Source organism: Lithobates pipiens, unplaced genomic scaffold (assembly GCF_037356315.1).
Source record: "Lithobates pipiens isolate NorthernLeopardFrog02 unplaced genomic scaffold, aLitPip1_a1.2 Scaffold_19, whole genome shotgun sequence".
NCBI classification, from domain to species: domain Eukaryota; kingdom Metazoa; phylum Chordata; class Amphibia; order Anura; family Ranidae; genus Lithobates; species Lithobates pipiens.
Window position 1 is genome coordinate 159,210,114 of NW_027507764.1, and position 139,375 is coordinate 159,349,488.

At 42.2% G+C, this 139,375-nt stretch overlaps 1 protein-coding gene across 1 annotated transcript; it reads right to left on the reverse strand.

Moving 5' to 3' along the window:
- Positions 1–22,588: 22,588 nt before the first annotated feature.
- Positions 22,589–106,071, reverse strand: TOP2B (DNA topoisomerase II beta). Its single transcript, XM_077491430.1, has 38 exons — positions 105,569–106,071; positions 94,914–95,093; positions 92,366–92,456; positions 90,196–90,259; positions 87,358–87,503; positions 86,862–86,959; positions 85,811–86,023; positions 85,558–85,731; positions 81,761–81,862; positions 78,198–78,335; positions 75,749–75,887; positions 70,826–70,983; positions 68,860–68,985; positions 67,738–67,848; positions 67,548–67,653; positions 64,469–64,578; positions 62,054–62,146; positions 61,835–61,949; positions 57,425–57,546; positions 57,199–57,347; positions 56,883–57,114; positions 52,243–52,377; positions 51,838–52,038; positions 50,521–50,716; positions 50,045–50,136; positions 49,791–49,946; positions 47,408–47,491; positions 45,468–45,662; positions 44,984–45,125; positions 44,181–44,348; positions 41,751–41,952; positions 41,589–41,662; positions 41,374–41,496; positions 37,432–37,545; positions 27,448–27,561; positions 27,123–27,248; positions 24,901–24,986; positions 22,589–23,103 (listed from the first exon to the last, which is right to left on the reverse strand). The coding sequence occupies exons 1-38, from the start codon at positions 105,662–105,664 to the stop codon at positions 22,945–22,947; spliced, it is 5,130 nt and encodes a 1,709-aa protein (XP_077347556.1). The 5' UTR covers positions 105,665–106,071; the 3' UTR covers positions 22,589–22,944.
- Positions 106,072–139,375: the final 33,304 nt, after the last annotated feature.

The window sequence follows — 139,375 nt, forward strand, 5'->3', positions numbered from 1 at the left end:
GTTAGTGGGATCAGCCCAGATACCTGCTAGCACCTGCGTTTTGCCCCTCTGCCCAGCCCACCCAAGTGCAGTATCGATCGATCACTGTCACTTACAAAACACTAAACACATAACTGCAGCGATCGCAGAGTCAGGCCTGATCCCTGCGATCGCTAACAGTTTTTTTGGTAGCATTTTATATTTAAATCCAGAAGGCAGTGCTTGGTTTTCGGGGTCCCGTACGTGGCTAGGCTCCCAAAAAGTCCCCCACATGTGGTATCCCCGTACTCGGGAGAAGCAGCAGAATTTATTTTGGGGTGTAATTTGACTTCTGCCCATAGCATGTGTGAGCAATATATCATTTAGTGACAACTTTGTGCAAAAAAAAAAAGTTTGTAATATTCCCGCAACTTTTGGCAAAATATAAAATATTCCATGGACTCAACATGCCTCTCAGTAAATAGCTTGGGGTGTCTACTTTCCAAAATGGGGTCATTTTGGGGGGTTTTGTGCTATTTTGGCATTTTATGGCCTTGGAAACTGTGATAGGTAGTGAGGAGTTAAATCAAAAATGTGCACCCTTAGAAATCCTGAAGGTGGTGATTGGTTTTCGGGGTGCCGTGCACGACTAGACTCCCAAAAAGTCCCACACATGTGGTATCCCCATACTCGGGAGAAGTAGCGGAATATATTTTGGAGTGCAATTCCACATATAACCATGGCATGTGTGAGCAATATATCATTTAGTGACAACTTTTTGTAAAAAAAAATTTTTTATTTTTTTTTGTCATTATTCAATCCCTTAGGACAAAAAAAAAAAATATTCAATGGGCTCAACATACCCATCAGCAATTTCCTTGGGGTGTCTACTTTCCAAAATGGGGTCATTTGGGGGGGGGGGGTTTGTACTGCCCTGCCATTTTAGCACCTCAAGAAATGAGATAGGCAGTCATAAATTAAAAGCTGTGTAAATTCCAGAAAATGTACTCTAGTTTGTAGATGCTATAACTTTTGCGCAAACCAAAAAATATACGCTTATTGACATTTTTTTTACTAAAGACATGTGGCTGAATAAATTTTGCCCTCAATGTATGACTAAAATTTAGTTTATTCGATTTTTCTTATAACAAAAAGAAGAAAATATCTTTTTTTTTCAAAATTTTCGCTCTTTTTCCATTTATATCGCAAAAAAAAAAAATCGCAGAGGCAATCAAATACCATCAAAAGAAAGCTCTATTTGTGGGAAGAAAAGGACGCAAATTTCGTTTGGGTGCAATATTGCATGACCGCGCAATTACCAGTTAAAGCAGCGCAGTGCGAAATTGGAAAAAGACCTCTGGTCCTTAAGGTGTTTATTGGTCCGGAGCTGAAGTGGTTAAAAAACTGTTAAATTGCTTAGTTCTGCTTTATAATTTACTGCTGTTCAGGGGCCCTCTGGGCTTCAGCAAAGTGGCAGCCTCCAGCAAGAAGAAACAGGAGCAACGCTGGAGAAAATTTACAGCACACACTAATTTTGGTAGCATAAATATTAATGTGGAATGTATGTTCCTTGCTAAAGAACATTATTTTTTATCAAGTTGTTATTGGTAAAGTCCGGCTTTAAAGGAAAATTTTACTAAGGAAATATGGATGCAGCCAGAGCTGATCTCTCTTATAAATGCTAATTTCTTGGCCTATATGTTAATCTAATGTTCTGATTTGATTCTCTTTCTTCCTAATCTGCAGGCTTGTTTAGGTTCTAGCTGATAGGGATTTGCTTTCCTACAGGGAACATCTAGAGATGTTAAAGTAGGACTAAAGTCACCTGTTTGATTAATACCTACAGGTAAGTCTATAATAAGGGGTTAATAATTTTCTAATTTTGCAGCACATGCACATTACACAAATATTTTGTCTAATAATCACTTAGTTGATATTGTTCATGCATTGTAGTGCTGCACTAATTTTTTTAATTTTGAATATATATATATAATTATTGTGAGGGGTTAGCTCGGCAGCGGGTGTGTGTGACCCCCTGGATGGGTTCACAACACAAAATCAGGCACAGCAGACAGCATTGTAGGTGCAAAAAACAAAAGATGCGGTTTATTTATGCTACATGCATTGATACATATAACAGCCAAACAAAAATAAAACATGAAAATAAATCCTGGTCAGCTTGACCTCTAACTACACACCTAGATTCCCTGTCTAACAACTGAGTGCAGCCTTGTGCTGCACCAGTCCCTGTCTCTGTTGTAGAGGTTTGCCACACAGGTGTTAACTCACCGCACAGAACAGATATCACACTCCCCAGTCTATACAACACAAAACTGGTTCCAGGATGGAGCATCTCCCTAAGCATGCTGGGGTTTTTTGTAGAGGTCTTAATGAGCCCACTTACTTCAGCTGGGCTCATTAACTCTTCCCCTCTAATTGTAAAGGTCTGCATCAAGCCTGAATCTAGGGCACACATACCCCCCCCTCTTGTTTCAACCTTGGGGTTGTAACACAAGCAGTCAGACACGCATGTATCCGAGACAAAGCATCCACATTCCCCATTTTAACACCAGGGTGATGCTTAACTGTAAAGTTAAATTCTTGTAGGGCCAGGAACCACCTATTTACCCTTCTATTGGTCTCCTTGTTCTGAGCCATCCACTTTAAAGGAGCGTGATCAGTCACCAGGTCAAAGTGCCTACCTAGCAGATAGTGCCGAAGGGAATCTAGAGCCCACTTCACTGCTAAACATTCCTTCTCAATCGTGGCGTAATTTACCTCATGGGACTTCAACTTCCTGCTGAGGTAAATGACTGGGTGCTCTTCCCCGTTCCAGACCTGGGATAACACTGCTCCTAACCCAACGTCTGATGCATCAGTTTGTACAACAAAGTCCTTAGAGAAGTCTGGTGAGTACAACACTGGCTGGCTACATAAGGCTGTTTTTAAGGACTGAAATGCTTCTTCAGCCTCTGGGGACCATTTAACCATGACAGACTCTTTCCCTTTTGTCAGGTTGGTGAGGGGCACAGCCTGAGAAGCAAAATGGGGAATGAATCGTCGATAATATCCAGCGATTCCCAGAAAGGCTCGTACCTGTTTCTTGCTGTTGGGACGTGGCCAACTCTGTATGGCCTCGACTTTATTGACTTGGGGTTTTATCACCCCCCTACCAATAGTGTACCCAAGATATTTGGCCTCCTCCTGTCCAATGGTACACTTCTTTGGATTGGCCGTAAACCCAGCTTCCCGGATAGAGTCTAGGACTGCTTGTACTTTCGGCAAATGTGAGACCCAGTCTGTGCTATGGATAATCACATCATCCAGGTAAGCTGCAGCATATTTCTGATGGGGCCTCAGAATCTTATCCATTTTCCGCTGGAATGTTAGCGGTGCATTCTGTAACCCAAACGGCATTCTCTTATATTGGAATGCCCCATCTGGGGTTACAAACGCAGTTTTCTCCTTGGCCGACTCGGCCAGGGGAATTTGCCAATAGCCTTTGGTGAGATCAAGAGTTGTCATATATCGGGCTGTTCCCAGCCGGTCAATCAACTCATCTATACGCGGCATGGGGTAGGTGTCAAATTTTGTAACTTTATTTAATTGTCGAAAATCGTTACAAAACCGCCAGCTCCCATCAGGTTTGGGCACTAGTAAGATAGGACTGGACCAGTCACTCTGGGACTCCTCTATCACACCCAATTCCAGCATCCTTTGAACCTCCCCACGTATTGCCTCCCGTCGGGCCTCTGGTATTCTATAAGGTTTTAGTTTTACCCTTTCTCCTGGCGGGGTGATAATGTCATGCTCTACGCCAGATGTTTGTCCCGGAAGCTCAGAGAAAATCTCTTTGTTACGAAGTACAAACTCTTTAACCTCCTGTTGTTGGGGTTTCGATAAGGTGTCTGCTATTCCAACCTCAGGAACTAAACAATCAGGCTGTACTTGTGACAAAGTCTCTGCGACTAGGGATTCCCTATCCCTCCAGGCTTTCAGCAGATTGACGTGATAGATCTGCTCCGGCTTTCGCCTTCCTGGCTGTCTAACCCTGTAGTTCACCTCACTAATTTTTTCAATTACTTCATATGGACCTTGCCATTTGGCCAGAAATTTGCTTTCAACCGTAGGGACTAGCACCAAGACCCTATCCCCCGGGGAAAAAGTACGGGTCTTGGCCCCACGGTTGTACACTCTCTGCTGTGCTAACTGCGCTTGGGTTAAATGTTCCTTTACAATTGGCATTAACTGTGCAATTCTATCTTGCATCAGGGCGACATGCTCAATCACGCTCCTGTGAGGAGAACTCTCATTTTCCCAAGTTTCCTTGGCGATATCCAGCAGCCCTCTTGGGTGTCTCCCATAGAGCAACTCGAAGGGTGAGAAACCCGTAGAGGATTGGGGTACCTCCCTAATGGCAAACATTAGATAGGGTATTAGACAGTCCCAATTCTTTCCATCTCTATCCACCACCTTCTTTAACATTTGTTTAAGGGTTTTGTTGAATCTTTCAACCAACCCATCTGTTTGGGGGTGATACACAGATGTACGCAATTGCGTCACTTTGTACAACTTGCATAATTCTTTCATAACCCGGGACATAAAGGGTGTACCTTGGTCCGTAAGCAGTTCCTTACAAATACCCACACGGCTAAAAACAAGAGTTAGCTCTTTGGCTATGGTTTTGGCCGAGGTATTTCGGAGAGGAATTGCTTCCGGATAACGGGTGGCATAGTCCAATATAACCAAAATGTACTGATGCCCCCTGGCGGACTTCATTATCGGACCTACCAAATCCATTGCGATCCTTTCAAAGAGGACCTCAATGATAGGAAGAGGTACCAGCGGGTTACGGAAATGTGGCATAGGTGCCGACTTCTGACACACAGGGCAGGAGGAACAATAATTTTCTATTTCCTTCATGACCCCAGGCCAATAGAATCTCTGCAATACCCTCTCTCTGGTTTTCTCTGTCCCCAGATGACCTCCCAGAATGTGCCCATGAGCCAATTCTAACACCAACTTCCTGTAAGGTTTGGGCACTACAAGTTGCTCAATGGTTTCTTCTGCCCTTTGAGCCACTCGATACAGACGGCATGTTTTCATCTGAGGATGTTGGCTCCTCCCCAGTTTCTCGAGTTTCCCCCGCCAATACCGACAAGGGAAATTCAGGAGAGTCCTCACCACTCCCAGAGGAATTCTGGTCATCTTCCTGGTTTATAGGGGCACCAGTGGGGGGCTCAGGACAATCCCAGAGTTCCCAGAATTTTGGAAAATCCCTTCCCACAATAGCATCATGTGGTAAGTGAGACACTAACCCCACCTGATGAGATAGGTTACCTTTGGGGGTCTCAAAAAACACTGAAGTTACAGGATACTCTCGGGTGTCCCCATGCACACAAATAACAGCCACCCTGTTCTTCCCAGAGACCTCTGTAGTAACTAATTCAGCTTTTATCAATGTTACCAGGCTACCTGAATCCAGCAACACATCAACATTTCTACCATTAATACACATTTTACATAAATGTTTCTCAGGTCCCCGAATGGCAGTGCATGCAACTGTCGCAAACAGCGACTGACGTCTCTCCCTTATAAAGTCACATTGCATAGGCTCATCCACAACGGGGCAATTGGCTGCAATATGTCCCTCTTGCCGGCAGCGGTAGCAAATAATCTTTTTCGCTGTCTCTTGCAGCATGGGCTTCCTGGGCTGCTCCCGCCAGACCTTAGGTAGAACTCCCACCCTCTCACTCTCTCCACCCTCACCCCTTGGAGTCATCTTACCCGCCACTGGGAATGATCTGGTCTTAGGGTGGAAAGTCCGTGAGTCCCTGGAAGAGGTGGTCAGGTTCTCTGTAGCCAAGTACCTCTCAACCAGATCCACAAGTTTATCTGCATTTTCTGGGTCTCCATGGCTTACCCATTTTTGGATGGCAGTAGGAAGAGCTCTCAGGAAACGATCCATAACAACACGTTCCACAATGTTTGGTGTGGTCAAAGTCTCTGGCTGCAGCCACTTCCTGCTCAGGTGAATGAGATCATACATTTGAGACCTGGGGGGTTTTCCAACCTGAAAAGTCCAATTATGCACACACTGAGCCCGGACGGCCAGGGTGACACCCAGCCGTGCCAATATTTCTGTTTTTAGCACCACATAGTCTTTTGCTTGGTCAGGCTCTAGGTCATAATAAGCTTTCTGCGATTCCCCAGTTAACAGAGGGGCCACCAGTCCAGCCCATTGCTCCTTAGGCCACTTTTCCCTTTCAGCAGTCCTTTCAAATGTGGTCAAAAACACCTCCGGATCATCCTCTCCAGTCATTTTTGTCAATAAACGGCTCACACCAAAGGATGCGGTATTATTGTAACCACTTGCCTCATTGGTCTGCGGACGTTGCTGTATTAATGTCTTTATTTTCTGTTGAAAATTCTGCTCTTGCTTCTGCAACAGGTCTATGAAGCGGGCTTCAGATTGCTGCTGGGCTTGTTGCTGAGCTTCCAGACTCTGCAGGTGAGCTTTCTGCTGAGCTGCAAGGCTCTTTTGTAAAGCCGCATTTGTTTGCTGCTGATTTGCATTTGCTAGAGCCAGCTGTCTCAGTATCTCCTCCATGCTGGCCTTTAAAAAAATTGAAAAAAAACTGCCAAAATTCTCCACCAACTGTGAGGGGTTAGCTCGGCAGCGGGTGTGTGTGACCCCCTGGATGGGTTCACAACACAAAATCAGGCACAGCAGACAGCATTGTAGGTGCAAAAAACAAAAGATGCGGTTTATTTATGCTACATGCATTGATACATATAACAGCCAAACAAAAATAAAACATGAAAATAAATCCTGGTCAGCTTGACCTCTAACTACACACTTAGATTCCCTGTCTAACAACTGAGTGCAGCCTTGTGCTGCACCAGTCCCTGTCTCTGTTGTAGAGGTTTGCCACACAGGCGTTAACTCACCACACAGAACAGATATCACACTCCCCAGTCTATACAACACAAAACTGGTTCCAGGATGGAGCATCTCCCTAAGCATGCTGGGGTTTTTTGTAGAGGTCTTAATAAGCCCACTTACTTCAGCTGGGCTCATTAACTCTTCCCCTCTAATTGTAAAGGTCTGCATAAAGCCTAAATCTAGGGCACACATATTTCCCATCCTGGATACAACCAGGTGACTTTACCTGCGTGCTGCCACATTATATATATATATATATATACACACATATACACACAGGTGGTCCCCGGGTTACAAACAAGATAGGGTCTGTAGGTTTGTTCTTAAGTTGGATCTGTTTGTAAGTCGGAACGGGTAAATTTTTTAAGTGTAGCTCCAGCCAAAAAAACTATTCTGTCATGTTACAACCAAAAACGTAAATATATTTAGTTGGGATTTTATGTGATAGACCAACACAAAGTGGCACATAATTGTGAAGTGGAAGAAAAATGTTAAATGGTTGTCAACATTTTTTACAAATAAATATGTAAAAAGTGCGTAGTGCATTTGTATTCAGCCCCCTGAGTCAATACTTTGTAGAACCACATTTCACCACTATTACAGCTGCAAGTATTTTTGGGGATGTTCCTATCAGCTTTGCACATCTAGAGAGTAACATTTTTGCCCATTCTTCTTTGCAAACTCTGCTCAAGCTCTGTCAGATTGGATGGAGATCGTCTGTAAACATCAATTTTCAGGTCTTGCCACAGATTCTCAATTGGATTCAGGTCTGGACTTTGACTGGGCCATTCTAACACATGAATATGCTTTGATCTAAACCATTTCATTGTAGCTCTGGCTGTATGTTTAGAGTCGTTGTCCCACTGGAATATGAACCTCTGCCCCAGTCTCAAGTCTTTTGCACACTCTAACAGGTTTTCTTCTAAGATTGCCCTGTATTTGGCTCTATCCATCTTCTCTAGCCAACAACTTTGACCATCTTCCCTGTCCCTGCTGAAGAAAAGCATCACCATAACATGATGCTTCCACCACCATGTTTCACGGTGGGGACGGTGTGCTCAGGGTGATGTACAGTGTTATTTTTCCACCACACATAGTGTTTTTCTTTTAGACCAAAAAGTTAAATTTTTGTCTCATCCGACCAGATTCCTGAACTCTTCACTCTATACATAGCACAATCCTGAAGGCTGCACTCTGTACATAACACACTCCTGAACTCTGTTCGTAACGCACCCCAGATATAGCCTCTTGAGGGCAGCCATACTGCTGATGCGACCCACAGATTGAGTTTGAAATCAGAGTATCTGGGACTGAGTAAAGACACAGCCAGGAAAAAAATGTTCTTCCCCAGGAAAAGATTGACTTTCTAAGGTCCAATTGTCAGACCCTCAAATTGGTCAGGTATCCCTTGACTCACATCTGCATAGGGGTTCTGGGCCTCATGGTGGCCCACTCCCCTCAGTTCCACTCCAAGACCTTTGCAGATCAACATTCTCATGAAATGGGACAAACAGATCCCTTCTCTGGATCGCCCCCTACTTCTATCCAGCAAGGCAAAACTTTACTGGTATAATGCATTTCCAACTCACCTCTAGAATACGATAAAATGCTCTTCTCCTCTCCCTGGGAGGTGATATTGAAAGACTCCAGCCTGTACAGCTGGTGGGATCTACAATTCCCTAACGGTCCAGGGCACCAATATTTTTGAGCTGAGAACCATGAAGCTGACTCTCCTACACTGGACCCCTCTCCCACATGTTCAGCCAATAAGAATACAGTTAGAAAGCGCCATGGCTGTGGCATATATAAACCACCAAGGGGAAGCCAGAAGTCAGGCAGTTTTAAAAGAGGCAAGCTTGGACTTAAACTCTTGGACAGAAAACCACTTGGACTGTCAACACTCTCTGGAAAATCGGCAAACTTCCTGAACTGCCATCGCCTGGACTCCATGAATGGTCCCTTTACCCTGAGATCTTCTGAAGCTCTGTTAAAAGTGGGGAACACCATATGTGGATATCATGACCTCCAGATTCAATAAGAAACTGGACAGATTTGTTACCAGATCCACAGATCCCCTGGCTACTCCCTAGACCTTGCTCAGTTTGGTGTAGGCATTTACTCCAGTGAAGCTTCTCCCTTGACTGAAACTGCGAAATAGAGGGAGAATGGATTCTGATCATTCTTATTGCCAACAAGACTGTCACAAGGCCCTCCATTTGACCCTGCTTCTCAGTCACTGGCTTTAATGGCATGGCTGTTGAAACCTAGGTCCTAAATGATTGATGCAATATTGATTCTGTCATTCCCACATTGCTCAAAGCAAAAAAATGTACTTTCTGTATAATGTACCATCGTACTTGGAAGGCCTATTTTGTCTGGTACAAAAGAAGGTGCCTCAACACTCAGGAATATTCTATTCCTCACACACTGGCCTTCCTCCAACATGTTCTAGATGAGCATCTGGCTCTTAGTTCTCTTAAGGGACAGGTTTCTGAACTCTCCATTCTGTTTCAAAGGCCTTTGGCTTCACACACTCTTTTTAAGACCTTTTTACAAGGTTTAATCTTACACTTCACCCTCCGATGTATCCCTGGGATCTAAATCTGGTACTTTTGGTCCTTCAATACCTCTGTTTGAACTGATCCATGATATTCCATTAGAAGAGCTCACCAGTAAAGTGCAAAAAAACTATGACCCCCTGACAAAAAAATATTTTGATGTTCCAACATCCCGATATAGAAATACACACAAATACAGTACTGAATAGGACTTTTTAGATACAACATCAATTATATATTACGAGCAGATACAAAATTCATAACTTTAAATCTTTGTATGGTACAATCACTATTTTCTCATGAAAAAAAAAACATATTTTGCAGATAATTGTATTCACATTATTCAATGATTTGACCATCCAAGAGATTTACACTCTTTTTCATTTATAATTTTACATAATCGTTATTATACATATTAGATGTTTCTAAGACCCAAAGCCTTTTTCTCCACTTGTTTCAGCAGTGCTTACTTCACCAGGAGACTAACACTGGATCTATAATGTACAACAACAATGAGGTTGCAATCCATCCGTAATCTAGCACTTAGCTATACATTGAAATTATAAGCAAGATATTAAACACCTGAAATAATATTCAGCAATTATAAAAACAATATTATGCTATTGTGTAGACATCTATCCAATCACTATAGGAGGGATGGTCAGAAAACCCACAAAGGGCATCTCACAAAGGGGGTGAATAGAACTATCAGTAAAATATGTTTTTTTTTTTTATCAAAAATTGGGTAATTGGGAAGAAGGGGGATTATTGCGGTACCTAGGTTAGTAATAGACAAGAAAATGTTTAAAAGACAAATTTATTCACAAAGAAAGAAAAATATCAAATGAAACAAGATTCAAAATCACAGTAGTTATCAGAGAAATTGGTTCAATCATAAACGGTCAAAAGCACATCCAATAACAACATGGGGCCAAGATGTTCTAAGCCTTGGTGTACTGATATATTATGCATCAGGGATGGGGGTTTGGAGGACATTTAGCGGTTTTTAGCATTGGTGGGATTCCTCTGATCTACACAGTACTTACTGGGGTTCATATTTTTGTATTTAATCTGTATTTGTTTCTTTTTTTATTTTATAGAATTTGTCTTCTTATGGTGGTCTCATCCCATTTCCCCTGATGAAGCCATTTGTACGGCGAAACATGTAGGGAGGATTTGACCCATCAGCACACCAAGGCTTAGAACATCTTGGCCCCATGTTGTTATTGGATGTGCTTTTGACCGTTTATGATTGAACCAATTTCTCTGATAACTACTTTGATTTTGTATCTTGTTTCATTTTATATTTTTCTTTCTTTGTGAATAGATTTGTCTTTTAAACATTTTCTTGTCTATTACTAACCTAGGCACTGCAATAATCCCCCTTCTTCCCAATTACCCCTTTTTTTCTAAATATTTGGGGATGAGGTGCCATATTTGAAACGGACCCCACTGCCACACTCCTCCACAAAAATGTTTTTTTATCATTGTGATTGTATAGTACAAAGATTAAAAGTTACAAATTCTATATTTTGTTGTATTATATAATAATTGATGTGGCACCTAAATAGTCCTACTCAGTACTATATGTGTATGGACTCACCAGTAAAGTGGCCTTTTTATTGGCCATTATTTCAGTCAGGCATGTCTCTGAGTTAGAGGCACTTTTTTGTAAAGAACCTTTAATTTTCTGACATAGAAATAAAGTATCCCTGAGACCCAGACCCTTCTTCCTTCCTAAGGTGGTCTCTTCCTTTAACTTCAATAAGGATATCAACCTGCCTTCCCTGTGTCCTGCCTTGAAACATGCCAAGGAAGTTTACCTGGGTGCAACATCTTCCTTACAAAAAACTGGTTCTCTTCTTCTCCCGAAATATCCCCCAAGAAGAGTCATCCTGCTTTTTCTTCCAGCATAGCTAGGTGGGTCAGGCAGCTCATTTTCTAAGGCTCATGCCCCCTTACACATCAAAGCCCACTCTGACAGATTTGTGTGTTTTTTCTAGGCCTTTCAGCATAAAGCATCAGTTTCACAGGTCTACAAAACTGCCACCTGGTCTTCTGTTCATACCATCCCAAAGTTTTACCGGATGGATCTCCAGACTCTGCTAATATGAGCCTCTGCAAGGTGCTTAAAGTTGTCATCTCAGAGTTTTGGGTCCACTAAACCTTGTTTACTTGTGGGCCTGTTTGCTATTATTGCTATATTATTGCTTGCCCCTCAGTTTTTTGCTTGTCGATGTCCAGTGGTCTATGACTACACATCCTGTGTCCTGTACTGTACAATTAAAATAATAGGAATTTTGACTTATCTGTACATTGCATATCTTGGAGTGCAATACAAGGCACAGTTCCCTTCTCTCTGTCTTCTTTCTCCTTTTTGCTTTCTAGAAAACTGGAATCCCACAAAGTGGATGGGATTATATGTGGGTGTGCAGGGAGGCGTTTCCAGCTAAGCTTTTGCCAGCAACTAATCATATGACCTATGGTATATGACTACACATTCTGTGTACTATACTCCAAGATATGAAGTTTACAGATAAGATGTAATTACTATTTTTTACAATGTATTGGGAGCTAAAACGTTGTGGATACCAACTAAAGTTACTGATACGCTATTTTTAGCACTGCTTTACCGCCGTTTTAACAGTGCTAGTCGGCCGCTAGTGGGGCGGTTTTAACCACTGCTAGCGGCCGAAAAAGTGGCGCTTTGCCGGCGGTATATCCTCACTGCACCATTGATTTCATTGGGTTTACTGTCCTGCTAGCGCACCGCTCTGCCCTCTGGTTTTCACACTGGAGTGAAAGGAGCCGCTTTTTTTCTGGCGCTATACAGGTGCCTAACATCTCAGTGTGAAAGGGGCCTAAAAGGCTCAATTTTTTGTAATCAATGCTTTCAGAAAGGTGTTGAAAGGCTAGGGAAAAAATAGCAAATAAAGAAAAAAATAATATAGCATATACAATTGCGACACAAGTCATATTGAAATTGAATGTTATTAAAATTGCCTTTCCTATTCAATCTGCGGCTCTGTAATTTTCTGTAAAATGCAATGTGGCTACTTGGAGATGTTCTGTACACAGAATGTGTACAGAATGCCCCCCAGAAACATAATTTCCTGCTTTAGTGATTGGCTCACTGATTTTCCCAGGAGTCTGCACTAAGAGACAAGTCAGATTTCAGGCACCCCCCTGCAACAAAAATATCATTTTTGGTGAGATGCTCCCAATAGGAAATCACATCTAAATGGATGCAGGCCCAGCAGCTTTCTTCATTAGAACTCTGCAGGTGCTGCAGCAGATTGATAATTATTAATACACTCCTATTAGATTCACTTTCCCACGTGAACACGGACAAACACACAGGGATTTCTTCAGAATAACAAAAGGTAACAAAACTGCAACAAAGTATGTTAAAATCTTTGCAAAGTACATAGATCACCCAGGGGGAATGCTTTTTTCTCAACAAAAGTGGAGTTACTCTTTACAGTTATACTCTTCCAACAAGAAGTAACAAATGCCTGTTGAACAAGACCTAATTGAATGAAATAGTTTTCATATACTTGCCATACATTTCTTTCCTGGCTCTCCCTCATGTCAGTCTACCGGTAAATTGCTCCCAGCAACCCTACAGCGCAACTCCTTTCTAGGTGATAAACCCCCCCCTTTCCCAACACTTCCCCCCAAGCTATGTTCTATATAATAACCTTGTGATGAGACATCAGGGAGGGAAACTATGTTTGAATGAGGGAAAGCTACAAAAGGAAAAATAGGATTTTTATAACAGCTTGCCTGTAAATCCTTTTCTTTGAAGTACATCATGGGACACAGTGCCATAGTAATTACTACGTGGTTTATAGGCCACCTTCAGGTGATGAACACTGGCACACCCTAAACAGGAATTTGCCTCTCTATATAACCCCTCCACTACTGGGAATATCTCCGTTTTTGTAGCAAAGCAATACACGTGTATACCAGAAAGAGGGGAGGGACCGCTGTGTCCCGTATTGTACTTCAAAGAAAAAGATTTTACAGGTAAGCTGTTATAAAAATCCTATTTTCTTAATCGTACATCACGGGAAACAGAGCCATAGTAATTACTATGTAGGATGTCCCAGAGAAATGCCAACTGAGGGGAGGGAGACACAAGTAAAGTATGGCAACATGAGACCAGAGGACTTATACTGCTGCTTGCAGCACACTGCGCCCAAAGATGACATCCTCGTGTCTTTTTACATCCACCTGACAGAATCTGGTAAATGTAAATAGACTGAAGACCAATTTGGGGCCTTGCAGATTTTAGTCATGGAGGCTTGGTGATGCACTGCCCATGAAGCACTAACTGCCTTGGAGGAGTGCTCTTTGATTTGAGAGGGTGGACTCTACCTCTTTAAACCATAAGCTAGAATGATGACTTGTCGCATCCATTTAGAAACAGTAGATTTGGATGCTGCCTGTCCTCTATTAGGACCTTCAGGCAACACAAACAAAACATCAGTTTTTTTTCAAATCTGAGCAGTCGCCTTTAAGTAGACCTTGACTGCTCTCACCACATCAAGAGAATGTAGTGATTTTTCTTCCATAGAACAGAGTTCTGGAAAAAAATGAGGGTAGAACAATATCCTACTTTAGATAAAACCTGACACTACATTTGATAGAAAGTTAGGATGAGGACGCAATACTAGCTTATCCTTGTGAATAATAATATGACTCTTTACAAGAAAGAGCAGCCAACTCTGATACCCTTCTTGCAGAAGATATGGTTACCAGAAAAAACTAGTTTCATTGTCAAAAGGACCAAGGGAATATGTTGTATCAGCTCAAAAAGACTGTTTTTGTAATGCTGACAGAACTAAATTCAAGTCCCAAGGGGTCAGGGGTGACCTAACCAGGGGATTAAGCCTCCATAAAAAAAACTACAAAATAAATAATGCAAAGTAAGTCGTTGAAATAATATCGATAAGGCCAAGACCTGGCCTTTGAATGTACCCAAGGCCAGCTTCATTTCTAACACATATACAGAAAATCAAGGATTCTACCTATGACATACTTCCTGGGGTGCCAACCCCTGGATTCATCCCAGGAGACATATGCCTTCCAGACTCTATAATATGTGATTCTGGAGGCCGGCTTCCTTGCATTAACCAAGGTAGATAGCACTGAACTTGACAGCCCACTATTCTTCAGAATGTAGGTCTCAATAGCCAAACCATTAAATTTAGCATTTTTAAGGTAGGATGGAATAACGGACCTTGCGAGAGAAGGTCTGGACGTGGTGGTAGGGTCCATGGGACCCCTACCGCCACCCTTATGATCTCTGCATACCAAGATCTCCTGGGTCATGCTGGGGGCCACAAGAATCACAGACTTCCCTTCCTGCTTGATCCCGCAAAGAAGTCGTGAACACAGGGAGAATAGGAGGGAATGCATAAATCAGTGAAAATTGATTCCACAGGAACACCAAGGCATCTGTTCAGCATTCTAGCGGATCCTTTGTTTTTGACACAAAGTTGTTGATTTCTTTGTTGAACCTGGACGCAAACAGATCTGTGTCTGAGATCCCCCATCTTTGACATATTGACAGGAAGATATTGGGGTGAAGGAACCATTCTCCTGGGAACAACTGCTGGCGACTCAAATAGTCCACCTGCCAATTTTTTATTCCTAGAATGAAGACTGCCGATAGGCAAAGTACATTGTTTTCTTCTCAACATAGGATATGATTCACCTCTCTCTGGGCTGCACACCTTCTTGTGCCCCCTTGGTGATTGATATAGGCCATTGCTGTGGCATTGTTGGATTGGATCCTGACAGGACAATTCCATAAACTGAACGTCCAGGCCCTCAGGGCCAAGTGCTCTGCCTGAATCTCTAGAATGTTAATGGGCAAGGTAATTTCTGATCTGAACCACTTCTCCTGGACAGTTGCCTCTTCCAGAACTGCTCCCCAACCTAAAAAAGGTTGGCATATGTTGTTACCACTTCCCAGGTAACTGTAGGAAGGATTTTCCCCTTTGCAGATGTAGTGGCGGCTCCTGAAGAGCACGTGCTATGCGTTTTTCAAAGTTAAAGTTATGCCTGAACATCAGTCTGACTGGACTGCGAGATGTTCAGCCTGGCCACAGGGGGGCACTGTCTCTTCTGGCAGGCATGGAACTATGGTCTGGTTAGGTGCTTAAGTTACTCTCGGAGCCTGCCCAGTGGAAGTGGCACTCTTGCTGTGCTTTCTGGGAGAGGGTATTTAAGATGCGGACGTCACGTGGTTTGGGGTTTCGGTCCAGAATGATGTACTGACTTCATGGTCCTGGTCCTCCTGACCAGCCCCCAGGAAGGCTATGTCTCGAGGCTGGCTAGCCTGAGGCAAGGAAACTAAAGGAGGATTGTGAGGTGGTTGGGTGCTGTCTCCAGTTTGGGAAAGACCCAGTGACTTCAAGCATTCCAGGGGAGGACTCTTCAGAAGAAGACCATGTACGGGTTGGTTTCTTAGGAAGAGCCTGGAAGGGCTGAAGTACCCAAGAGGTCTCGTGGATATCGCCAAACTGGCTGAAAGATCCAGGTATCCTACGAGTGTTCTTCAAGTTTAGTTTCCCTACGTGTTCTACAACAACGTCTGTGGCAGAGACATATCTTTTATGTTCTACAACAACATCTGTGGCAGAGACTTGTTCCTGATTAAACACCTTGTTGGCTGCTAGGCCTTGTGAGAGAGGGACTGTCCAACTTGAATGAACATCCAGTTGCGAATGGCTATTCTCTGGATGCAGTCAAAGTAAGCAAGTTCTTTAACATTTTGACTTTGACACTAAGAGTAACTGAACTTCCTTTCCAACCCTCTGATCCCAATTTAAGAGACTGTTCATTGTCTACGTTTTGCAAATAAAATCCTTTCAAGTGGATCTGTTGTCAGTCTCTCGAGTTACTGGGCCATTTACCACGGGACACCCTTAGATGTGAAACGAGAAGAACAGAAGGTAACGGTAAGCCCAAATCTAACCAGCAGCTCCTTCGGGGGTAGTGCTACACAGATATTTGGTTACTAACCTTAAACTGAGGCTCCGGTGCACCTTTGGAGTCAGACACATTGGGAAATCTAAATCTTGGACTTTCTTGTTCCAAGCCAACCTCATGCGAAGCTGAATAGAAGGATTGTTCTTTGCTTCGACCACCTGAATCAGTTCCCTTATGGCGCAGGTAATTGAATGTGGTGACCATACTCTGGTCTAAGCAGGCTACCAACTGGTCTATCAAGAATAGATCGCCTAGGTAAACTATAATCGCTATACCTTGGGCCCTTAATCTGGCTAGAGGAGGGGCCAGAACCTTTGTAAACACTCAAGGTGCAGTAGCTAGACCGAAAAGCAGAGCTACAAACTGAAAATTAAGATTTTCTACCTTAAAAAGTAGCTATTACTGGTGAGTGGGGAAATAGGCACATAGAGGTATGCATCCTTGATGTCGATTGATGCCAGAAGTTCTCCTCCTTGTAGGATGGAGACAACTGATTCAATGTGAAAAAAGGTTTGACATCTTCCTTCGGTTTTGGCACTGTGAAAAAGGTTTGAACAAAACCCCAACCCCTGCTCTTTCATGGGGACCACCATGATCAGTTTTTGCCAAAAGAGGGATGGTGAACAGGCAGATCGCCCTTCTCGTTACAGCCCCCTTCTTATCACAGCGTTACCAGAGACCGGCAACTGGAGCCTGCAGAACAGCCACCAGCACCAGCAGAGCAGCATGTGAGTACAGAGGGGGAAGCTGTGATCCAGGGACACAGGGGGGAGTCAGGGCATGTAGTGGAATCTGATGAGTAATGTCATTGCCACTGCAGGGGACTGGGCTGTATGGAGGAGAAATATAGACAGGAGGAATGGTGTGATATCTTCCTGAGTGTGATAAAAGCTCAGGTGGAGACACAGGACACCATTAGATTGTCAGAAATAAAAACACAAATGTCTGCTCTTATTATTCCCAGTATGATGCTGGGGGTGACACACACTATGGTGTATTGCTTTCTCTTACCAGTCTGACCATATATCAGGAAGCTGCTTCTGTTTCTCCTGTAGTAGGTCTGCATTCTCTCACTATCTCCTTTGGTATTTTGGGGGAGAGCCTGGACAGATAGAATGAAAAGAAATGGAGTTCTCCTGACTACTTGAAATTTTTTTGATGAAAACCATGCGCACTTGCGCTGTAATCGTGATACATAGCTGAATCGAATCATTGACAGGATAATCGTAATTGGATTAAATTCTGAGGGCAATGAAGATGCGCACCTCTAGTTTTGACCAACATCTTAGACACTGGCGAAAAAACTGAGATACTCCCAGTAGTGGGAGGGATTATATAGGGAAGCAACTTCCTGTGTAGGGTGTGCCAGTGTCCATCACCTGAAGGTGGTCTATAACCACACAGTAATTACTACGGCTCTGTGTCCCATGATGTACGATTAAGAAATTGCAGTAAGGCTACATTCAGAAGTCTGAATAGCATCAACCAGGGGTGGCCACTGGTAAGAATGTACTGATTCGGTGTGGGAATAGCTGCCGCTGCAGAAAAGCGGTAGCAGCATATGCCATTCTTTTAGGCTTGGAGGAGTGTGCGAATGTGATGCAATTTGAACCATACATATCCATGGCTCAAATCGCACCCCCTAGACACCGCTTGTAATCCGCACAGGCATGTGCTGTAATTCCTGTGCGAATTACATGCAGTGTCGCAACCCGGGAAAAGTGTGAACCCAGGCTAAAAGATAGAGGAAGAGAGGAAAACAGTGATTCTAATTGCACTGAACTGGCCCAGAAGAACCTGGTACACATACATTCTCAGACTTCTAGCAGAATACCCCTGACTTCTTCAAAACATACAAGATCTCATGGTCCTCTGTTTCATCCTGCTTTACAGACTCTGGCTTTTACAGCATGACTTTTGAAGCCTATATCTTAAAAGATAGAGGTGCTTCTGAGTCTGTTATTCCTACCTTGCTAAAAGCAAGAAGACCACTGCCAGGAAGATCTACTATCGAACTTGGAAAAACGTATTTGCCTGGTGTGAACACAGACCAATCCCAGAAATCATTTAAAAAAAAGTGTTATTAGACTGCTTTCACACTGATCGTCGGGTGCAGTGCAGTGTACCTGCAGCTTTCCTGAAGGTTAGCAGCACTGAGCCACAGACCTCTATTATACCCTGTGGGTATGGTACGCTTCCTTTTAGAAAGCGCACCAAACCTGCAGATGTAATAGAAGTCTATAGCTCAGTGCTGCTGGAAAGCTACAGGTGCACTGCACTGCACCCGTGATGCTGATAAACCGCACACACAGCATCACCCGGTGCATTTCTGAGAAACAACTTCTTTCTTAGGGGTGGATAGAAAAGGAGCATACCATATCTATAACACAATTGAGATTTTAGGAATATATACATACAGTACACACTCTTAACAGTGTTTGTGCATGGATTACCCAATTACAGTACATTGCAAATTGCACGGAAACAAAAATCACTTTTTACAGTAAGTCCTCAAAACAGGTCATCAGGCAAGTCATCAGTACAGAAGACAATTATTGCTAACCAGGGATATTGGGTATTCATGTGTATATATTGTAATGCACTGTATATTTACAAAGAACCAGCTGTGTTATTCAGATTTTCTGTTATTATTCTGAGGGATATTGACAATATCAGAGGTGCTCAACTCATGGCCCATGGGCCCACCCTCTGATGTGGCCTGCGACCTCAAATTGGGGAAGTGCATGCCCATGCTCTGGGATGGTGTGTCAGCAAGCCCAGATCACAATTAACGGATTGCTGACCCGCCATTCCAGATCATCAGTGTGCATGGAGCCGCGTCTGCAGCAGGGGAAGCAGGTGGCCATGGAGAGAACACGAGCCGCATAAGCCAATGTTTCCTCTGTAGCATTGGCTCCTGTCCCAAGCGGGGTTATACTAAGTATAACTAATTCAAAAACTCGCGCTGAAGTGCTAAATCAAAATGAATGCGAATGAAAATGTGGCTGCAGCTGCTGCACAAAGGTATAATATTACCATGGTTATCAATTTTTTTTCTCGCTTGTTTTGTTATCAACTTTATTCAGTGACAATATATTAGGTTTGCTTTTACTAATTAACTTAGTGTCGGTTTCTGTGAAGCTGCATTATTGCTGTGTACTTTGAGTTACTGTCAGTATTTTCTCACAATGTTGTGTGTAGTGCAATCAACCTGGTGTGTCATGAGGCAAGCCATAAAAGTGATCAAGACATCAAATGGAAGGATCTGTATCCTGTACTGCAAGATAAGTAATTTACAGATAAGTCAAAAGAAGTTCCACAGATCCCCTAGACCAGTGATGGCGAACCTTGGCACTCCAGATGTTTTCGAACTACATTTCCCATGATGCTCATGCACTCTGCAGTGTAGTGGAGCATCATGGGAAATGTAGTTCCAAAACATCTGGGGTGCCAAGGTTCGCCATCACTGCCCTAGACAGTAAGGGAATAGTAAACTCCATGCCAGCTTGTAAGGCTGGCATCTGCGGTCACTACTTTCCAGGGCATGTGAAGAAAAGACTTTCCCAATTCCAGGGCAAGACTGGAGTTGTACCATGTCAGGGGGAGATTTGTCTAGTTGGACAGAAGCACTGGATATTCTAAGGATTATAGTTGCTCGTTCCACATTGTTAATATGTTGGATTGAAAAGGTTCATTGATGTGAAGGGAAGATGGGGATGTGTACATAGACATCTTGTAGGTCTACTGATTGCTTCTTTCTGAAAAGGGGAATATATGCAAAGACTGACCTCATGGTAAGTCAAGGGTTTTGTTACATAAAGAAATCTGTTAAGAAATGTCCAGCTTGGGAACAATGCCCCATTTCGTTTTTGAATTTGAAAAGAAACTTTGAAAAATTATCTTACAAAAGAACTGGAAAAAACACACTCCTTGTGCCTGAAGTCTGTGCAAAGCTGTCATTAAAATCGGCTTTTATTTGGCCCTGAAGCTGGCAGATTGGAATGCCATTTAAATAACATATTGGACCCAGGGGTGAGGAGATCTTGAATCCAGACTAGTGCAAATGCCAATAGACTTCCCTTCATTATGAGATGGGCTTCTGGGCAAGCTTGGGAGTCCATGGCTTTTGACGAAAAGGAGGCATTAAGCTTTGGTTTGGAATTTCACACTTGGGGAGAGCAAAAAGGTAGAAGTAGGAGACGTAGGCTTTTTCTGATGGGGTAGGAGTACCTTTCCCCCAGTGAATTCCTTGATTTATATGGAGATTCCCAAATAGGCATTAACCATCAAAAGGCATGCGTAGAAGACGCTTTTCACAAGCAAATTATAGCAGTTTGTTTCCTGTGCAAAAACTGTAGCTGCTGACTTTTAAAAACAGCCACTTGGCTGTCCCACGATCCCATTACCCAAGTATGTCTCACCTGCTGTCTTCTTTCCTTGGCCCCAGCATCTTCACTATGGGCCCCCGGCTGTGACAGCTTGCAGCTTCAGTCGGGTGCACACTGCGCATTGTGAGTGGTGGATGCAGTCTTCAGTTTCCTGTATGCCAATTATAGAACAGATGCCAGTTTGCTCTTTTGTCCCAGCTCCCTTTCGCCTGTGATCTGCCATCGCTAAGCGAGTGGATACCCCTGTGGGGTTAATCACGAAACGAAAGTTGAAATGGGGTTTTATGAGCCCGGATACAGAAGCCACTGTAACCCAGGTGCTGTCCATGTGTTCCTGAGTCTGTGGGAGTTGAGTGACAGACTTTTCTTTCTTAATTTCAAACTGCCAGCATGCAGATTCAGTATACCATAATTTCCCAGCTCCCAATGTAAATGCAGACCAAAGAAAGCAGGAGAAAGAGGGGGTCAGCCAAAGCCAAACAGATGAGTTTAAAGCTTGCACAGCACTGCACAGAACCGCAACAGGATAAGCCCTCCTCGGCAGAGCACTAGCTAGATATTAACCACTTCGCGCCCAGCCCAATTTTGACATTTCTCCCCGACATGTAAAATTCATAATTTTTTTGCTAGAAAATTTCATAGAACCCCCAAACATTATATGTTTTTTTAAGCAAAGACCCTAGAGAATACAATGGCAGTTGTTGCAACTTTTTATCTCGCACGGTATAGTATAGTTAGCCCAATTTTTTTGCATAATGTGAAAGATGAAGATACGCGAGTAAATAGATACCCAACATGTCACGCTTCAAAATTGCACGCACTCGTAGAATGGCGCCAAACTTTGGTATTTAAAAATCCCCACAGGCGACGCTTTAAAATTTTTTACTGGTTACATGTTTTGCGTTACAGAGGCCTAGGGCTAGAATTATTGCTCTCGCTCTAACGTTTGTCGTGATACCTCACATGTGTGGTTTGCACACCGTTTTCATATGTGGGCGGGACTTACGTATGCGTTCGCTTCTGCGTACAAGCTCACGGTGACAGGGGCGCTTTAAAAAATTTTATTGTTAATTTTAATTTTACTTTTCTTTTTTTAGTTTGACACTTAAAAAAAAAAAAAATGGGATTACTTTTATTCCTATTACAAGGAATGTAAACATCCCTTGTAATAGGAATATGGCATGATCTAACCTATTTACAGTGAGATATGGGGTCAATAAGACCCCATATTTCACCTCTAGGCTGGGAATCCTAAAAAAAAAAAAAAACGGTCACGGCTTCCCAGCCGAGACGGCACCGTTATTTGAATGTTATGACATCACGCCCGGCCTCCGAACAATCATAGAGACTCCAGTGACCATCTGGTACGCCGGAAATCTCTATGATCATTATCCGGGGGGGCGGCGGATCCTGTCTCCGATGGAAGCGGTGAGTCGGTAGAAGGGGCGGGGGGGACGTCCCCTCCCGCCGCCTGTAAGAACGATCAAGCGACGGAACAGCCATCATTCTTATGGTGCAGGGAATCGCCGGCTGAAAATGCTGATAACTGAATGTCTGTAACCTCAGGCATCATTCAGATATAACCCCGGAAAGTCGAGGCTGTCCCAGGACGTCCTCCCGGCGCGAAGTGGTTAAGGGGATGTAGATTATCAGTGTTCTGTTCAGAATGAGGTCTTATTGCTTTAGTACCCTTTCTGCAGCAGCTTCCCCATTTCCCTAAGAAAAAACAAACTCTATTGTATTTTCATTTTTTAATGTTTTGTCTTCATCTTAAAAAGCAGGGCTGCTCTGTTATTTTTTTTTTTTCTGTATTTTTTTTTTTTCAAGACAATTAAAATGTGTGCTTGAGCACGGCAGTCTAAAACATTTCTACAAGCCAAATTGATACAAGTACATGACATTTCATGAGTAAAAAAGAGCAGAAAACTGTATGTGTAACAACAAATGTTAAAATGCCTACGACGATAATAAAAAACATCAAATACGTCATCACATAAAATAAGACAATGTACAAAAGTCGCCAACAGGAGGGACGAGAGGACTACACAAGATACTTTGCTGGAAAACAGTTTGGTGCTCTTCGGGCACATAACTAAAACATAGCAAAATCATCATCATCAGATTCTGCAAAATATTTCACTTCTTTCCTGGCCCGGCCAGGCCGCTGCCTTGTCGCACTTTCGTTTCCAGTTTCTGATGGGAAAATGTCCACGTCTGAATCATTGTCAAATGCGGTTGTTTTCTTTGATTTCTGAAATAAAAACAGTGGCAGAGACGGGTTTTAAAAATGATACAATTATAATGTAAAAGACCCAGTTCACGCAACAAAAATTACATTTGCACATTGTAATTAGTATATTCTGGTCATAGACAGTTAATCAGAGGCTAAGAAAGCAGGGCTTGCTGGATATATTCAAACCAGCCAATCTAAATATTTAAAGGGGCAATCTAAAAACAGTTTTTCCGACTGCTAGATGAACTCCAAGGGCACCATTTAATAAGCAGTGGTATGATCACCTATATCATTGAGTGTGATATATTACTTAAGTGCAGCATTGTGCTTTAAAACTTGGCACCCTGCTAGAGCTTCATGACTTTGAAGACAGCGACACACTATTTGCCACTTCCTGCCCTTAGATAGTTTCTAAGTCCTGGACTCCATATTTGTAAAACAAGCTCATTGCATACAAGCGAGCACACTTAGGGCCCACATATGTATGTGAAAAATGTGTAGCAATTGCACCACACATTTATCTCTGTAAACAGAGTGAGAGAAATAATTTTAGGGTCATAATTCATTGTCTGCCTCCTCCTCCACTGCCATTTAGCACCTTCCAGATCAGAACTGGAAGTTAAAAGTGGGCGGAGTATATTGTGTTTGTGTGACCTGTTTATTTTAGTGTATTTTTTTTTTACCTAAAAGTATGTAAATTCCGCAAATTGAAAGTGATACCATTTTATTTCTTTCAGAAAATACATCAGCTGTGTGACTTTTGTACGAATGTTTAACATGAGATTTTCAAGGCTGCTGGCCATCTGTTTCATTAGCGTTTAACCTCTCCATTTCCGTTGTATACCAATGCCCCCACTGTCTCCTCAAAATTCCTTTATGAATGTTAGGGGGAATGAATAAGTTGCCGTCTCTTATGTTAACAAATGTTTTGGCACCAATTGTCCATTACAAATTGTTCTGTGCAGGGCCTTCCATCAGGACCGTCTACAAAGAATGATTTTACTAACCCAGGGGAGAATTTAGGCTTGTTCCTCAAGGTGCTCAGAGGCACTATGTTTAAAAGTGCTGTATGATCTATTGTGGGCTGTGTGACATGGGGATCTAGGGAATGTTTGAGAGGGATAGTTTGCAAGCGTTATTCTCCAGGTATACCTAGTCCTTATTGCCTCAGTCCCTGGGAGTAGAGGGAGAGGGGAGAGCAGAGATGCAGCTGTGCACAGCGCTGGATCGACTGAAGACTCAGGTATTTAAGGAGGAAGGGGAGTAGAGCAAGTTGAAAAACATTTACCTTCAAGCTGGGAATTAAGGTATATATATATATATATATATATATATATATAAAATTTAAATTACACTTTCTCAATCACTGGGAATTCTCTTCTTGTCAAATCCTACTAAGACCAGGAATTGGGCACTCACAAAAAAGAGGAACAAGGTGGATAATTGTGACTGATCTAACGACTGTTTTCAACATTGTATATTTTTGAAAAATATACTTGGAAATTTTATTTATTCTTTTATCTATTTTTTTATATCTTATATTTATGATTGTAACAAAACAATCTGCATCCACCCCAAACAAGCTCAGTCAACAAAGATGTCGCGAACTAGCACCACAGACATTTATGAGGCAACGGCAGGAGACAGCTGACTTGGGGCACAGGATGTAAACGATCCATAAGGACTATGCCCATGGGGGCTCGGGGCATTAGATTTAGGTGAATATGCATCTTTGGAAGGTGAGGGTGTGATCAATTAGCTGAGGACAGTGCCAAAAGAACAAGTGTGCTCATTCTTTAATAGCAGCATACGTACTTTGCTGGATGTGGGTTTCTTCCCAGGATTGTAATCTCCTTCGTTCTCTGAACCTGATGTTTTCCTTTTCTTCCCTCTTCCTTTTGCTTTAAAACAAAGAACATAAATGCAACATTACCTTATCTGTAACACAATGATGCCTCCTAGTGGCCTATAGCAGGAATTTCAAAGTCAACTACACTGAGAACTACACAAGAAATACAACCAACTACTAAATGTTTTAGGTATGCTTAATATTTTCTGAGTGTATTATGAGTCGAAAAGGCTCATCTCTATAAATGTCAGGTTCCTGAAAGAGACATCTATAGCATTATAAAAAAAAAAAGTGCATACTGTGCGTTGGGAGTAGGAGACAGGTTCCTGTGTGCATTTCCTCATACAGCATGGCTTCATTATTTGAACATATAAATACAGAGTGGTAATGTGGGTACATCTATACTGTGTGAAAACATGGACTTTGCTGGAGTTCTTCAGATGGCACACGCTAAAATTCAGCTATCATTTACATGAATATACATGTCAAAGAATATTTATAGAAAGACAAAAACATCAGGAAAAACGCATTTCAAAAAAGTTATAAATTAATTTGCATTTTAATGAGTGAAATAAGTATTTGACCCCTTTGCAAAACATGACTTTGTACTTGGTGGAAAAACCCTTGATGGCAATCACAGAGGTCAGACGTTTCTTGTAGTTGCCCACCAGGTTTGCACACATTTTTAGGAGGGATTTTGCCCCACTCCAAGTCATTAAGGTTTTGAGGCTGACATTTGGCAACTCGAACCTTCAGCTCCCTTCACATAATTTCTATGGGATTAAGGTCTGTAGACTGGCTAGATCACTCCAGGACCTTATTGCGCTTCTTCTTAAGCCACTCTATTGTTGCTTTAGACATGCGTTTTGGGTTTGTTGTTGTGCTGGAATACCCATCCACCACCCATTTTCAATGCCCTGGCTGAGAGAAGTAGATTTTCACCAAAGATTTGATGGTACATGGCCCCGTCCATCATCCCTTTGATGCAACGAGGTTGTCCTATCCCCTTAGCAGAAAAAAACACCCCTAAAGCATAATTTTTCCACCTCCATGTTTGACAGTGGGTGTTCTTGGGGTCATAAGCAGCATTCCTCCTCCAAACAAGGCGAGTTGAGTTGAAGCCAAAGAGCTCTATTTTGGTCTCACCCAACCACAACACTTTCACCCAGTTCTCCTCAATCATTCAGATGTTCATTAGAAAACTTCAGACGGGCCTGTACATGTGCTTTTGTGAGCAAGGGTACCTTGCGGGCACTGCAGGATTTCAGTCCTTCATGGCATAGTGGTTTAGCAATTGTTTTCTTGGTGACTATGGCCCCAGCTGCCTTAAGATCATTGACAAGATTCCCCCGTGTAGTTCTGGGCTGATTCCTCACCGTTCTCATGATCATTGAAACTGACAAGTTGACACTGTTGTCACCCTCTCATCAAGCAGCTTGGCCTATTCCAGCCTTGTGTAGGTCTACAATCTTGTCCCTGACATCCTTGGACAGCTCTTTGATCTTGGTCATGGTGGAGAGATAGGAATCTTGATTGATTGCTTCTGTGGACAGGTGTCTTTTATACAGGTAAAAAGCAGAGATTAGGAGCACTCCCTTTTAGAGCCTACGCCTAATCTCAGCTCTTTACCTGTATAGAAGACACCTGAGAACCAGAAATATCGCTAATTGATAGGGGATCAAATACTTATTTCACTCATTAAAATGTAAATCAAGTTATAACTTTTTTGAAATGCGTTTTACTGGATATTTTTGTTATTCTGTCTCTCACTGTTAAAATAAACCTACCATTAAAATTATAGACATATTTCTTTGTCAGTGGGCAAATGTACAAAATGAGCATGCGTTCAAATGCTTTTTTTCCCCTCACTGTAGACAGTTGTGGCTATAGCTGGTGACCTCACTGGAAGATTTTCCCTCTATGCCCATGCCCGGGGACAACAGGCACCAGAACAAAGAGAATAAAACCACTAAGCATTAACAAGACAAGAACCTAGGCCTTCAAATGGTTAGTCCCTAGATAAAAGTAAATAATGGGGGGGGGGGGAACTCCAGTGAAACTAAAACTGTGAACTCAGTATTCAGAGAGATGCAGAGATATGTGGTAACTATCAAAAGCATCCAACATGGCTCAGTTACAGCTATTCATATTTTATGCAAAGATTCTTAAAGAATTTGTTACCAGTTACCTTTGGGAGTAGTAGATTTCTTTGGGGAGCCAAACTCCAAGTCGGAATCTGAATTCACAAAAACTTCAGACTTCTTTGGCTTTGGAGGTCGTCTTTGTTTTGGCGTTCCATCTGAGGTGGTTTTTGCTGTGTGTAAAAAGGAATAGCTGTAAGTTACAGAACAAAACTAACAACCAAGTTCAGTCCTTGGGCCCAAAAACTGTAATGCCAGACCACATGTTCCCAGAATCTTTTCCCAGATTCAACGCATTTCAACGCATTAACTCACAAATGTATCCACCATTGGTATTAAAATATGAAGCCCCCCACCCCACACACTTCTTACCTTTCTTTGTTGTTGTCTTGCTGGCTGGTTTTTCTGAAGACTTGAAGCTGATTGCTGAAGAGTAAAAGGGGGAGGAAGGCTCGTCCTCATCACTAATTAATTTTGTAGGTTCTTCTAATTTAAAGAGGAAAAAAAAAAAAAAAAAAAACTCAACCAGTGGCAAGAGTTTCAAGGTTTTCAGTCAAGAAAAGTTAAAGTGGTTGTTAACACCTTGCAACTATATCGTCCTACCTGCTCTGTACCATAACAATTGTCCCTGTGCTATGTAAAAAATATTCCCATCTGTACCTATATGAGCTCCACTCCTGGTGCTCAGCTGATTCCTCGGCTCTCTTCACTCTCCAACTTACACTTCTAGTGGGCGGGCACCAGGCCCTCATGCTGGCATGCCGGGAAGGAGGGGAAGAGAGGAGAGGGAGCGCCAACAGTCAGCTGAGTGCCTGGAGCCGTACTCATAGTTTCATAGTTAGTTAGGTTGAATAAAGACACCAGTCCATCCAGTTCAACCTGATTGAGTGTCTACAATTGCCCCTGTACATTGCACACTCACATTGGGCCCTACCCTCAAAGAGCCCACAATCCAAGGTCCCCATTCATATACTAGGGCCAATTTTGGACAGAAGCCAATTAACCTACCTGCATGTCTTTGGATTCCATACTCATATAGGTACAGATCAGAAGATTTATTTTTTTTTTTACATAAAACACAGGCACACTTGCCATTATGGTACAGAAAGGATAAAGTTTTTCCTGCAACCAAAGAAATTTGCTTGATTCCCCCATCAAGACAGTGTTGGGAGAGAGGGAGTGTGGGGATCGGGGAGCGGCTCCAGTATCGTTGACATGTTACACCCTAAAAATGGATGGAACTAGTAATATGCTCCCGATGGTGAACTTATTCCTTTATGGTATTTTAACCAGTCAGCCATAGTTTGTCACAGTAAAGTCAGTCACAGAAGTGTTGAAGAGCAGGACCTGCTTGGAAGAACAGATCTAAAAAGGCTTTTTGGTTGGGTCACAGTGTATAATAAAAAAAAAAAAAAAAAACTAAAAAAACAAAAACAAAACACACACATACTGTCACCAGTTGGTGTCCCTGATCACTGCCACACCCCGTTATATGATAACACTGCAGTGTACTGGTGACAGTATGTATAAAAAATATATAATTGTGAATTTTGAATTTACCTCAATTGTGATTTAAAAAAATGACAACTTCAAAAAACTCGCCATGCCTCTTACTAAATACCTTGGACTTTCTATTTCTACTATCCAAAAAGGGATCATTTGTACTGTCCTGGTGTTTTCAGGTTTCAAGAAATGAGGTAAGCCGTGAATACATCAACATTGATCGATTTTCAGATATATACCATAGTTTGTGGACTCAACTTTCCTACAGAATATATACACATTGATTTGGGTTATTTTCACCAAAAAAATTAGCAGAATGCATTTGGGCTAAGTTTATTAAGAAAGATTTGCAATAATTTATGACAATAATGAAGAAAAATATTTTTTTCTCAAACGTTTGTCTTTTTGGTTAACAAAAATTATAAAAAAAAAAAAAAACCCCAGCGCCGCCTCATCAGTGCCCATCAGTGAAGGAAAATTTTATAACCAAGAAAAACTTTTTTCTAAAATTTGTCCTTTTTAGTTTAGCAAAAAAAAAAAAATCCCAGTGGTGATCAAATACCACAAAAAGAAAGCTCTATTTGTGGAAAGAAAATGATAAAAAGTTTGTTTGAATACAGTGTTGCATGACCGCGCAATTGTCATTTAAAGTCTGACAGCGCTGAAAGCTGAAAATTGTCCTGGACAGGAAGGGGCAAGTGTGCCTGGTATTGAAGGGGTTAAATACAGGTGCATTTTCTACTGGTATGATAGTCACTTTATTAAGGGGGGACACTGCTGGGGTTTCATCAGATTAGGTGACCTGTCAGATTTTGTTACAGAAGTGACGTTCAGTCTACGTCATCTTGCTACACCCGTCCACAGTAAGGATACAGTGAGAAGGTGGCTAGCGGACATCTTGTTACATCCAACAGAGTCTAGCATTTCACACTTATTTTTACAACTAAACTGAGCTTATATAATGACAGCCTCTAGTTTCAGGGTGGTGCACACTACAGCAAGAGAAGCGAAAAAAACGCATACTTCCCAGGGTCAAGCCCGTCAGGCAAAGACTGGAGTGACTTAAAAATCAGACAGCATCAGCCTCTGAAGCTGCCCATGGCTGTGTGTGGATCAGATTCAGTCGGTTTGGCTGAGATTGTTCAGCATAAGGTGTTCACCAGAAACAAAGTCATCGGCTGAAGATACTTTTGCAAGAAAGTCTACAGATCGAATTACCATTCTTCTCATTGCTGATCCTCTTCACATTGGAGTAGGGGGTTAAATGATGCCCGTTTGACACTTTACACATGGGGGTTGATTTACTAAAACTTGAGTGCGCCTCACAGCATCAAGTGTGGTAAGCTTTTGGCGAGTGCTCTTAGCGCTCAAAAGGCCCGCACGCTCGAGTCCTTTAATGAGACTCAATATAAGGTCCATGCGACGGAGGAGATTGCTGAGATAGTCTAAAGATATTATATGTCATTATATAATCTTCATCGCTCATAGCCCTCAGCGGATGACACAGCTAGGGTGACAGCGATTCAGGGCTATATACAAAGTCTGGGTATACCTCGTCTATCTAACGATGAATTAGCTGTGTTGGAGGAACCTCTTTTTGCGGAAGAACAGGCATTGGCCGTAGCACAAACGCAATCGGCTAAGGCTCCAGGTCCAGACAGTTATTCCCTCCTATAGTATAACCCTTTCGGAGATCTCATGTCCCCTCATTTTCTCACAGCATATAATGAAGCGGGCACAGGGGACACACTTTCCCAGAAGACGCACTACGTGCACACATATCTGTTATTTCAAAGGAAGGGACCCTTTACATTGTCAAAATTATTGCCCGATTTCCTTTTTGAATACCAACCTTAAACTATTCACCAAAATCTTTGCAATGCAACTGATTGAACGGATTCCCCAGCTGGTCCACTCTGACCAGGTGGGGGTCGTTCCCACAAGAGGAGCTCGAGACAAGGACTAAAGGCCATAAATCTTATCTATGCTGCTCACGCCTGGAAGATCCCAATGGTTGATTCTCTCCACTGATGCCAAGAAGGCATTCGATGGGGTGAACTGGGTCTTTTTAAAAGAGACTCTTATACATATAGGTCTTGGTCAGACGGATGATGAATTGGATCAATGCTATTTACTTGTCCCTGCACACAAGTAAAAGTGAATGGCCATCTGTCCTCTTCTTTTGGGATCACAAATGGGATGTGACAGGTGCCCCCTTTCCCCCCTAGATCTTTATTCTCACGCTTAAACCCTTTTTACGAACAGTTAGAAATAATCCATATATTAAACAGAATTCATCAAGACAAGGCGTTAGCTCCTAAGATTGCAGCGTATGCCAATGACTTGTTTTTCCTGTTCAAACCATTGATATGTTTTCCCGAACTTGCTTTCTGACTAAAGACATATGAGGATCTGTTGTATACATTTTCAGAAATCTGAAATGTTAAGGATAGCAATGCCGGCCTCGTTAGGTAATCTACTTCATACAGATTTCCCTTTTAAATGGGCCACATCCTGTATAAAATATTTGGCCATTTATCTACCTGATAAGGTAGAAGACATTTTTTCCAATACATTTTTCCCCTCTCTTGACTGCTATAAAAAAAGACCTAATGTATTGACAGTGTGGCTTGTTCTCTTGGTTCAACCTGTCTAATATCGTCAAGATGAACACAATGGCTGAATTGCTTTATTACTTTCAGGCCCTTCCAATCCATATTTTGGGTCAGTTTTTGCATGTGGTTAACCACCTTCAGACCGGACCATTTTGCTGGTAAATGACCAGAGGTCTTTTTACAATTTGGCACTGCGCTGCTTTAACTGGTAATTGCGCGGTCATGCAATGTTGTACCCAAACAAAATTTGCGTCCTTTTCTTCCCACAAATAGAGCTTTCTTTTGATGGTATTTGATTGCCTCTGCGATTTTTATTTTTTGCGATATAAACGTAAAAAGACCGCAAATTTTGAAAAAAAATGATATTTTCTACTTTTTGTTATTAGAAAAATCCAATAAACTCAATTTTAGTCATACATTTAGGCCAAAATGTATTCAGCCACATGTCTTTGGTAAAAAAAAAGTCAATAATTGTATATTTATTGGTTTGCGCAAAAGTTGTCACATCTACAAACTAAGGTACGTTTTCTGGAATTTACGCAGCTTTTAGTTTACGACTGCCCATCTCATTTCTTGAGGTGCTAAAATGGCAGGGCAGTACAAAACCCCCCCAAATGACCCCATTTTGGAAAGTAGACCCCCTAAGGAAATTGATAAGTGGCATGTTGAGCCCATTGAATATTTTATTTTTTTGCCTCAAGCGATTGAATAATGACAAAAAATATTTTTTTTTTTTTTTTTTACACAAAGTTGTCACTAAATTATATATTGCTCACACATGCTATGGGCATATGTGAAATGACACCCAAAAATAAATTCTGCTGCTTCTCCTGAGTACGGGGATACCACATATGTGGGACTTTTTGGGAGCCTAGCCACGTACGGGGCCCCGAAATCCAAGCACCGCCTTCAGGCTTTCTAAGGGCGTAAATTTTTGATTTCACTTCTCACTACCTATTACAGTTTTGAAGGCCATAAAATGCCAAGATGGCACAAAACCCCCACAAATGACCCCATTTTAGAAAGTAGACACCCCAAGCTATTTGCTGAGAGGCATTTTGAGTCCATGGAATATTTTATATTTTGCCACAAGTTGCGGGAAAATTACAAACTTTAATTTTTTTAATTTTTTTCCACAAAGTTGTCACTAAATGATATTTTGCTCACACATGCTATGGGCATATGTGAAATGACACCCCAAAATAAATTCTGCTGCTTCTCCTGAGTACGGGGATACCACATGTGTGGGACTTTTTGGGAGCCTAGCCGCGTACGGGGCCCCGAAAACCAAGCACCGCCTTCAGGCTTTCTAAGGGCGTTACAGTTTTGAAGGCCATAAAATGCCAAGATGGCACAAACCCCCCCCAAATGACCCCATTTTGGAAAGTAGACACCCCTAAATTTAGGGGTACACTAGTGAGACTAGGTAATAAATGGCGGGTGCCCTGAAACTATAAAAAAAAATAACTAACCAACCAGCGTCACCTGTAACAGTTATATGGTGATCACTGGTGAAAGGGTTAACTAGGGGGCAATCAGGGGGCTTTATGCGGTAGTATATGGGGGTCCCTGGCGCTATAAAAAGCTGCGGCGAACCTAAATACCTACCTGCCTAACTAGCGTCACCTGTGACACTAATACAGTGATCAGAAAAACGATCGCTTATTAGGCTGGGTTCACACTGGAGCGATGTGGGAACGCCACGAATGCGCGGCGGGTTCCCGCATCACATGCCTCCCGGCGGCAGTTCACACTGCCCTATGCGAACTGCTGGGAGTGTCAGTGAAATGTTAATGACACCCCCAGATCAGTTCGCATATCGCAGTGCGATCTGCAAACTCGGATCGCATGGTGTGAATACCCATGCGATCCGATTCTGCTGCGGACCAAAAAAAGGGTCCCGTGCGAATTTGCGGCGGGTGCGGCGGGCGCGGCGCGAATTCAGCCATACTATCTGTATGGCTGAACTCGAATCGCACAGAGATCGGATGTGATTTGCACTGCAGTGGGGTGAGAATCACATCCGTTCTCATAAACCGCTGCAATGTGAACCCAGCCTTAGTGACACTGGCGACGGGGGGTGATCACGGGGTTAAACCTTTATTGGGGGGGTTAGGGGGGTACCTTAGAACTAAAGGGGGCTAACCCTAACTGCCCTAACAGTTATTACAGTCACAAATGACACCCGCCGGGTGATCAGGGGGTTAAACCTTTATTAGGTAATAAATGGCGGGTGCCCTGAAACTATAAAAAAATAACTAACCAACCAGCGTCACCTGTAACAGTTATATGGTGATCACTGGTGAAAGGGTTAACTAGGGGGAAATCAGGGGGCTTTATGCGGTAGTATATGGGGGTCCCTGGCGCTATAAAAAGCTGCGGCGAACCTAAATACCTACCTGCCTAACTAGCGTCACCTGTGACACTAATACAGCGATCAGAAAAATGATCGCTTATTAGGCTGGGTTCACACTGGAGCGATGCGGGAACGCCATGAATCCGCGGCGGGTTCCCGCATCGCATGCCTCCCGGCGGCAGTTCACACTGCCCTATGCGAACTGCTGGGAGTGTCAGTGAAATGTTAATGACACCCCCAGATCAGTTCGCATATCGCAGTGCGATCTGCAAACTCGGATCGCATGGTGTGAACACCCATGCGATCCGATTCTGCTGCGGGCCAAAAAAAGGGTCCCGTGCGAATTTGCGGCGGGTGCGACACGAATTCAGCCATACTATCTGTATGGCTGAACTCGAATCGCACAGAGATCGGATGTGATTTGCACTGCAGTGCGGTGCGAATCACATTCGTTCTCATAAACCGCTGCAATGTGAACCCAGCCTTAGTGACACTGGCGAGGGGGGGTGATCACGGGGTTAAACCTTTATTGGGGGGGTTAGGGGGGCACATTAGAACTAAAGGGGGCTAACCCTAACTGCCCTAACAGTTATTACAGTCACAAATGACACCAATGCAAAAAAAAAAAAAATGCAATTGGTGTCACTGTGACTGGGGGGGGCAGGGGTAATTGGGGGGTGATCGGGGGGTAAAGGGGGGGTGTGAGTGTGCCTGGCATGTTCTACTGTGTAGTGTAGTGCTTGTGCAACTCACCGATGCTCTCTCCTCGGTGCCGGAACAAAAAATACCGACACGGAGGAGAGAATACATCACTTCCTCTCCTGTGTTTACATTACAGGAGAGGAAGTGATGTCACGGGACAATTTCATTCGTCGGGAGCGATCGCGAGGGGGTGGCCATGAATGAATGGCCGTCCCCTCGTCCAGGATCGCTCCCGAACGAATACCGACCGCCGCAGGCACCGGGCGGGGGCCCGATCGGGCCCCCGACCGGCGGGCAGGCAAGGGCGTACATGTAAGCCCTTATGCCTGCCCGTGCCATTCTGTCGACGTACATCGTCGTGCGGCGGTCGGCAAGTGGTTAATCAGGCTCTGGTTACTTTCCTATGGGCTCAGAAGCCTCACTGACTTGCAGTCGATTCTGCGCTTACCAAAATTGCTGGGGGGCATGGCCTATCCAGATGCAAGCCTCTATCACACAGCATACCATATGACCAGAGTGTTGGACTTGCGCTGTCATGGACCTTTGAAACAATGTGTTCAGGTGGAAAAGATCTTTTCTGAGATTCCTTTGGAGTCATTGCCGTGGTGCCAAATGGACTTGCCCCCATGAGTCCTTGCTCAACCCCACTGTGGGGGAGACCTTGCGGATTTGTTCCAAGGCGTTGAGAGACTTCTCTATTGCCAGCTTCCCACTCCACTCACTCCCATAATTGGCAATCCTGCTTTCAGCCCTGGCTTTAACGACCCTAGATTTTGAGATCTGAGGTCTGACAGATTGTTTCAGGCTCGACACTTCATTGTCAATGGGCGCTGGGTGTCTAGACAGCAAATCTTAGATGGCCGGGAGTATGTGGGTTTATCTTTTTGGCAAAAATTGCAAATGGCTCATTTTATAGCTTTCCTACCTCTACCCAGACGCTTTTAGGAGGCCTCTTACCTCACTTGAGCTCCTTTGCTAGAAGCAATCTCCTTTGTGCCACGGCATTTCAAACTTACCGTTTGCTGATTTTCCCACCACCAGACTTCAGACCTCCTTATATTGCCAAATGGGGATTGGATTTAAAGCTAAACTCCACGGATAAACAGATGGAGAGAATCATGCCGTTCTCTTATAAAACCTCAATATGTGCTAAACTTTAGGAAGCTGGTTTTAAAATTTTGACCCGGTGGTACCATACACCGCTAAAGATCCACAGGATGTGCACACAGTGCTCAGACCTTTGTTGGACGTGTGGAGAGGAATCCGGCTCACTCCTCCACATTTTCTGGTCCTGCTGTCTTCGAAATCATACCTGGCAGAGGTTAACAGTATAACCCAAAAGTTTACCGATCACGAGTTAACAAAGGACCCTGCGTTTTTACTTCTACACCACCACCGGTTTTCGAGTAACGTCTACAGGCAATCTATTCTACCTCTCCTGCTTACAGCAGCGAAGAGCTGTAGCCAGCTTTTTTGGAAACAGGCACAGCTGTCTATTGTCGTTTGGGTGAAGGAAGTAGCTGAAATCAATGAGATGCAATCCTATTATGAGGGAGACTACCCCTCCCCTCTCACGTTATGATCCTTGTTACCTTCTGATTTTTCCTTTGACCTAATAAGACTCAATTTAAAAAAAATAAAAACCTGTAGAACGCAAAATCTTTTGCAGTTTCTAACTTCAGCATGTTCAAAGTGAAACTACAGGCACAACATCCCCCCCCCCCCCCCATTTTGGACATAGCAAGGGAGGGTTATAACATGCCAGATTTCTGATGTACTGACAGTCCATCTCATTTCTTGAGACCCTTAAAATGCCAAGACAGTACAAATTGCCCCCAAATGACCCCTCTTTTTGGAAAGTAGACAGTCCAATATATTTAGCAAGAAGCACGGCAAGTTTTTTTAAGTTGTAATTTTGTCTCAATTTTTTGGTAAAATGAACAAAGAAAAGAACAAACGTCACCATATGACTAATGTGGCGGTGATCAGGGACACCGACTGGTGACAGTATGTTAAGAAGAAAAAAAAAGAAGCAAATGTTTTAATCTTTTTTTTCTTATTTACTTTGATCAGAGTTCAGTGTTACCATAGTGACACTGTGCTACTCTAGGGGGGTGATCAGGGATTTTTTTTCCACTTTGCTGTTACAATGAAGATCATTACAAATTACATTTATGACAACTGTGATCACTAATGAACTGCGACTGGCTACAGCTAATCACATGATGGTACAGAGTGCTGTGATTAGCCCAGGTATCATGTGATAGCGTTGACTCAATCACAGCCTAGGGAAGACAGCTGTTATGAATGAAATCATTCATTCATAAGAGCTTTGCTGACATTGGGGTTTATTTACTAAAGTCAAATCCACTTTGCACTACAAGTGCACTTGGAAGTGCAGTCGCTGTAGATCTGAGGGGGACATGCAAGGAAAATAAAAAACAGCATTTTTGCTTGCACATGATTGGATGATAAAATCAGCAGAGCTTCCCCGTATATCTGCAGTGACTGCACTTCCAAGTGCACGTTCAGTGCACTTGTAGCGCAGAGTGGATTTGACTTTAGTAAATAAACCCCATTGTGATCATCTAGGGATCACATGATCATCTGGATTCGCAATTCCTACCGTATCTATTAGACAGTTGTTGCGAGGGGTGGGGCGTTCCCTTTAACTGGAGCAAGCAAAATGACATACGGCAGATGGTAAAGGTGAGCGTAAAGCCAACACTTTTCTTTTAGTCCGGAACAGAGTGGGTAAGGGCCAGAGCCGGTTAGGCTTTCATTGCCATGTTATTTCCCGTGCAGGAGATATACCCCTTCTAATGATCCTGTGACCATTGTGTTCAGTAAAGAAAGTGCTAGGAAATATTCCCTCTAATTTAGAGAGCTTTTATATTCCTTCCTCACGTATCTCTTGAACAGAAAGTGAAATCTCTGGGACAAGCCACAGGCTGGAGGGGGGACTAATCAGATTTTAACCATTACCTACTTCATCCAGAAAAAAGTTTTGGCTTTAAATACTTTTCAATTTGTACAGTTTAAGCAGCATGCTGTAGCCTGCTTGTGTCATCTATTTCCTCCTAACAGATCTCCTACTTGAGTTATCTGCCCAGTGCTAAAATTATAATTAAATTGTGAAGGGAGCAAAGGAAAGTCTAAAAACGCAAAGCACGACATTACCTTTCTTTGTTGATGTTTTGCTGGTTGTCTTTTCTGTAGATTTGAAGCTAAAGGTTGATGAGTAGAGGGGAGAGGAAGGTTCATCGTCATCACTGTTATATTTGCTGGTATCTTCTAAAAAGAAAAAAAAAAAAAAAAAAAAGGAGGTTACAAGACAAATAATTCTTGGTGAAGTCAATGTCATTTTATTCACAGAAAATTTCCTATCAAACCACCTGACAAATCCAGGTTTCCGTTACACCATAGGGGGGCGGGCTCACCCACACGTCACTGGGGAAGCCTGCCTTTCCCCTTGCGTCAGAGGGGAGCGGGGGTCAGGTGACTGGTGGCCCCGCCCTCCTCAGCTAAGAAGTGTCAGGCTGCTGGGATTCCCGCAGTTTCTCCAGTGGAGACAGAGGATGGATGCGCTGGAGTGAGAGATCACCCATCAGTGGACCCTGGAGAGACGATCATCCATCGCTGGATAGCAAGAGTGGATTACCACCGCTGGAATCTTTTTTTTTTTTTTTAAATAAAGGACTTTTCCCAACGGTGTGTGTGTGTGTGTGTGTGTGTGTGTGTGTGTGTGTGTGTGTGTGTGTGTGTGTGTGTGTGTGTGTGTGTGTGTGTGTGTGTGTGTGTGTGTGTGTGTGTGTTAACATTTTTTTTTTTTAACTTTCTTTGTGAAATGGTAGGGGCACTTTTGTACCGCCTTTCGATTTCAAACAGGGGATGGCCGGGATCTGGGGGTGCCCTTGTTAAAGGGGGCTTCCAGATTTTGATAAGCCCCCCGCCCGCATACCCCCACAACCACCGGCCAGGGTTGTAGGGATGAGGCCTTTGTCCTCAACAACATGGGGACAAGGTGCTTTGGGATCCCCTCTCTCGTCCCACCCTCTTTTCCTGTGGCCTGCCAGGTTGCGTGCTCGGATAAAGGGTCTGGTATGGATTTTTAGGGGGGAACTCCACACCATTTTCTTTTTCAATTTGGCATGGAGTTCCCCTTAAAATCCATACCAGACCTGAAGGGCCTGGTAATTGAATTCGGGGGAACCCCACGCTTTTTTTTTTTTTTAATAAATGACAATGACTGTTATCTGTATTACGGGGAGCCGACAATTCATTATAGCCGCGAGTGCTTTTAAATGACTTTTTTTCCTGCAGAAATGACACTTTGTGCAGGGACAGTTCTAAGCACGGGAAACATGTGCCCCTTTACAGGCATACTATAGACACCCCCAGGTATGAAATTTAAAGGAATATTACACTTTAGTTTCACTTTAAGCATTATTAAAATCACTGCTCCCGGAAAAAAAGGTAGTTTTTAAACACTTTTTATGACAATAATTTGCATATTAAGACTTTAAAATTAGCACTTTAAATTTCTCCCATAGACATGTATAGGGTGTTCCGCAGCTTTTCGAATTTGCTGCGAACACCCAAAATTGTTCGCTGTTTGGTGAACAGGCGACCAGGCAATGTTTGAGTCGAACATGCGTTAGACTCGAACCTCATCCCTAACCACAAAATTCTTTAGCAGTGGCACCAAGTATAAACATTGTAATGATTTGTCCTTTAGATCAAAGGAACATATTTCTGTGTGTAAATGAGAAAAGTTTAACCACTTAAACACTAAACCTTTTTCTGACATTTGTTTGTTTCAAGCTAAAATTATTTTTTTGCTAGAAAATTACTTAGTACCCTCAAACATTATATATATATATATATATATATATATATATATATATATATATATATATATATATATATATATATATATAGACAGAGAGAGAATATAAAATGGTGGTTCTTGCAATATTTTATGTCACACTGCATTTGTGCAGCAGTCTTTCAAGTGCAATTTTTTTGGGGGGAAAAAAAAATACACTTTAATGAATTTATAAAAAAAACTAACCAGTAAAGTTAGCCTAATTTTTTTGGGATAATGTGAAGGATTTTACGCCACGAGAATCGTGATCTTTATTCTAAGCAAAAAAAAAAAACGTGATTCTCATTTTGGCCAGAATCTTGCAGCTCTACTGTTGAGTATTCAAGATATAGGAAGCCTGTAGCAAATTTATACCACCAGGATTCAAATGGTCAAATAGTATTCAGAATGACAAATCTTTGCTTTAGCATGGGGGTCTCAGTGTAAAGCTAGAACTACAGATAACAGGGCTAAGCATCTAAAAGTTCTGGCTGGGTAAAACGCATTGAAATAATTATTCTGACTTTAGATATCTGCACAAAAGCATTTGATAGCCAAAGTCAGCTTTCACCTTAACAATGCTTAGAAAAAAAAAAAAAAAAAAAAACACATCTGCACATTTGCTAATATGAGCCTGTGCTTTACCCATGCATGATTGCTTGTGAGGTTTTCAGAAAGTTATGTAAAGCACTCTGCTAGCCCCCCCTCCCCTCCCCCGTCAGCCATGATCTGTCCTCGTTTTACAGACAAACTGGTGATGACATTTGTGTCTAAAATAAGGTACAGCCAGCAAAATAAGTATTGAACAAGTCACCTTTTTTTTCCCCGATAAATAAATGCATTGCCCGGGAGTGATTTTTGGCAGATTCTTCCACACAAACAGTCCTCAAATCTTGAAGGCTCTGTGGGCCTCTACTATGAACTCTGACCTTTAGTTCTTTCCATAGATTTTCTATTTGATTCAAGTCAGGTGATTGCCTGGGCAATTCTAGCAGCTTTATTTTCTTTCTTTGAAACCAATTGCGTTCCCATGGCTTTGTGTGTGGGAATATTGTCTTGTTGAACTGTCCACCCTCGTTTCATCTTCATCTTCCTGGTAGATCGCAGCTGTTTTTTTATCAAATGTCTTGGTACATTTTTCCATTCATCCTTCCTTCAACGATATGAAGTTCGTCAGTAGTGTAAGCTGAAAAATAGCCCCACACCATGATGTTCCCACCTCCAAGCTTCACTGTTGGTATGGTGTTTTTAAGGTGACATGCAGTGCTGTTTGATCTCCAGTCATGGTATGTATTATGGCATCCAAAGAGTTCAATTTTGGTCTCATCTGACCAGAGTATATTCTCCCAGTATTTCCCAGGCTTGTGCAAACCTTAAACAAGCTTCAAATTCGTTTTCTCCAGCAATGGAGTCTTGTGTGCTGAGCATACATACAGGCCATGGTGGTTGAGTGCATTACTTTACTTAGAATTGTAGTTAATTCCAGGTCTTTCTGAAGCTCTCCACAAGTGGTCCTTGGCTCTTAAACAACCCTTCTGATAATTTGTTTCACTTCTCTGTCAGAAATCTTGCGAGGAGCACAGTTAATGGCGAAATAACAGTGCCCACTGGAACATTCAGACGGTTAGAAATTCTTCTGCAACCAAAGCCATCAGTATGCTTTGCATCAATAGGGTTACGAAGGTCTTGAGAGAGCTCTATGCTTTTACCCATCACAAGGTTTCTTGTCTGATACCTTGGTAATGAGACACCTTTTTATATGCCTTCAGTTGATTCTGAACCAGCTGATATTAATTTCCACTGAGAAGGGGCAGGATTGCTTTCTAATTACTGATAGATTTCAGCTGGTGTCTTGGCTTTCCATGCCTTTTTGCATCTCCCTTTATTGTGTTCAATACTTTTTCCCTGCGTCATTCCATTTTATTACACATAACTTAATTTCTTAATGTATGGATGGCATGGGCTGTTACCGACCTGTGGTTAAAATTTCATGTTAATAGCACTATCAAATATATTTACCTGGAAAAAATGGTGACGTGTTTAATACTTATTTTACCCACTGACTGATAAGACTTCTCTGTAATGAAAACAGAGAAGTCTTATTTAAAAATGTTATTGGTATATTGATGAGGAGAGAACGGAGGAAGCGGGAGGTAAAAGATCAGCAGCTTAAATTTCAGCTTTAAGATTTTGTCATGAATTAACAGTTCTCTTTTGGTCCAAAGTAGCATCTGACTTTTGCAACTTATCTTTACCTTTCTTTGCTGTAGGTTTGCTGGATGGTTTATCAGTAGATTTGAAGCTGTATTTTGAGGAGAAGGGCTCATCATCGTCGTCGTCATCATCATCATCGCCGCTATTAAACTTAGAGCTATCTTCTAAGGAAAAAAGAAGAAAAGGACGTGGTTACCATTTTAAAACCACAATTAAACCGGTTGTTTGATAAAAGGACAATAAAAAGGTAAATTACCATTCTGCACTTTTTTAGATAACGAAGATGAAAATATGTCAGCTTGTTTTTTCTTCTGAGTTTCTGATGTCTTTCTGTAGGTGAGAGACCAGAGGTTGGATAAGTATAACAGCAAATCAATCCAAGTCTGCTAACAGAATCGTAATGATGGAAGATACATACTCTGTGGATGATTTGATAGAAGAAAAATCATATTCGTCCTTTTCAGGGCTGTCAGAATGGGCATCGTCATCATCATTTCTATTATTTGGAACCGGGGATGATTGGGGCTTAAAGTCGTCTAACTCATTGTTGGTAGCAGGAGTTTCATCATCATCTGCTTCTTCCTCTTCTGAGAAGTCAAAAGTGTACTTGGGTCTTTCAGCTGTTAAGAACAGGAAAATGCATGAATACATTCCATGACGACATGCAGCCAAAATAGGAAAGTTAACACAACTGCACAAATGAAACTTATATTCACACTGATCCTTTCCATGTGCTATACAAAATAAGCAGAGAATTACAGCAGATCAGGGTCTATACTTTCTTCACCCTCACAGCGTACGCCTCTACTCTAGTGGAAACAAGCATCCTGGGCCATCAATGCAGCCTCCCTGTGCCCGTGAACGCAGCCTCAGCATGCCCAATCAAATGCAGCTTTACTGTGCCCATCAATACAGACTCACCATTGCCTGGATGATGGATCACATACATACAGTGGTCATGTCCCACTAAGTATCATGGAGCTGGGTCTGTGTTCGGAGGTGTAACAAGGTCCCGCCCCACTAGACCAGCTCGTTTGATAGGCGGAACACATTTTATCTACTATCACACGAGCCGGTCTAGGGGAGCGGGACCTTGTTACACCACACCACCGAACAGACCCAGCTCCGCCACACACAGCGGGAGATGCCTGCTGTGTGTTTGATACGCAAGAGGAGGAGGAGAGAGAGAGGGAGGGGAGCGCAGCAGCTTCAGCTCATTGCACAAAGTGGCCCCAGGGCAGTTGGGCTCTGCCGCTCTGTGTCCTCTGGCTGACAGACAATTTTCTGGCTGATCGCTTCAGGTAGAAGAGATGCAGGCTTTATTTACAGGACATCAGAGCTCTGATGGCTGCACCGCTTCTGCCAGAAGCGATCAGTCAGAAAACTGTCAGCCTGGTCCGTCCTTGCTCCTTACTCGTCCCTGCACTAAATTCCACCTGCAAAATGCGAGTAGGAGAGTGGGATTTTTGAGGGCTGCTAAAGACATGTACACAGCGACTTTCTTTACATAAACCTCTATATTTTGCAGCTGTCAATAGATAGTACAGGTAAGATGTCCTACTCTGGTGTCATCCATGTGAACACTGGTAACGCCTTAGTAAAGACACTTTATCCAAATGCTTACTGGGGACACCAGAGATCATAAGGATACAAGTACTGCCTCTGAGAAGGGACACAAGGAAAATAGGTAGAAATTGCTCCTTCCCTTGTGGGCTATGTTTTAGCTTGATGTCCTAAGGTAGGATAGGAAAGCTTTACCCCAGTACTGACACAGCTGTATTGGTAGAGATGACAAAGTTTAAAGCAAGATAAGGAAACAAGAAGAGTGGCATGGCAGCATGCTATCTAACAGAGGAGGAGCAGTGTCGTCCTCTGTTGGATGGACTTGCTAAGGTTGATTTGAAAGGGGGCCCTTATGGTTCTTTCTTCCATTTCATAATCGGGACCCTTAGTGATTGTAAAGGCTAATTTTTTTTTCCTATAAAAATAACAAACATGTTATACTTACCTGCTCTGTTACAGTGGATTTGTACAGAGCAGCCTGGATGATGATCTTCTGTGATCCTGGCCCCTTCCACCTGTTCAGTGCCCCCACAGCAAGCAGCTTGCTATGGGGGTACTCGAGCTGAGTCACAGCTCCCTGTGTCCTTTCAGACAGAGCCCTGACCCAGGACCCCCCCCCCCCCCCCGATTGGCTAGATGACTTTGACTGACCACAGTGGGAGCCAATGGCGCAGCTGCTGTGTCTCAGCCAATCAGGGAGGGAGAATCGTGGACATCGCTGGACAGAGAGGGACTCCAGGTAAGTATTAGGGGGGCCGAGGGGGGCTGCTGCACACAGAAGGCTTTTTATCTTAATGCATAGAATGCATTAAAATACAAAAACCTTCTGCTTTTTAAAACCCCTTTAAGGTTTAATTTTCCAAGTATGGATTCACCAGAGCTGGGTCACTATGTAAGGCTGGCACTAGTGCATATACATCTGGATTTACAAGGGACTATTAATCGATACCTATGGATTTTTATATCGTCCTAATCGGGCCTATAAATCCCATGTTTTGTTTGTTCACAAAGTTTCAGGCAACCAATTAGCTGCATTGCTTCAGAAAATACATCAGAGCATTTTTCTATACCCGAGTTATGCAATAATTGGGGAACACAAACAGGGATATTTAACCATCAGCAAACTAACTATAAATTGTCTGTTCAGTGATCGCATACTTTCACCAATAATAAACACAAAGCTCTAGTTGCAGGCATTTCAACAGAATGAGTAAACGTTGGATCATTGAGAAATAAGTATCTACCAAACTAGTAAGTCTGAACAAAGTTAAAACATTAAGCTCACCAGCTGCTCTTCTTAATGAGGAATCCCGGGGAATGACCACGGGTTCTGTCACTTCTGCCTCTTCCAAATCACTGTCTGACTTGGACTCATCCTCTGACCAGGGGTTCCTCTTTTTTCCTTTCTTAATAGGGGTTTTTGGAGTAAGAGAGTTCCTTTTGGCTCGAGATCCTTAAAAAAAAAAAAAAAATAATAAAAAAAAAAACACGAACTTTGTTATAACGACAAAGCTGTATTAGTTTTAAAGTGGTTGTAAACACTTACAAACCACTTTGACCTACAGGTAAGCCTAGTTTAAGGCTTACCTGTAGGTCCAAGAAATATCTCCTAAATCGTAGACAGCAGCGCGCAGGCGCACCAAGCAGGCCGCAGATCACGGCGATATGCCGCTCGTGTCGACTCCCATGCACGGAAGTGACGTCCACGTGGCTCCGGCGAATCACAGCGCCGGAGCAGCGAGACCCAAAGTAACAAATTCGTTTTTGCTATGGGTATTAATACACATCATCACTGTTCGTCACATTTGTTAATTTAATAATTTATTATCTGGCATTCTATTTTAAAATGGTGCTTCTGAATATACTTCCAAATCAATCACCTACATGTAAACTGCACTGTAAGTAAGCATTTTATACATTTCAATGATTGTGTGAACGAGCTGATAAAAGATAGAACAGCTAATTCTTCACTTGTCTGCAATTTCTAGCAGAGTCGGTCACTTATTGTTTCAGTAATCAATGTTCTTGCTTTGTGTAGATGTACAGCTAGTTTCAAGCTTTTGACAATATTTTGATAGTCTTGCATACCAGGTTCTCTCTCTTTCCTCTCTCGCTTGGGCTTTACTGGCTTCACTGGAGTAGTAGTCTGAGAGTCTTCACCGCCTTCTACTGGAGCAGAGCCAAACTCATCATCAAACTCCAGTTTTATCGCTAAAGAATCCATTTCTCCCTGCAAATGAGAAAATAAATCTACCTTAGATATTGCCAAAAGGAAATTTACAGCACAGGAGGAACAATTAGCTACTGGCTAGTGTCAATTGTTTTACTGTGGCTTAAAATTGTGCATTGCTTCTAAGGGACCAACATGTGATAGTTGATACTTCCAACAAATTATAGCATTGTGTAACAGTCTAGGATTATTCACAAGATTAATAATATACAGTATGTATCAATTCTGAATGTCAAAGATTAACACCTCATCATTCTGTGGAATCCTAACATACAACTATAAATAAAGAATTTAAAAAAAGTGGTGCATGATCAGCATTTGGTTAAAAGGGAGCAGGCTCACCTTCTTCTTCTTGAGCAACTTTTTGCTGACATCAGCCTTCATTGCAGTAATCTGAGGCTCGATCCTTCTACCATACATTGAAGGCAAGGTCTCTTCCAGCTGCAGCCTCTTCATTTTTGGTTTCCCTACTTTGCCTTTTACTGCTTTACTTGCAAAGCCGGCTGCAACGTCCTCCCTTTCCTGCGCTTCCACTCTCTAAAGATATATAAAAGAAAATAAGAAGAAATATTATTTAAGTGATAGAAGCAACAGTTTGCTATGCACTACATTATAACAGTCCTTTGTCTGTGTCGCTCTTTAGCTAGAAGCACTTTATTTTTATTCTTCAGATACAAATCCAATTTTGTGTTTTACATAGAGTATGTATGTATGTACATATGTGTATATATATATATATATATATATATATATATATATATATATATATATATATATCAGGGGTTGACAAATTTGCTTGGAATCTAGGAGCCAGTTTAAAAAGTTAGGAGCCAGGTCCGTGACGGCGATCCGGACCTGTCCCTTGCCTGACATGGAGACGAGTGAGGGGAAGATAGCAGCGCCACCAACAAAAGTGCGCTTGTAAGTCCGCTGCACAAATACGGTGTGACAGACAGTATTGCAACAACCACCATTTTATTCTCTAGGGTGTTAGAATAAAAAATATATATAATGTTTAGGGGGTTCTAAATAAAGGGAAGAAGAGGCAGGTAATATAAAACAGGCAGAGGCATTGCTGGTTTGTCATACCAACGGCGACCACAAGAGGGCACCAGATTCCATAAGGAATCATAGGACCGCAGAAGGCCTCAAAGCCGCAGCCTAAATTTTTGGCCGCCGGCGGAACGGCCCGACGCGATCACGCTGGGGGGGTCCACAGAGACAGGATACCCCCAGCTGTGCTGCCCCAGGCGCGAGGTCGCTATTTCTAGTCGCCAATGCGACCTGGCGCCCGGGTTTTGTCGAGCCCTGATAGATATATATATATATATATATATAATCTATCTATATCCCCATACCCTTCATGGGCCGGATCCTTCTCACCCTTTCCAGAATTCTCCCAATATGTCACAACTCATCAAGTTCACGGTTATAGTATACGCAATTGCACCAATATTTTGGTACATGGTCCTTCGACTCTCTTCATGCGACCTTATACTGATATTTAAACTTTGTTATCCCAATCTTCTAAGCCTGACCAAAGCAACAAGTCAGGAAATATGGAATGGGACAAAATATTCACTCTACCTCTAATAAGATGCAACTCTCTTCCTATGGGCAAGAGCAAAACTACCATATTTTTAACACTCCGCTATAAAATGTATTTATCTGTTCCTGACACTTGCTGGTGGTGTTCACAGGCTCCTGTGCTAATAGAAATGAATGGGGGGGGGGGGGGGGGGAATTTGTGCTAGGGTAGAATTTATAGCAGGGGGTGGGTTTGTACTGGGAGGAGGAGAAATTACGTTTAGGTGATAAGCATGCAGATTGGTTCTTTTTTTTTTTTTTTTTTTTTTTTTTATGGGAAGGGAGGGGGGATTTTTGATGTCACACAATGCAAATACATCTCAGAGAGTGTGGCAGGGGGGCAGTTTGGCATGTCCGCCCTGGGCTCTAGATGATCTTGTCCCAGCACTGTGTGTAATATAAATATATATACACACACATACACTCACACCTTCATATTGTAAAATCTGTAATATAAACATTTACCAATGACATTTTTGGTGACCTCTTATTTAAAGACTTGATGACAATATTGTCAATTGTGCCATGTAATCACAGCACAAACTGACACTGTTGCACTTCCGTTGATTTCCCACCAGTCAGGGTGAATAGCAATGTCCAAAAGGGGGACACAACTCTGCTTTACCCAATAGAAAAAAAAAATTGTGGTGTTCAGTTTTAATTTTCTCACAAGGCACAGAAAAATGGAAACCTACATCAAGCTCTTCAACGAAAGCTGCTAAGTCCTCCTTCCACAGGTCTGATGCAGATTTTTTCTTCAATTCATTCAGCTCTTTTCCCTGAAACGCAAGTAAAAAAAAAACAACATTCTTTAATCATATGAATTCACTAACAGAGCCTACTGGCCTGTCTGCAGCTCTTTGTACCAAAAGGTATTCCTTGCATTCCAGTCTATAGGGATGCAAAAACAAAAAACAGGAAGCCACCTTGCACTTCATTACAAGTATATAATTTACAAGACAAATATCAGTTTTACAATCCTGCTATAAAAGAAAGAACAGTACAAGTGGAAGGCTGGAAAGACACCTCTGATTTTACCAGATGCAATTTATATTAAATTCAAGGCAAATGCATGCCAAACCACGCAATGCAACATACATTAAAAAAGTACGGCAACATGCCACGATGTAGACTTGTTTTTTGCTGTTGCAATGCTTTTGATGGAAAACTTCTATCAATTTGTAATACAGTGAATGGGCCTTTAAACCACTTCAGTCCCGGATTTACACCCTTAATACCCAAGCCATTTTTTGCGATACGGAACTGCGTCTCTTTATATTACAATTACGTGATCATGCCACACTGTAGCCAAACAAAATTGATGTCCTTTTCCCACAAATAGAGCTTTCTTTTGGTGGTATTTGATCACCTCTGCGGTTTTTATTTTTTGCGATATAAAACAAAAAAAGAGTGACAATTTTGGGGAAAAAAAAGCCCACACTATTTTATTACTTTCTGCAAAAATACATATCCAAAATAAATAAAATAATAATCAGTTTAAGCCAATATATATTCTGCTACATATTTTTGGTAAAACACAAAAAAAACAAAACAAAAAAAAAAAACACCAAAATAAGCGTATGATTGGTTTGCGCAAAAATTATAGCGTCTACAAAATAGGGAAAAGATTTAGGGACTTTTTATATTTTTTACTAGTAATAGCGGCTATCTGTAATTTTTTTTGCGGGACTGCAACATTGCGATGGACAAATCTGACCCTAAGTGACACTTTTTGTGGCCAGTGACACCATTGCAGTGATCACTGTATACTAATTACTGTACAAAATGGCACGGGAAGGGGTTAACACTAGTGGTGATCAAGGGGTTAATTAACCGAGTTCACTCAGTGTGTGTTTTGTCATGGGGACGGACTGACTGGGAGAAGAGAGAGATCTCTGTTCCTGATCACTAGGAACAGCTGATCTTACTCACTCTCTCCTCTCGTCAGAACAGGATCCACCTTGTTTACAAAGGCAGATCCCCATTCTGCCTCTGTCGTGCGCACCTCCGGCGGCAGGCATGCATGACAGGAGGCAAGTTAGTGCACAGACCGCAAAATACCAGGACGGGGATTCATGCAGCCGAGCCAGTATAACTGCGGCGGCTGGTCAGCAAGCAGTTAAACAGTCTTCCTTTCTAACCATATTTCACGTTACACCCACACGTTTAGTGTGTAACACGAAACATAGTGACATAGTTACATAGTTAGTAAGGTTGAATAAAGACACCAGTCCATCCAGTTCAACCTGAGTGTCTACAATTTTCCCTATCCCTGTACATTGCACACTCACATCGGCCCCTACCCTTAAGGAGCCCACAATCCAAGGTCCCCATTCATATACTAGGGCCAATTTGGGACAGAAGCCAATTAACCTACCTGCATGTCTTTGGATTGTGGGAGGAAACCGGAGTACCCGGAGGAAACCCACGCAGGCACAGGGAGAACATGAAAACTCCAGGCAGGTAGTGTCGTGGTTGGGATTCAAACCAGCGACCCTTTTTACTGCTAGGTGAGAGTGCTAACCACTACACCACTGTGCCGCCCTACAGTACCGCCCTGGACATGATCCAGCCGCTCACTTGCAAACTAGCTCCCCCTGCTTATGTGAATCCCATGGTGGTTCTCCTGGAAGCACTCTTCATTTGAATTTAGCATGACTTACTTAGGTGAGCTGCATCATTCATTCACAAGTCCATTCAAAATATCTTTAAATGGGAAGATTACAAGTCAAGTGCAACTGTGGCAGGAGGGACTCCTAGATCTAAATGGAGAACAAGTGCAGTGAGGTCACTTGCTTCAACACCAGTAACCGAAGCTCTGTAACCTTGGTAGTCATCTGGGGATGAGGAACAGTCTGGAATAGCCTGTGCATTGCACATGTGATGCACCAATCAGAGTTGCAATGCTTTGCAGGCTCCAATGCAAAAAATAAAAATAAAGGCAGTTTCTTTCATTAATGTGGGTGAATTTTTTTTTTTTTATTCACAAGGTGGGCTATGCCTTTAAGGTTCTTCCAAAAGGTGTTATAAGCAATCAATGTGACATGCCAGTTGACCTAGTACATGTAATAATCATACCTTCACGTCCCTCTGCTTAAGGAGCTCATCCACCTTCTCCTTGGACAGGCTCCAGAGAGACATATTGAGAATATAGTTAAAATCAGGCCCTGATACAGAGCCCGAGTTTGTGGAACCACTGTCATTTAAATCCTGAAGTTCATCCTCTTCTGCAGCCTACAAGAAAATGGCAAGAATATCAATAGATGTGCCACTCTAGGTACAGCCAACATGAAATAAGCTCTTAATTTGGTGTGCTTACAAAAATGGTGTACCTTTTCTTGTGCCTCCTTCCAAGCCTTCACAGGGTCTGATTCAAAGCCCTTCTGCACCAACATCTGAATGAGTTCTCTCTTTGTTTTGTTTTCTAGATAGGAAAACATACAGGTTATCACAGCACGTGTAAAGAAAAAATATTGGTTTTGAGAAATATTGAATGTCACATGCATTCATTAAAGATTACAAAGAAAAAAGATGCAAGTCTAATATGCACTATCCCAAAACAACCAATCAGAATATCCTTTGCTGCACCAGCAAAATAAGTATTTTCAAACTCCCTTTTTTTTTTATAGGTGCTTCAAAAAGTAGATTACAAAATGAACAGGCTCTAAAAACAACCACGTAGAGATATACTTAATAGAGTATACTTACAGAAGGCTTTGCCGTATTTAAAATATATTGAAAACAACCAACATTTTTTAATAGCATAGTGTAGAGGTGCAGAATTTAGCCACAACCAGAGTACTCTTACCTATTGTGATTTTTCCTTGGATCTTCTCAAGAATAAATCTTGCTTGGTTGTTGAGTCTGGCAGACTCTGCACCCAGCATTCCAGTTAACCAATCTTTGCGCAGACTATAATAATGTAATCTAAGATCAAAGAATTCCTTCAGAATATCTTGTACAGTCTCATATTTCTTCAGACAGCCCATATGATCAAACAGTACCTGTAGAGATAAGGATAATTGTACTTTAACCTGTTCATGACAGAGGGTAAAACATATGTTATCGCCTGAGCACAATTCTGCAACTTTGACATGTGTTAGTAAAACTATACATATCCCTGCAAATATTTATGTATCCAAGTTCGATTATGCCTCTTTTTTTTTCACGGCAAACTGGGCTTTTATTTGGTGGTAAATGGTAATGGATATCTCCTAAAAAAAAAATCCCATTTATACAACTGTACTCTGTGTACAGTTTGGACATGTGAGTTTATTTGCAACTTTTATTTAATAAAATTTAAAAGGGTTTTATGCTATGCGAGTGTTCCCTTGTTTTGCATATGGATTGAGTCATTGTGGTTTGAACATCCTGAGGATTGGGAGAGAGAGAGGTTCCTGCCTGGCTTCCTTTGATGGTTTACCCCAATCATTTACCTATGCGATTTTTGGTCCCACTAAACAGGGATCTATTGTTCCGGTAAGCGGCCATAATCAGCTACTGGTGGCGGTATTCTTTTGGACTTCATAAACACGTATTTCCATCAGTGTTCGTTTCCATTCAAGACTGGATTTCTTAGGATTCTTCTGCATGCTGAATCTGCTGGGATTTCCTTTTGGACTATTTTTATAAAATACTATTTCTGTTGACTTTGTGTTGTGCACTGGATTATGTGCTATAAGTTATTTAATAATGTGTATTAATTTGATTCATATTTTGGTATGACTTTATAATTTATTTAATGTATTCACATCAATGTTTTTGTTCACCTGTGGGTGGTAGAGCATCATTTTTCACATTTTATTATATTTATGAATTTTTTTATTTTTAACTTATGAATTTTTGGAATTTTTTATCACTGTATTATTTATATTCAGCACAGCTCCTTATGATATAGAGTTCACTTCCTGATTCCCTTATCAAAGATGGCTGCAGCGGCGGCAGCACCCGGGGAGCCAAGGGAGAGATCGGCTTCGGGTGCCGACATCGCGGGTGCCCTGGACAGGTAAGTGTCCTTATTTTAAAAGTCAGCAGCTGCAGTATTTGTAGCTGCTGACTTAAAAAAAAAAATTTGATGGACCTCCGCTTTGATGAGTTTGTTACAGATTCCATTATGAATGCTTACCATAGAATTGCATGTAAGGCTAGCCTGAAGCTTAAACACTTTGTGTAATCCAGCAGCTTCTGCCTGTGCTAGCTTTTCTTCTGTCATTTTGACAACAAATTTCACAGTTGTATCAGTGTGGTACTCCTTGTAATCGTTGATCAGAGCTGGGTTTTTCTCTGTCCCATTAAGCATAGGCTCCAAAACTTGTTCTTTGTACACCTGTGAACAGATAACACACAACATTACCATTTCAAACAATATATATTTACACACACATAGGTAATTACCTGTATTTATGTGACTGCTGAATGTAGAATTCCAAAGCATAGCCCCTGTGTCTCACAATTGTCTAATTTATTTAGATAAATGAACATGCCAAAATTACTACTCAGCCATTGCCACATGCTAGGTAGTGTCTCATACCTGAGTCCACGTCCTGACTGGGAGTTCTGTGATTTCAATAGTGTTCCGGTCAAGCACAAAGATCTCCCCGCTCACAGCATACTGGTTCTGGCCTATCTCCTGAAGAGTACCTTTAAAATTCTTGTAATTTGGAAGCTGCAGAAGAAACAACATATCAGTGAGAAGTCAAAGAGCAGAAATGAACACATTTAAAGAATATGCAAACCCTCACCTTGAAAAACTGCATAAGGAGCTTAGTAAGCTAGGGGTGGAAAAACAGTAACACACTGGCCTTCCCAGTGAATGGCTGTGCAGGGTAAATGGTTGATGTGGTCAGTTTTTCATAGGAAATCAGAGGGACTGGTAACACCAGTAGGGACTTTACACAAGGGAAGCAATACAAAGAGGTCATGATACTTTTTATAATAGTGCATGGTACAGCAGGCACATATCAGGAATATGAAATGTTGGGGTTGCAACCTAAAACAGGCTACATGTCAATCCACCAAACCATGAGCAATACCGCTCTGGGGCAAACATCCTCACCCTAAGCTTTACTACTAGTAATTGAGCTAAAACAAAAGTAAGCATGCCTCAATACTTAAAGCTTGCAGCCAAAGCCTGGCGAGATTTACTATTGATTGAAGAAATCATAAGAGTGCTTTATGTACCTATACACATATTAAGCTCCCATATTTATTTGTATCCTTGTACTGCCTTTACAAAAACCTGCTATGAGCAGAATTTGCAGGTTGCCACTGCTAACTTCCGGGGTTTCAACATTCTGAGTGATCAGCACAGTAAGGCGATATAGGGGCGATTTACTAAAAATGGAGAGTGCAAAATTTGGTGCAGCTCTGAATAGAAACCAAACAGCTTCCATTTTTTTTTTAAAGCTTAAAGTGGGGTACTCCCTAAAAAAAAAAAAAAATAAAAGTCAGCAGCTACAAATACTGCAGCTGCTGACTTTTAATAATCGGACACTTACCTGTCCCAGGGCCCAGCGATGCGGGGGAACAAAGCCCCCCCCTCGTTCCCCACTCCACTCGCGGCGCCGTCATGCGTACTGTGGGCACCCAGCTGTGGCTTCACAGCTGGGCACCCACTGCACATGCACAAGCGGCGCAGGGCGCCGTGAAACGCCGTACAGTCACCTGGGACATGTGACAGGTCCCAGGTGAATATGTGGCGCGAGGGGAAGCGATGTCACCAGCCCAGGCAAGGAAGAAGGCAGAATACGAGGGACCCCCTAGCAACAGGTATTTAGAGGTGAGTAAAAAAAATTTTTTTGCCAATTTTTTTTTTTTTTAAAGAATTTTAAGTAACTTTTTTTTTTTTTTGGGTGGCAACACCACTTTAAACAAGCTGGCGTTAAAAGCTGATTGGCTACCATGCAGAGCTTCACCATGCACACACCAGTTTTAGCAAATCAACCCCACAGAGTCAAGCCTCTTATTTCTTGCATGCTTACATTAGGTCAGCGATTCATTATATATCCTCTGCCAAATCCTATGTTCAATACCGATATGCCCATTAAAATGATTTTAACATTGCTTAGGCACATTTGGGGCCTTCATTTGGACACAGACTTAAAATAAAGCACAGAAAATGGACAAAATTGTGATAGAAAATACTGTTTTGTTTAATACATTGCATATTTTGTATGAATACTACTTTAAAATATTTCATTAAAATAATTTTCTTGTACCAGCAAACGTTACTTTTGAATTAACAATTATTTTGTTTTTGTAAGGGTCATCCAGTTTTTGCGGTGCCCAAGATAGGGATGGGTGTGTTTTTATGGTGATGTTCCGTTTTTCTTTTTTTACTTGTAAACCATATTAAACCTCAAAAAACGATTTGATTAAAATAAAAAATAAAGTTCTATTATCCTGAGTATCTGTAGGTTTGATAGCAATGTCACTACTATATGGTCAAAGTATGTACATTCAGACTTTTGGATATTGGGCATAGGCAAAACATTAAAATCTAACATGCACAGTCAAATTGAATGCATAATAGCCTTTAATGGGCCTTAGAATGGAAGGGGTTAAAGAAATCAATGGTCAATGACGCAAATCTCAGGGTGCCCTATGTCAGTTCCTATTGACAAAGGCAATAATTACATGTCCCAAGCACCCTTTCCCTACAGTGTGTGGAGAAGGGTCTTGGTAATCAAGGCAGCAGCACTGTATGGCTGAGAAAGAAATCTGTATGCATGTAGAGAGGGACAGAGAGTATAGGGGTAGAAATTCTGCAAAATGGTAGACCAGAACTCAGGCAAGGCAGAAACTCAGCTTGAGATCAGATCTCTCCATAAGGAGGACCTGTCACAACCCATGCTATCACAAGGGATGTTCATCCCTTGAGATATAGCAACAGAGTTGTAAAAAAATCAAATAAAACCAAAGCACATATAGGTCACAAACGCATATGGAAGGAGAAATTGCAAATGTGAGGTATCACCATAAACGTCAGTGTAAGAGTAATAATTATAGTGGCAAACGTATAGCCTCTGTAAATGCTTTTAAAGCATTGTCTATATAGATAACGTAGTTTGTCACTGTCTCAAGGACATACGCAATTTTAAGATATGACATGTTAGGTATACATTTACTCAGCGTAACTTTTATATTTTACCAAAAAACTGGGATTTAAAATTATTTTCACGTGCACTATAATTAATGTAAGTGTATTTTTTTCCTAAAAATCTGCCTTTGATAAACCACAGCGGAAATATTGTGTAACATGCAAAATAGCAAAAAACAAACATTTTATTCTCCAGGGGCTCCGCTTAAAATATATATGTTTGGGAGCATCAAGTAATTTTTGAGCAAAAAAAGGGGCAGATTTTTACATGTGTGAGGGAAATGTCAGAATTGGCCCGATTTTGAAGTGGTTAAATAGTTGAAAAATGCATCCCAAGTCTGAAATGCGTTCACTTCTAAGCAAAATAGGAAAAGGTATCTACTGAAAAAGCATAAGCCTACATAAATTTGATTTGATTTACCATACCAAGGAAAACATGACTATGATGAATTTAGTTTGGCATTTAAGATGCACATTTGCATATGCCCTAAAATAAATTTAGGGTTATTATGTACAAAAGACTCATGTGGCCCTTGTAAATGGATATCAGGAGATATTTTCTTTTTTAACCCCTTAGCGCCGACCATACGTACATATGCGGCCTCGTCTTTAACCACTTAAGGACCGAGCCTCTTTTTTAGATGTGTTGTTTACATGTTAAAAACTTTTTGCTAGAAAATGACTTAGAACACCCAAACATTATACATTTTTTTTTCTAACACCCTAGAAAAAAAATAGCGGTCGTTGCAATACTTTGTCAGACTATTTGCGCAGCGGTCATACAAGCACACTTTTTTGGGAAAAAATTAAAAAATAATTTAATTGAATTAAAAAATAAGACAACAGTGAAGTTAGCCCAATTTTTTTATATTGTGAAAGAATGTTCCGCAGAGTAAATTGATACCCTACATGTCACGCTTCAAAATTACGCCCACTCGTGGAATGACAATGAACTTTTACCCATAAAAAAATCGCCATAGGTGACGTTTAAAAAAATTCTACAGGTTGCATGTTTTGACCTACAGAGGAGGTCTAGGGCTAGAAATATTGCTTTCACTATACCGATCGCGGTGATACCTCACATGTGTAGTTTTAACACCGTTTTTATATGCGGGCGCTACTCACATATGCGTTAGCTTCTGCACGCAAGCTTGGCGGGATGGGGCGCATTTAAAATAATTTTTTTTTCTTATTTTACCTTTTATTTTTACACCGTTTAAAAAAAAAAAAAAAAAAATTGTGTCACTTTTATTCCTATTTCAAGGAATGTAAACATCCCTTTGTAATAGAAAAAAAAGCATGACAGGACCTCTTAAATATGAAATCTGGGGTCAAAAAGACTCTAAAATGCAATAAAAAAAAAAAATTGTCATTTAAAAAAATGATTTAAAAAAAAATGGCCCTTTAAGAGCTATGGGCGGAAGTGACATTTTGACTTGCGCAGCAAAGGAAATGCACACGCAAGTCACCTTCTTCAGAGTGAGAGCAAAAATTCTAGCACCAGACTTCCTCTGCAACTCTAACCCTAACCTGGTAACTTTTTTTTTAAAGCATCACCTATGGAGATTTTTAGGTACTGTAGTTTGTCGCCATTCCACAAGTGTGGGCAATTTCAAAGCATGACGTTAGTTATCTATTTACTCGGCGTAACATCATCTTTCGCATTATACAAAAAAAAAAAAAAAAAAAAAAAATCGGTCTAACTTTACTGTCTAGTCTTTTAATTCATAAAAGTGTATTTTTTTTCCCCCAAAAAAATTTGTTTGAAAGATCGCTGCGCAAATACAGTGTGACATAAAATACTGCAACATCGTCATTTTATTCTCTAGATTCTCTGCTAAAAAAAAAAAATATATATATGTATATATATAATGTTTGGGGTTCTAAGTAATTTTCTTGCAAAAAATACAGATTTTAGCTTTAAGCAACCGGCTTAAGCATTAAATGGTTAAATAAGATAAAAGTAGTTGGAAATATACTTGGAGATTTACAAATGCATGTAAAACCAGTAAACAAACAAAATGTCTACACAAGGGTAACCACATAGATCAATACTGCTGCACTATGCTTACCATAGGGTAAGGATCAAGGCCATCCAGCATCCTCTTGACATTATTCACGATTTCCCTGGTGTCATAATTGGGAAGTTTACATGCCCATCCAGTACCAATGCCTTCTGCGCCATTAACCAATACCATAGGAATAATTGGCATGTACCACTCAGGCTCCACGCGCTGGTTATCATCATACAGGAACTTGAGTAAATTATCATCCATACTGGGAAAGAGTAACCTAGCCAGAGGGCTACAAGAAAAAGAAAAAGAACTCACACATGCAGCATGGGATTTTCAAAGCAACTACAGGTAATTATATAGTAATGGCAATCACCTTAACATTGTGAAGATGTAACGAGGACTGGCAGCATCCTTTCCACCATGTAGCCGTGTACCAAACTGACCAATGGGCTGTAGCAAGCTCACATTGTTACTTCCTACAAAGTTCTGTGCCAAGTTTACAATGGTCATCATCAGAGCTTGCTGAAATGAATAAAAGGTTGTGTTATAATGTGAAAACCAAGGCTAATGGAAAAGTATCAGACTGAACAGAAACATACCTCTCCGTGATGATAGGCAGACATTTCAGCAACTGAACCAGCCAGCTGAGCAACTTTCACTTCCCGCTTATCATTTCTTTTGAAACAAGTGAACAACACTTTTCTTTGTCCTGGCTTAAATCCTGTGTAATACGATGCAAAAAGATCCCTTAAAACCCACTATATAATATTAATGATATTGGCACTGAGTTTTACAATATAGATGTATATAAATATTAAAAGAAAAACCACACCACCATCACTAGAGGTGACCTCAACAGTAAATGGGGAAAAAAAAACATTAGTATAGGCATAAGGTGCAAGGACTTGGAGAATGTCTGAACATACAGTAAGAGAAAAACGTATTTGATCTCCTGCCGATTTTGTACATTTGCACACTGACAAAGAATTGGTCTATCATTTTAATGGTAGGTTAATTTTAACTGAGACAGAATAACAAAAATATCCAGAAAAAACTCCTTTTAAAAAAAGTTAGAAATTGATTTGCATTTTAATGAGTGAAATAAGTATTAGCAAGATTTCTGTCTCCCAGGTGTCTTCTATACAGGTTAAAGGGAGTGCTCATAATCTCAGCTTGTTACCTGTATAAAAGACAACTGTCCACAGAAGCAATCAGATTCCAGTCTCTCCATGGTCAAGACCAAAGAGCTGTCCAAAGATGTTAGGGACAAGATTGTAGACCTACACAAGGCTACAAGACCATCGCCAAGCAGCTTGATGAGAGGGCGACGACAGTAGGTGCGATTTTTCTCAAATGGAAAAAACACAAAATAATTGTCAATCTCCCTCAATCTGGGGCTCCATGCAAGATCTCACCCTTATAGTTTCAATGATCATAAGAACGGTGAGGAATCAGCCCAGAACTACATGGGAGAATCTTGTCAATGATCTCAAGGCAGCTGGGACCATAGTCACCAAGGAAACAATTGGTAACACACTATGCTGTGAAGGACTGAAATCTTGCAGTGCTTGCAATTCATCCCTGCTCAAGAAAGCACATGTACAGGCCCGTCTGAAGTTTGCTAATGAACATCTGAATGATACAGAGGAGAAATGGGTGAAAGTATGGAAGTCAGATGAGCCCAAAATCAAGCTCTTATGCTGCGTACACACGATCGGAATTCCAGCCAGAGAAAGACCAATGAGAGCTTTTCATCGGAAAATGCGACCGTGTGTATGCTCCATCGGAATTTAGCTGTCCGAATTTCCGCCAGCCAAAAATTGATAGCATGTTCTCAATTTTCCCGACGGAAAAAACCTTCTATCGGTAATTCCGACACGCCAAAAATCACGCATGCTCAGATTCAACTACGAGACAGAAGCTATTGGCTACTGGCTATTGAACTTCCATTTTCTAGTCACGTCGTACCTGTTGTATGTCACCGCGTTATAAATGATCGGAATATGATGGGACCGTGTGTAGGCAAGACAGCTTGAGCTGAATTCCGTCGGGAAAACCATCAGAGCTTTTTCCGAGGAGAATTCCGATCGTGTATACGCGGCTTCAGGCTTTAACTCAACTCGCTGTGTTTGGAGGAGGAGGAATGCTGCCTTTGTCCCCAAGAACACCATCCCCATCGGCAAATATGGAGGTGGAAACATTATGCTTTGGGGGTATTTTTCTGCTAAGGGGACAGGACAACTTCACTGCATAAAAAGGGACAATGGACAGGGCCTTGTACGATCAAATCTTGGGTGAGAACCTCCTTCCCTCAGCCAGGGCATTAAACAAGGGTCATGGATGGGTATTCCAGCATGACAATTACCCAAAACACATGACCAAGGCAACAAAGGAGTGGCTCAAAAAGAAGCACATTAAAGGCCTGGAGTGGGATAGCCAGTCTCCAGACCTTAATAGAAAATATGTGGAGGGAGCTGAAGGTTTGAGTTACCAAACATCAGCTTGGTTGCTTTCTTCCCCCTTCAGCAACAATAAATATTAAGGCCATCAAGTGATCAACCTCTAGTGGCTGATTTTAGGCACAGTGCTGAGAATAGAGAACTAACCACGTGCAGAGCAGGGTGAGACTGTGCATTCCTGGATTTTAAATAGCATAAGCATTTATTTTTACACGTTTTTGCATAGCTATAGCTGCAAGAGGCCAGCCTGAGGACATCTACCAGGAACTGTCTGAGTAAAGTTCCATTTTAACCAGGTCGAGTAAGACACTACTGTCAGACCCTCAATAAGTGCACTATAGTATGTGTTACTACAGAGTCAGGTCTCTGTCACAATCACGCAAAGGCTGAAAATTCTACAGTTTAGGGCTGCAACGAACAATTATTTTCATAATTGATTAGTTGGCCGATTATTGTTTTGATTAATTGGTTAATAACCTTAAAAAAAAAAAAGTGTGGTGTATTATTTAGTTAATAAGTAAAAAAAAAAAAAAAAAAAATGAAGTTTTATTATTAACCACTTCGCATCCAGGCCAATTCTGACATTTTTCTCCTACATGTAAAATTCATAATTTTTTTGCTAGAAAATTACATAGAACCCCCAAACATTATATATGTTTTTTTAGCAAAGACCCTAGAAAATACAATGGCGGTCGTTGCATCTTTTTTATCTCGCACAGTATTTGCGCAGCAATTTTTCAAACACGTTTTTTTTCCCCAGAAAAAAACAAAAAAAAAACAAAACAAAAAAAACAGTAAAATTAGCCCAATTTTTTTGCATAATGTGAAAGAGGAAGATACGCCGAGTAAATAGATACCCAACACGTCACGCTTCAAAATTGCACGTGCTCGTGGAATGGCGCCAAACGTTGGTATTTAAAAATCCCCATAGGCGACGCTTTAAATTTTTTTACTGGTTACATGTTTTGGGTTACAGAGGAGGTCTAGGGCTAGAATTATTGCTCTCGCTCTAACGTTCGCGACGATACCTCACATGTGTGGTTTGAACACAGTTTTCATATGTGGGCGGGACTTACGTATGTGTTCGCTTCTGCGTGGACAGGGGCGCTTTATTTTTTTTTATTGTTATTTATTTTTATTTTTTTAGTTTGACACTTAAAAAAAATTAAAAAAAATTGATTACTTTTATTCCTATTACAAGGAATGTAAACATCCCTTGTAATAGGAATATGGCACGATCGGACCCATTTACAGTGAGATATGGGGTCAATAAGACCCCATATCTCACCTCTAGGCTGGGAAGCCTAAAATAAAAAATTAAAAAACAATCCTGGCTCCCCAGCCAAAATGGCGTAGTTAATTTGAAAGCAGAGGCCGGGCGTGACGTCATAACATCGCGCCTGGCCTCCGAACGATCATAGCGACTCCGGGGACGATCTGGTCCACCGGAAATCTCTATGGTATCAAACGGGGGCTGGCGGATCCTGTGACCGACTCACCGATGGAAGCGGTGAGTCGGTACAAGCACTGGAGGGCGGCGGGAGGGGCGTCCCCTCCCGCCGCCCGTAACAACGATCAAGCTGTGGAACAGCCGCTATGATCATTGTTATGGTACAGGGAATCGCCGGCTGAAAATGCTGATATCTGAATGATGTCTGTGGCCTCAGGCATCATTCAGATATACTGCCACAAAGCCCATGACGTCATATGACGTAGTATGGACGCCAAGTGGTTAAATATCTCTATGCAGTGGTAAATATAAATAACCAACTATATGGTTAGAGAGCAAAAACTCTAATCCACTCTGAGAACAGACAGAAGAGATATTCTGTATATACTATTAGAGGTTAAATCTGGTAAATATCAGACTCAGATCTTTTTTTTTTTACAGACAAAAAGACTGTTTTGCAGATTTTCAAACAGAACTGTAATATATTATATGCTGGCCATACAAGAACAATGTCTTCCTTCCAAAAAAAATTTAGAGATAGAAAACTGCTTGGTCAAGGGAATTTTCAGACAGAGTGGTTTTTACACTAATTTTAAAACAGAATGTTAAAAGCAAGTGAAAATTTCAAAAAAAAATTCATACAGTGAATGTACAAAGATTTTTCATATGATTATCATATGAAAATTGATCCATGTGGCCAGCATAAGGCTCAGTGCATACCTATGCAGTATTCTTTTGCTGTGTGTTAAGTACAGTATGGAATGACCCAATACCAAGGTAAAGAAAACTTCTGCCTTTAGAACCACTCACTTCCTCCCCAGGACTACATGTCCCATGAGGCATTGCTCCTCACACATTCACAAGTTCTCAGGCACTTACTGACATGTATGGATGATGTACTGAGCTGTATGTGTGCTGTGATGTATATACTGATTTATAAACAAATAATGCATTCTGTATGCAGGCCAACTAATCGGCTGTCCGATTAATAGATTATGAAAATAGTAATCAATTAATTTCATAATCGATTAGTTGTCTATTAATCGATTAGTTGTTTCAGCCCTAGTATAGTTCATTAAATTTACTAGTGTTATACTCACCATCAACAAGAGATGGAATCGAACGTTCATTATCAGAGTTTGAGAACAAGATGAGTTCTTTGTTGATGAAGTCATTAAATGTCAAGTGCTTTGTGGCAGTACCGTACAAGAATTGCTGCAAGTGATAAAAAAATAAATAAATAAATAAATAAATGCTTAGTAAGTGGAAAAATGGGCATCCTCCTCATTCGTACCCTGTATATTTTTTGACCCACTAACCTCAGGTAATCCATGTAATCGGCGTTGGCGTCTGTCTTCCATAAAGTTTGTGAGCCATTCTTTACGGTCATCAATCTTCTTTTTGCTGAAAGCCTGGAGAAGTTGAGATTGGAGAACAGATCAGAAATGTACCATTAAAGAGGTGTAAAGGCAGAAGGTTTTTTTATCTTAATGCATGAAGATAAAAAGCCCTCTGTGTGTAGCAGTCTCCCCTGCACCCCCTAACACCTACTTGAGCCTCATCTCTGTTCACTGATGTCTGTGAGTCCCTCAGCTGACCAGGACTCTCCTCCTGACTGGCTGAAACACAGCCGTGGCTCCGTGGCTGTCAAAGTCAGTTAGCCAATCAGGAGAGAAAGGGGGCGGCTCCAAACGACAGCTGTGTCTGAATGGACACATGGAGCTACAGCTGGGTTTGGCTACCCCCATAACAAGCTTGCAAGGTGCCAGGAGCAGCGAAGAGGGCCTCGAGAAGAGGCGGATCCAGAGATGGCCCTGTGCAAAACCAACTGCACAGAGGAGGCAAGTACAACCGTTTTTTATATATATAACACAAGTCTTTACAATAACTTTACCTATGAGCCAAGCTAAGAAAACCCTCATCAATAGATGCAGTTTACGCTTTAATAATCTCTGTTAAGACCAGTAGTCAGCATGGAATATTATAAATGAATGACTTGGAAAGAGACTTTCCCTGTGTATGATGCTAAAGCCCACTTTAAGATGTAGTGAGCATTTACTTCTTGCGCATGTTGGCCTATGTAATTGGAAAATAGCATAACTAAAAGTCAGAGGTAGAGTGGAGAGTAATTAGAACAACCGTCAGGTTTTTATTGCTGTCTGTGCCTGTTAGTGACTCTCCCTTTGTCATGTTTACTGTTATCACCAAGCGTAAGATATTGCGTGCACACAAATTAATATTATGCATGTTGCATGATTAAAAAGTAATCTCAATGTGATACTGTAGGCTGGTCTCGGACTTTAAGGCCTTGCAAGATGTAGTGATACTACTTAATAAAATTGATCTCACAGATCAGATTTATTCAGAGAAGTGACTGTTTGCCACCCCGGAGAGGACTTAAGAATATTTATATATATATATATATATATATATATATATATATATATATATTATTTTTCAATCTCCCTCAGAGCATCAACCCTAACATTTCTACCTTTAACACGTGACCTGGGAAATTTAGGCCATTTCTGTTTGAAGTAGCAGTTTCTCAAATCTGACCAAAACTCAACAGGTTGCACTGTGCATATTAATAACCAGTGTTGCCATTAAACCTGCTGACAACACTGTGGGTATGGACCATAGCAACTGTAAGCGTACGTGTCTGGAGATTTTGGAAAACAGAAATTGGCATCTTCCTATTTGTCTCACTCAGTAACAAATTAAAAGGCAGATTCTTACAAGTTGGTCAATGAGGCCTTTCATAATGGGATTTTTCTTATTTTTTTTTTAGTTCTGGTTGGGAATTTACCAGGATACAGCTACCTTCATTTGATGTTTTAACTAGTTGTTTTTTTTTCCCCCCTGCAGCTCCCCAATAACCAAGCCTGATCTCAATCCAGCGATGTGAAGAGGAGAGGCCCATTGGTCTAATGCTGTTAAATCAGAACCAGGAGCGCCGGTGAGGGACCCAAGAAGAGGAGAATCGCGGCTGCTCTGTGCAAAACCACTGCTACTAGCAAGGTGTACCTCATAAAGTGGCCAGTGAGTATATCTATTTTCCAACAAAGAGAGTGAAGTGCACATCGGTAATTAATGATACCTTCCCTAGAGGCCACATACTAAGACAAAAAGGTATATGGCGGCACCTGAACTTTAATGAAAAAGAACATTATTAAAATGCACAAATGTTCCATTAATAGTTTTGGGCTACGGCGATAAAGCCCCGTCTTCAGATCAGAACATGATATTTATTTATTTTCCTCTGTCAGACTAATTTCGTCCTTTTATAAGTCATGTCTGGGTACGCCGTGACTGAAGGATGAACCTTCATTTTTTATTTTAACTGTCTAAATAGGTTTGAACACCCATTATAAGCAAGTCACAGCACATTTTTTTCTGAATAACATAACGGGGGATAATCTTTTCCATAGATTAGAAATCTGCAATCATATTTGTTTCTTTAAAAAAACAAAAAAAAAACAACACACAAGGATTACTTTTCAAAAAAAGTGAAGAATGGAAAGCCCTAACAGGTTTTCGATTTCAACTAATTCAAAATGATCAACTGTAAAGGCATGGATGAAAAAATTGCAAAAAATGTAAAGTAATCTGCACGCAGAGCTAAGAACAGCTCAAGCCTCGATGGTGGAAAACCATTTTAAAAAGTGACTTAGTCATAAAGGAACGCACACATCTCATGGCCAGTAGTATAAACAGGCTGGCACTGCACTTACCAAAGTAATAGCTGCATCGTCCTCTGGCCCAGCATAGCGGAACATAATACGGTGACGATTCATGTCTGCAAAATACTCCTTGGCTTCCTTTGCAGTGCTGGTACCCAAACCTGAGTAACAAAGAAAAGTTAGTCACCTCTTTCACACAGAAAAAAAAAAATCCAGGTATTGGCTTCATTGTTTATAGTACGCATGAAGAAGGAAAAATGTGATGTGCAACTATTGGCTAACCAAATCTAAAATGGTTTACGGACATGTATATTTATAAAGCATAAGCCTGCTATGTACATGAAATGCTATGCTGCATAATATCAAACTGTGCATATATCTGAATAAGGAGCTGTGTTAATAGCCATGTTACTTTAGTGTTGCCAAATAAAATTGAAAAAAAAAAAAATAATTTAATTTAACAAAATCATAAAACTGACACAGGAATGTAAACCCATCTTTTGTTTTGTTTTTTCTCTTAAAGAAAACATTAAGCTTTTTGAGGTTTATATTTAAAAAGTTTAACTATGGTCAAAGAAAAAAAAAATAGGATTTTTGTAACGGTAACTGTAAAATCCTTTTCTTTGAAGTACATCACGGGACACAGAGCCATAGTAGATAGGCCACCTTCAGGCACATCCTAAGACAAAAAGCAATACATGTGAACATCAAGAAGGGAGGGACCTCTGTGTCCCATGAAGTACTTCAAAGAAAGAGATTTTATAGGTAAGCTGTTATAAAAATCCTATTTTCTTATTGTACATCACGGGACACAGAGCCATAGTAGTTACTATGTGGAGTGTCCCATAGCAATGCCAACTCAAGATAGGGAGACACAACAAAAGTAGGATACTAAGGCTAGAGGACCCATACGGCAGCCTGTAGTACACTGTGCCCAAAGGCGATATCCTCATGACTTTTTACATCTACTTGATAGAATCTGGTAAATGTATGGACTGAACACCAGGTTGGGCCTTGCAGATCTGAGCCATGGAGGCCTGGTGATGCACTGCCAAAGAAGCACTAACAGCCCTGGTGGAGTGCGCTTTAATATGAAAAGGAGGAATTCTCCTCTTTAAACCATAAGCTTGAACAATCACTTGACAAATCCATTTAGAAATAGGTTTCAACGCTGCCTGTCCTCTTTTAGGTCCTTCTGTCAATCTGAGCAGTCACTTTTAAATACACCTTGATCACTCTCACCACATCAAGAGAATGACCTTTCTTCCGCAGAACGAGGTTCTGGAAAAAATGAAGGCAGAACAATATCCTGGTTTAAATAAAAACCTGACACTACCTTCGATAGGAAATTAGGATGAGGCCGCATTACAACCTTATCCTTATGAATAATCAAATATGGCTCTTTACAACAAAGAGCAGCCAACTCCGATACTCTTCTTGCAGAAGATATGGCAACCAAGAAAATTAATTTTCCTCGTCAAGAGGACCAAGGGAATATCTCGTATTGGCTCTAAAGGCTGTTTTTGTAAATCCGGCAGGACTAAATTTAAATCTCAATGGTTCAAGGGTGACCTAACTGGGGGATTAATCCGCGTTACCCCCTGAATAAAGTTATGAACCAGACAGTGTGAAGCAAGAGGTCGTTGAAAAAACACAGATAAAGCCCACACCTGGCCTTTGATAGCTTTCAAGGCCCGCTTCATTTCTAATACCATCTGTAGAAATTCAAGGATCCTATCTATGACATATTTCCTGGGGTGCCAACACCTGGATTCACACCAGAAGACATACGCCTTCCAGACTCTATAGTATATGACACTGGAGGCGGCTTCCTAGCATTAACCAAAGTAGAAACTACTGAAGCTAACAGCCCACGGTCCTTTAGAATGTGGGTCTCAATAGCCAAAACATTAAAATTAACATTTGTAAAGGTAGGATGGAATACCAGACCATGCGAAAGAAGGTCTGGCCACAGTGGTAGGGTCCAAGGGTCCCCTACTGCCATCTTTATGATCTTGGCAAACCAAGATCTCCTGGGCCACAAGAATCACCACCTTCCCTTCTTGCTTGATCCTCTGAAGAAGGCGCTGAAGCAGCAGAACAGGAGGGAACGCATAGATCCGTGAAAACTGATCCCACGGAAAAACCAAGGCATCTGTTCCATATGCCATCGGATCCCTTTTCCTTGACACAAAGTTCCCGATCTTGTTGTTGAACCTGGATGCAAACAGATCCACGTCCAGAACTCCCCATTTTTGGCATATTGACAGAAAGATGTCGGGGTGAAGGGACCATTCTCCCGGGAACAATTGGCGACTCAACTGCCAATTCTCTACCCCTGGAATGAAAATTGCTGACAGGCAAGGAATGCTGTTTTCTGCTGTGCTTTAGCCCCGTCCCCATCGCCTATGGCCCTTCCTCTCTTTTTTCTTTTTGAAAGGAGCCTTTTCCCGCATGAGCACGGGCTCCGATCCTATGGGATCCACAGAGAGGGAAGAAGGAATGCCGAAGGGGGGTCTGGAAGCCGGCGTGCCGTTCGCCCCCCCCCCCCCCTTTTTGCCCTCTTTGCTCAAGGAGAGGGGAGAAAACAGCACGGGGGTGTCTGGTGGGGAGAGGGAATCCCCCCAGACTTACCAGAGGTCTGCTGCTGGCCAGAGGAAGAAGAAACTGCTGCTTCCTAGACATAATGTGGGCTCGCTGAGAAGCATGAGACGGTATGCAATGCATACTAGCTCATTTTTTTTGGGGGGGTGGTTTACAACCTCTAACAAAATAAGCTGTCTGGCAAAGGTCGCAATTAAAAAAGAGGTGAGGCAAACAATTTAACATTTATAGGGGTGCTTACAACTGAAATTTTATTCATTATCTAAAACCTTTATTCTAGGTAAAAAAAAAAAAAGTATTCCTGTAACGGCTTAAAAAGTGTTGACTTTAAATTGTTAGTCCATCTAACACCATCTTCTCCACTTATTGACAATGCTGTGGTCCAAGGGTGGCTATGATGTTGCTCCTCAGGAGTGAATATAGCCACCCTAACACAAGAGGCGTGTTATTGGCCGATCACAAGGTGAAAATAAATGAATAAAAGCACTTTAAGAGGCAAAAAGGCAAAGAATGCATGCACACACACCTTTGTAGTACTTTATCTTCCATAATTTCTGGTTTTCGATTTGTTTTTTCCATTCTTCAAACTCAGGAACACTGTAGAATGACAGCTCCTGCTTATTTTTTGTTGCCTTTTAAAATAAAGATTTTTATCCGTTAAATACAGTCACCCTAAAAACACACACTCAGAATCAACTAATTGACTCACTAGATACCTTAACAATTGGAGTAATGAATTCCTCAAGAAAGCTGTGCTTCAGCAGGGATGGCCAATTGTGATGGAAAAAGTTGATGAGTAATCCTTTAATATGGGATCCATCTTGATCCTGTATACAGAGTAAAATAATTGGTAATCAGTGTACTGAATTAAAGAAACCCAAAAAGAGTCCTGTAAACCACATTACATGTGCATTGCCCATTTATGGTAAAGGGATTAAGCTCTTAACGTGCAAGTCAATGAACAATAATGTGTTAAAATGCACAGCTTATGCCTAAAGAATAGTTTAAACCTCCTAAACATTTTAGATTTTCTGAAAGCGGAGACAATTTAGAATAATAAAGTGGTAGTTACACATTTTTATGTCACGGGTTATTAGTGCCAACTGTGTATCAAACCCATTTTTTTCAGGAAAAAAAAAAAAAAAAAAAAAGGTAAAGTTTACATTATGTCACCCAATTTTATACTTTCCAGATGTAAGGAAGGGAAGTTTCTGTACTTTCACTGAGCTTAACCATTTCGCTGCCACAGACAAAGCTTAAAGGGATTGTATGGGTTAATTTTTTTTTTAAATAACAAACATGTTATATTTACCTCCACAGTGCAGTTTGTTTTGCACAGAGTGGCCACGATCCCGAGGGGGTTAGCTTGCAGGCATGCTCCCCGTCATATACGCTGCATCCATAGACACAGAGTGTAAGTGTATGACTCGGACGCATAGGATGCATTAAGGTGAAAAAACACAAACCTTTACAACCCCTTTAAGTCAGCAGCAACAAGGGCTTTTAAACATAATCCCAGCTGCTATACAGAAAATACAGAAACATATCTGTTGATGTGTCAAAAATAGGATTTTTATAACAGCTTACCTGTAAATCCTTTTCTTTGAGTACATCATGGGACACAGAGCCATAGTATTAACTTAATGGGTATATAGGCACCTTCAGGTGATGGACACTGGTATACCCAATACAGTTCACTCCCTATATAACCCCTCCTCCTTCCAGGGGTAACTACAGAAACTACATCCTCCAAAATAATTCCTGCACCAACACCAAGGGAGATGTATTTTTAGCAAAGACCCGAACATATTCAATCCTTCCAGAATCACCAATTATACCTGATCAGTCATGATCATGATTTTTCCATAACGTAAAGACTTGAGGGACTCTTGATCGTCATAGCTCTTCTTGTATTGCAATCCAACAATTTTAATGATGTTGTTGATTTCTGCATTCTCCATGATCTGTGGACAGGTAAAATTAAATGTCAACATTATCAGCTCATTAACATAATACAAGTTTGTAAATTGTGGTCTGTAGTGGACCGCTAAAAGCAACTTCTCAGTTGTGCAGAAAAAGCAAAATGTAGAATTGCTGTTTTTGGCACAAAGCTTCTGAAGTCATTGCATACTGGTTACCAATATGAATAGACAGAGTAAGAGGTGGAGTGTAGTAGTTTTCAGCTTAAAGATGAGGCCTTTTCTGAAATGACCCCAGGATCAACAATGAGGAGTTAGCTAAATGACCACTGTTTGTGGCAGATGCAGCATAACTTAAATATCTATTTTGACAAAAGCATGCTGGAGACAGAAAACGGAAAGAACCAGGTGATGTTAAACCAGTTTCAGTGGAAGTGGTTTGGAAAGCCTGAAATTTAGTTAAGGGTCACATGCTGGGGACCAAGTGCTTTAAATCAAATCCAGTCCTTCCTTTATAAAACAGCATGCTTGGACAGGCTTCTTCTCCTCTGTCCAACAATGCTGCTAGAAAGGAGACAGATTTGTGATTGACCTCTCTTGTCTCTGGCAGCAGGAGTCCCTCCAGATACTGGTGTTGCCGTTCACAATGACAGGCCACACAGCTGGCAGCACTGTCTATCTGGGTTGTGTCACCACATACACAACCTGGCCGATGGATGGCACAGCAATGTGTACACTTTCAGCTTTATGTTTGGGCTGTGCTATACCTGGCACGAGCCTGACATTGCTGATCGCTCATTCAGAAAGCTCACATAGCACTCTGAACCATCGGTCAGGCTGTGTATGTATGCAAGCCGACCTGATAGATCTTGCAGATAAGCAGAGACCAGGCCCTCTGAGTGATTTCACAGTTATGAATGATTGAACAGTGCTGCTTGTTTATTTAGAAGAGAAAATGTTTATTCAGAAATGCAGCTCTGTTTAATGCATCTGTAGAAGCTTGTACACACTAGTGGAGATACTTTACAGAGCCAAAGCTCTAAATTATATTTTATTATTATGAACAAGCAGCACCGATTGTTCATTCAGAATGGCGACAGATCATTCAGCTTAGAGGGGGTGGGGGCTTTGTACTGGCTGTGCTACCGCCCAAAAAAACGGGAATATAGAAAGGTATTTTAGGGGACAATGGGGCCACAGATCAGAACCAAGCGCTATATACACTTAGTCCACTGGGGAGAAGAAAAAAAAAACTTTAAATGTAATATCAAAAAATAACTTATTCACTGTAAGGTGGGCATTACTATCATCCCTATATTAAATTATCAAAAAAAGTGTTTTCCCTGGTATTATAAAGGAAGCCACTATATTCATTTTTTTGTGTTTGTGGTTTACAGACGAAACAACCAACAGGCAACATTGCACTTGCCAATAAAAATACTTGTTAGCATAACAAACATCTTGGCACTCGTGTAGAAGAAGCACCCAACGCATTTCAGGATTACGGTCATCATGGGTGCGCCAATACACGGTATATGTTATTGCATCTGTAATAAAAAGTACAATAAAATTCATAACTTATTAAAAGAATATAGGGGCTATCTTTATAATCCCAGGGAAAAACACCTTTTTTGATTCTTTAAATGCAAGGTACATGTGGATGTAGTCACATAATAACAATTTACAATATAGTGCAAAGTAGAATGACGGGGTACATTTCTGTAAACTTTTAAGGTCTGGATACTTAAATGCTGGGTGCAAAAGCAAAAATAAATAAATACAGACACACAAAAAGGTTTACAGAACTGGTTTACATATATTCACTTGTGCAGACAGGTCTTAATGTGAAGGTAGCAATGTATTGTAGACATGTAAAGTAAATTACCTGCTTGTGTGATGCTTCTCTTACGTTGAGGATTTTTCCTCTCAGGGGGAACACACCATATCGGTCTCTTCCTATGACACCTAAACCAGATACAGCCAAAGTTTTGGCTGAGTCTCCTTCTGTCAGAATCAGAGTGCAATCCAGGGAATGTTTGCCACCTGAATCAGATGAAAGATTAAGGAGCAAAATTACAGCAGTGTATTAATTCATGAAATACAACAAAAAAAAAAAAAGTTGTCAGGTTACAAAGACTATTTTGAATTGGAGACACAGCGATCTAATAAACTATTAATAATATCCATTCACAAATCAAATGCGTTATTCGCCATTACCATAGTTCTTTACTATTAATAAAATTGTCTAGTTAATTGAAAACTGTCGATTAATGTGTGGTGCAGTATTGCTACAATGGTAAAATGTTTAAAAAAAATAAAATAAAGAAAATTTGCAAAAAATCATCCATCTTATATATGAAATGACCTCTAAAATTTTATTATATGGAATTATGTCCACCTTAACAGATATCGGCACATAACTATCTGGGTACCTGTACATTAAATTAGTCACAAGTTTATAAACTGAAGATATAAATAGAACAACTGTATTAAGAAATGGCTATGGAAAATTTTATACATTCAGGCTCAACTCTAAGCTACCTAGTCTGGTGGAAAAAAAAAAAAAATGAATATATATCATACAATTCCATATACACAATCCATCTCTCACAGTTGATCCAGAGGAAGGAGAGAAACCCCAGCAAAGCATGCTCCATTTCGGTACAAAAATTTCTTCCTGATCCCCCAAGAGGCAATCAGATTTTCCCTGGATCAACTTTACCTATAAATGTCAGTACCCAGTTATATTATGTACATTTAGGAAAGAATTCAGGCCTTTTTTAAAACAATCTACTGAGCTGGCCAGAACCACCTCTGGAGGGAGTCTATTCCACATTTTCTGTACACATGAGCAGATTTTCCGTCGGAACATCTGGATGGTTTTTCCGACGGAATTCCGCTCGAGCGTGGCTTGCATACACACAGTCGCACAAAAGTTCTCTGAACTTTTGACCATTAAGAACGCGGTGACGTACAACACTACGACGAGCCGAGAAAATGAAGTTCAATGCTTCCGAGCACGCGTAGCACTTTTGCACGTTGGAATTTGTACAGACGATCTGAATTTCCAATCAAAACTTTTTCCGACAGAAAAATAGAGACCCTGCTCTCAATCTTTTGCTGGCAAAAATTCCACCAGCAAAAGTCCGGCGTATACACACGATCGCATTTTCCGACCAAACACTCTCATCTGACTTTTCCTGGCGGAATTTCCAATCGTGTGTACGGGGAAATACTGTGAAGAAACCTTTTAGTATTTGGAGATGAAATCTTTTTCCTCTAGACATAAAAAGGGTGCCCCCTTGTCCTCTGTGATGACCTTAAAGTGAATAACTCAACACCAAGTTTACTATATGGACCTCGGATGTATTTATACATGTTGATCATATCCCCCCTTAATCTCCTCTTCTCAAGAAAGAATAAATTCAGTTCCTCTAATCTTCCCTCATAGCTGAGCTCCTCCATGCCTCTCATCAGTTTGGTTGCCTTTCTCTGCACTCTCTCCAGTTCCTCCCCCGATATCCTTTTTGAGAACTGGTGCCCAAAACCAAAGGATTTGAACAGGGGTAAAATTACATGTCTCTTTCTGGAGTCTATACGTCTTAATACAAGAAAGGACTTTGCTAGCTTTGGAAACCGCGGCTTGGCATTGCATGTGATTATTGAGCTTATGATTTAATAAGCTACCAAAATCCCCAAATCCTTCTCCACTATGGATCCCCCCAGTTGTACTCCCCCTAGTATGTATGATGCATGCATATTCTTAGCCCCCAAGGTCATAACTTTACATCAGCTGCTATAATACAATATATTATTATTCATAAATGAACCACTTATAAAAAGGTCAAAGGATGGGTTGACCTTTTTGAACAGGTTATACCCATTATTAGGGTGTAACATGTAACACATACAGCATCTGCCTGCTCTTCTCCCTATTGCCCTCCCTGTGACAGCAGGCCAGGGGGTCTTCTCCTTGCACTCGCTGTCAGAATTCAAAAAGAGCGCAGCTGTGTGAGGCTATGCCCACAAGGCTGCATCATTCATTTACAGACCCCTGTGTATCAATGAACTATGAAACATAAAGTGCAGAGCTATATGCGAGAGTCGTGGCTAAATGTGAACCCACAAATAATGCATATATGCAATTCCAACAATGTTATTGCAAAGTGAAAATTAGATCTATCATACACACACAAACGTACATTACAACCACAATCTGCTACAGGCTCCTAAAAAAAAAAAAAAAAAAATGTACATTTTTTACTTGCAAAATATAGGCAATTTGTGATGCTGGTGGGCAGGGCTTACTCATTAATTTTACAAGATAAAACAGAACTACTGTAAGAGTTATATTAACCACTAAATCCATAACATGGAATAATTTCCATAGGAGAATGCCTTTGACTCCATGTGTACAAAAGCATCATTGCATCCAGTACTGCAGGGACTAAAATTCACATGATGCAGTATAAAGTATAGCCTTCATTGACTTTTATGCACACTGTACTTGCATGCTAAATGTGGATCACAGAAGCAGGGTGTGCACAGTCTGGATCTCGATTTTTGCATACAAGATAAATTATGCTGGGACACACTGTGTGTGTGTTGCAGGGAGAATTTGTCAAAGGTAATGTCAAGCTGTAAGTACATGGGGACAGGCATCTTATATGGCATCACAGCTTATGTAGCAAAAGTAGAGAGGATAAATTTGTTTAAAAACAAAAAAAAAAACACACAACAACTGAAAATGAATGTTAATGGTCATCAAAAAAAGGAAGCAGGGTGTACTCTATTAATGAATCCAGGTCGACTTATGGTTACTTTGTGCCATAAGGGAAAGAACATCAAGGATCCAACTACTATTACAAGCACATACACCCCACTATTTTTTTAAGTGCAAATTACAAAAGTAAAACTTTGGAGAATGTTCCTCCTTTCATCGTGAACACTGTATGTAAAATATTACTCAAGGTACTCTTCCCTATAATTCCTAAAGCCCAGCTCTAGGGATTAAGTAAAAAAAAAAAGAAAAAAAAAGAAATTTTTTACACACACACACACACACACACACACACACACACACACACCCCTTGTTAATGTCGATGGGTGCTCCATCACTTACCTTGCACACCACTTTAGCCAGCTCCAGCACCCTCCACATGAGGTTTGTTCTCTGGGCATGGCCTCAACATCTACACACACAATGCTAACCATGTACGGTACGTTGAGAAGGTTGGAGGGCAACCAGAGATGGTCACCGCTTACAAAGCCAATAGCACAGGATCGATCTCAGCACTGGAGGAACCCTATTCAGGAGTCAGGGGTTAAGTATTTACTCCCTTACTGTGCACCTCTAGACATAAGCATTTAAACCTTGTAGTTTAGGTGGGCCTCAAGCAAGGGTGAATATTTTTTTTTGTTAACTCCCGGAGTTGGGCTTTAAAGAGAACAGCGTTTTACCCATAAACAGCAAAGGTTTATTTTTAAAGGAAGCCCTATCAACAGAATCTTAATTCCATCCACTGCTCCGTTTTATTTACCCGTTGGGATGTAAATTGATTGTAAAGCTTAATTTTGTATTAAAATAAATGTTGTACTTAACTGCTCTGTGCAATGGTTACGCAGCAGAACAGCCCTGATGCTCTTCTTTTGCCCCCCCCGGTGGCTCTGGCTACTCCTATGTCTGTGTCTATAAACACAGACAGCAGAGCTCAGCTGCGCCCCCTGCTCCATCTTCATAGGTTTTAACTGACCGCAGCAGGAGCCAATTTCTCCCTCTGACGTCAATTTGCCCAGTGAGGAGGGAGAGCAGCTGTTCTCAAGCACAGCACTGGATCGAGAGCGGGCTCATGTAAGTATAAGATAGGTGTGCAGCAGAAGTTTTTTTTAACCTTAATGTAAAAGGTCAAAAACCTGACACCTTTATAATCATTTAAGGAAACTTCTGTGACACGTGACAGCAACGCTTTGGCCAATCAAGCACCTGTTGTCACAGGAAGGTGTTGAGCGATTCCCTAGCCCTGTGAGAACTCTGGACTTGAAGTTGCTCCCACTGAAGTGTCTTGCAGAGTGCTGATACGAAGGCATCAGTTATTACTTTTAGCTCCCAGAAGTAAACAGAGCAACAAGGCAGCTAAGGAAATGCTAGTACAGTATATGTTGCTGAAGAAGGTGGAACTAAAGCATTCAAGTGGCTTTGCCTTGAAAGTGCAAAGCAGAAGTTTTCTATGACAGTGGTTGTAAACAGCCAGAGTTTAACTGTTGGAGGAAAGCCAAAAAAAAAAAAAGGGTCAGTTTTCTACTGCTGTCTGTATCCTTATCGAGGATATTCCCTCATATATCAGTTGTTTGGTTATCAAGACAGGGCATGAAAGTGAATCTCTCAAATTGAAAATAAAAAAAAAGGTTTTTAAACCTTACAAGTTTATCTAAAACTTTAAGAAAGGTCTGACTGTAGGCCACTTTAACATTAAACAGGATATCATTTACAAATATTGTTTTATTAGTGGAACAAATGCAAGGTCTTCCTCATGCTCAGATCAGCTAGGCTTTTTGTCCTTTAAACTGATGACCCTGAAAACTACTCATGTACCATCATCTTTTTGTTACAATAATGTACGCTGCAAAAAAAATCCCAAATTTCCAGTTCTTTAAGAATACCTGCAAATGGAATTCCAAATAATTTATGAATTCATTCTCCAACTGCTACCCAGTTATAAAACAATAATAACATCTTTGTTCTAAGGTACAATTAGGCATTTTATTAAAACTTGTAGTGAAGATCATTAATGAATATGGATTAATCTACCAGCATCATTGGCGTCATCCAGTTTGGGAATGCCTTTAATTTTGCTGTGTTTCACAGAAGAACACTTCTTGTTCAGCTGGGTCTGAGCCTTGAATTTCACCCAGTTCAGAATACTTTCCACAATTCCACAGTTGGAAGCCTAGACACATAAGGCAAAGAAACATAATCCACAACACATCAACTCCTGTTTTATAGTATAATCAGAATCAAAAAGACAAGATACATGTACAAAGTATGTTTTAACATTCTAGCACAGGATTTATTTTTTGTGTGTGTTTTCTGCACACACATTTATCCAAAGGCGCAAAATTAGTGTCTGATGCTTTATAGCAGTCAATGAACTTTAATCACTTCCATACCAGGCCTATTCTGCCACTCCTGACCTAAATGTAAAAAATCATATTTTTTTCTATAAAATTACACCGAACCACCACACACGATATATGTTTTTTTTTTAGCAGAGACCCTACACTCGTGGAATGGCGCCAAATTTCGGTACTTAAAGATCTCCATAGGCAACGCTTGAAACATTTTTACAGGTTACCAGTAATCCCGCATACACTAGGGGTGCTGAAATTAATCGTTGCATCGCAATTCGGGTATCCCCAATGCGGCATCAATGCGCAAGGACCGGAAAATCAACTGCCTGGTGACGTCATCCCAACTTGCCCTGCCCCTCCTGGGTGAGTGCTCCGAGCGTATTGTTAAAATTACTTTGTTTTAATAAATGGCATGTTACAATGAACCATGTGCCCCGCCTCTATGCGCTTTTTAAAAAAATATGTCACTTCATACCGAATTTCACAGAACAATATATGAAGTGATGGCTGCATTTAACAGGTGGCTGCGTTTGACAGACACAGTGGCTGCGTTTGATGGGGGAGGTTCAGTATTTTTCTGTTTTGTTTGCACCCCCCAAAAAATTTTGAGCACCAGCTGCCAGTGGTCAGCACAGAGACAGTACAGGGAACTTCACAGGGCTGTTTGTCAGCTATGGATTGTAATCCCTCCAGACCTCCTAGCAGCATTGTGTGTGAATGCCTGTACCCTGTAGTGCACCAGATAAGTGCACTTTTTAAGGGAGTGAGGTTATTTTTAATTCAAAGCGGAGATCCAGTAAATTTTTTGTTTAATACAAGTCAGCAGCAACACAAAAAAAGTATCTTCTGACTTTTATTAAAAACCTGCCCCACAATCCAGCGAAGTGGCCACCCAAACCCTCCATTCTCCCCCGCCTGTCCACGGTGCTGGCAATACTACTGTGGGCATCCGGCTGCAACAGCTTGCAGATTCACAGTTGGGTGCGCATGTCTCACTGCGCTGTCCTGCCTAGCCAGGCAATCTTTTGGGAACTGTGATGTGTCACAGAAGATTGCAGAGTTGAAGGGTCAGCTTGGCTTGCATACACACGGTCACACAAAAGTTCACTGAACTTTTGACTGGCAAGAACATGGTGACGTACAACACTACGACGAGCCAGGAAAATGAAGTTCAATGCTTCCAAGCATGCGTAGGAATTTTGTGTGTCGGAATTTCTAGAGACGATCGGAATTTCCGGTCAAAACTTTTTCCGACCGAAAAATTGAGAATCTGCTCTCAAACTTTTGCTGGCGGGAATTTGGCCAGCAAAAAAGTTCAATGGAGCATACACACGGTAGCATTTTCCGACCAAAAGCTCTCATCTGTCTTTTGCTGGCCAAATTTCCGATTGTATGTAGCATTAGAGAGGTGGTCTTGGGCTAGAATTGTTGCTCTCGCTCTAACGTTCGTGGCGATACCTCGCGTGTGATTTGAACACGTTAGGTATCCAAATGATTTCCAAATGTGGGCATGACGTATGATATTTTTTTTTAGTTTTTTTACACTTATTACAAGGAATGTAAACCCTTGTAATAGGAATAGGGCATGACAGGTCCTCTTTATGGAGAGATGTGGGGTCCTTCAAGACCCCACATCTCTCCTTTAGGCTGGAAAGACTCTGCCTTTCCAGAAGAGTACACGGCAGCGTTCACATCTGTGAGGCTGGACGTGACATCATGCCCAGGCCTCCGAGGATCACAGAGACTGCGATATTCTCTATAGTAAACTTCTGGTGCCAGCAGATTCTTTCTCTAGCTTGCCGATTGCACAGGCGAGCAGGTCGACGCACCAGAGGGCGGTGGGGGTGTTGTCCCTTCCCGCCGCCTGTAAAAGCAACCAAGCTGATATGATTGTTCTTACAGTGCAGGGAATTGCTGGCTGAAAAAGATAACTGATGCCTGCAGCTGCAGGCATTATTCAGATATGTCCACTCAAACTGTCATATGATGGCCTTGGGTGGTTAAACACTCTCAGAAAAATTAAAGTTTAAATCTAGTTGTGGATTCATAGCAGACAGTTCCTTCCGCTAACACTGCAAGGTTCTGAGTTTAAATATTTCATAATGAATATGAATGATAAACATACTAACCGATTTTGCAAATTTTTCAGATAGCGGACACTTTGACCCAAAATTCTTTGCTTGGAGGGTCATATTTTCTTTTGTCTGAGAGTCGAATGTGGGGTTCTCAATCAAACAATTGATAAAAACCCACACATGATTTTTCACCTGTAAAAATAAAAAAGGCAACATTAGTTCTACACACTACCGCAAACACGCCTTCTGGGAACCCAGAAAATGACATTGTTGACATTGTTCTGCTTTGGGCAAGAGTCCCACACACTAATCTTCTATGTATAGTCTGTTAAATTGCTGTAATGCTCAATCTGTCCATGTTCTCTATACCCACTACTAGAGGTCGACCGATATTTGCAGTTTTTTAATTAATCGGCATCGGCAGATTGAGCTAATAAAAAGGCCGATTTAGAACTACAGTGCGAATGGAAATTACTTCTGTAATAGAAGTCAATGCAAGTTGCCTGAGTCTTCATAGAAACACTGTCCTCCTCTCTGGGCAGTCTGCCAAGAAAAGAGCAAAAAGATGCAATGTTTACACTTGAATGAATGAACTCAACTCAGTGTGTAGAGTTCTCAGTTTAACCATTTAAAGACTAAATATTTTCTGACACTTAAAAATCCTGTATTTTCTGCCAGAAAATCCTTTAGACCCCCCAAAAAATTATATATATATTTTTAGCAGAGATCCTAGGGAATAAAATAGCGGTTGTTGCAACATTTTATGTCACACTGCATTTGCGCAGAGGTCTTTCAAATGCATTTTTTTGAGGGGAAAAAAATACACTAAATGATTTAAAAAAAAAAAAAAAAAAAAAAACTAAAAAACAGTAAAGTTAGCCAATTTTTTTTCTCGTCCAAAAGTTTTGACTACCCATTTTTTTTTTTATAGGCTGCTTTCACACTGGAGCGGACAGGCATTGATGGTAAAATGTTGCTGTTTTAGCAGCGCTTTACCATCATTTTAGCGGTGCTATTCGGCTGCTAGTGGCACGCATATAACCCAGCTAGGAAGAGGTTAAATGCGCCCGTGAAGCACCGCTGCCAAATCGAAATGCATGCGCTTCAGGAGTGGTGCCCATTAATATCAATGGGCAGGAGTGGTGGAGAAGCGGTATACACCACTTCAAACGTGCTGCTTGCAGGACATCCTGCCAGCGCATCGCCTCAGTGTGAAAGCACTCTGTCTTTCACACAGACTGCAGGGGAGCCGTTTTGCAGGCACTTTACAGGCGCTATTTTTAGCCCAAAAGCGCTAAAAGACGCCCCAGTGGGAAAGGTGTCTGTTTTATGAGATGAAGGGGGATAAAAACATAAATAAAAAAAAAACGGCCTAACATATCAACCCAAAAAAAAAAAAAAAATCGGCATCATATATCGGCCGCCATGATTTCTAAATATCGGCATGGGCCAGAGAAAAATCCATATCGGTCGACCTCTACCCACTACAACTGTATAGACAGACAAGAAATTGAAATGTATTAAAATTTATATTCCGTCGCCTCTAATGGTAAATTATGTCAATATTCTTAGTCAACCTACCACATGCTGCAATATGAAAAAAATGTCATTCTCCCCGAACCAAACATCAGGGGCCTATTTATCATTGTTATGAAAACTCAGGCATTTTAATTTTGTCTAGGTTTGCCAGTTTGCTGTTCAATGCACACTTTCACCTGTATTCATCAGGTTATGGAAACTTCAGGCAACACTGGATACTAACATAATCAAAATGTAAATAGCAAAATGCAATGCTGCAGAACCCATTTTAGCACGTAAATAAAATTATGTGTAATGACTATTACACATAAAGGTCATAGAATAGATAAAAAAAAGTTATTTTACAAACTGAACAAAGAAGCTCTTTCCTCTTCAGCAGTTATTTCCATTATACAACTACTACCATTTAAAGAATAATTTAAGAATATCCAAAATTAACTTTCTTACTATATATGATCAGAACACATTCCGGGAAAAAAAAATCCCTAAATTGCACCTAAAGTGATGGTTTTAGCTTAAACTTAATTTCTTTGGTTACTGTGGCTACCACGGCTTTTTATCTTAGACTTGATGAGGTAATTCGATCACAGAGTAACAGCGGTTGGCCATTTCTCCTTTACTCTCCTTCATTTACCATGTATTAAGTATTGTTAACCATTTCTGGACTGCCCACATACTGCTGCAGGGTGGCCCAGCTGCATGAAGCGATATACCTGTATGTCGTTTTGTGCTCGATACAGTCGAGTCTATGTCTGCCGGCCGACTGAGATCGCTCCAGAGAGGCAGAACGGGGATATGCCTATGTAAACAAGGCAGATTCCCCCCCAATCTGACAGGGGACAACACTGAGATTGGCTGTTCCTAGTAATCAGGAACAGTGATCTCTGTGTAGTCCCAGTGAGCCCATCCCCCCCCAATAGGGTTGCACAGATACCGATACCAGTAACGTTATTGGTGCCGATACGAAGCATTAAGGGTATCAGTACTGGTGGAAATGTATCGATACCCGGAACCAATACCTTCTAGTTTGTTTTTTTCAGCTGTCAGCAGGAAATGAATGTTGATAATTATTGGTTGTTAAGGAGCGGGGCCACAGTGTCCTTAACCATATCAGCTGTCCATGGGATTCCCCTCCCTGCCTCCTCCTCCCCTCCCGCCAGCTGTCACCAGGCCTGGACTGGCCGGGGCCACGTGTCCTCTGCAGTGCTGGGTGTACTGACAGGAAGGGTCATATCTACCGAGAAAAACAAGGCATTTGCCTTGTTGGGCGGCACCAGTTATGTTGCTACAGGAGGGCGGGGGGGACTCAGCAGAGGGTGAATGGATAATGAAAGTGTTCAGCTGCCTGACAAATTTGGGTTACTGGGATGAGTCTGCAGGTAACCTAAAGGCTGTGCTGTGTGCAGTCACACCTCCACCTAACTCTGCCTGATTGATAGCCAAATGAAGGGTTATTTGCCATCATCCGATCTGTGTGAAGGTCCTGAATGAGGATATGAAATGAAGATTCATCTGCACAACATACCCATAATCCTCTGATAGCGGTGCTGGGATCCTTACCGACTGAGGGCTCTCGGACTATTTCCTATGTAAATATGCCATCATACTAGGCGCCATGTCAGCAGTAGGGATGAGCTCCGGCGTGTTTGCATAGCCCGCCAAGAAGTTGGCGCAGCGCTGCGCTAATCACAGGCAGTGAGACATTGTCCTGATGCGTGGCTGCAGAATCAGGAAATGTCTCACTGCCTGTGATTAGCTCAGCACAGTGCCGACTTCCTGGCGGGCTGTGCGAACACGCCGGACCTCATCCCTAGTCTGCAATCCCCCCCCCCCCTGCCTTTACTTACCCTCCTCTCCTTTCCCTGCAGTGGTTAATGGGTGGGAGTGTAGAATAGTGTAGAATTTAGCAAGAGCGGTTGGGAGTTTGATATAAACTTGAGGGGAGTTTGAGGAGAAACTTGTCTTAACAGAGACAGCAACCCTGTCTAGAAACAGATAAGACTCAACCTGACAACATCCAATTGATACTATAAAAATCAGCTTTAGAAGACGGAGCGTTCAGAGGGATTATACTGTACCTGAAATGGCTTCACAGAAACTCCAGCTTTGTTCTTTTTCTTCACAACCTCGATAAGTTTAGACACTATTTGATCCACTACATAATCTACATGTCTACCACCCTGAAACAGTAAATAAAGATAAGCTATTCATTTTGCATTCAAATTTTTTTGTGGATTAAGTAAACCAAGCTAAAAACATTCACTGAATAATGCATGCACACTCACCAAAATACATAAAGTTTGGACCTGGTGGTCATTTAATACAAACATACATTTTTAACCACTACAATACAGGGCACTTTCACCCCCTTCCTTCCCAGCCCAATTTTCAGCTTTCATCGCTCTAGCGCTTTCAGTGACAATTGCGCGGTCATGCTACACTGTACCCAAATGAAATTGTTATCATTTTTTTCGCACAAATAGAGCTTTATTTTGGTGTTATTTATTCACGACTCCGTTTTTTTTTTTTTTGCGATATAAGCGCAAAAATAGCGGAAATTTGGAAAAAAAACTATATTTTCTTTTTTCTATTTGAAAAGAAATCCAATAAAATCAAATTTTGTCATAAATTTAAGCCAAAATGTATTCTGCTACATGTTTTTGGTAAAAAAAATTCCGTTAAGTGTATAATAATTGGTTTGTGTGATCACGGACATATGTACGCAAATGATCATGTACATATGTGTGCAGGTGATCACGTACATATGTGTGCAGATAATCATTGGGACATGTGATTTTAGTGGGACATATGTGGGGGACATGTTTTTATTATTAGGGACATGTGTTTTTATTATTTGGGGACATGTATGTTTTGGGGACATGTGTGTTTTGGGGACATATGTGGGGACTGTGTTTGTACTGTGTGGTGTGTTGTGTGTGTACACTACACTGATGATCAGTGAGTAAAAAGCTGTAAAAAGCAGCCCATACTCACTGATCATCAGCCGGCTGCAGCGATCTGCTCTCTTCTCCTCAGCGGTGACTTCCGTGTGAGGAGAGCCGATTGCCTAGCAACCGGCTGTTTGTTTACATCACATGACGGCCGTGATTGGACACGGCCGTCATGTGATCAGGAGGGCCAATCACAGAGCCCTGCTGCCGATCTGAGATGTGCCGTGTCCGGGTGACACGAGCACATCGGGATCGCGCCGCTGCGCGGGCGCGCGCGCGCGCGATCCCGCTGCTCCTGAATGACGTTCCCAAACGTCCTATCAGGAGCAGGCGGCTCCCACCCGGCCGTATATACGCATTGGCCGGGTGGGAAGTGGTTAATATTAATAAAAGGACTTTGCACATTAATACTGTTATAACTACTCAAAAAGCCCATGGATTATTACAGTGGACGGTATGTAAAGGAAACAAATCATTATCACAATATAAACCTTTCATGTCATGATTTTGACCCCTTAATAATAATTAACAATGTATGACTAGACCTGGCCACAAAATTCCTGAGCAAAAGCCATAATATCTTGTATAGCACCCTAAATTGGTTCCTTTTTAAAGCACTTTACAAAGAAACAAAAAACAAGTGGCAAACATTTATGTAAAGGCTTGCCTAAAGAAGGAAGTTTTCATTTGATTTGAAAGAGAATAAAGCATAAAGGTAAAACATTATTTTTGGATAGATGAGAGAGAAATTTGAATGCTTGTCAGTTCTTATTGCTGTTTGAATCTCCCTAACTGGGTCACACTCTCTCCATTTGTCCTGCTTACCATTATCATTAAAAGTAAAAGAAAAGCCAATATTTTGGTTTGTGCCCAGAAAAGTAATAGGAGGTGAAATTTTACAAAAGGGACACTAATTCTGGTGACCTGGGGGTCCCCAATGGCTTCACTTAGTTTGCAGGGATTTCTTCTCACTTCCTGTTTTGGCTAAGGGACCGGAAGTGAAGAGAAATCTTCACAAAGGGACACAGATAGCGAAAATAAAAATCTGACTAGTGTTATAACCCTCCCTTACTCTATCCAAAATTAAAAGAAAAAAAAAAGGTTTTGTCTATAGTTCCACTTTAACCTCTTGCCGACCAGTCGCCACAGTTATACTGTGGCAAGCTGGCTCGGCTGTGCAAATAGTCATCTATGTTGGTTCGTGGACGAGGTTCTGTGGGCATGTGCGATCGTTCCCTAGAGATACAAAATGGGGATCTGCCTAAGTAAACAAGGCAGATCTCCGCTCTGATCTCCGACAGGGGATGGCACAGGATCTTGTCTTCCTGCTATGCAGGAAGACAGATCTGTGTGTTATCCCAGGCAGCCCATCCCCCATACAGTTAATAAAAACACACAAGGAACACAGTTAACCCCTTGATTGCCCCCAATGTTAACTCCTTCCCTGCCAGTGTCATTAGTACAATGTCAGTGTTAGCACTGATTGCTGAAATAATGTCACCGGTTCCCAAAAACAGTGTAAATTGTCAAACGTACAATCTATCTGCTGCAATCCTGTTAAAAAACGCTCATCGTCATTACTAGTAAGAAAAAAAAAAAAAAAAACATAATCTATGCCCTATTTTGTAGACGCTATGACTTTAGTGCAAACCAATCAATTAAGCTTATTGGGGATTTTTTTTTTACCAAAAATATGTAGCCGAATACATATTGGCCAAAATTTATGAAGAAATAAAATTTTTTTAATATTTTTATTGGGTAGACTTTATAGCAAAAAATAAAAAAGTTTTTTTTTTTCTAAATTGACGGTCCTTTTTTTGTTTATAGCAAAAAAATAAAAACTGCAGAGGTGAGGGGGGGGGGGGGGGAAGAGGACATAACATTTTCTTTGGGTACAGCGTCACACTACTGTGCAACTGTCAGATAAATAACAGTGCCATATCGCAAAAAAAGGCCTGGTCAGGAAGTGGGTAAATCTTTCTGGTCCTCAAGTGGTTAAAGGTGGAGAATTTGATGTTCTTGGGAAGAGAATTCCAGAGTTTTGGGGAACAGGAGTAGGCTCTGTCCTTAGTAGTTACCTGGATGTCCGACTCCTTTATCAACACTAGTTTGGGCGGGCAGAGCGGAGAGCTGCCGACTGACAGTCAGAAGCTCTCTGCTCGGGGAGCTGTGAGAACCGAGCCATCGGCGATGTTCGATCACTCGGCTCTCAGTGCAGAGGCACTGGTGGACAGATGCAACATTGGTCCGATGCTACATCGACCTAGGCAAGTAGGGAAAAAATAAAAAATAAACTCTTTTAATTAACAAGGAGAATTAAGTTAGACATCACATTTTGAAGATTTTCATGAAGGAACAGGAGGAGCCCGCTACTCTCTGATGTCAAAATGCTTCAATATAGAAATTAAAAACACTTTGGAAGAAAATCGTAACTAATTATTTTACTCCCAGACTACCAGCAGGCTCCCCTAGTAACATCAGTTGGTCCTCCTGCGGAATCCTAGGGAAGTTGAGAATCCCAAATCCTGCGAGAACGTGCTCTTACACAGTGCAGTAGCATCCTCATGAGAACTGGGATCCCAAGTTTTCAGATCTTTGTGGAGATCAGTGACACCAGTGAGAGGAAGCATCCAAAAGCAAAAAGAGTTTTTTTTAATTTTGCAATGCAGCGTTTGTGGAACTAGGGGTGGAGGCAGCCATATATGAAGACTTTGCATTTTATTGCAAAGCAAAGTCCACTTTAAAGTTACAACAGACTAGGATAATTGGCCAGAACAGCTGAAGGAAATCTTTACACTGCAAAGTACAACCATAAACATTCTTTGGCTCTGAGAAAACTGCAGCAGCAAGACCAGCAATTTATCATCTAAAATAAACTGCACTTAAAGACAAATTAGAGTCAATGCACACAAGAATGTACCTACCTTCGTGGTAGCTATACTATTTACAAAACTGATTTGTTGGAAGCCTTTCTCACTCAGCGTGAGACACACATCCCATCGGTCATTTACAACTTCATGAATTACTTTCAGTGCAACACCAGTTTCATCTAGTTTCTCCTTTACGTATAGATCTACGTAACTGCGGAATCCATTCACCTACAAAACATCAGAAGGATGAGCATCAGTATGAATTTGAATACAGAAAATAAATTAAGATTAATTAAAAGATACTTACAGGAAGTTTTTTTCCATTAAGCATGACTTTCACACCTTTGCAAGCACCTGCTAAATCATAGGCTCGCCTTGTTAACAGGGCCAGAGTATCCTTGTCCAAAGTCTCCATTTTAAATTTAGACAAATCAGGCTGGAATGTAATGCATGTGTAGTCATCACCATCAAAATATTTGATCTTGGGTTCTGTTGTTTTTTGCATATTATTCATCCAGATCTGGATAGAAAGCAGAAAAGTTTGGATACTAAAATATTATGCACTAGTGTGTAAATGCCTACCTAAATGCTGTAAAAGACAATACGAAGGTTGATGGGAAATAAAGAAGAAAAAAAAATAAAAATGATACAAAAGATCACAAGAATTCTAACTGACCCAATGCAGAAACCAGAGAGCAGACATGTCACATCCTGGTGGTCCATAACCTTATGTCAAGTGGAGCGGGTGAAGTGACAAAGTCAGTAAGCATCCCCCACTAGTGGATTCACATAACCGAGTGGGAATGCTGGTCATACCTATTAGTTTTAAGCCACTCATACCTTGTGCGATTCAGCTTGGCACACTACCAAATACTTTGTCTTCTAACTTTTGATTGAAGCTGCCTCTTAGATTTAGGAAACATTTCTAAATCCTTCTGAAAATAACCACTTGCCAACCAGTCACGTACCTGGTACATCGTTGGTCATCAAGTGGTTGTACGCCATACGGCAAGACAAAGCCGGGATCGGCTTTGATCAGCTGTTTGGTATAGTAACCCAGAAGCGATTACATGACATCACTTTTGGTTTACCCAGATGTCAGCAGTATAATTTTCAAAAAATGTAAAGCATTAAAAAACAAAAAAAACACAGACCTTGGTGTTAAGTGCAGCGGAGGAATTTGAGGTCTTTTGACCCCAGATATAGAAAGTACCTGTCACACACACCTATTGCTGTCACAAGGATGTTTACATTCCTTGAGTCAGTAATGAAAGCGTTAAAATTAATTAAAAGCAACCGTGTAAAATTAAAAATAATAAAATAAAAATTTAACTTTACATGCTTTGATTCAATCATACCTGTTTAAAGCTGTGTTTATATTCCTTGCAAGCTGTTTCGACTGTAAATTTTGTACTGAATATATTGCAAAGTTTAGCACCATAGCCATTACGACCACCTAAAAATAAAAAAAAGCTTAAGGAATTTGCTGGCTGACATTTTGCATTATTTTCAAATGGAAAGGCTAAACTTTTTTCAGAATCATGATTAATATATAAATATATCACGAGTAGTATAAAAATTTTACAAAATTTCTAAAGAAAACAAAACTAACCTTATTTAAAAGCTAAAAAAATTGTCCAAAACCAATTTTTTGTATATATTTTGCAAACTGGATCTCCATATGTTGCAGAGTTACAGAAGTATTTAACTAAAGAGCCAAGTTTTCCAACAACATTAAAATTCAGAATTTCAAAATTCCTACACTTTAGAACACAGTCAGTAGCCTTTAAATGCAGAGGAGATGGAAAGTCATAGAACCAATGTAGCTTTGACTATATGAGAAAAATGACTTGCCTGTAACTTTTTTCTCTTCATCATCATAGTTACTTGAGGTCAATAGTTGGCCAAAAATCAGAGCTGGGACATAGACCTTTTCCACCTTGTGTTCTACTACTGGGATACCTTTACCATTGTTCCAAATGCTGATGATGTTGGAGTCACTAAAATAAGAAGTAGAAATTAGACGTCTAATACACAAACCAAAACTTAAAAAAAAAAAAAAACTGAAATCTGTAGAATTATATCTTTGCAATAAAAAATCTGCAATGTTAATCTCAATGCTCAGCATCCTTAAAGGAGTTTTAAACACAAAGTTTTTTTTATATCTTAATGCATTCTATGCATTAGGATAAAAAAAAAAAAACCTTGTGCTCCCCAATTACCTACCTGAGCTTCTCCTCTCTCCAGCAATGTTCACAATCCCCTCAGCCATCCAGTACACTCCTCCTGATTGGCAGAGACAGAGCAGCGGTACTATTGGCTCCTGCAGCTGTCAAAGTCAGTCAGCCAATCAGGGGAGAGAGGGAGCGGGGCCAGGTCGGGGCACCGTGTCTGAATGGATACACAGAGCTCTGACACGTCTTGGGTGGCCCCTGTAGCAAGCTGCTGGCTGAGGGGCACTCAAAGGAGGTAGGGACTAGGAGCAACAAAGAGGGACCAGAGAAGAGGAGGATCCAGGCTGCTCTGTGCAAAACCAACTACACAAAGGATGTAAGTTTAACCTCCTGTAGCGGCTGACTTTTAATAATAGGACACTTACCTGGAATGCAGTGTCAGCACCCCAGACAATGTTTCCATTGGCTGTCGGTGCTGCCGCCGCCATTGCCGGTAAGGGCTTGCGGCTTCACTGCCGGGTACCTACTGCACATGTGCGAAGCGCGCTTCGCACTCTTACTAGCCTGGCAGCAGGGGGAAGAGGAGGGGGCTGAACTTGTGACTTACCTTACCGCGGCGAGGTCCGACAGAAGCGGGAAAAGGGTACCCGTCAAAAACAGGTGGCACCGCAGAGGGGAGGAATCAGATAAGTGGAAGTTGCTCTTCTGGGTAGAACTCGGATTTAAAATGGCTGTAAACCCTCTCATATACCCAGTGAAGTGAACAGCCTCAGATGATACACACAGACTAAACAAATCATCCTACATAACTTTTACTATATCTGCAGTTATCCCCTCTCTTCACCCTTCCAAAAGTGCAGATTGTGTTAATCTTTATCTGTCAGTAGCACAGAGATGAGGGCAGACAGACTGCAGTTACACAGTGTGTGAGAGCTGACCACGCATAGAGGTTTTAGGAAGGGTTTGGTCACTATTACAACAAGTGCACTCAGTAATAAAAGAAAAAAAAAGGCCCATAGAAACCTTTTCTTTACAGAAAAGGCCCATTAACACCTTTGTGTTTGAAACACTGTGAGGGGTGCAAAACAGATGAACCGAACTAAAGCTACATTCCCAGTTCTGCATTTTCATGTGTTGTGGTATGTGTTTAGCAACACTCATCTCTAACGCAGATGAATTTTTCTAGATAAACCCCAAAAATGCAGGGAGTGCAATTTTTCTCTCTCAATGCTGAACTCAAACACACAAGTAGAGATGGACTCGGGCGTGTTCAAAACCCCACGTGCCCGATCCCATCAGGAAGCCAACACTGCAGAACGATAATCACAGACAGTGAGACATTTCCCGATCTGTGCAGCTGCAGACCGGAAAATGTCTCACTGCTTGTGATTAATGCTGTGCAATGTCGGCTTCCTGGCAGGATCGGGCATGTGGGGTTTCGAACACGCCCGAGTCCATCTCTATATAGAAGCATGAATGTAGCCTTAAAGCCCAGCACCAGTCTAGAGTATTGCAGTCCAAGCCAATTTTCACGGGACCTATTGGACTTAAAATAAAAAAACACCCTAAAAGATATGAAATGTACCAACCCACTTCCTGACCAGGCCATTTTTTAGCTATACGACACTGCGTCGCTTTAACCGATAATTGCGAGGTTGTGTGACACTGTACCCAAACAAAATTGATGTGCTTTTTTTCCCACAAATAGAGCTTTCTTTTGGTGGTATTTGATAGCCTCTGCGGTTTTTTAATTTTTTTGCGCTATAAACTAAAAAAAAAAAAAAAAAAGTCGACAATTTTGATAAAAAAAACCAAAAACTGAATTTATTCATCAGTTTAGGCTGATATGTATTCTGCTACATATTTTTGTTAAAAAAATTGCAATAAGCGTATATTGATTGGCTTGTGCAAAAGTTGTCATGTCTACAAAATAGGGGATAGATTTATGACATTTTTATTATTTTTTTTTTTTTAATACTAGTAATGGCTGTGATCAGTGATTTTCAGGGGGACTGCGACATTGCGGGGAACAGATCGGACACCTGACATTTGACACTTTATTGGGTTTCAGTGACATTATTACAGTAATCAGTGCTAAAAATAAGCAGTTATTGTACTAATGACACTGGCAGGAAAGGGGTTAACATCAGGGGCAATCAAGAGGTTAAATGTGTTCCTCATTTGTGTTTTCTAACTGTATGGGGGACTGTGTGACAGGAAAAACACAGATCCTGTCTTCCTGCATAGCAGAAAGACAGGATCTGTGTGAACTCCCCTGTCAGAACGGAGATCTGCCTTGTTTACACAGGCAGATCCCCATTCTGTCACTGTTCAGAGATCATATAATTTGCTTTGAATAGCAAACAAACAAAAAAAAGACATTTTTAGAACACTGAACAGACCCTATTTACAATGCTTATCCTCTGATTTTTATACCATTATGAACAATCATGAAGGTCAAAACAGCATGCAACACTGCCAACCACTGCAAGTAATGGAAAATATATTCTTTACTTACGGATCAATAGAAATTTTTATGCAATTCATATTTTTATCTCTTTGCTTATTGTCAGCTGCGTTGACTGTAAAATGAAAAAAAGTGTTTAGTGTAAAGAAAGAAAATGGTTGCACCATAAATGCAGTTCATTAACAGTTATCTATGAAAGTCCAACAATACTGTTAAAATGCCTCTATGTTTTGTAATTTAAAAAGATGGTAAATACTTTCATATTTTGTCAAATGATTTTTCAACAAGCAATTGTCTTCTACAGCACATGTAACATGTTGCATATGTATATGCATGCTTCCGAGCAAAGTACAGGGAAAAGGGTGAAAATACAAAAATTTGTGTTACTTTAATTTGAACATAAAATAAGGGGCATCCAATGGAAATCACAGGCTGCAACAACACTAGATTCAATTGGTGGCATTATCGCTAAAAGTTTTAGGAAAGACTACAGAAAGATATAAAAATAATGTAGATCTTCCATAGATCATTTATTTTTTCCTTTTTTTTTTTTAATTGCAAGCAATGTAAGCATCAAAATTTAGGATCCTTTTGTTATCCTCTATACAGCAGAGCTCAGACTGGAATGATGCAGCACAATAAGCTAATCAGTTATACTACAGTGGACATGTGCCTGGAAGCAACATGCAGATAGAGAGCAGACAGATTCTATTTTTTTTTCCTGTCCCAAACTCGTGAAAATTTTAACTTTAGAAGAGAAAATATAAGGCCTCCTGTCCTGCTGGATATTGCTGTGCATATCTCAGGACCTGACAGACACAAATACAAATCCTCCGGCAGGTAAAAAAAAGCTCTTATATATGCATTTCATCTATGCGCCTAGGAAAATGTAAACATTTTTAAAGGATAAGTATAGCTTTAAGAAAAAGAATACATTTTTGTCTTTAGATCTTACATTTATCATAGATCAAGGATATGCAATTAGCGGACCTCCAGCTGTTGCAGAACTACAAGTCCCATGAGGCATAGCAAGACTGACACCCGCAGGCTTGACACCCAGAGGCATGATGGGACTTGTAGTTTTGCAACATCTGGAGGTCCGCTAATTGCATATCCCTGTCATAGATGATACCCATAATTCAATATCTACTCAATTCTAGGTTAACTTTGTTAAATCCAGGCCAAATTGTAATCATAAGATCCTGTTTTTGTTAATCTTTGCTAAAAGGTGGAGGTTTTGTTTCATTATATTTTGTTCTTTACCTATATTTTTGTATACTTCGTATATTTAATCTACTGAAAAATTTAACAACTTCTTGCACTCCAAGTCACCACATAATATACCCAAGAACACAATGTATAATTAACAAATGGCATTAGAACTATAAAACATTCAAATTAATCTGGTACTCTTTTTCCATGGCTAAAAGGTAAAATTGCTAAATTGCTGCCAATGTTTAACACTAGAGCTGCACGATTCTGGCTAAAATGAGAATCACAATTTTTTTGCTTAGAAGATAGATCAATATACTCTCACGATTCTTGTGGCGTAACATCATCTTTCACATTAAAACAATAAAAAATTGAGCTAACTTTACTTTTTTTTTTTTTTTTTAATTCATTGAAGTGAATTTTTTGCCAAAAAAATAGCATTTGGAAGACCGCTGGGCAAATATATTGTGACATAAAATATTGCAGCAATTGCCATTTTATTCCCTAGGGTCTCTGCTAAAATATATAACGTTTAGGGGTTCCAAGTAGTTTTCTAGTGTCAGAAAAAGATTTAGACTTTAAGTGGTTAAACTTCCTGCATTTACAGTGTTGAAAACTTGGCAGTCTGCCGGGATTATTTATTTACACAGAAGTTCTATCCCTTTGATCTAAGAAGGAAGCTTAGTTACAATGTTGCAAGTTAAAAAAAAAAAAACTTGGCAGACTGCCCAGATGTTTTCTTTTGACAGCTGAGTGAGCAGATATTTTCTCCACTTGTTTATATGAAAGAATCAGCAGATTGTCAGAGAGGGTGAATCGAGATCACGATTTTTGTTAACGATTAATTGTGCAGCTCTATTTAACACTTAATACAAGTGTAAAAAAAAAAATCTGCTTTATTAGTCTGGATGAAAAAAAGTAGTAGTTAAAAAAAAAAAAGTCCTCAAACATCCTTTGAAGTAAAATTTATATCTATGGTATAAACCTCATAGATATATATAAAACTCACCAAGAATCTCATCAAATATTTTATACAATCCTGGTACATAAGTTATATCGCGGCAATTCATTCCAACGTCCTCATCATAAACCCACATTGGCTAGAATAAAAGACAACACACATTGTCCAGATTAAATGACAACACACAACATAATTTGGCTTACTGTCAAATAAGGACAGGCATAAAAACAAACCATAGCACTTTGAAACATACTAAAGTGGCAAGCAAATCCAATTTCCGTACTTGCTGACCACTGAGGGTTGAAGAAATTAAAACTTCAGCATAGCACAACACTTCTGTGCCACTACAGAGTAAATTACTAGAGTATCTGTTTCTTCTAGAATGAATAACAAATGTTGTTCTTGCGCACTACCACTTTTCAGGTCCTTGCGATACTAACTGATGTTCGGCTGAAAGCGGTTCGAAGTAACAGAGTTAGGACTGAAACATTATTGGTAAAAGCTGCGCCTAGAGTGGAGCACCCTACTGAGATTACAATTGAAGACTCCCATTTAGTGCTTCAAACTATGATGAAAATACTTTCCAAAGCCCTAACACCATATAGATTTAAACTGCTAACCTCTTATATATAAGGTTAAAAAGGACCCCACCACAGCAATCCATCAACACATGAAAACTATAAAAAAAAAAAAATTCTTAGAATTAAAGCAGTATTAAACCCAAAAGCAAACATTTATTATATTGCAGCTTAATAATTCTTAGATGTCATGGCTGCATTCATTTTCTTTTTCTTAGGCTTTCATCCTTTTATTTTCACTTGGTGATCTTGTATCTATTTTCCACAAGCATTGGCCTATTTTGTGTATGGACAAAGTTCTTGGAACGGTGCTACCTAAAGATCTGAATTTATAGAAAAGCCCCAAATTGTGGGGACAGGATTGTTAGGAAGGTATTAGACCCTCCCAGTAGGAGAGTGACCTTATTGTTTTGGAAAGGTTTTTCTTCATATGGTAAATGTAAAGAATCAGAGCACTTTATTCCTAGACCATTAATAAGACACACATAATTTCTGATTAAAATTTTGTGTAATGCTACACATTACAGGTACTTTTAATGCCCTTGTGGCTTTCAATATGTAGGTTGGACAAAGCGACCTTCATAAAAAACGAATAGCCGAGCATGTGCAAAAAATCATAAATGGGTATAGGCAGCATAGCGACTCCTTGAACTTTACAATAGGGACTCCACATGTTTACAGTTTTAGGGGGTAGACAGTTTATCCCTCCTAGAGAGGTTCCAACAGGATTAGGAACCTCTCAAAAGAGGAAAACTAAATTGATAAATATGTTGATATTCTTAAGGCCGAACAGATTTAATATATAGATATATATTTACTAATATAACAAATTTTATCAGTCTGTTTTTCGGTGGTTAATTTTATAATATATGAAATCTTTTTGTTTCCTTTTGACTTTTTAGAATGTTGATTGTATGGTTCTATTTATTTATTTTTTTACCTTTATTTGGCAATAAAATAATGGGTTGTAAAGTGATTATTACATATGCACGTAATGAGCGGTAATGAATGGGTTACATTTTTATGATTAACCATTTTGTTGGGTTTTTATGGAGTATAGTTTTATCAATGTTTGTCTTTGGTTTGGTAGCTGGGTTCCCAATCTCTTATCCTAGGTTTACCCTCTAGCTTATGTATTTGTGGGCAGCAACATTGTTCATATACCATTTTCGCAGAGGGCTTTGGTGATGGAAGGGTTACCTGGTGAGAGTTGGGCATAAATATTGGGTTGCCATGCTGTCCAGCCATTTCCTGGAAAAAGTTGGAAGGACAAAGTGCGCTGGAGCATGATTGTACAGTAACCGGATGCGACATAAGCGGCTTACTGGAAATTACGTATCGGGTTGTGGGTGAGACATTTATACTTAGTGCACATAGAACGGGAGCCTCTGCCCGAAGAATGACTGCTTTTAACTTTGGTTTAATCCTAAGAGCCAAGTTGATGTGCACTACAATAATGTATATTTGTGAGTAGTTTTGTTCTTTAATAAAGAGTGAATTGTTTTTACGGTATCACACCATTGGAGCCTTGTTTTTTCTATATCCCATCTGGGGGAGCACAAGAACCAGGAGGCACTGAGCAATGTGCAGCTTTGATAACTAGAGAGCAGTGTGGTGATCTCTAACAAGAGAGACATATTTGTTTGGCGAGTTTGTGGGGAGAAGTGGAATATTAAAGCACAGGGTGTCACATGTAAAAAGACATGCCTGTTTTAACCTCACTTTATTGGATTTGAAAGGACTCTGATGTTGAATTTTGAGTTTCTCATTCACACAAGCATGTGGTGGACTTATTGTTGTTGATGGATGTGTATAAATTTGATGTTCAAAGCACTACATGTTTTTTCATTTTTGAGGTTATCTTATATTTATGATTTTGAGTTTAGGACTGCTTTAAAACATTTCATACTTTGTATATTGCACGAACTATACAGCAGAAAACGACATAAGATATTTAAAATGGCTTGAGCACTTAGAGATTTACCACAAAAGATTACATTAAACTCAGATATATATACCTGAGTAACAGGCTCCACAGATCCAATGTATGTATCAGGTCGGAGGAGGATATGCTCAAGCTGAGTTTTCTTCTGGTAGACTCTCTCCACAGACATTTTCTTTGAAGAATCATTTTTGTTGTTACTGACGTTTTCACCTTCTTCTTTTTTCGATACATTGTTCTGATTATCAAACAACGTCTGAAAGACAAAAAAAAAAAAAAGGACACAATGAGAAGGTTTTTTTTTTTTAAACTACAAAACAACAATTTTACAAGACGGGCAGTCAGATAAAAGTGAAGTTAGATGCGTAGTCTACCTTAAAGCGTACAGAGAGCCCGCCCGCGCGCCTAAATAAAAAAAAAATGTCAAGTCAGCAGCTACAAATACTGCAGCTGATGACTTTTAAAAAGGAGGACATTTACCTGTTCAGGGCGCCCACGGTGTCCTTACCCAAAGCCGATCTGTTCCATCGGCTCCAGGTGCTGGCATTGCTAGTAAGGGAATCAGGAAGTGAATCCTTGCAGCTTCACAGCCTGGTTCCCCTACTGCACATGCACGAGTCGCACTGCGTGTTCTGAGTGGTCCCTGCTGTCTTCTGGGACCTGTGTGTCTCACAGAAGACAGCGGGGGGGACATGGCATAGATCACTGCGGATCCTGCAGTGATCTTTCACCGAAAGTGGGAGCAAATACCTGTATTAGACAGGTATCTGGATCCCCCCCCCCCCCAAAATGTGCCACTGGAGAAGGGGAGGAATCCTGACAGAGGAAGTTCAATTTTTGGGCAGAACTCCACTTTAGAGAATTGTTTTGCTAACAAGCAAGGGGATCCGTGTCTGAATGGATACACAGCTGTGACTCTGCTCAAATGCCCCCATAGCAAGCTGCTGGCTGAGGGGACACTCAATAGGGGGGGGGGGGAGGGCAGGAGCAGAAAAAAACCAACTGCTCAGAGCATGTAAGTATAACATGTTTGTTATATTGCAATTCTATCTAGAGCTGCACCATTAATCATTAAAGAATGGAGATCTCAATTCTACCCCACTCAATCTTAACACAGCATTTTCCAGATTCAGTGCAGAGAGTTCTTTGCTCACTGCTGAACGCTGTAAAAAAAATTAAAAAATAAAAATAAGGCAGCCTGCCAACTTTATCACAACATCTTAGGTGGAGATAAAACAAAACATTGTAACACATAGTTTTTAGATCAAAGGGATTTACTTTAGTCTGTAAATGAGGTCAGTTTAATCATTAAAAGACTAAGACCCCTTTCACACTGGGTGGGTGCAGGCGTTAGCAGTAAACAGCTTTACTGCTGTTATCACAACGCTTTTTGGCCACTAGCGGGGCGCTTTTAACCAGTGCTAGTGGCTAAGGTGTCAATAGCGCCCATGTTGCTGCACTTCGGCAGTGCTGCCCGTTCATTTCAATGAGTAAGGAGTTTTGGGAGTGGTGTACACACCGCTCCTGCACCGCCCTAAAGCTGCTGCTTGCAGGACTTTTATTTTCTTTCCGTTCCGCTTCAGGGATATGGAGTACAAGGGCTTTCACACTGGGGTGGGCTTAAGAGGTGATATTTTTAGAGCTAAAAATGCCTGAAAAGCACAGTGTGAAAGGGGTCTCTCCTTTCTCTGACACTTGTTGCTTACAAGTTAAAATCTGTATTTTTTGCTAGAAAATTACTTGGAACCCCCAAACATAAAAAAAAATTTAACAGAGACCATAGAGAATAAAATGGCGGTTGTTGCAATATTTTATGTCACACTGTAACTGCCCTGCAGTCCCTCAAATGCAATTTTTTGGGGAAAAAACACTTTACTGTTTAGCTTTTTAATAATGCATTAAAGTTAGCCCATTTTTTTTGTATAATGTGAAAAATGTTACACCGCTAAAATCGTGATTTTTATTCTAAGCAAAAAAAAAAAATTGTGATTCTCATTTTGGCCAGAATCATGCAGCTCTAGTGCCATCCATCCCAAAATCCTTTGCTATTCTACAGTCATCATCATTCTATGTACCTCAGCCAGTAAGATTTAAAAAAGTACACCAAAAGATTGTTCAGTCATGTTTAAACATACATCGAGTTGCCAATGCTCTCATTTTTACAAGACACAACAATGAAAGTGGGTCTTTGGGCATGCATTTAGTGAGCCGATGGAGACAGAATTTATCAAGTATCCAGTGTAAATATGGTGTGGACTCCTAAAGCTGAACTCTGGACACAACTTTGGTTTAAATATATTCCTCAATGGCGTACAGAGAGCCCGCCCGCGCGGCAGGTGTACAGAGAGCCCGCCCGCGCGGCAGGTGTACAGAGAGCCCGCCCGCGCGGCAGGTGTACAGAGAGCCCGCCCGCGCGGCAGGTGTACAGAGAGCCCGCCCGCGCGGCAGGTGTACAGAGAGCCCGCCCGCGCGGCAGGTGTACAGAGAGCCCGCCCGCGCGGCAGGTGTACAGAGAGCCCGCCCGCGCGGCAGGTGTACAGAGAGCCCGCCCGCGCGGCAGGTGTACAGAGAGCCCGCCCGCGCGGCAGGTGTACAGAGAGCCCGCCCGCGCGGCAGGTGTACAGAGAGCCCGCCCGCGCGGCAGGTGTACAGAGAGCCCGCCCGCGCGGCAGGTGTACAGAGAGCCCGCCCGCGCGGCAGGTGTACAGAGAGCCCGCCCGCGCGGCAGGTGTACAGAGAGCCCGCCCGCGCGGCAGGTGTACAGAGAGCCCGCCCGCGCGGCAGGTGTACAGAGAGCCCGCCCGCGCGGCAGGTGTACAGAGAGCCCGCCCGCGCGGCAGGTGTACAGAGAGCCCGCCCGCGCGGCAGGTGTACAGAGAGCCCGCCCGCGCGGCAGGTGTACAGAGAGCCCGCCCGCGCGGCAGGTGTACAGAGAGCCCGCCCGCGCGGCAGGTGTACAGAGAGCCCGCCCGCGCGGCAGGTGTACAGAGAGCCCGCCCGCGCGGCAGGTGTACAGAGAGCCCGCCCGCGCGGCAGGTGTACAGAGAGCCCGCCCGCGCGGCAGGTGTACAGAGAGCCCGCCCGCGCGGCAGGTGTACAGAGAGCCCGCCCGCGCGGCAGGTGTACAGAGAGCCCGCCCGCGCGGCAGGTGTACAGAGAGCCCGCCCGCGCGGCAGGTGTACAGAGAGCCCGCCCGCGCGGCAGGTGTACAGAGAGCCCGCCCGCGCGGCAGGTGTACAGAGAGCCCGCCCGCGCGGCAGGTGTACAGAGAGCCCGCCCGCGCGGCAGGTGTACAGAGAGCCCGCCCGCGCGGCAGGTGTACAGAGAGCCCGCCCGCGCGGCAGGTGTACAGAGAGCCCGCCCGCGCGGCAGGTGTACAGAGAGCCCGCCCGCGCGGCAGGTGTACAGAGAGCCCGCCCGCGCGGCAGGTGTACAGAGAGCCCGCCCGCGCGGCAGGTGTACAGAGAGCCCGCCCGCGCGGCAGGTGTACAGAGAGCCCGCCCGCGCGGCAGGTGTACAGAGAGCCCGCCCGCGCGGCAGGTGTACAGAGAGCCCGCCCGCGCGGCAGGTGTACAGAGAGCCCGCCCGCGCGGCAGGTGTACAGAGAGCCCGCCCGCGCGGCAGGTGTACAGAGAGCCCGCCCGCGCGGCAGGTGTACAGAGAGCCCGCCCGCGCGGCAGGTGTACAGAGAGCCCGCCCGCGCGGCAGGTGTACAGAGAGCCCGCCCGCGCGGCAGGTGTACAGAGAGCCCGCCCGCGCGGCAGGTGTACAGAGAGCCCGCCCGCGCGGCAGGTGTACAGAGAGCCCGCCCGCGCGGCAACCTCTACAAGTCTTCATTAATAAAATTAAAATAAAGATTTACATCCACTTTAACAAAAGTGAAAATTATAATAAGAAAAAAAAACATGGAAGATGCTATTGCTTAGATTTAGAAGAAAAAAAAAGTATAGATGTCTGGTTGTTTTTAGTGTCAATATGTTCTGTCTCACTAACCTAGAACAAGCACGTGGCAATTAAAGTCAGAACAAAGCAAAAACTGTCAAGATGTCCAGACTTGTTATGGGTCAGTAACAAAGTACTGAAGGTCCAAGCATCCCTAACTTCCTCTCTCACCTCCCCCGCCCATTTCCCAATCTCAGGACATCATGCTAGGCTCCTCCTCAAAATTTCCTCATCTCCTTTCTCCCCTGCAATCAAAATAATTTCTTCTACAATTTACACTAAATCACACTAAAATTACACAGCACGAATCACATTAAAATGAAAGATTCTGGTACAAACACTGGAAAGGTAACACAGATTTACTGTCCAGGTTTGCGGTCTAATTAATTTGGGCTAAGCTGGCCCAAGCAAAGCTTGTGTGCTGTATAAAATTGTATATGCGGCCTCAGCTACATACAATATACAGCCTTTTATTCCCGCAGTGAGAAAAGAACTGCTCTTGTATTTAGCAAGTCTCAAAATGCAACTGTGAGACCTCCCAGACACAGATAATAAAATGGGTGTAAACATTTGCAGTTTTGCTGGACAAATAGCTATGCATGTGCATTTCTTCTGCGAGAACTAACCAGCTGGGCAACAGTAAAGTTAGGTTCATTCATACACTGAGAAAACACTGCATTATGCCCAGTAAATGGAGCCGATCATTGGAGATAATAAATACATCTTAGTAAGCAGAGATACAATGGAACATTTCTAGAGAACCCTGGAGGGAATTAAATGTAACTGCTTCTGCCAAGGGATCGACTATTAAAAATGTGCTTCTGTGTCCCAGTTGCAGCAAATTCCCATCACTTTCTATTCTGACAGAAGGTGGAAAAGCTCCCAAAATAGTGGCACAGAGGGCAATAAAAAAAATCTCAGATTTACTAACCATTCCCTGCTTCATCCAAAAGTTTTTGGCATAAAATGGGTCCTTAAAAAAGCCAGTAATATCAGGCACTAGCAAATCCTTGTACTCACTATAGTCTGGAAGATTTAATTAAGCCAAAAGTAAGGCTACGTTCACAAGGACGAATAGCAGAGACTGCCAGCAGTTGTAAATGGTACATGCACGCACTGTGTGACCAACAGCAGCTGTCAGCAGAGGCAGTCAATGTCCAGAGCTGCTGCTGTTCACATGTAACCGCTCATCCAAGCGCCTCCAACAGACCCGCAACGCACATTGTCACATACTTCAGAATGAACGTGGCTTTGCTCGTCTCAGAGTTTCAAAGAAGCACACCGCTGTTTTTTTATAAATGTTCTGTACGTTTTTGTACAAATATAAGCTGATTTCTAGGGAATAGAAAAATCCTCCCTTACCTCACTTCCCCAGTAAAACTGAGTTGAAGACACGCATGCGCTGTAAAGATGCGCATGCACGGTAAAGCCGCGCAAACAGCTGTTTACTGACGTAGCCACACCGGAAGTAACAAAGTCGAGGTTTTTTTTTTACAACACCGGTGCCCTTATCCTCTTCCTGATGCTCCAGTTTGTGGGTGATCCCTCAGAATCTTCATGTACAATGGAGGGCTATTGACACCCCATCGTACAGGAGGATGTCGGAAGGCCTACAAATGGTGGAGTGACCTAAAGAAAAAAAAAAAAGAGGCTGTGGGGGCTGGTTTAGAATACGGAAGAAGACTGTGGAAGCAAGGCAAGAAACCCCAACATTTTATCATATGTACCGTCATTTTCTTTTCCTGATGTCTATCCATGGCAGCATACATGTGTGTTCAGTATGCTGCCAAGGAGGCACCGGGAAAGTCCATTTTACTGGTCAACGCACAGGACTGGAGATCGCTGCACCAACATTGCTTGTGTTGGTATGGCAATCTGTCAGCCTGCTGGGTTGAATGAAAAAGAAGAAAGTGTGTACCAAGCTTTACAGGATTGGACATGTTTGTATCTGTGAAAGTACGCAAGTAGAATGTATGTAAGGGATTCACTGTACTGCATTTCCCTACTTGCCAAATATGCTGCAGAAATCTCCTTCCACCAAGTCTGGCTGCAGCCTTTTAAGCTGTGGGCAGCTGAAGCTGCTGCCTGTTCACTTCCTGGATTTACACAGGTGTGCACATAGACAGACTCACACCACTACTTGCCTGCACATCTCTTCTCCTCTCTCAAATACAAAATGATCTCTGCAGTCTCCAGATTATCTCCACCCTCATCCAACTCCTCAAGCCCTGCAGCTCTCCTTGGCTCTCCTATGACTCATCCCTCCTCCACTCTCCTGATCCCACCCCTCCCTTGCTGGCAAACTCTCAAGCATAAGAAAGAGCTATATATGATGTCATTAGCCTAGGCTACTGACCAGACAAGAAAGTGGAAGTGGGCTGTATAGGGTATTTACTGGCAGAATAAAAAATGTTTTACTCTTCGAAGTTAAAACAAGGGCAGAAGATTTAATAGATGGAAAGATGAAAAAATGACTGAAGGTCTGCTTTAAGTGCATTGTGCCTGACAAGTGTGTGTTTCTGCAGGTTTTCTGGCTGTCAGTACCGTGGGCTATTAGGGCCCCTTCACACTGTACCACACTGTGCTGCTGTACATGCATTTTCATGCACGGTGTTAGGCATTCTATTCAAAATACAGGAGCGGAACTTTACCTCAATGAAAATGTAGCACTTTCTACATTTTTTGCAGCACACCGTATGCTATGGTGCATTGCAGAGCAGGTGGGTTTTTCTGCTATTCAAAAGAAATGGCATTGCAACGCACATATAGTATGTTACCACAAGGAGCATGTGAATGTCTAATGTCTCTGGAGATAATGACAGAAGTAATTAGGATACATCTTATATGTACTCCAGCAGCATGTGTGACTGAATAATTGGCCAAACGTGATAGGAAACCTTTACACCTGAACAGCAAGGACCTTGTAATTTGGCCCATTGTACTGCCTAATGGAACCGAATTGAGCATCACCAGCAGACATGGATCGGGGTAGCGAAGGCGATGGCCAACACCAAAAAATTTGCATTGATTTTCCTATTAGACAGTTATGTTTTCCAAAACACTGCAAGCTCCTTTTCATTGTTCAGAAGGTAAAAAGCAGTGCTGCTACTGGGGACTTGGTGATCATTCAGTGGACAGGCCCATCTTTAGGATCCAACAGACATCTATGGATACCTGTGGCAAGCTTACAGCCCAACCCCAGACTGCCCCTTATACCCCAACACCCCTTGCGGAATCACTTTCTACATACTGAAAACCCCTCTACGGGAGGTCCTGGCTCCTACCTCTTCACCTCTAGTGTTGATGGTCCTGCACAGAATGGTGCTCACGCACTCTTGTGTGCTAGTTCTGTAGGCCCGGGCTGGAATTAAATTGACCCCCCCCCCCCCCCCCCCCATTTCAAGGGACTGTGTCATGACAGCCTGGGCTCATAAGAAGCGAGATAGCGTCAATGAACCTGGAAGAGGACTGGTACTGAACCATGGGTTAGTGTAATCAAGGGACAATTCCATACAGCCTTGGCGCCTTGTGGCCTCTGGGGTTCCTTGCAGACACTAATGTGCGTTTCCCTATTCCCCTGCTCGAGCGGTGATTTCTAGTGGTCTCGTGTAATATGTCTCCAGTCTATGACTGTCTCCTGAAGGATGTCCTCAGTCTCCAACTACTACAGCATCTAACCAACCCGTGAACCAGATCTGTAATCTCTGACCATCGCCTGCATCGTGCCCACAGTCTCTGACCATAGCCTGCATCGTATCTAGAGTCTTTGCCCATTTTCCATATCATGCCGGCAGTCTTTGACTATACTCTGTAGCACTTTCTACATTTTTTGTCTTGTCTCAGACACTGAATACTCAGTTTTATGGGTGGCCCTTTAATGTCGAGGGCCGCACTTAAGGCCCCACATGTCAAGAAAGTTGACCACCACTGTCATAGAGGAGCACAAGTTCTCAAAGGGGCTAGGCAATAGATTTTTACAATATTTTAGATCACAGAGCTGAGCATTTAAAGGAGTTGTAAATGCAGGTTTTTTTAATCTTAATGCATTAGGCTGCTTTCACACTGGGGCGGGAGCGGCGTCGGCGGTAAAGCGCCGCTATTTTTAGCGGCGCTTTACCGTCGTTTTAGCGGCGGTCTACGGGCGCTAGCGGGGTGGTTTTAAGCCCCGCTAGCGGCCGAAAAAGGGTTAAACCCGCCCGCAAAGCGCCGGCTTTCACACTGGAGTGAAAGGGGCCGGTTTTTTTCAGGCGCTATTTTTAGCGCTGTAACGCCTGAATACCGCCCCAGTGTGAAAGCAGCCTTAAGATAAAAAAAAAAATCTGTGTTTAGCAGCCTCCCCAGAGAACCCCCCCCCCCCCAATTACTTACCCTGAGCCCAATCTCTTTCCAGCGATGTCCACGAGAGTCTAAGCCATCCAAGACACTCCTCCTGATCAGCTAAAACACACAGCAGAGGTGCCATTGGCTCCAGCGACTGTCAAAGTCAATCGATCAGGGGAGAGAGGGCAGGGCCAGGTTAAGGCTCCGTGTCTGAATGGATACATGGAGCTCCGACTCGGCTTGGATGCCCCTATAAAGAGCTGCTGGCTGAGGGGGCACTTGATAGAAGGGAGGAGCCAGGAGCAGCAAAAGGGGACCCGAGAAGAGGAGGATTCCAGCTGCTCTGTGCAAAACCAACTACACAGGGGAGGCAAGTACAGACGGTCCCTGGGTTATAAACAAGATAGGGTGTGTTCTCAAGTCTAATTTGTTTGTAAGTTGGAACAGGTACATTTTTTAGGCCCCTTTCACACATGCGGACAGTATGTCCGTATTTCATCCATCCGTTTGCGGATGAAATACGGACATACATGCATGAACATCCGCAGACACCCGATATTGTCCGCCTCCGCTACTGTTCGATTCTGCAGACGGAGGAAAATCCTATTTTTCTATCCGTCTGCAGAGCGGATCTGATGAACACGGACAGACGGTCCGTGTTCATCCTATCCCCCATAGAGGAGAGCGGAGAGCTGACAGGGCGGTTTCTGCACAGTGTGCGGAGACCGCCCTGTCCGCCGCCGGCTCAGCGGGGACAACGGAGCGATCCCCGCCGAGCAAGCGGATCATGAAAGGGGCCTTAAGTGTAGCTCCAGCCCAAACAAATTATTTTTTACATTTTTTGGATAGCACAGGGAAAGGATATCATCCCTGTAACATTTGTTTTGCTTTCTGTGGCCCTGCTCAGAAGATTTCACCTCACTTTCTGTACCAATGACAAATGGATTTTGAAGTACACCTTTTCCCACCATAACTCTTATAGGAGCGATTTTCCCTTCCTAGGGGGTAGATTCCCTCTCACTTCCTGTTGTCTCCCTCTGTTGGTAAATCAGATGCTTGTAACCCAGGGACCGCCTGTATAACATGTTATTTTTTTAAGCAAGCCTTTAAATCACTTTAACTGTTTCTAAATCTAAGTGTCTTCTTTATACCTTAATGCATCCTCTGCAATAAAGCGGAGCAATCCAAAAGGAAAAGCTCTGCTTGTCTGCAACCCCCCCCCAACCCAACCCCCGGGTTGTCACATTTGCCACTTTTGAGAGACAGGGGTTACCTGGTTTTTGATAGGTATCTGCTCCCACTTCTGGCTCAATTTGAGTTGAAAAGTCACCCCCCCCCATTCGCAAAGCGCAGTAGAAGCCAGCAGTGAAGCCACAAGGCTTCACTTTCCCTTAGTCAAGATGGAGGGACCAGCACCTGACTGAAAAATGGATTGCTGGACAGGTTAGTGCTCCAATATTAAAGAGGAAGTAAACCCTGATGGGTTTAGTTCCTCTGCCTCCCTGCAAGGGTAAAGCATAATGGGCTACTATGCATCACATAGTAGCCCATTAAGTGTCACTTACCTGACACAGGAGCCAGCGATGTCACTGCTGTCCCCTGTAGCACGGAGCGGCCATCTTCTTCCGGGTATCGCTGCTCCGGCCACTCACAGAGCCGGAGCAGTGATGACTTAACTCCTCCGCATGCGCACGGAGCCGCCACTAACGGCACAGTGCCGTTAGCAGCAGCATGCCGCCAACGGCGATAGATTTTAGTAAATATCTCCTAAGCCGTGTAGGTTTAGGAGATATTTCTTGGACCTACAGGTAAGCCTTAATCTAGGCTTACCTGTAGGTCAAAGTGGTTTGTAAATGTTTACAACCACTTTAAAAGTCAGCAGCTACAGTATTTGTAAATTGAGAGGACTTAAGTGTTTACATTCTCCCCCCCCCCATCCGTAAACACCTAGTCCTCTCACAATCCAATGCTGTCCCCGACTGCAGCCCTGCACTCCTTCTCTCAAAGCAGACAGAGGCAGCCATTGGCTCTTACTGCTGTGGGGAGGGAGCTTACAGCGCTGTGTGCGTCTATGTACGCACACAGACCAGATCAGGCGTGCTCCACCTCAGCATACAGTTTACTGAGGATGCACCCGCAGCGAGGAGGAGCAGAGAGCACAGGTGGGGGGGTCTCCAGTAGAGGAGGTAAGGGACCACTGTGTAAGATCGTTGCACACAGTAGATATATATAATACCCCAAGGCCTTTACAGTCACTATAATGCCACACAGGCCTCCAGCCCCCTGACCCCAAACACAAGCAGCAGAACGGAGGAGATCCCTCCATTGTTCTAGGCTGGTGATGAGGAATACCCCATGCAGACATCTGATGATGCATTCCCTCTTCCCACCACAAGATGGAGCCCTGGCACCCCCCTCCACCATCGGGCATCCCCCATCCCCCCCGGAGCCCAGGCCTGCAACACTTACCACCCAGGTTAGTCCTCCGCTCCCCCCTCCGCCGCCGCCGCCTCCTCCTCCTCCACCACCGCCGCCGCCGCCTCCTCCTCCGCTGGATTTGGACATCTTCCTCCCGGCAGACAATTGCAGTGAAGGCGGATATTAATGAAGGAGAGAGAAGACAAGCTTGTATTGTGCGGGCTCCTCGCCCGGAGATGAGAGGACACCGGGGCCTTCCTTTCTCCTCACCGCGGTGTGCTCGGCCGCCGCCGCTCCGTAGGACGGTCTAATAAATAAGGATAAAAGAGGCCGTGCTAGGGCAGGCCGGCTGAGTACGGCTGGCGGGGGCTCGTCATGTGGAGGGGTCGCATGAATGACGCAAGCCGCCTGTGTAGAGCCTCGGTGTGCGGAGCTGACCCCCCGGTTCCCCCTCCTCTTCCTCCCGCAGACAATACACAGCGCCGCTTCCGCTCTCCGCACTTACACACGGGGGGCCCGGGAACGCCGAGCCACCAATGGCGTGCGGCCCTCCGCCTGACGTCACCGCCTCGCTGGGCAGAGCCAAGCGCCGTACTGTAAGAGAAGGGGCGGGGCTGTGCGGTGACGTCACGGCGGGGGGTAGAGGAGTGCAAGTGCCATAACAGAGCAGGAGGACAGCGGGGACAATAGAGGGAGCACTGCGGGCAACATGGGTAGCAGAGCAACGGGGGGTGTCCCTTCTACAACCTTTCCCAGACCTGGTCCTGCAATGATGAACACATAGCCTGAGCATTCCATCTATAAATAGAAAGGAAATCTCTACATGGAGATAATCAGAGAAATCCGATCAGGCTGGAGCCCCTTTCTTCAGCCTGCATTGGAAAGCCGGATATACACCATGCAATCTCAACCTAAACCATCCAATCAATGTGCATCCCAATAAGCCGCTGTTTCCATTACTTAAAGAGGAATCTGCAGTCTTTTCACATCATTTGTAATAAAACATCTTTGCCATTCTGAAGCTTCCCTCCGACCACTTTACATATTATTTTATATATACTGTGATTCTGTACTTGCCAAATATGCTGCACAAATCTCCCTCCACTAAGTCTGGCTGCCGCCATTTTAACTATGGGCAGCTGAAGCTGTTGCCTGTTCACTTCCTGGATTTACACACCTCCAGTGCTGCAGCCCTGCAGCTCTCATTTGCCCTCTTAGGACTCACCCCCCCCTTCCTGGGAAACTCTCAGGAGAGTGACTAGGAGAGCTGTGCATGATACCATAAGCCTAGGCCAGTGATGGCGAACCTTGGCATCGCAGATGTTTTGGAACTACATTTCCCATGATGCTCACCTACACTACAGAGTGCATAAGCATAATGGGAAATGTAGTTTCCCAAACATCTGGGGTGCCAAGGTTCACCATCACTGGCATAGGCTAATGACCTAACAAGAAAGAGGAAGTGAGCTGGATAAGGAATTTACTGGTTTACTGGCAGAAAAAAAAATGTTTTACTATCCAAAGTTAAAACAACAAGGACAGAGGATTTAATAGATGGAAAGATGAAAAAAATGACTGAAGGTCTGCTTTAGAGTGACCATACATGGGTCCGGTTTTCTTTTCTCATTCAACCAGACCCGCTTCCGCCATCCACAAACCCCATGCAGATGGGGGAATCCACCCCGCTGTGCTATTGGGAGACTTCCCCACCACACAATACACAGATCAGTGCTGCAGTCTATAGCCTGCTGTGCCAATCAAGAGAAAAAATACCAGCAGGGCACTTGAATAAAAGTTGTCTAATAGATCAACTTCTGTTCAATCACAGCGGCCACACATGAATCGAGATTAAACTGGTCCCTGCTGAACCGGGTGACTTTCAATCCATGTACCCGTCAGATAATGAAAGGGAAAGTGACATTGCGTCAGCCACAAATGCGTTTCCACCGCTACCAGGTTTGCTAATCTGACGGAACACCTGCAGTCAGAAAGCGGCAGCGGCCATTTAACTACACCCAGCTACGTCTTGAATTTCAGAGTGATTTTAGCAATAAAGTGAGCGTATATAAATAAATATAGTATGTTGACATCTGTGATGCTGTTTTGACGTTACATTTGAAAGAAGCTGGGCGCCAGCAGTAGGCAGGTGACGGAAGCCATGTTGGAACAACCTCAGACTGCTCAGCGCTAAACCTTTAGCCTTTCAAAATTAAATATCCAAACAGCATCACATATGTTAATATATTATATTTATTTATATACGCTAACTTTATTGCTAAAATTACTCTGAAATTCAAGACGTAGGTTGGGTGTAGTAAAATGTCCGCTGCCGCCTTCTGACTGCAGGTGTTTTGTCAGATTAGAAAACCTAGTAGTGGTGGAACGCATACCCAGCTGATGGAATGTCACTTCTATTACATTATCTGACGGGTTCGCTAATCAGAGCACCGGTTTTAGTTGTTGGTAGATCTAAATAAGACTGTACAATCAGATTGTATGGTTAGCTTTATTTAGTTGTCAGGTTGCTATATAAGTACCTGTAATTGTACAGTAAGTACCTTTAAAGCAGAACTTGACCCAGAACAACTTGGTCAAAAATAATGTTCTTTAGCAAGGAACATACATTCCACATGAATAAGTATGCTATCAAAATTAGTGTGTGCTGTAAATTGCCTCCAGCATGGCTCGTCTCTTCTCACTGGAGGCTGCCATTTTGCTGAAGCCCAGAGCCCCTGAGCAGCAGCAAATATTTAGGCTGTCAGCAGATCAGGCTCTAGTGGCTCTGATTTTCAAACCATCAAATGACTGGTGTCATAACTGATCACATCTGCAGCACCATGGCCGCCGCTGTATTCTGGCTAAGACCAATGAGGGTGAGGCCTAGAGCAACACTTTGCAGGGGGGGCAGCACGGAAAGAGTCCCCGCCAGCCAGTCTTATGGGGTGGACTGGGCTGAGCGGCAAATTAGTCTAGCGCCCCCATAAAGCGCCCATACTGCGGGCACCTGGCATTCCACAACTGTGTGTGTGTGTGTGGGTGGGGTGGGGGGGGGGCGCGTTGGTTATAATTTTGACTGTGGTATCGTCCCGGACCTCAAACCTTACTCACTGTGCTATGTTTTCTGCTCACCATTCACATGGTTATATCTTCTTAGTCCCATAAAATTATCAGAAATTTGTGCTTAAAGTAGAACTATAGGCAACACTTTGTTTTTTTCATTTTGAATAGAGTAAGGGAGGGTTATAGCCCCTGTCAGTTTATTTTTTACCATCCCTGTCTCCCATTGCAGAGATTTTCCTCCTTCACTTCCTGCCCCATAGCAAAACAGGAAGTGAGAGGAAATCTATGCAAATTGAGTAAATTCCCACTCGAAAATTTCAGGGTGGGTCTTAAACAGCAAGGGGTGTGGCCTTGACAGGAAGGGGTGGGTCATATTTAAATTGAGGGGTGCACAAGTTTAGTCATGCCTAGGGCAGCACAAAACCTAAATACACTACTGACCATGGCAATTACAGATCAAACAAAGGCAGCTTCCTTGGCTGTAAAGGATAGGAGGGTTTTATTCCTCTTTAAGGCTGTCAGCAGATTGTTCTATACACACTCAGCAGGGCCTAAAAATGGAGAGCAACTGAGCATGTGCAGAGCGGGAAGAGACAATGTATTGCTGGATTTTAACCACCTCAATACACTTTCGCCCCCTTCCTTCCCAGACCAATTTTCAGCTTTCAGCGTTCTCACACTTTCAATGACATGCTACACTGTACCCAAATGAAATTTTTATCATTTTGTTCGCACAAATAGAGCTTTGTTTTGGGGGTATTTATTCACAACTCTGTTTTTTATTTTTTGCAATATAAGCGGAAAAAAAGTGGAAATTTGGAAAAAAAAACTATATTTTCTATATTCTATTTTAAAAGAAATCCAATAAAATCTAATTTTGTCATAAATTTAAGCCAAAATTTATTCTGCTACATGTTTTTGGTAAAAAAAATAATAAATCCTGTTAAATGTATAATAATTGGTTTGTGTGATCGCAGACATGTACGCAAATGATCATGTACAGATGTGCGCAGGTGATCACAGACATATGTGTGCAAATGATCATTGGGACATGTGATTTTACTATTATATATGTGGGGGACGTGTTTTGGGGATCATTACTATGTGGGGACATGTGTTTTGGGGATCATTACTATGTGGTGATATGTGTTTTGGGGATCATTACTATGTGGTGATATGTGTTTTGGTGATCATTACTATGTGGGGACATGTGTTTTGGTGATCATTACTATGTGGGGACATGTGTTTTGGTGATCATTACTATGTGGGGACATGTGTTTTGGGGCTCATTACTATGTGGGGACATGTGTTTTGGTGATCATTATTATGTGGGGACATGTGTTTTGGGGATCATTACTATGTGGGGACATGTGTTTTGGGGACATGTGTGTTTACTTTGTGTTTACTTTGTGTTCACTGTGTGTTTTACATTGTGGGGACTCTAGGTTGGTGATCAGTTAGTAAAAAGCTGTAAAAAACAGCTCATACTCACTGATCACCAGCCGGCTGCAGAGATCTGCTCTCCTCTCCTCACCGACAACTTCCGTGTGAGGAGCGGAGAGCCGATCATCTAGTAACCGGCTCTCTGTTTACATCACAAGATGGCTGTGATTGGACACGGCTGTCATGTGATCAGGAGGGCCAATCACAGAGCCCTCCTGCCGATCTGACATGCGCCCTGTCCGGATGACAGGAGGGCATCAGGATCGCGCCGCTGCACGGGCCCGCATGCGCGATCCCCTTCCTTCTGAGGGACGTTCCTGAATGTCCACTCAGAAGGAGAGAGCGCCCACCCGGCCGTACATAAGCAGTGGCTGGGTGGGAAGTGGATAAACAGTATCGCCAGGTATTTTTTAATGTTTTACATAGCTATACCTGCAAAAGGGGTAAACTTGAAGTCATCTAGGACTTCATTTTCTGACTAAGGTTCCACTTTAACTCAAAAACACTTACCTCTGTTCCATCAGTTCGACACAAGTGCGGTCCCTCACTGACACCAGCATCTTTTCCCAGGTTCCTTCCTGGTGCTGGTTTTTCGGCCATCTTGATTGGCCACCACGGGGTGACGTCTCCCCCACACCTGAGCAGGAGTACAGTCACCCCGACACATACGTACTTTCTGTGGATGTAAACTGAACTGTGCAGCTCAGTGTATTGTATAGCCAAATAAACGTTCTGTTTTCTCTTCTACAATAAACAGTATGCCTGTTTGCAGTTTTCTTAGTTTAGCTTGAACTGACATCATATGCAGATCTAAACTCATTGCTGTGACAAGTAGATGAATGGAACCAAATGAATAGAAAAGAAAAATGTTACTTTGTATCTCTCTATTTTTAAAGACTCTGTTTGTATCTTTTTTTTATAAACACTGTGTGTGTTGGATGATCCATTTATTGACAGTTGCAACTTCTACAGAAGTATTTAAATTGTAGCTCCCAACTGTCATTTTGAAAGCTGAGAATTGCTGGCAAGTGCAGAGGGAGAGAGTTTGTGAGGCTGAAGAACTGGACGTATTACATACAGTACCCTCTGTGTACCTCCATAAAGGTTTTTGGGGTGACACATGCGCAGTGTCCTCATATAAGTAAACCTAGGTGTATCCTCAAAGTGTTAAAGTGTTTGTTACCTTAAAATACAATTTTGAGTTATTGGTCTCTAAAGTGGACCTTCACCCCGAAAGATAATTTAGGTGTACCTAGCTCTAGCCCCTGCTCTCCCTCTACCACAATTGTATATATACTGTATATACACACATACAGGGCTTTTTTTCAGTGGGAACGCGGGAGAACGCAGTTCCGGCACCTCCAGCACTGAATGTATGTATGGGGCATGGGGTGTGCTGCAGGGTCTCTTTATGTTGGCTGCTGGGGGATCTTTTGTCACTGGTGGGGATCTGATTTTGTGTGAGAGTATATTTTTGCTGATGGGGGATCTATTGTCACTGGTGGGGATCTGATTTTGTGTGGGGGTATATTTTTGCTTATGGGGAATCTATTGTTGCTGGGGGGTCTTATGGTGCTGGAAGGGATCTACTGTTGAGGGAGGAGTCTATTTTTGCTTATGGGGAATCTATTGTTGCTGGGGGGTCTTATGGTGCTGGAAGGGATCTACTGTTGAGGGAGGAGTCTATTTTTACTGGCCGCTGGAGGATCTATTGATGCTGGCTGCTGTGATATCTGTTGTTACTGCTGGGGGGTACTAATGTTGCTTGGGTGGATATTTTGTTACTGGGTGTGATATTTTGTTGTGGGCAGTTCACTGTTGCTGCAGGGAATCTATTGTTGTTGGGGTGGAGTCTATTGTTGCTGGGGGAGTCTATTGTTGTGTGGGGATCTATTGCTGGGATTCTATTGTTGCTGACTGCAGGGGATCTATTTTACTTTTTATTATCAACATGTTCCTTTCAAATGATTTAGACGGCTTTCACACCAAGCCACCCATAGCGCCAGCGGTAAAGCGCCGCTATTTTTAGTGGCGTTTTACCATCGGATTTGCAGAGCATTTCGGCCGCTAGTGGGGAGCTTTTACCCCCCTGCTAGCGGCTGAGAAAGGGTTAAAACCACCCGTAATACGCCACAGTAGCGGCGGTTTGCCAGCAGTATTGCAGCGCTGCCCCATTTATTTAAATGGGGAGCAGCGGTGGAGGAGCAGTAAACACACTGCTCCTTCAACGCTACAAAAAAGCTGCTGGCAGGACTTTTCCTGATGTTCTGCCAGCGCACCGAGGGCTTTCACACTGGAAACAATGGAGCAGCAGTTTAAGGGCGGATTGCAGGCGCTATTTGTAACGCTATCGGTGTGACACCGCAAAACGATACTTGGTTCTGTATTCTCTAAAAGAGGCAGTACTGGTAGGTGGGTATGGGGTGGCATCAAGGGGCGGTGGTCAGAGGTGGGTAGGGGGCAGAGACAAGGGGTGACTCAGATGGAGGGAGTTGCTGCATCTATTCTCTGAGAAAAAAAACCCTGCACACATATATTGCGCGTGTGTGTGTGTGTGGTGTGTGTATATATATATTAGAGCTACACAATTAATCGTCAAGAATATTTAGCGCGATCTTGACTAAAATGTAAATCTCTCTGCTCTTCTGAAGCCACAGCCCCCAAAAGAAAGGAAGATAAAAACTGGGCAGTCTGCCAAGAATCAAAATTTTTTTATCAATTGAACTTAAGTATAAACATTGTAACAATTTGTCAATGGAATAGACTTTGTGTGTAAGTGAATAAATTTTAATCACTTAAACACTAAACCTTTTTCTGACATTTGTTGGTTTCAAGTTAAAAGTAAACCATTTTTTTTTTGCTAGAAAATTACTTAGAACCCCCAAACATTATATATATATATATATATTTTGCTACATGTCTTTGGGAAAAAGGTGTGTATTGATTGGTTTAAGTGAAAGTTATAGCATCTACAAACTATGGTATATATATTGGAATTTTTTTTTCATACTACTAATGGCAATGATCAGTAAATTATAATGGGACTGTGATAGTGCAGCGGACAATCTGATACTAACTGACGCTGGGGGGAACTGCCTAACTGCCACTGACATCAGTGGCACTAATACAGTGATCAGTGATAATACTATACGCTGTCACTGTACTAATGACACTGGCAGGGAAGGGGTTACCATCTATGTGTAATGTGTGTATTATATTCTGCTTTTACTAATTGAACTCCTATTTTTTTTATCCCTGCTTGGCAGGGATAAGAAACAGAACAGAGAGATCCCCCTGTACAGAGCCCTATGTTGATTGTCAAAACAGAGAAACAGGCAGCAATGTACCAGTACGTTGCTTTGTCTGTATGGGCCTGCCATCCTCAGTACATTTCAGGCTGGCGGTGCTTAAAGCATATGTAAAGGTTTGTGGATTAAAAAAAACAAACACTTCATACTTACCTCCTCTGCGCAATTGGTTTTGCAAAAAGTGGCCCCAATCCTCCTCTTCTGGGGTCCCTCAGTGGCGCTCCTGGCTCCTCCTCTTCTTGAGTGCCCCATTGGAGAAGCAATCTCCCTCAGTGCACTTGTGTGTGCATGCCCACATGTCCTGCTACTGTGTCTATTGACACAGACAGCAGGACTTGGCTCCGCCCCCCCAGCTCCCACGTCATTTGATTTGATTGACAGCAGCAGGAGCCATTGGCTGCGCTGCTATCAATCTATCCAATCAGGACCCAAGACACCAGCTGGAGTTGGTGTGCTCGTCCCCGTTGTGGGAAAGACTGGGTTCAGGTAAGTAATAGGGGGCTCTGGGGGGCAGCTGCATTGGAGGAGGTTTTTCACCTTAATGCAGAGAATGCATTAACCGCATGCTGATCGCCCGCCGTCATTTGATGGCAGCAGAATGGCTCCCCTGCGTGAATCGCTGTAGCTGTATGGCGGCCGCTTTAAGGGGTATAGGGGGCATGCGCTGCCGGAGGCACACGTGTCCCCTGCGTCACCGAAGAGCCTATGTGCATGCCCCATGGCTGCAATGTTTGCCGGGCACTCGCGATTGCTTGTAACAGAGTAGGAACGTGGATCTGTGTGTGTAAACACACAAATCCATGTCCTGTCAGGGGAGAGGAGACAGATCGTGTGTTAATAGTATATAGGAACACTGATCGGTCTCTTCCCCCAGTCAGTCCCATCCCCAAAGTTACAACACACAGTGTAGGAACACATTTAACCCCTTGATCGCCCCTAGTGTTAACCCCTTTCCTGCCAGTAATTAATAAAATAAAAAAAATACATACATTTTGTTTGAGTAACAATGTCGCACTACCGCGCAATTATCAGTTAAAGCGAGACAGTGCTGTATCGCAAAAAATGGCCTGGTCAGGAAAGGGGTAAATTCTTCCGGGCCTGAAGTGGTTAAGGTGAAAAACCTTGAAGGTTTACAAGCCCTTTAAGTGCATACACTGTATACAATTTTTTAAAGTGGTTGTATACCTTTTTGTTACATTTTTACCTACAAGTAAACCTATAATAAGGCTTACCTGTAGGTAAAATTAATATCTCCTAAACCTGTACGGTTTAGGAGAATTTCACTAGGCGAACTTCCAGTGACCAGTATGAGAGAGTGAGAGCGATAACACCAAATTTAACACACCTGCTCCCCATTCACACCTGAGACCTTGTAACACTAAGCCCTTGTACACACGGTCGGACATTCCGACAAGAAAATCTGTTGGATTTTGTCCGACACTTGTGTTGCATACACACAGTCTGACAAAGTTGGCAGAAAATCTGATCGTACGTAACGGGATGAGGTTATTTTGTTACGATTGGACTACGTTCAGGCTAATAGCCAATAGCTTTGGTCTAGGAATTTGATCTGAGCATGCGTGGCACTTTGTCCAATCAGAATTCTCTACACACAATCAGACAAAGACTGATTGGATCATGTTGTCAGAAAGTTTTATAGCCCAGCTCTAAAACTTTGTCCATCGGATATTCTGACGGAAACAGTCCGATGGAGCCCACACACAGTCGGATTATCTGACAACACGATCGGACATTTTCAGTCGGAATGTCCGACCATGTGTACAAGGGCTAACAAGTCACATGACACCGGGGAGGGAAAATGGTTAATTGGGCCCAATTTGGACATTTTCACTTAGGGGTGTACTCACTTTTGTTGCCAGCGTTTTAAACATTAATGGCTGTGTGTTGAGTTATTTTGAGGGGACAGCAAATTTACAGTTATACAAGCTGTACACTCACTACTTTACATTGTAGCAAAGTTTCATTTCTTCAGTGTTGTCACATGAAAAGATAGAATATAATATTTACAAAAATGTGAGGGTGTACTCACTTTTGTGAGATACTGTACGTGACAATAACTTTGCACACACATGCATAGATGTGTTTAAGGGCTCTGCCAGGCCGCAGGACCTTACAGAGGCGCATGTGCACACAAGTGGGTTTCCATGCACAAGAACAGCGCAGTAAAGAAGGTGCAGGACTTATTTTCTTGCGCGTGCATGATCACAGCTCAGAGGCATACACTGTCCTGCACCTTCTTCACAGTGCCATCCTCATGCCATTTGCTTGTACATGTAAAGCCACACGTTCACCGACGTGCTGAAGGTCTAGGACTAGATTATCAAAAATGGCAGTGCAAGTAGAGGGGAATGCAGCCATAATCAAAAGCAACCGAAAATTCCTTAACTATGCCATGTTATATTTCTGATATTCTTTAATCCAATCTTTTTCGCTTTTTCTTAGAATACCTGGTTGATCCTGCCAGTCCCCCTTCTTTCTTGTTCTAAACTGACCACAGAAAGTGATTTGTGCTTGTCATCCTGCTGGGACACAGAGGACGCTGTGCCTGTATTTCTGTAGTCTGCTTTAGCACCTCGCAACCCCCACCCCTTCCCACCAAGCCCTGCACTATTGACTGAAACTCTACAAGTCCCCTGGTTAAAACAAAGTGTGGAAACTGCTGAAACTTTAAAAGCAGGAAGAGAGCAGAGAATGTCTCTTTGCAATTAATGAGCCCAGAAGCAATGTGTATTACATTACTTCAAGATTTAGAGCTGTCATTCCCTAGCTACTGTAGTGAGGTACACAGCTAATTAAGCACAATCTGTACTTGATTGGCTGCACTGAAGGGCACAGAGAGGGAACTGGAGAGCTCCATTGTCAGGAACGATGAAACAGACAGAGACAGAAGTACAATCAAATCACACTTGTTTATTAGTAAAAATAAAAAGGTAAATAGGGAAAAGCGTAGTCAAGCAAGCCAGAGTCCAGTAGCCAGATCAGGTAGTCAGCCAGTCCAAAGTTCATAAACCAGATTGGGTAATCAGCCAGTCCAGACGTCAGGGATCCAAGGAGAGCAACTGCAAGCAGGATGGAAGCCAGGAGGGATGTTAGCAAGCCAGTCTTGAAACAACAGCAGGAGATGGTTCCTAGTGATATGACCAGGCAATGAAGAAATGAGCTGGAAGACTTTAAATAGACAGGCCAGACGAGCATCATCGGGAACAGCTGGTAACTGTGGAGAGAGAAGAGAGCTGCCAATTAGCCGACAGCTCAGTGGCCAGCCCAGAGGAGAAAGGGCTAAGCCAGCCCTGACATCCATAAAGAGGGTTTGTCCCCTTCCCCTGCTTCCCTTGCTTGTTAGCCCCCTTGTGATAGCAGTAGAGTTAAACAACGAAAAAAAAATAGTGTTAAAAATAAAACTATAACAAAAAAATAACATACATTTTTTTTTTTAACCACTTGACAACTGGACACTTAAACCCTCCTCGTGACCAGACCAGTTTTCAGCTTTCAGTGCTCTCACACTTTGAAGGACAATTACTCAGTCATGCAATACTGTACCCAAATGCATTTTTTGTCCTTTTTTTCATACAAATAGAGCTTTCTTTTGGTGATATGATCACCTCTGGGTTTTTTATTTTTTGCGCTATAAATGAAAAAAGACCGAAAAATTTGAAAAAAATAAATAAAAAATTCACAGTTTCTCTGATAAAATTTAGCAAATTATTAATTTTTCTTCATAAATTTTGGCCACAATTTATACTGCTACATACCTTTGGTAAAATAACCCAAATTAGTGGATATTATTTGGTCTTTGTGAAAGTTAGAGAGTCTACAAGCTGTGGTGCAAATCATAAAAATTTGATCACACCTGATGGCCTATCTCATTTCTTGCGACCCGAACAAACCAGAAAAGTACAAATACCCCTCAAATGACCCCTTTGTTGAAAGTAGACATTCCAAGGTATTTAGTAAGAGGCATGGTGAGGTTTTTGATGTTGTCATTTTTTCCCACAATTCCTTGCAAAATGATGATTTTTTTTTCCCCACAAAATTGTCATTGTAATAGGTTATTTCTCTCCCATGGCATGTGTATACCACAAATGACACCCCAAAACACAAAACGCAAACACTGCTACTCCTACTGAGTATTATGATACCACATATGTGGGACTTTTTCACAGCCTGGCCACATAGAGAGGCCCAACATGCAGGGAGCACCATCACGTGTTCTAGGAGCATAAATTACACATCTAACTTCTTGACTACCTATTACACATTTGAAGGCCCTGGAGCACCAGGACAATGACACGTGACACTGATGTGACACTGATAACAGATGGCACTGATACGTGGCACTGAAGACACGTGACACTGATGTGGCACTGATGACAGGTGACACTGATGACAGATGGCACTAACATGTGGCACTGATGACAGATGTGGCACTGACATGTGGCACTAATGATTTGTGGCACTAATATGTGACACTGCTGACAGATGGCACTAATACGTGGCATTGATGACAGATGACACTAATATGTGGCATGTATGACAGATGGCACTAATACATGACCCTGATGACACCTGACACTAATGATAGATGGCACTGATGACACTGATAACAGATGGCATGTGACACTGATAGGTGGCACTGATGACATGTGACACTGATGACAGATGGCACTAATAGGTGGAACTGATGACACGTGACACTGATGTGGCACTGATGAAAGATGGCACTAATATGTGGCACTGATGACACGTGACACTGATGTGGCACTAATGAAAGATGGCACTAATATGTGGCACTGATGACAGTGGCACGGCGGCGCGCATTTGGGAAGTAAACAAGAGGACGTCCTCCCGGCAATTGGAGCTCGCGCTGTAGCCGTCTTTCGGCTGTAGCGTGGACGCCTAGTGGTTAAAAGGACTCCTGGTAAATAACCCAATGCAAATGTGCAGCATAGGGCATGCATGTGTATGTAAACATAAATTGTGCCACACGTGAGGTATCTCTGTGAAATTTGAAGTAGGAGTAATAAATCTAGGGCTATTGTCAATGGTTAACCCTGTGTAAACAAATTACTAATACTCCCTGCATCCAGGAAAATAAAAAGTAAGATTCACAGTGAATATAACAAAATATATACCATATAGACCTCCAAAGTGAGTACTGTGAAACCCCCTAGTGTTAAAACTAAATATATTGCAATGAGCAGCACTATGGAAAAGGAATTGAAAATGCACTGTGAAACATTTGCTCATCTCCAACTTTATTTTCTCTAGAACTGAATGGATTGATCAATCCCAATCTCTGTACTATGTTGCTCTGTTGTTTTTCGAATCCCTGATGTTCTGGGTTTAGTTGTTGGTTTGTATCATGTGGAATTCTGTATATCCTGCTGATAGACTCTGTCCCTTCCACAGCCGCTTTCTGCAGCAGCAAGAATCTGTAACACTGCCCTTTGTTTCTTTTAGACTGTACAAATATTGTAACTTCCTTCACAGCTCTGATAGTGGGTGGGATTAAATACATCCAAATTAGCATTCAATCCCACCCAGTCACACCTACAGGAAGAGTCCAAACCTCCCAAGTCCCACCTCACAGATCACAGCATTACTCAAGGAGGAAACTCTTTTATACACAGCCTGTTCTGGAAGCCAGCTGTGCTGCTGCTGGGCAGGATTGAATGGATCACAATTAGAACAGGGAGAGTCCCACCCTTCAGATCCGGCCCTCCAATAGCCCAGCTCTCTGTGAACTGATTAATTTACATATGAAGGAAACACCAGGGGTGGCCCATCCATTAAGGGCGCACGGGCGCGCCCATCCCCCCCCCCCCCCCCCCGTCCATCGCCACATCCCCTATCCATGTGGAATTTTACTAAACTATTTCTTTTTAATAAACTTTTTAAAGGATATATGCATCAGGCCACGCGCTTTCCATATCTATTTCCATTTATTCTTCCTTTCAGGACACCGATGCATGGATTCCAATGCAGGGGAGGGTTGTTTTTTTGAAGCACCAATTAGAGCCAGGAGCTCTTATAGGCTTCAATATAGGGTGGGCTCGGGTCACAGAGCGTGTGCTCCGAGCCCACCCAGGTGTGTTACAACAGCGAGTCACTGTTTGCTGTTGTAACACTGATGTTCCTCTTGGCCAATCAGGAAGTGGGTTTTGACACTGGTCACCCAATTTGCTAAAAGGACAGGCGATCCTATTGGACATCTAGGAGGAAGAGGGGAGGAGCTGGAAGCCGCCATGGAGGAGAGGACTTGGAGCCCAGATGCTGCACCATGCTGCCTGCCACCCACCACAATGGGGTAAGATCCGGACTGACCGGCAAACAGCGAGTGTCCAGGGGGGGGATAAATTCCCATAGTCCTTCCTCTGTAGTCTTGCAGTAAGCCATTATTCTTTGGCAAGACAGGAATGAAATAGGAGGAATAATGACACATTTACACTTTTTACCACATGAAGGCCCAGAAACACCCTGGGTAACCCTAGGACCCAACCACATCAACTCCCAGAACTGCTACAAGTGACTCCCATAGACCGCCCTGAAGCTACAGAGGCTCAAAGGATCATGGAACATGTAGTATCAGGCCTGGAAAAGGAAGGAAACAGGAAGTCAGAGAACCTTGAAATTCAGGCAGGAGGAGGAGTGACATCACAGGCAAAGAAACTTGCTGTATACAGCTAAAGGAGGAAGGTTACACATAGCCCTTGTACACACGGCCGGAGATTTCGACGGAATGTGTCCGATCGGACCGATTTGTCGGATATTCCGTCTGTGTGTGGTCTACATCAGACTGGACCAAGTTTTCCAACTTGTTGGTAAAATTTTCCAACAAAATGCTCCGATCGGACATACTCCGAACATGTGTAGAGAATTCCGATCGGACAAAGTGCCACGCATGCTCAGATCAAATTCCTACACCAAAGCTATTGGCTACTAGCCTGAACGTAGTCCTGTCGTAACGAAATAACGTCATCACGTCGGATTTTCCGACAACTTTGTCCGACCGTGTGTATACAACAGTTTCGGACAAAATCCGACGGATTTGGTTGTCGGAATCTCCGACCGTGTGTACAAGGGCTTAGACTGATATTATGGCTGGGATTCGATTACATACACAATGCATCTGCTGTTTTGGGAAGGAAAAGCTGGAGTTCTTTAAATCACACTCATGAATGCAAAACTAATAAACCATAAAACAATTCATAGCTAACTTAAAAAAAAAAAAAAAATCCATGTGTCACTTATTAAAAAGTGCTTCATAATATAACAAATGTACAAAAGAAAAGTCCCACAGAAGTTGTATAATCAAAATATTCATTAATAAAATTGTTGGAACTTTATATGAGACAATGACAGCTGCAGAGTTTGTATGTCTCCATCCCTGAATCTTATAGAAAAAAGAGGAGAAAGGGGAATGGTGGGACTTTATATGAAGCACAACACCAGAACCAAATGAATCAATTAGTAGATACTATGTAATGGTGCACATGGATGCACGTGGGCCCAGTGGAGTAGCGTGGGGGGTGCCGTGGCCCCAGGCTCGAGATTTAGGGGGGCGCAATTTTGTGTCACAATACTGCCTAATGTCCAGCGCCCTGTGATTGGGCGTATGGGGGTAATGTGCGGCACGGGGCTGGCCTGTCCGTGATCACAGTTGCTCCTGAAGTCCCGCCTCCGCATATGACCACCATGCGCCCAATCACAGTGTGATGGGAAACACTGAACATGGCGGCCGGAGTGGTGTGGGGGACACCGGAAACAAGCACTGTAAAGTGTGAGCCGCCGGGACCGTTGTCTCCTCCTCCTCCTATCCTCCGGAGTCCGGACCGATGCAGGACAATAAGGTGAGGAATGGATGGACTGGGGTGGCACCATATATGTCAGTATAGGAAGGCTATATGCAGGACAAGTATAGTGGTCAGTATTGTGGTCAGTGTAGTGTAGTGGTCAGTATAGTGTAGTGGTCAGTATAGTGCAGTGAACAGTATAGTGCAGTGAACAGTATAGTGTAGTGGACAGTATAGGGTAGTGGTCAGTATAGCATAGTATAGTGACCAGTGTAGTGTAGTGGACAGTATAGTGGTCAGTGTAGTGTAGTGGACAGTATAGTGTAGTCGTCAGTATAGTGTAGTGGACAGTATAGTGGTCAGTGTAGTATAGTGGTCAGTGTAGTGTAGTGGACAGTAGGTTATAGTGGTCATTGTAGTGTAGTGGACAGTATGGTATAGTGGTCAGTGTAGTGTAGTGGTCAATGTAGTATAGTGGTCAGTGTAGTGTAGTGGACAGTATGGTATAGTGGTCAGTGTAGTATAGTGGTCAGTGTAGTATAGTGGTCAGTGTAGTGTAGTGGACAGTATAGTGGTCAGTGTAGTGTAGTGGACAGTATGGTATAGTGGTCAGTGTAGTGGACAATATAGTGGTCAGTGTAGTATAGTGGCAATGTAGTATAGTGGTCAGTATAGTATAGTGGTCAGTGTAGTGGACAATATAGTGGTCAGTGTAGTATAGTGGCAATGTAGTATAGTGGTCAGTATAGTATAGTGGTCAGTGTAGTGTAGTGGACAGTATAGTATAGTGGTCAGTGTAGTGTAGTGGTCAGTGTAGTGGACAATATAGTGGTCAGTGTAGTATAGTGGCAATGTAGTATAGTGGTCAGTATAGTATAGTGGTCAGTGTAGTGTAGTGGACAGTATAGTATAGTGGTCAGTGTAGTGTAGTGGACAGTATAGTGGTCAATGTAGTATAGTGGACAGTATAGTATAGTGGTCAGTGTAGTATAGTGGTCAGTATAGTATAGTGGTCAGTGTAGTGTAGTGGTCAGTATAGTGCAGTGGACAGTATAGTGGTCAGTGTAGTGTAGTGGACAGTATAGTATAGTGGTCAGTGTAGTGTAGTGGACAGTATAGTGGTCAGTGTAGTTCTCAGTGTAGTGGACAGTATAGTGGTCAGTGTAGTTCTCAGTGTAGTGGACAGTATAGTATAGTGGTCAGTGTAGTGTGTAATGGGCAGTAAAGGAATCAGGTTGGTCAGTGTTGAAATCAAGTAAGTTAGTGTAGTGGTCAGTATAGGAATCAGGTAGGTCAGTACTATTGTATTGGAAGGGACTCTGGGAGTGCTAAAAGTCCGCAGGTTAGGGGGCGCAAATTATTTGCCTTGCCCTGGGTACTGACAACCCACGCTACGCCACTGCATGGGACAGTAAATAACATAATAAATACGTATAAAGTCTGCTCCTTGCACCTTGATGACACTATGCACATCTCGGGACTATGAGTCACTCACCTGTTTCTACTTTACACACACGGTCTGGTCTTTGTTTCTTTTCCCTTTGGTATTGGCTCTTTTATCTTCCCCACTCATTTATTGTGTAGTCACTTTGCTGATACACTTTATTTACAATTTTTCCACAGAAGTCCTATGGGTCCCTATTCAGCACTTATTACAACCACAGTTGGGGGACGACATCTCTATTGATTCTCACGTCTTGTTTTCTGTTCACCACTGTGCTGCCGCAGTCACCGCCAAATCAGTTTCCAGCGATGATGTTCCCATAGTGCCTTCAGCTATTAATATGACCTGTTGAATACTGTAGCTTGCATATAGGTAAGAGTGTTGGGATTAAGTTGTTGTCCCCCCTCTTCCTGTTATTTTAGTTACTGTATAATTTGGTATTTATATTTTATTAAAGACATACCTATATCACATTTGCTCCTGGTGAGTGGAAGTTATCCACAAAATGTTTTTTTTACTATGCAGAAACATGTGTATGTATACATTTATATGTATTTATTATATTATTTATTACATGATATATACTGTCCCACATGCATCCATGTGCACCATTAAATACTTAGTATCTACTAATTGATTCATTTGGTTCTGGTGTTGTACTTCATATAAATCCCACCATTCCCCCATTCCCCTTTCCCCTCTTTTTTCCTTATCAAATTATTGTGCAAGGACTCTTGCAGTAATTGTATAACTCAAATCCCTATTGTGCACTTGCTGGTGAACAATAGCACATCAGGTGCTCCAAAACATGCCCGTAACACATGCCCCCCTTCACACCATGTACTCACCTGAATTGTATGACCCAAAAGGTTAGGGTCAAGTACCTGTAGCGCTTAAATTGTTACTAAACCCACAACAGTAATATCCATCTTATATCAGCAAATAGTATCCACAGGTACTTCTATACGTACTAGTATATACTAAAGCACATTAGCTGAGGGAGGCAGGAAGGAGAGGAGAGCGAGTGTACCTGTTCTAATTCAACTTAAGATGTGGATGGCGTATCTCTTGGCATATTAAAGGCTGATTTTATGCTTACATCTGGTGAGTGAGAACCTCTAAGCCCTTGTACACACGGTCGGATATTCCGATGGAAAATGTCTGATAGGAACGTGTTGTCGGATAATCCGACCGTGTGTGGGCTCCATCGGACTGTTTCCATCAGAATATCCGACCGTCAAAGTTTTAGAGCTGGGCTATAAAATTTTCCAACAACATGATCCAATGGGACTTTGTCTGGTCGTTTGTAGAGAATTCTGATCGGACAAAGTGCCACGCATGCTCAGATCAAATTCCTAGACCAAAGCTATTGACCACTAGCCTGAATGTAGTAAATAACATCATCACCTTACGAACGATCGGATTTCCCGACAACTTTGTCTGACCATGTGTATGCAACACCAGTTTCCGACGGATTTTGTTGTCGGAATGTCCGACCGTGTGTACAAGGGCTAAGGGGTGTGTGACGCACGTTTTGGAGGATCTTGGTTTTAGGTGTACTAGTATTATCCAGCATTAGGACCACACCCTGTGTCTTTTGGACTTTTTCTCATCACCATCTGTCATCTATATTTTCTCATGTGCTTATAATCATATGAAAGCTTGTCATATGGGGAAATGACAATAGCGCTGCTTTAGTATATACTAGTATTTATAGAAAATGTGCCTGTGGACTTGATACTATTTGCTGATATAAAACTTTATTTTTAAGCAGCTGCTGATTAATGAAGTATATGTGATACATATGTGCTAGTGCATTGGCAATACAGTAACATCTAAGCTCCTGAGTGCTCATATAGTGGAAGGAGGCCCCGTTTTTCACTTTTTTTAATATAAGTAAAATCCACCTGTATATGCAGTAAAGCATGCTTGTTATGCTGACTGTGGAACCTAAGGGATGAATCCTCCACATTGTGTAAAAAGGCTATTTGATCCTGTCTTCTCTGAACCCCTCCCCCCCTTCTTTTACTGTCCTCAATCCATCTGCTTATAGTACAGGGCCTTGGAGGCACTCTGCACATGCTCAGAATGGTGTGTATTGCTATATATATATATATATATATATATATATATATATATATATATATATATCATTTTTTTTGGAGGGTGCATGTGATCAGCATAGGGCCAATCAGCACTGTCCAGACAGAGGGTCAGGCATCATGCAGCCTCATAGGACAGTCAGAGGAGAATGAAAATTCCTCCTATAAGCTTTACCAGTGCCCAGTCAGACACTGATATAAATCACAAGACTGCTATATACTACTGATGGGAAAAGGTATTTAGCAGTTTATATTTACTAAAATAATTGCATTTCCATGTTTTTGTACTGTGGGAGACCAGATATAGCGAATGCAGGGTCCTGGATTTAGTTACACTTTAATTAAAGATATTATGCCTCCACCACTTAACTTTACTAACTCCAGCCCCTTGGCTCAGCTCCAACCCTCCCAGCCTGAGATGACTCTAATTAGTATATGAAGAAAACACAGGAAGAAACTCATCGTGCTTCACCTTTATTCTCAATTAAAATCTCCCTGCCACATATATCCCCAGACAAATGCTCACTCACATGCATGTGCCCAACCTGGCACTCAGGATTTCCAGCAGTGTGTGGTATGTGGAAATCACTGCTGCTACGATACCCAGAACGAGTGTGCACAGGAAAACCTGAAAGTAACATCACCGGATGTGATGTTGGCGTCCTCGTCCTGCTTGAACGCGTTTCACCCAATAACTTCTTGAGGAAGCTGGAGCAATGCCATATTACTGGTGCTTAAATATAGAGGCTAATTAACCCCTCTAGAACCTGGTCAAATTAATTGAATACCACTGAAAATGCTGTTACACTTGAGAGATAGTATCAAAAAGGAGACCCTTCCAATCGACAATATTAATATCGCCCAAAATATAACATAACCAAAAAAAGATTGGTTGGGGGGAAAAAAAGGAAAAACCTTAAAGAGGAAGTAAACCCTGATGGGTTTACTTCCTCTTTGTCTCCCTGCAAAGGTAAAGCACAATGGACTACTATGCATCGCATAGTAGCCCATTATGTGACACTTACCTGACACAGGAGCCAGCGAAGTCACCGCTGTCCCCTGTAGTTCTGAGCGTCCATCTTCTTGGTGGGTCTCTGTGATTCGCCGGAGCAGCGACGACGTCACTCCCGCGCATGCGCACGGGAGCCGACACTCGCGGCATATCGCCGCGATCTGCGGCTTGCCCAGTGCGCCTGCGCGCCGCTGTCTACGGTGCATGCGCCGTAAATATAAATATCTCCTAAACCGTATAGGTTTAGGAGATATTTCTTGGACCTACAGGTAAGCCTTAAAGGGGAGGGCCACCCTGAAAAAGAAAAAAATGTTAAAAATTACAAAAAATCTAAAAAAAAAAAATGAAAATTTTTTTTTTTTTTTACTTACCAGAAATGCCTGTTGCTAGGCACTTTCTCCTAATCTTCCTCCTCCGCGGAGATCTTCTGTCTTCTCTCTTCGTCGCGGCGTCTTCTGGGTAATGAGTCGCGCTGTGTTCTGGGAACTGTGTGTTCCAGAACACAGCGCGTCCCATTCAGAAAGCGCTGCGGGACTCGCGCATGCGCAGTAGCTGCGGGACTCGCGCATGCGCAGTAGCTGCGGGACTCGCGCATGCGCAGTAGGAAACGGGCAGTGAAGCCATAAGGCTCCGCTGCCTGTTTCCCTTACAAGGGATGGCGGCGCCGGGACCCGAGAGCCGAGGGACGGGTCGGCCTTGGGCGGCCGACATCGCGGGCGCCCTGGACAGGTGAGTGTGTTTATTAAGTCAGCAGCTGCAGTGTTTGCAGCTGCTGACTTTTTTTTTTTTTTTATAACCGGCCCTCCGCTTTAATCTAGGCTTACCTGTAGGTCAAAGTGGTTTGTAAGGGTTTACAACCACTTTAAATCCCAGAAAATATATATTAGGAATATGTAAGGCTTAACTCAACAGCGACATCTTGTGGTTAAAAACCATAATGACCTTGTACATAAACTTACTACAAACATAATGAACAATTAATTATCCTAATACAAAATATAAAATATATCACTAAGAAAAATATTAAAACACAAATGTAAATGATCCTTTAATATTAAATACCATCAATCATAAACTAAAAGGCATTAATAGTTTGATATAAAACAATTCATATCTAATTCTACATTGAAACTCCTGGAGCTGAGGGTATTCATCTCATATATCTACCTGGTTTTCCTTAGCTGTCTCTTTTATGGTTATATCCTCTCCAGTGTTGGGAGACTTTATCTATACCATAAAACATGAGATATTTCGGATCTCTTTGATGCACTAACCTTTTCCTCTCAACCCTATTAGTTGTTCTGCAACATATGCAACATATGCATCTACCATATCTAAAGAAACCAGTGGCATCTAGGAACATTATATTTTTTTTTTTTGGGGGGGGTCCATGACATTATGTACCACTTTATTTCTAAGTCCCAGCCCCTTCTTATAAATAAACTGTGGTCTACCCAGTAAAACTTGCCCTAAAGTGGGGGATATTGTGGTCCTTAATAAAGAAAACTATGATGCAGAAATGTCCTGAATTTTAAGTGATGGAGAAACGTACAAGAAATTAAAAGGGGACCCGAGTATTAAACTGAAAAGACAACTAAAAGGATTATTAGCGAAAAGGGTCCAGAAATCGCTATTAATTGTTTTATATCAAACTATTAATGCCTTGGTCTTTTAGTTAAGTATGATTGATGGTATTTAAAATTAGAGGACATTTTAGATTTGCGTTTTTAATATTTTTCTTAGTGATATATTCAATATATTGGTATTAAGATAAATATTTATTATGTTTGTAGTATGTTTTATGTACAGTAAGGCCATTACATTTTTTTTTATCAAAAGATGTCGCTGTTCAGGTAATCCTTACACGTGCAGGGATGTTTAACCATTTCAATACCGAGCACATTTACCCCCTTCCTGCTCAGGCCAATTTTCAGCATTCAGTGCTGTCGCACTTTGAATGACAATTGTGCTGTCATGCAACCCTGTACCCATAAGAAATGTGTATCCTTTTCTTTCACACAAATAGATATTTTGCCATTTTAACACTGTACCACTCTGGGGAGTTGATCAGGATTTTTTTTTTACATACTATGCTTGTTAGAGCAATGGCTTTCACTGCTATAAGCAAACAATTTTACTGAATTATAGTGTGTAGACACTGTGTATTGTTGTGATTAGGTGTGCTTGGCCACAGGTAATTACAAGATACAGATGGGCTGTGATTGGTCATGTCTGTACATGTGATTACTGTGAGCAATCGCAGCTAGCAACACAATTCTATACAATGAATTGCATGAATAGAAGCCATTAATTATTTACAACTATCATGTGATCTGCTGTAATTGGTCACAGTGATCAGATGGTACCAGCAGCAGGCCGGTACACTGACCAGTCCACCGGACACAGTGGGTGACAGATCATGTCAGAGTGCGGCCTGAAGGGGCCTCTTGGGAGGACGTTGTATGACATCATCCCAGAACAATAGAGTTCCTGCCCGACAGTCATTTTACAATGGCACGTGTGGGAAGCAGTTAATATATTTTTTAAAAATATTTTTCTGAGACCTAAGATTTCTTCTGTTTTCAACCAATCTTTTTGGGTTATTTTACAAATGTGCTCAAAAAATTGCATACCCTGGGAGAAATTGTGAAATTTTGGCATTAGTATTGAAAAGAAGACTGATCATGCAAAAAAAATAAAAGAAAAACAAACTGTCTTTTATTTAAGAATAGTGACCATGTGAAGCCATTTATTATCACATAGTGATTTGGCTCCTTTTTAAATCGTAATGATAACAGAAATCACCCAAATGGCCCTGATAAAAAGTTTACATACCCTGGAATGTTTGGCCTTGGTACAGGCACACAGGTTAAAATGGCAATTAAAAGTTAATTTCCCACATCTCTAGCTATTTAAATTGCAGATAATGTCTGTGTATAGTCAATGGGGTTGATTTACTAAAGGCAAAACCACTGTGCACTACAAGTGCAGTCTCTGTAGATCTTAAGAAAGATCTGAAATGAGGGGAACCTCTGCTGATTTTATCATCCAATCATGCACAAGCAAAAATGCTGTTTTTTTTTCCCTTGCATGTCCCCCTCAGATCTACAGTGACTGCACTTTCAAGTGCACTTGTAGTGCACAGTGGATTCACCTTTAGTAAATAAACCCTAATGAGTTTGTTGGCTCTCATGTGTATGCATTGAGCAGTGTAGATACTGAGCCATGGGGAGCAAAAAGAACAGTCAAAAGATCTGCGTAACAAGGTAATGGAACTTCATAAAGTTGGTAAAGGATACAAAAAGATATCCAAAGCCTGTGGGTGGGATGTTACGCCTTAATTTGTGGAAGATCTGCCTCCCATAACAGCACAAGGACACAATCTATAATGGAAATCTCCTACATGAACTCTCAGCACTGGACAGACCCTGTCCCGGTGGATTAACTATTTTCATTTTACTGGGTTTAGTAACACTTTAATAAGTGGAAAATTCAGGGAACTCTTGATACCAAGCCAGGGTTGGGTAGACCAAGAAAGATTGCAGCCACAACTGAATAAGAAGAATTGTTCAGGATGCAAAGAAAAACCCACAGGTAACCGCAAGGGGGAATACAGGCTAGTCTACAAAAAAAAGACAGTGTGGTTGTTCCAAAGAGCACAATACGACAATACTTGAATAAAAATTTGCTGCATTGTTGAGTTGCCAGAAAGAAGCCTTTACTGTGCTAATGCTACAAAAAAATTATGATTACAATATGCCTGACAACACCTTGACACGCCTCACAGCTTCTGGCAAACAGTAATCTGGAGTCAGGAGACTAAAATAGAGCTTTATGGTCACAACCATAAGTGCTATGTTTGGAGATGGGTCAACAAGGCCTATAGCCACAAGAATATGATCCCCACTGTGAATCATGGTGCTGGCTCACTGATGTTTTGGGGGTGTAAGAGCTCTAAAGGCACAGGGAATCTTGTTAAAAATTATGGTAATATGAATGTAGCATGTTATCAGAAAATACTGGCATACAATTTGCATTCTTCTGCACGAAAGCTGCGCATGGGGCGCTTTTTCCAGCACGACAATGACCCTAAGTACAAGGCCAATACTGTATAATACCAATTCTCCAAGGGTTTTCAACTTTTGAGCGCAAATGTATATTTTGGGTGTTTTTTTTTAATATAGTAGAATGAAAGTCTCTCTTTTTTTGTACCATGTCTTGAGTATAAGAGTGTTTCCAGTGATATTCAATTAATTTGCCTGGGTTCTAGATGGGTATTTAGCCTCTATAGTTAAGCACCATTAATATGCCCTTTCCTCAACTTCCTGAAGATGGCCAATTGGGTGAAATGCATTGAGGTGGGACTTGGATGCCAACGTCACATTCAGTGGCATCACTTCTGGGTTTTGGAGCGCATCCTGGTTTTGGGTATTGGAACGCAGCACTTTCCACATACCACAAACTGCTGGAAATCCTGAGTGCCAGGTTGGGCACATGCATATGTGAGTGAATATTTATGTCTGAGGATATACAGGTGGCAGGGGGTATTTTATTGTGAATAAAGGTGAAGCGCAACGAGTTTCTGTGTATTTTTCATATACTCATTTGAGTCGTCTTGGACTGGGAGGCTTTGAGCCAGGGGGCTGGAGTTGGTGAAGTGGTGGAGGCATAACATCTTAACTTAAGCGATGCTTGACCCTAACCTTATGGGTCATACAGTTCTGGTGAGTACATGGCGTGAAGGAGGGCGTGTGTCACGGGCACGTGTTTGGAGCACCTGATGTACTATTATTCACCATCATGTGCACAATAAGGACTTGAATTATTATTAAAGTGGTTGTAAAGGCTCAAGGTTTTTTACTTTCATGCTTTCTTATGGGTCTCTTTCTCCTCATGAGGTAGCCATTGGCTCCCGCTACTGTCAGTCACAGCCAGTGAGGCAGTATTTGAGATTCTAGGCACATTTGCAAACTTCTCAGGTCTACGGTTAATTGGGAAAAGTCTAAGCCCTTGTACACACGGTCTGAGATTCTGACGGAATGTGTCCTATCGGACCGTTTTATCGGATAATCCGACTGTGTGTGATCTCCATCGGACTGTTTCCGTCGGAGTATCCGACAGACCAAGTTTTCCAACTTGTCCGTAAAATTTTCCGACAAAATGCTCCGATCGGACATACTCCGATCATGTGTAGCCTACTCCGACGGACAAAGTGCCACGCATGCTCAGATCAAATTCCTAGACCAAAGCTATTGGCTAATAGCCTGAACGTAGTCCCGTCATAACGAAATAACGTCATCACATTATGTACAATCGGATTTTCCGACAACTTTGTCTGACCGTGTGTATGCAACAGTTTCGGACAAAATCCGTCGGACAAAATCCAACGGATTTGGTTGTCAGAATGTCCGACCGTGTGTACAAGGGCTAATATCATAGCTATTGATGACGGAGCTCAGGCACGGCCATCACCCTTGGTTCCTATTGCTTGGGTTTCGGAAATGAAATATTTGGGTGTACGTGTATCCCCTAAAGTTACAGACTACTTGACACTTTATCTACTACCACTGCTCGCATAGGTTAAAAAACAATTAAAGTGGGGTGCCCCCTAAAAAAAAAAAATTAAAAGTCAGCAGCTACAAATACTGCAGCTGCTGACTTTTAATAATCGGACACTTACTTGTCCCAGGGTCCATTGATGCGGGGGAACGAAGCCCCCCCTCGTTCCCCGCTCTGCTCGCAGCGCCGGCATTCTTACTATGGCACCTGGCTATGGCTTTACAGCCGAGCACCCACTGCGCATGCGCGAGCGCCGTGATACGCCGCACAGTCATCTGGGACATGTGACAGGCCCCAGATGACTGTGCGGCGCAAAGGGAAGTGATGTCACCAGCCCGGGCATTGAAGAAGGCAGATTACGAGGGACCCCCTAGCAACAGGCATTTAGAGGTGAGTAAAAAAAAATTTTTTCCAATAATTTTTTTTTTTTTGGTGGCAACACCACTTTAAGGCATGGAAACATTTTCCACTCTCCTTAATTGGTAGGGTAAATCTACTTAAAATTAAGATATTACCAATGTTTCTATACTTTCTGTGCAACACCCCCGTCTGGGTATCCTGCTCTTTCTTTCGGCATGTAAACAGCCTGTTCAGCTCATTTTTATGGGGCTGCGGACACCCTAGAGTAGGCCTCCATACATTACAAGAACCCTATGGACAGGGAGGATTGGCCCTACCTGACTTGTTCAAATATTTTATTCCAGGGCAGATGGTGTTTGGGATCCTATGAGAGTCTTTACTTCTTAATGTACAGGGGGCCACAGGTAGCCGCGCTCTTGACTGGCTCCATGCGTGCTACTATTTGCCTGTGAGACAGTTCGAGTGCTAATGTATGCTGATACAGAGGTATGGTCACCAGACGCTCCATTGTGGTTCAATCCCAGACTACCCCATTTTAGCGAAATTCCAGATCCAATAATATGGGCCAGAGTTGGCATCAAACAACTAACAAACTACTAACTACTAACTAAAACTACTAACAAACAAACAAACTAACAAACAAACAAAAGAACATAGTGGGGGGGGGGGGACTGCTCTCCTTTGATCAATTAAAAGATAGACATGACCTCCCAAACTGGTAATTCTTCCGCAATCTGCAACTGCGGCACGCATTTGTCACACAATTTGGCACAAGCACGGTGGTACTTCAGTCCTCACCTCTGGAGCAGTTGCTCTGTGACAAATCCATGCAAAAGACATTGTCAGAAACATATAAAGAGTTATTTGCCAAAAAAATTTTTAAACTGATCAAAGCACTATTTTTGATCCATTAAAAAAAACAGAACGGATGAAAAATGGATGTAAAAGTGCAAACGGTCCACTTTTACCATTGGTAGTGGATATAAAAACTGATGTAAACTTCATCCGTTTTTTTCTCTGAAAAAAAAAAAAACGTGACTGAACTGATAAAATGAACAGTCTGCATGTGTGAAAGGAGCCTAATGTTGTCAAGCAGATCGGCCTCTACAAATTCAGCCGTGCCTAAAAATGGAAAGCAACTGAGCATGTGCAGAGCAGGGTGGGATAGTGTATTACTGGATTTTAAACAGTATTGGCAACCAACCTGAAGTGATCTGGCAGGACTTAATTTTCTGACTAAAGTTCCATTTTAAAAGGATTGTAAACCCTCAAGGTTTTTTCCACCTTAATGCATTCTATGCATTAAGGTGAAAAACCTCCTGTCATGCAGCAGCCCCCTGAGCCCTTCTTTTACATACCTGAACCCCGTAATTCCAGCGACAGGAATGAGCACACCAGCTCCTGCCGGTGTCTCATGTCCTGATTGGACAGATTGATAGCGGCATCTTACTCATCTTATTCTGGATACTTGTGAACTTCTATTTCACCATTACAGGTGCATGATCCAATAGACATTATTTCTATAGATAATTTTACAACCCGTTCTAACAATCTGTGCTCCATCATAATATAATCCAAACTTGAGTACATCCCGTGCGCTGGGGAGTGGAACGAGTAGTCTCTTTCCCATGGGTGTTATACCCTCCATACATCCTCCAATTGACATTGGTATATCTTCCTCTTTACTTTCCTTAGGCCCCTTTCACACTGAGGCGCTTCTAAACTGCCAGTAAAACACTGAGCGCTTTTGAAGAGCTTTTCAGGTGCTATGGAAGAGTTTTTCAGGCGCTTTTGAAGAGCATTCCATTAATTTCAATGGAGATGGGCATTTTTTCACTACCCTGCCAGTGCACTGCCCCAGTGTGAAAGCATTCATTGATTTTAATGGAAATAGGTTTTCATGAGCTTTTTAGGCGATTCTTTTAGCGTGAAAAATCACCTGAAAAGACCCTAGGTGTGAAATGGGTCTTAGTTCATAGTCTCCAGTCCCCACAGTACACGTGACGTACTATCCATCTGTGGAGCCATGCAAAAGTTCAAATCTCCTGCCAGAATCAAATGGCCAGGATTTATTTTAAATAATCTTTTGGATTTCTAGTGGGGCAGTATATATTCTCCAATGTACAATCCATTTTCTGTAACTTTCCTTTCAAGAATATAAACTGTCCTTCTGGGTCCTTCAGAACTTTACTTCTTTTGCTAATCCTATTACAACACCCTCTTCTGGTGGGGGAATCCCTACAATATCATGTTGGGTAGAACTTAGAGTACATCTTTACATTTGAATTGAATGCTAAATGTGTTTCCTGTAGAAATATTATACTTGCTATATACCGTTTCATTTCTTTTAAAACCTCATGTCTTTTTTTCGGGGTGTTTAGCCCTCTTACATTACATGTTAAAAAATGTAATGTTGTAATTTTATCTCTTCCTCTCCTCCCCCACTCCCTGTCCCGCCTTCTCATTGGCTCCGTCTGAAGGTGAGTGTGGAGTTCATGAGGGCTCCTTAAAGTCAGGAGATGGAGACCTAAACCTAGGACCAGAGTAAGAGACAAGAAAAAAAGAGCATTCCATCTATTTGGCACAATATATTCTCCTCCCCTATCCACCCCCCCCCCCCCCCATGATCTTATAAATTAGGGCCTTGACCTATCCCTGGTCTTGAGTAGATTGTTACTTTCTCCGGGGGTCTTCCTACCCGTCTACTCCTTCTGAATTTGGGGTGGTGCTCTAATTAGTACCCCTGCTATATCCCCTTCCCCCTGAGCTCAGGGTATAGGGTTTGAAGCTCCCCAGGTGCCCGTGTGCCCATCTCTTTCTTTAGTATTATCTTCTCCCCCTGTCCGATCTTTATATGTCACTGTCTTTATTAAATATCTCCTCTCTATTCCCCTATATCCCTGCCCTATTGTCTCTTCGGGGACTTATTCTTCTTAGGAATCAATTGCCATTGGTCTTCTTCCAGTATCAGTCTTTTTTTCTTAGCTTCCAACCATCTGGGTAAATCTGGAACAGGGATCTCAAGTTTTTTACAAAAGTCTTGTAACTCTACTTGGGAATCTCAGTTTTGCTGAACTACCTTCCTTCCGGCTTATTAAGCAGGCAGGGAAACCCCAGTTATACAGTATATTTTGCTTACACATCTGCTCCAGGGGTTTTAAGTGCCTCCTTCTCCTTAACCTTTCTTGTGATAGATACGCAAAAATCTGCACGTTCGGACTCTCATATTGTAATGGTGACACACTTCAGCTTTCGCCATATTTGTGCTTTTTCTTCATAATGATGGAACCTGATTATGTCTCTTGGGGTTTCCAGCAGTACTCCATTCTGGAGTAGGTCTACCCAACAAAGGATTAAAGATTCTTCTCATTATTTATATTAAGTCCTCTCCTTCTTTCACTTCTGGTAGGCCACGGATTCTTAGATTTTTTAGGGGAGGGGAGACATATAGTTTGTTCCTAGTAAGTAGGAACAATAATATGTCTCCCTCAGTCAGTCCTATCCCCATACAGTTAGAACACACTGAGGGAATGTACATGTAACCCCTTGATCACCCCTAGTGTTAACCCCTTCCCTGCCAGTGACATTTACACAGTAATCAGTGCATATTTATAGCACTGATCACTGTATAAATGTCAATGGTCCCAAAAATGTGTCAAAGGTGTCCGATCTGTCTGTCGCAATACCGCTAAAAACCACAGATCACCACCATTACTAGTAAAAAATAAAAATGCCATAAACCTTTCCCATAGTTTGTAGATGCTATAACTTTTGCGCAAACCAATCAATATAAAAATATTGCAATTTTTTTTTACCAAAAATATGTAGAGTATATATTGGCCTAAACTGATGGAAGAAATTTGTTTTTTAACCACTTCAGCCCCAGAAGAATTTACCCCCTTCCTGACCAGAGCACTTTTTGCGATTCGGCACTGCGTCGCTTTAACTGACAATTGCGTGGTCGTGCGACGTGGCTCCCAAATAAAATTGACGTCCTCTTTTTTCCCACAAATAAAGCTTTCTTTTGGTGGTATTTGGTCACCTCTGCAGTTTTTATTTTTTACACTATAAACAATAAATAAATAAATATCCCCCAAAGATATATATAAAAAACATTTTTTCCTCAGTTTAGGCCGATACGTATTCTACATAATTTTGGTAAAAAAAATCGCAATAAGCGATTATTGATTGGTTTACGGAAAAGTTATAGCGTTTACAAAATAGGGGATAGTTTTATGGCATTTTTTTTTAAATGGCGGCGATCAGCGATTTTTATCGTGACTGCGACATTATGGCGGACATATCTTTGGGACCATCTAACACATTTTTGGGACCATTGTCATTTATACAGCAATCGGTGCTATACAAATGCACTGATTCCTGTGTAAATGACACTGGCAGTTAAGGGGTTAACGACTAGGTGGCAGTGTAGGGGTTAAGTGTGTCCTAGGGGCATGTTGCTAACTCTGGGGGGGGCGTGGCTGTGTTTTACACATTACTGATCTCTGCTCCAATCACAGGGGAGCAGAGATCAGTGTCACTGTTGCTAGGCAGAACAGGGTCTACTTTAGCATCTCCCCGTTCTTCCTCTCTGTGAGGTGATCGCGGGTATGCCCGGGGCGATCAAGTCCAAGGTTCCCGCAACCCGACTCACAGAGCTTCCCGTGGGCACGTGCGCTCCCCCGCCGCCTTTTAAAGGTCAATGTACAGGTACTTGATTCTGCCTGTTCGTGTCCTTGTGCCGACGTATATCGGTGTGAGGCGGTAGGGAAGCGGTTAAAAACATTTTTGGGAAATTATAGCAAAAAGTAAAAAAAAAATTTTTTTTTTTCAAAATTGTCGCACTTTTTTTTTATTTATAGTGCAAAAAATAAAAACCACAGGAGATGATCAAATAGCACCAAAAGAAAGCTCTATTTGTGGGGAAAAAAAAATCCACAAATTTAGTTTTGTTAAAGCAGCGCAGTGCCAAATTGTAAAAAGTGGTCAGGAAGGGGGTAAAATTTTCCAGGGCTGAAGTGGTTAAAGAATTTTCCAATTTTGCAAACATATCCACCATTTCTGTGTTTGTGGGCAATTGGGCCTTTAATCTTTGTATTTCCGATTGTCCGATTTCGATATCGCTTTAAATATCTAGATCTATTCTCGACTGGCAGAGCATGCTGGTACCTGTTAATGGCAAACTTTGTCCATTGTTACCGCTTCCTGTCCCCGATTTCCCCCAGGTTCCCAGCTGTTCATTATCGCTATTCCCCTCCTGTGATATATATATTTTTTATTGTTCCTGGGCTCATTTATTTTAGGTGGTTTCACACTTCCACTTCCTTTAGCTGTTCTCTCCCCTTCATGGTTGTTTACTTTTGTCAATCTTTATGTCCTCCTTCAGCCAATACACCTTTGTATCTTTGTCCAATTGCTTTTATTGTCTCCTTACTTGAAGAAGGAACCAATTAGCTGTTCCGAAACGCGTCACATGTTGATATCACTTCTGGTTTGCTGTCCACGCTGGTTGCTGGTCCCTTCCCGCTAACATCATTTCCTGTCTTCCCAGTATCCAGAATTGTGGCTTCCATCTGCTGGCCACTTCAGAATATGCTGCCATAGAATTACAACTCCAGATATCCCTGAGACTACTTGGGACTATCAGAACGCCGAACCACCTGCCATATTACTAATATGATGTGCTCCTACCCATCCACCCTTTTGTAAGTGTTTTTAACCCTTTGTGGAAATATAAAATTTTACTTCTGCACTTAAAGGCGCCTTTTTTTTAATTTTCATTCAGAGTATGAACAGCAATCTCTTCTCTTCACAGTCCCCATCCCCCTTCAGGTAGAACACAAACTAGGACACACTTAACCTCTTCACTGCCCCCTAGTGTTAACCCCTTCACTGCCAGTGAAATTTTTACAGTAATCAATGCCTTTTTAATCGCTGTATTAATGCCAATGGTCTCAAAAATGTGTCAAAATTGTCCGATGTGTCCGTCGTAATGCCGCCATTACTAGTACAAAAAAAATTAATAATAAAAATGCTATAAATGTATCCCCTATTTTGTAGACGCTATAACTTTTGCGCAAACCAATCAATATACGCTTATTGCGATTTTTTTTTTACCAAAAATATGTAGAAAAATACATATCGGCCTAAACTGAGGAACAAAAACATTTTTTTTATATATTTTTGGGGAAAATTTATTATGGCAAAAAGTAAAAAAATAGCATTTATTTCAAAATTGTCGCTTTTTTTTGTTTATAGTGTAAAAAATTAAAACTGCAGAAATGATCAAATACCACCAAAAGAAAGCTCTATTTTTGGGAAAAAAAGGACGTCAAATTAGTTTGGGTGCAATGTCGCACAACTGTGCAATTGTGAGTTAAAGTGACGCAGTGCCAAATCGCAAAAAGTGCTCTGGTCAGGAAGGGGGTAGAATCTTCTGGGGCTGAAGCGGTTAACCACTTCTCCCTGCCATATAGCAATATGAAGTGCGCAAAGTGGTTGTGTTATCCTGACCGGACGTCATATGATTTGATCAGGACAACAAGGGGGCACGCAGCACAGTGATGTGTGTCAGTGTGACAAACCGCAACACTGATCTCGGTAAAGAGTCTCTGATGTATGCTATTTACCACGTTATGAGCTGTGTTCAATTGCAGCTGATCACGGTGTAAACAGGGAAAGCCATGTATCGGCTTTTCCTCACTCGCGTCTGACAGACACAAATAGAGGAGAGCCAATCAGTGGCTCTCCTGATGGGGGGGGGGGGCTGCGCTGATTATCAGCACAGCCCCCCCCAGGATGCCCACCACTGATGACCAACAGGTATGCCACCCATGGATGCCAATCAGTGCCCACATGCCATTCAGTGTCCACCAGCAATGTCTCCATATCAGTGATGCCCATCAGTGTCATCTATAAGTACCCAGTGCAGCTTTTCAGTGCCCATCAGTGCTACCTATGAGTGCCCATCTGTGTTGTCTGAGTGCTTATCAGTGCCATCATTAATGCCACCTCATCAGTGCCCACATCAGTGGAGAAAAACATACTTATTTACAAAATTTTATAAAAGAAACAGAATTTTTTTTTTTACCAAAATGGCTTACCAAGAGGTGATCAAATACCACCAAAAGAAAGCTCTATTTGTGGGAACAAAATGCTGTTTGGCTACAATGCAGCATGACCACGCAAAGTGTCATTTGAAAAGCGCCAGTGCTGAAAGTGGAAAATTGGCTTGGGCAGGAAGGGGGGGGGAAGTGCCCCGTATTGAAGTGGTTAAATATAGACCAATTTGCAGTGAAGAAAAGAAAGGCAGGTGGCAATTCCAAAATTTGTACTTGAATATTTATATGACAAAAAGGAGACAGATAATTGTAGAACTAATAACCCCCCAATCAGGAGAGATGCGGGTTAGACAGGATTTTTTTTTCCCCACGTAAGTCTCCTAGCCGATGTCCCAGGGTTCCTCTGTGTTTATTTACATTTTTAAGTTATTAGGGGTTGCTGTTGCGTTTCTTCTTAACTGTTCAATTCCTCTTCATGCGTGGCTTCATTATTTTGAGCTCTATGAGTTCTCTTCGTTCTTAGCTCTCAGTGTCTTCCTAGAAGCAGGGATGCTCGGCTCTCGCCAAACACTGGCCATCCACCACCTCCTCCACATGTTCCGCACACCAAACCGCGGGCACCAAGGGCAGGGTAAGGGCCACAGACTGTCCGTTTTTGGCGGGGATAAATCTACTCACTTCATGGCTTAGAT

What these genes read in the sequence shown, in the direction of transcription:
- TOP2B (XM_077491430.1), bottom strand. Translation starts at nt 105,664, where the DNA reads ATGTCCAAATCCAGCGGAGGAGGAGGCGGCGGCGGCGGTGGTGGAGGA. An exon ending in GGAAGGAGGCACAAGAAAAG is followed by an intron (nt 49,947 to 50,044) that starts GTACACCATTTT and finishes ATTTTCTTGTAG; the next exon opens with GCTGCAGAAGAGGATGAACT. An exon ending in CTTTCGTTGAAGAGCTTGAT is followed by an intron (nt 45,663 to 47,407) that starts GTAGGTTTCCAT and finishes ATATATCTTTAG; the next exon opens with AGAGTGGAAGCGCAGGAAAG.